The sequence below is a fragment of the Anastrepha ludens genome, chromosome 2, assembly GCF_028408465.1.
Source record: "Anastrepha ludens isolate Willacy chromosome 2, idAnaLude1.1, whole genome shotgun sequence".
NCBI classification, from domain to species: domain Eukaryota; kingdom Metazoa; phylum Arthropoda; class Insecta; order Diptera; family Tephritidae; genus Anastrepha; species Anastrepha ludens.
The window spans coordinates 78,109,789-78,253,967 of NC_071498.1; the positions used below are offsets into that span (position 1 = coordinate 78,109,789).

The 144,179-nt window shown below is 35.6% G+C and overlaps 1 protein-coding gene across 2 annotated transcripts; it reads left to right on the forward strand.

The window, feature by feature from the left end:
• Nucleotides 1-4,758: 4,758 nt before the first annotated feature.
• On the forward strand, nt 4,759-114,765 carry LOC128871931 (homeotic protein ultrabithorax-like). 2 transcript variants are annotated; one of them, XM_054114115.1, is made up of 4 exons: nt 4,759-5,157; nt 6,664-8,443; nt 52,270-52,320; nt 114,665-114,765. In XM_054114115.1, the coding sequence occupies exons 2-4, from the start codon at nt 7,690-7,692 to the stop codon at nt 114,742-114,744; spliced, it is 885 nt and encodes a 294-aa protein (XP_053970090.1). In that variant the 5' UTR covers nt 4,759-5,157; nt 6,664-7,689; the 3' UTR covers nt 114,745-114,765. The 2 variants fall into 2 exon arrangements, with proteins under 2 accessions (XP_053970090.1, XP_053970089.1); XM_054114114.1 differs by lacking the exon at nt 4,759-5,157 and having other exon boundaries at nt 5,656-8,443.
• Nucleotides 114,766-144,179: the final 29,414 nt, after the last annotated feature.

Genomic DNA, 144,179 nt, shown 5'->3' on the forward strand with positions numbered 1-144,179 from the left:
ATATTGGCTTTGGAATGAAACTAGCGAGGTTAAGAAAGAATATATACACCGATATGGAATGGTTTAGAAATTTCAGATAAATTAAAAACAAGCTCAGGAGTCAAACAGGTATGCTTACTGTCGCCAATACAATTTGCGTTTTACATAAATGACTTACATGAAAGCTTGGAAAGAAGATTAAACATAGAAGGTAAAAATATAATAGACTTCTAATGTATGCGGATGATATCATTTTGTTGGCGGATCACCCAGACAAGCAACAAGAGATGATTAATAACCTTGAAAGCTACTGCAACCAATGGAACCTTGAAATAAACCGCTCAAAGTCACAAATAATGGTGTTCAGAAAAGGTGGGAAACTTGAATTTGAATTTGAAAAGGTCGAGCCAACGAGCACCAGGAGATTTGGTGGCTCCTAAAACACTCAGGCTAAAGAGCCCATTGTATTTAAAGCTATGGAAAGGGGTAGATAGTCAAGGGGGGAAGGAGAAAAGTATCAGAGAAAGGGATAGGAAAGAATAGAGACAGAGATAGAGATAGTTAGTCCTGTGAGAATTTTCCAGATTCTTTGGCAAATCTGTAAATATCCTCCAGTTTTAGAGAACAAATATTACTCATTCTTATGACATCGGAACCCAATACTCGTAGCCGTGCTCTAGCAAAGGCAGGACACTCACAGAGAAAGTGTTCAGTGCTATCCGCCTCCTCCAAGCATGACAGGCATACCGGGTCCTCGATGATTCCAATGGTGGTCATATGCTGACCCCATGGGTTGTGCCCTGTAATGATGCCGACCATCAACCGAATGTCTTTCCTTCTAAGTTTTAGTAGAAAGGTTTGTTCGGACTTGTCACAAAACACTTTGCAGTTCTGCAGCGTTCTAGACCGGACCATCGCTCTTTATGTTGATTGCCTACATAACCGCTGATCCAATTCTTGATTCCTGCGGGACTGATTCCGATTATTGGCTCTGGCCCCTGTGGGGGCACCGCTGATCCACGGTTGGCCAATTCGTCGGCAATTTCGTTTCCTTGAACACCGGAGTGTCCCGGAACCCATATAAGTACAAGCCTGTTTTGTCTTGCGACAGAATTAAGCTTCTTGTTACATTCTTGAACAATCTTTGAGGTTTGCTTCGCGTTCTCCAGGGCTTTCAATGCAGCCTGACTGTCACTGAAGACTCCAATCTGTTTCCCGCTCCATCTCCTCTCGATTATCCATTCGGCTACTTTTAGGATGGCAAAAACTTCTGTTTGGAAAACAGTTGTCATTCCCCCCATAGTGGGAAACTTAGTAAAGAGGAGAAGTGGTATTATAGTAAGGAAGAAATACAGACTTCGTCTCGATATACTTACTTAGGAGTGGGAGTAATACCTCAGCAAAAAATGGTATTAATGCTTGGTGGGCTTGTCTTTTAAAAAAGAAAGAAATTTGAATTGAAGCTAAATGGCAACTTTTTTATGCAGTTTGTCGTTCAATACAGTCATACGCAGCACAGGTGTTGGGTTATGGGTGGTTTAAAGAAGTTGATATACTGCACAAGTATTTTTTAAAGCGAACTCTGAAGCCGCCATCACATATGCCTGCGTGCATACTTATTTTGGAAACCGGCATGCAAGAAAATCATTTCTTTGCTTTACATTTGTTCCTTAAATACGAGCACATACACAGAGTTCTGTTTATGTTCTCAGAAAAGCGGCTGCTACTGTATCTGTAAAAAATTATTATAAAGAAAGAAGTCTTCTGTATAATAGATTTAAAAAACTTATTTGGTAAAAACGATGCCATCTGGCAATCAGAAAGTTGAATAGAAGATGCAAAAGTGGCCGCTACCAGCCAGAGTAAATATTTACGTATAAAAGGCCTGTTTTGCGTACAAAGGCCTACTTTACTTTTATTTGCAATAAATTCTACTACTACAACGATTTTTTAGAAAATTTGCCAAATTAATACACATACCTGAAATATAATTGAGGCAGGCTGGATTAGAAAAAGAAGAAAAGCAAATACCAAGCCTATCCCCAACATAGCGCTAAATTTGAATATTGCAAAAACTGTGCCTAATGAAAGAAATTTGCTGAAATTTGATGAATGATTTCAAACAAGTAAATACGAGAGCTAAAAAATATTGGTAAATAGAACAGAAATCACGTCCGCACACCATATAAAAATAGTTTCGACTTTTGTACGTCCGGCAGTGTTTATAACGAGTGCTTCTAGTACTCAATACTAATGACTAACAAGCAACTTAAATATGACAACATTATACAATTTTCACTCATAACATAAAGCTGGGCTGAGTGCGTTTGAGCCTTGGTATTAATTAATTCGTCGGTTTCAATTAAATTATGCACTTCTACATTATTATATTTGTATATTTATCACAGGGTTGGTTTTTTAAACGATTTTTTCTTTTTTTTTCGAAGGAAAAAACTACTATGAAAAACCTCCGCAATACATCTTACAAGCTAGGGTTGTCTGTACGCCTTTAAGTACCAGGGCCTAATTGAACATTAAGAAAGTTCAGTTATTAGTAGATTGTCCGAAAAACTGGAACGAATTTTGAATCTTTTAGTCAAATTTTGTATTTGATCTGACAAAAGCTTAGTTTTTGATTCATCATGAAGCTTTCTGGTGGAGAAATGCCATGGGAGTCGTAGCATCATTTTGAGTACCTTATTTTGGCAGATTTGCAGTTTCTTAACATGTGACTTTGCGATATTACTCCAGGCTGGACAGGCATATAATATTATTGGCTGAAATATAGACTTATAAGTTATTAGCTTATTTTCATCACTTAAGCCTGAGCGCCTATACTTTTTTATCAAAAATCACCCCCAGATATCGTACGGTATTGGCCCACGGGATATCATAACTAAATAAAGAATAATTCCTAAAAGAATATCTTGTTGAGTAAAAATGTGAAGTGTAAGCACACAATAACTAACCAGGTCCAACCGTACATAAAAATTTCACCGTTCTTTAGCTCGCTAGGATAATAAGTATTGTACCAGGTGCCGAAAAATTATCATGCAGTTTTGTTTTTGAATCATGTTTTACTTAACAAAAAACAATTATTCTGAATGTTGCAAAAATTTATTTGAATCTTACACTGCAGCTGTCTAGTTCACAAGTGCCAATATAACTGATATGACAAATATGACCTTTGCAAAATTATAAATTTTACGATAGGATGATTAATTGTGCACAACCTAGTGTGAAAAACTCGACCAAACCAAAAATAGGCTTTGTTACAACGAAAAAACCAACAGAAACCGTTAATAATAACAAAACCCGAAAGATTGACTGGACATATCTGACATAGTATACGACATACAGATCTATTGATGATAGCATTTTTGGTTCAGCCCGTAATAAATATGTCGCTTGTTATGAAGTAGCGAAGAATAGTTGCCAAATTGATTTGAACTCCTAATTTCAATTTGAGTGTTTATATGTTTTGTACTTATGGATTGAATTTTCGCTATACACTAATTAAATAAAAATGATTTGTTTTGTTTTATAAACACATAGGCAATATGCGCGGTTTCTTGGAAAAACATTTGCAGTTTTTTTGGAATTATTTAAAGTCGTGGAACCTATGCCCAAATTTACCATATGTCGCACATATTTTTTTACACAACTTTTGTTTTGCACGCATTTTTAAGGAACTTACATACAGGCCAAAAGCAGAGTTGGGTGTAGTCGATACTTCATTAGCGTTAGAATAAAAATTGGCGCAAAATGGTACGTTCTAAATATATAAACACACCTTTATTAAATCGGGAGTGATACAATCCACTTCGAAATATGTACATAAATAAAAGTCTATGTATCACAAAAACGACTGCACTGCTCGTGCTGTAAATTCAAGCAAACTACATGCACGCTTTGATCAGTTGCATCTTCGCATCCCATCTAATCAAAGAATATGCTGTAAATTCAAGTGGCGAACGTATACATATATATAATACTTCCAACAACCATAACTTAAATAAGCTAGTAAAGATCTGTGATATTTCACTAAAAATATGCGCCAGGTATAAGAGTCTGAATTCCCCTCCAGCACAAACACTTTTCACTGTTTAAGTTGTCAATCTTTCTGCCGCTAATTTTTAAATAAGAATGATAATTGTTTTTTGTTTTTTAAATAATTTCATTAATATTACTGAAGAATTATTGATTAATAAATATTTGTGTAATTTACTAAGGCATATTAATTTTTAATGCGAAAGGAGGTTAATTGAATTTAATTGCTCTTGCGAAGAAACTTTGGAAAGGATATTCCAATATCGAAAACTACTCATAATTAAATTTGAATATTTTTTTCATTAGTTGCTGTTGTAAGTCAGTATTGTTTCCAATCGAATCCTCTGATTCTCTACAATAAATCATACAGCACTAATTTGTCAAATTAACAATAACTGAAACTGAGACTTGGGAAACCATTAAAAATTTTAGTAATGCTCCAGATTTTTATTCACTAAATGTGCACACTCATAGAAATCTAAAATCAAACATTCCGCACAACAACGGCAAAATAAACATAACCGTGGGTGCACAAAACTCATTACAACTCACATACACAAAACAGACGAACATGTTCGATTCAAACAGCATGCGCCAATCCACTCCAACCCTGCAAATGCCAGCCAAAATGAACGCCCTGCTCATTCGCTGGCCAGAGGGCTGCCGCTACGTATTGAGCATTTTGGCGGTGTGTTCATTCGCAGTTGAGTGAAAAGAGCATTGGCGCAGCTCAAAATCTAGGCGAAGGAGGCGGCCGCTACCAGTAAAGCCATAATAAAGCAACAACACCAATACGCACAGCATGAGTAACGACTCCGTCGCGGTATGATGGTGTGGGCTTTGGACTATGCCAAACATTTTCCTAACAGAAGTGCTCGAACTCGTGGCTTGTGTGTGCGTTAGTATCGAATGTTGGCATTTTAGTTTCGGTTTTCCACTCAGTGTGCATTCGCTTGTTGGATTTGTGTGCGCTTATTGCTTTTGGGCCATGTTTCGAGCTCTTTTCATACACTCGTACTTGGATATTCCAATTGCCGTCGCTGCAACAACGGCGGCCGTGTAATATGAAAAAAATTAAATTATAATCGTAATCGCAATTCAAAACTAAAAAAATTTGGCTATGCTATGGTAAGCTTCGTAAAAACGCGCGTCATCAAGTAATTTGGTTTTCTGTCCACAGGCTGAACATCTTCTAGTGTTCTTATCAGCAGCCAAACTGAAACAACTGAAGCAAGTGCAGCAATGTTCTGCAAACACCAGTAATAATCATAGCTCAATATTTGTTGGTGTATTGTGGGTTGATTGCGAGAGGCCATACGAATATATGTTTATACATATGTATATTATATAAAAGGCTTAGTGCTCTCAAAATTTATTTATCTGCAGTTGCTGTATCAAAATTCACTCTTCTCTTCTGTTTAATTCCAAATTTCAATTCAGAGTTTTGGGTGCAATTTTCAGCCGCCCTCTTGCCGCACTGCCTGTTTATTCTTGTAGTAAATCTGAAAGTTCCAACTTCGCGCTCAACTCTGCGTCTACTTTATTCCACTCCCAGCTACACACTGTGTCGATCTGATCCACTCGGCACTCTGTTCAGGTCTGCTCTGCTCTGCTCTGTTTTCTTTTGCTCCCGTATAGGTGATGGTGGTGAGGGACTGATAGCCGTTTATCTCAGCGGTGGTGGTTGTGGTGGTGGCGCTGTTTTGCCTTTCTTTTCCTCATCATCGTTTCGTTGGAAGAGCGAAAACAGAGCGACCACAACAGAGCGGCAGAGTAGCTCAACAACAGAACAATAGAGTACGAGTTTCTCGCTGTGCTCGCTCGTCGTCGTCGCCGTAGTCATCATCATCGTCGTCGTTGTGGCCGTTGTCGTTTTGGTTCAGGCCGTTTCAGCGCCTTCATCGTGGTAATCGTTGTTGGGAACATTGTGAACGTAATCGACGTCAGTCAAAATACAACAAACTGGCGTTTTGATGGCGCATTCGTTCGAAGGCAACGGTTTGGATTGGAGCAGCAGGCGCGCGCTTTGTTTTATTATCCACTTTATCACCATTTATTGTTATTGGCATTGTGGTGTTTGAACGCACGATACTCCCAACACTCGCTAGGTACTATTTAGTGCGGTTAATGCTGTTGTACTCGAACTGTGCGCATTCTAGTTGGTGGCAATAACAATAACAACAACAGAAACAACAAAAACTAATAACAAGAACATCAACGACAGTGACAGCGATAACGAAAACGACAACGGCGGCAGAGTTTTAGAGTCAGCGACAGCGGTTGGATTCGGTGAATATTCCCGCTATCGGATCGCTATCGCAACGCTATCGCAAGGCATCGCGGCGTTCAATGCAGTGCATTAGAGTTAAATTGGAATAGTGTAGGGTCGCGGCAGTGACGGGCAAAACTCATCAAAGCAAACGCAAGCGGCAGCAGTAGCAGTAGCATCAGCAACAGTCGACAGGCAGACAGGCAGTGAGTTAGTCAGTTGCTCAGTAATTCAGTGCTGCGGCAGTGCTCGTAACAAAATCGCGGTTTGGTGACTCGAACGCAAATAAATTTGATTATTATTATTATTGTCGCTATTACTATTATTATAACGATTATTGTGTTGATTGTGGCTGTTATTCGTAGTATTATGCTGATGACGTTTTCATGAGCCATTGTGGTCGATAGTTTTCGGCTAAAAGTAAATTGTTAAAAAAAACGAATATTTTAAGCAGACAAAGCAAACAAAAAAGTTAAATGAGTTGAATTAAATAAAAAACAAAAATTTCGAGGTTGGCCGAAGAAGAGACGCCAATTGAATTGTGTAAAAATAAAAAAAATAAAAATAAACAGAAAAAGTTAGCGGCTAAATACAAAAATGATTTACAACAGCAACATTTTGAGAAAGTTAATAATATTATAATGAAGACAAACACCGCCGCTAATTGAAAAATAAACTAATAATTCAAAAATTTAATAAAAACATTTCATTGTGAGCTTACCTCCATATCTCACAAACGAAACAATAAAAACTGTGCAAACTTACTTTGTATTGTACTAAATTAGTACATAAACCTTATGATAAAATTTTATTTGTTCTTGAAGAACCTGAGCAGAATTATTATTTTTTTTTCAAACTGGCTTCAGTAATAATAACTCTTAAATCGAAGATAGTATTGTGAGAACTTATTTAATTTTAAGAACGAAAAGAAGTATACGAAAAACAATTCAACCAAAAATCGAAACAATAAAATTAATAATTTAACCGAAACTATTTACAAAATTTGAAAATAACCAAAAAGTTTCGAATACAAAATAAAACTTCCAGTTAAGAGTTGATTATAATGTGAATATTTTCTATGAAGTTAATATTTCATTCGTGACGGTTATTTATTAAAATAAGCTATATTGTGAAACTTTGTGAACTTATGTGGAAAGTGCTAAAGCAGAGGTAAAGTGAAGTCAGTACGCCCTATCTTGCCAAACCTATTCAAAAAATTAAAAAGTGTTAAAACTGTGCTAATATTTGTAAATCAGGAATAAGCGGCCAATACAAACGCCACTACTTCCAGCAACTCCAACCCAAAAACAAACAAAAAAACAAAAACAAGTGTCAGTCGATTCTCGTCCGTGAGGCACTCTACAACCGCCAAAATTCTTACCACCAGTAATATGAATTCATATTTTGAACAAGCTTCAGCGGGCTTCTACGGCCACCCGCATCAACCCACCGGTATGGCCATGGGCACTGGCGGCCATCACGATCAGACAGCTACAGCGGCGGCGGCCGCATACCGTGGTTTCCCGCTCTCATTGGGCATGTCGCCGTATGCCAATCACCATTTACAACGCACCGCACAGGACTCGCCCTATGATGCGAGCATCACTGCAGCCTGTAACAAGATCTACAGTGATGGCGCCTACAAGCAAGATTGCCTCAATATTAAGGCAGATTCAGTGGTCAATGGTTACAAAGATATCTGGAACACCAGCGCAAACGGTACAGGTGGAGGAGGCGGCGGTGGTTCTGGCGGAGGCGGTGGCTCAGGTGGTGGCTCTAACGGGTCAAACGGTAATGGACAGAATAATGCCGCTGGTGGCATGCCTGTGCGGCCATCTGCCTGTACCCCAGACTCGCGTGTAGGCGGGTATTTGGACACTTCGGGTGGTAGCCCGGTCAGCCATCGAGGTGGAAGTGGCGGTGGTAGTGGCGGAACAGGTGGCGGAGTTGTTGGTGGCGGCCAAGGTGCTGGCGGTGTCGGCGGCGTGGGTGGTGTTGGTGTTGGTGGTGGTGTGGGTGGCGTTGGCGGAGCAGGAACCGCTTGGAATGCAAATTGCACAATTTCCGGCGCCGCAGCAGCTCAAAGCGCTAGCAGTTTACATCAGGCCACCAATCACACATTCTACCCCTGGATGGCTATCGCAGGTGAGTTACAAATAAAGTTGAAATTAAAATTTATGTGTGGAGGCACATAAATATCGACAATTAAATATAAAGTCAATCACAAAAAGTAGCTTTACGTATAAATTAGTAATAGCGTGCTAAATTAATTGCTTTAAACAATTAACTGCTGATTACTGCTTCCGCTTGTGCCCATTTCCTTATCGTGAACTCATATGTGCTCTATAATTCTATTCATACGTGCAGTGCAAATGTGTGTGCTCCACTGTTTTAGGCACACGTCGTCGATGGAAATCAATTATTTCGTCACTTTTGCTTCGTCCAACCCTTTTGTGAGTAATAAAATCTATTTGAATGGTCGTGCAACGTCTACCAGCTATTAGCACGGTTCAACTGCAGACAAGTTCTGCTTCAGAGAAAATATGCGAAGAATGACGGAATAGAACTTTGCTGCTTGCGGACTTCCGTGTGGCGGTCGATTGTTAGCGGCTGCAAGTTCTAATAAGAACAGGTCCTTTGGTAGCCTCGTGAAAACTGGTCGATGTTGACACGATTATATTGTAATGTCAAAATTATTTAAATAATAGTGGCCTATTCAAAACCTGCAGGTAGTGTGTACATTTATGTTTTTCATTGCGCAAAGGGAATTGGAAAGCTACCAAAAATAACGGGATGAGCCCAATAAAGTTGATTTTGCAAGATCGCTGAGAAACTTAATAATTATGACGAGAACAAACTATTCCTGATACCTTTGCATAAACATTTTATTTCCGTTATATTTTCAAAGCGTAAACTTAAGAAAAATGTGTATGGATGTCTTTGTTATCGCCGTCTTTCTCTCTTTCTCTATACAGAGCAAATCTACATATAAGTCGACTAAGGCTCTTCGGAGTGTTTTGAAGCCAATATCTGTACAAGATAAAATATTTCTTGACGACTAAAAATTTGAAAGTATTTTATTTCAAAGGTGATTATCCATGTGAAATTAAAGAAACTGAAGTTAAAAATTTACAGTTTGGCGATTTTAATGTTTTTATAAGAGCCTTAAATATTTACTCCGATTTTTTATATTACTAATTTAGTAAAGTGTTTGAAGCCAAATAACAGAATTAATAATAATAGATTGTGGGCAAAGTATAGACATTTTCATTTGGTATTTTTATAAAATTTTTAGTCAAAATTTACGTACACGAAGTAAACGAACAGCAATTTCTCTGCTGGTTTTATGATTAACACAGACTTCTCTGTAGCCTTTGATAAATACTCACATCGTATTTTAATTAACAAACCGACTTGTTCAGGCTTTCATTCCTGTTTTCTTGAATAGATTAGATCCTAGATTATATATATATATAATTGGCGCGTACACCCTTTTAGGGTGTTTGGAGAAGGAGCTATTTGTGGTGTGCGTCTTGATGTTGTTCCACAAGTGGAGGGATCAACAGTTTCAAGCCGACTCCGCGCGGCAGATATTTTTATGAGAAGCTTTTTCATGGCAGAAATACACTCGGAGGTTTGCCATTGGCTGCCGAGGGGCGACCGCTATTAGAAAAATGTTTTTATTAATTTTGGTGTTTTCATCGAGATTCAAACCGACGTTCTCTCTGTGAATTCCGAATGGTAGTCACGCACCAACCCATTCGACTACGGCGACCGATTCTAGATTAGATCCTATGAAAAAGAAACGTCTCTTTGTTGCTTCTTGGAGGTACCACAAGGGGGCCTTTTATGTCCCTTATTTGCATATTTGTCTTGATTATACACAACATCAGACCCTGTTTTCAATTTGCCAACTCTATATTTTAAGCAGACGACTTTAAAGTGTTTGATACAATTAAAAATTCATCTGATGTAAGGCAACTTCAACCGGATGTTGTTGCTCTTCACATTTGGTATAAGAATCTCATCTTTCATTAAACATCAAAACGCTTTAAAACGACTGTCGCGAAGATCTAAACCGTTAGCAATATTTCTTAATAATTTAGAAATTATATTTGCAACTAAGTTCTTCTTTAGCAGTTACGTGAAATTCATTTTGGGGAAGTTATATTCTTTACTTTGCTTTGTACGTAGTTACAAAATTTACGGTCCCATATACTTTAAAATTGTTGTTTACAAGTTAAATAAAATTTGCTAGCGGTGTTCCGCTAGCGAGAACTACGAGAGAATTCAATGAACATATGGAAATCGATTTTTCGTGCCAAAACAAGCTTTTTTAATTCTTTTGTACACTATTTTTTTAATGTTATCCCGCTCTATTTCAAGTCTTAGGTTTAAAATTTTGTTCCATAAACTTAAATAAATAACTAAATAAATAAATTTATTTTTAAATTCCATTAAGGGGTTACATGGGTTTCGTCGGGTAAAAAAAGGCCTATTTTCAATATTTTTTTTTTTCTATGTAAAAAACTATTGATTTAATTCAAACTTTTTTCTGTCGCATAGACACATATTTAAAGAATAATTTCTGAAATTTTCAAAAAAAAAAAAAATTAAAACTCCTCCATTGTGACGTCATTTCCGGTGACTCCTCGAAAAAAACGTGCCTCCGCGTTGTCAGCATAACTCCTGACAGGCTCATCAAAAATGAAAAAACAAAAATAAGTGTTTTACAATAGTTAAAACCATAAACTCGTGCTTGAGCGAAGGAAAGAAAAAAACGTAAAAATTGGAATTTTGGCAGACATTTTCCCAAAAAAATGAAAATTTCGGTCAAATTTGATTGACATTTTGTTTTTTTTTAAATAGTTCTAATTGAAAAAAAACGAAATCCTTCGTTCAAGCACGAGTAAATTGTATTTCGAACACCTGTGTAAAATTTCATCAATATCGGTTGAGTAGTTTTCAAGAACATTTGACAACCGACTTTGAAAACATGGTTCCGAGAAAAACGCGTTTCGAGTTTTGAGTAACAATAAAAGTGGCTTGGAACGCACACCTTCCAAAGGCTGTATCTACGAATTTATTATTCGGATCGACTTGAAAATTTATGATAATATTCCTGAGATATTGCAGAAATTAATAAGCCAAAAAAAAAAATAAATCGATTTTTTGAGCCAACGAAGCCCATGTAACCCCTTAAATTATATTATTATCTAAAATAAACCACTTGATATTGAAATACATTTCAAGAGAAACCAATGTAAGTTAATTTTGAGTTAATCTTTTTTTTTTAACTTTTGAGTGGAGCACACACATAGTTTAAATATGTTTACTTATACTGAAATTTTTTTTAATGAGCCCTTTTGAGAGGCATTATATTAAAATGAGAAATTAAAACATCAAAAATATGCATATTTTTATTATGCATAAAAACAAAACGCCACTTTTTCTTTTTGAAAACTTCCAAAATAAAAAACGTTAGTATGGTTTGAGCACTTTGATTTCCGACGCATATTTTTGTTGCTGAAAAATCATTTGGACAGAACATTGTACACTTCACTGCGAATTAAAACCTACACTTTATTATATTTTCTATTTTTGAAACAAATTTGTGTAGCAAAAGACATCAAAGTAATTTTTCACACCTTTCATGACATCGACACAATTTCTCCACGTTGCTTTTCCCTTTCGTTCTGTGACATTTTATTCCGCCTTTTCTTTGATTTTCGTATTTTGTTTTTTTGTAGATGAGCCATTTTGATTTTCCCAGTTGCAGTCATTCTAGTCCCATGAACAATCCTGCATACATATGGATACAAACATATATACATAAATGTGTGTGTGTGTTATTTCGAGGCAGTTGTAGTTTTTTTTAGCCAGATATACAAGCGCGCAGTGGGGAATTGTTACAAAAATGCTCATACACGTGCGGCAATTTGTCCAAATAGCAGCAGTTAACGTATCACCATAGCTAAACACAACAAACACAAACAATGTCTCACTATTAGCAACAACAATGCCGCTGCTATACTCAACCGCCAAATTAAAACAATGCCAGCAATAAAGTGGAGAAAATATGACAACAACAGTAACGTGTGGAAATGTAGCTCCACCGTCGGTACTCAACCAGCGCCCGATCAAGCGGCCAACATAGAGTTAACCGGTTGACTAAGATTTTACCGGTGTTCTTCTGTAGTGGTGCAAATTTAGCACGCTGTGCAACGCACTCGCCGTTAGTACGAGTAGTAGTGCAAAAGCAGCGTGCAACCCAACATCAAGGGAAGCATCTTTGTCGCTTATTACTTCTAACTGCGGCGTTTTATGTAATTATTGCCAATTCTGTCGTCGTTTTGCCAACAGTAGTATGGCACTAGCGGCCGTTTAAAATATGGCGCAAAGCGTCAGGATTTGTGGCATGCAGCGCAGGAGTGCAACTACTGCGAGGCATTAACAAATGCAAGTTTAAGTGAGCGTTAAAAAAGCTGTAACGGGACATGCAACCTTGTTCCTTGATGTAATTAAAATGTTAAAGTCTACTCAACTCCAACTAAAACTAAAAGTACTCAATGCATAAGGAAAACCCATAACTAAGTAAACGATTCACGTAGCACTTTAATCCTCTGTCGTTCATTGAATGCGCGAAATCCACTTTGTTGAATTGTTATATGTAACCAAATTACACGCCATGCACAATGTGCGATTCTATAGATTTCTGTGAGCGTTAATGTTTTCTAGAGAAAAAAAACACACTTAATTTTGCTAATTCGGCATCTTTGATTTTGATAGACGTTTATTCATTGGCGGTACTTTAAACCCGTACGGCGGCAACGCCTTTTCAATCTATCTGTAACGCTTAACACTGTAACCCTCCAACACAATCGTTATCAGAACAACAAAAAAATAAAATAAAAATAAATTATAAACTCAAATCAAAGTATACGAATGTATGCATGTATTTGTGCTGATAACTATAAAAAAATATTGGTGGCGCTAGTGAAAACATAAAATTTTATTTTTATTTAAATCAGTGGAATTCATTGTTTGCTGTAAAGCAATTCACCGCACTTTCATAGGCAATAAAAATTATTTCAATTAATTATAGAGCTTCAAGCGCGGAATTCTACAGATCTATAAAAATAATAATACTTACTAAAATAAATTATCAGTTTGAGGACGTGTATAGTTTTGCACGTTTTTTTTAATTTTCTGTTTTAATACTGGCGCATTTGCGCCAGGACTGTTTTAGTTATTACATTTTTGAACTCCGTCCAACGAAGTCCTCTACTTGTTTTTAATATCAGAAGTTGTTTTCAGAAACCATAGGCACTTAACAGAAGCGGTAACATTACAGCAACATAAAAGCTTGCCAAATTAACACTTGTAGTTTAAAATATAATAAAACTATCTGGAGTTTGATGAGCGCTGTCGAACATTTGACTTTGGAAAATTCCCCGGCTAGTACTCATTGGAGCTTTGCTTGCAGATAGCATTGTTGATACTAGGAAAGAGCAGGCAATTACAATAAGTTTCCGATAGATTTGATTTCATAAGAAGAAAAGCACGAGTAGTGCGCAAAGACACTGTAATTTTGGCTGTCTCGAGAGAGGAAAAATAGTTTAGTTTAGAGATTTCATTTCCAAGTCCCGAAAGTAACGCAATTGACTATTCGTGCCTAATTTGGCTTCCTGATTAGGCAGTAGTTCGGAAGCCACACTTAGCAGTGGTAACCTAAACCTAATGTGGCCCGAACTTGGCTTTATGATAAGGCGGTGGTTTGGAAGCCTCAGTTGGCGGTTGTTCGGTAGCCACACTAGGCGGTGATTTGAAATCTACACTTGGCAGTGGTATGGAAGCCACACTTGGCAGTGGTAACTAAAACCTAATGTGGTCCAAATTCGGCTCTTTAATTAGGTAGTGGCTTGGGAGCCACATTTAGTGACAGTACTTAAAGATATTATGCCTCAAATCAAACTTCTTATTTATGTTATGGCATGGAACCATACCTGGACTCCAAGACGTTGTAGAATAAGGTTTAGACTCAAGATACACCGATTTCAAAAACCAATCGGGTGACAATTTTATACGTACACTAGAAGATTACATTTAAATAATGAAAGTTAATTTATTTAAGAGCTAAGGCAATTACTAGTTCAAACAAGAACACCTTAGTCATAAGAAACAAAGCCAATTGAAAATATGAACAATTTTCAAAATTTTCAAATCTTGTAATTTTTGCAGTGACACTTAAACTATCCATTGTGTTATTAATTTCACCATCAGAACCTGAAGTTATAGAAAGATTTCTGAATTGATCATCAACACTGGATTCAAAACTATTTTCATTACTTTGCTGCGAACAATCTGTCACTGAAGAATTCATTTCTGATTCTTGAGTAAATGACACATTTTCACTTACTTCTTCATGCATAAAATTTGAATCAGTACTTTGATCACTATTATTCATTGATAATAAATCACCCGGCATCTCAGAATTAAATAAAATTGAAGATGTACTGTTTTCGCTGTCAAGTAAAGCGGAATGTTCTGATACGCAAGATAACTTACGTCGTGCATTACGAAATTTTTCCGCTCTTAAACGACCGAGTTCACGTTTCCGCAATGGTACTTTTTATGGTATATATTTTTATGTATTAAATGTATAAATCGTTATCAAATAAAAACAGTCAGATGTCCACTGGATAAATACCTATTGAGATCGACTTATACTAACTTCAACGGGTTAAAAACAAATGATCCGATTCTCGGATGTTAAGGCAGAAAAGCGCCACTCTATACCGGTGGTCTGTTGAAGCAAAAAAAAAAAAATTAAGTCCGGCGTGGCAATGCCTCATCTCCCTCATTAGGGGCAGATTTGGAAAACCGAACTTCGGTAATACTCCGGTTTCCATTCTATCATTTAGTTAGGAGTTCTAAACTTGCGCCTAAGTACGGTGTCGCCACACATCTGCCTCATTAGGCGCAGGTTCGAAAATCCGAACTTCGCTAATACTCCGGATGCCCTTCTACAAATCAGTTAGGGATTCCAATTTATGCCTAAGTGAGACACTGCCACAGATTTTCGTGACCACAACCAAATTTGGTATTGCTCTGGCATGCCAATCTTTGCCTTGCCTAAAGTGGGCCTGGTAAGGTAATAGTGAGGCGTGCCTCAGTAAGGCCTGCCTATTTCGGGCCTAACTGATTCTTCGGCATGCCTCACTGTAATTCTAGTCGGGTACACTATTCCCAAATCACCAAAACTTAAAGAGTCTTTCAACCCGCTTAGATATTTTTTTAAAATAAAACATATAACAATTTTGATTCTTTCAGGTTTTACTATTTTTAAAAACTTCTGGGGATATTATTTCCTCGCTTCAAGCCCTAGTTAGTCTAGTCTTACGGAGTATGCCAAATTTAAAAAAGATCGGTACATAAATTTTTGAGATATCATATGAACCGATTAAAATGTAGTCAACCAGGCGCATCCAAGATTTCTTGAAAATTACTTCAAATTAAGGTCGGAAAATTGACAAATAAATAAAATCAATAATTAAATTAGTTGCTTGACTGTTGATCTGGATTTCAGCTAACAAAATAAAAATATGAAAACTAAATATTTGGGAGCCACTAAACAAGTTTAAATCAAATAGAGTTTTGGGAGAAATCCGTAGAACTCAATGCACCAGACCTACCTAGCATAACGAACGGAAACTTTTATCTTTTATTTATTTACTTAAATAAAGTAATATTTTGAAATTGTCAAACCCATCAAATTCCTTATTTATTACTAGAGTTCAATAAAAAATTTTAATATTGGAGTTTAAAGACAAAAGTAAAAAGGATAAAGATTAATTTTACATTGAGGTGTCAAAATTATACGTGTGGCACCTGTACACCTGTTAAAAACGATAAGTCGATAAGCGGGCGATCCAATTTTAGTGACTACGCTCTATGTGAGTGGAACTATTCCGACAATAGCGTTTCCAATGCTGGAGCTCATTTAAAGTAGTTGGCCGGTTAGCGGAAATTAAGACTATTGACGTAGCACCAGAGAAAATAATCGAGGGTCTCAAGTCTCCCGATCGCGACGACAAATTGATGAACATCTGCCGTAAGACGATCCATTCGTCAAATTTCTTCTTCACAATTTCGAACACTGCGTCATCTATATGGCATGCAGCACCGCCTTGTTGAAACCACAAATATTTAGCGCTCGCCCCATACTAAAGACTACTGACAGTAACGAGCCAGAAGTTTGATATTTTCCCATAATTTTTACCCATTCGGAAAGTGTAAAATGAGCCATGATGAAATTGCAAGCATAGTGAATAGTTTGATGGCTGGGTGTCATTGGTAGCTTTGACAAGTGCTGAAATACATATTATATAAACATTTTATCATTTTATAATACAAAACAATACAGATAGAATACCTTTGGAATGTATAGCAAATAAACAAATGTAGTGTCATGGAAATATAAGTAAGCAACACAATGAAACATAATATTGCTTATTAATTAACTTTGCTTTGCTTGCGCTAAGGCAGCTCTGTAAGGAAAACTGCAAGATTTGCGCTGCAGCCTGAATACTACAACGCCTGCTGAAAACATTATTAAAATAACGGGTGATGTTTTAGCTATTATCTATAACAGTTGGTTTAAACAGCTCACACACATTTCGTGTTTTGTTTCACTGTCAAACATCTTCAGTTTGGTCTATGATTTAATCATGAATCGTCTTACAAACGAACAACGCTTGCAAATCATTGAATTTTATGATAAAAATGCGTGTTCTATTAAGAAAGTTTATCGCTCGCTTCTTCCATTTTATGGGCAGTTTAATCGACCCACTGAAGCAGCTATTCGAGCTATTGTGACGAAATTTAGAACCAAATTTACATTATTGGACATCAAACCACCAACACGCTTACGTAGAGTGCGTAAGTGCGAACTGAAGAAAATATCGCAGCTGTATCGGCCAGTGTTAATGATTGAACATTTATTTCACGTTCGGGACCTGTCAAATGCCCACCCAGATCGTGCGATATAACGCCATTAGACTATTTGTTGTGGGGCTATGTTAAAGCTCATGTCTACTTAGACAAGCTTGCTTCAATTAATGCATTGGAAGACAACATTAAAGCATTTATATGTGAGATACCGGCCGAAACATTGGAAAGAGTATGCCAAAATTGGACTAAGCGGATGGACCATTTGAAGCGCAGTCGTGGTCAACATTTGCATGAAATAATCTTCAAACATTAAATTATATCGACTGTATTATCGATTTTAATAAAAATGTCATGCATTTTTCTGAATTTTACGTGTGCTTTTTTGAAAAACTTTCCTATAGTTCTTAAAAAATCACCCTTTAGTGAAGAGAATCGCAAATTATTGTCAAACTGTTTCGTTTATTTATCAATTGTGAGATTTATTCCAAGATTCACATTTTTTAAAAGATCTTGAACCAGGCAATTTACTTGCTTCCTTTATTTTAGCGAACTCAAATTTTATAAACACAAATATTAGGACATGAGATAAGTAAGTACTTATACATATCTATATTAGAAAACGACTGCACTTCGGCTTCGACCATCTTCGACCATCAAAAAGCTCAGTTCGGTTTTGTTTCGGCCTCGGCCAAAAGAACAGCCAAACTTTGGCTGATTATTTCTTTAGCTTTTGTGCCCAAAAATTATATAAACTCTTAGTTTTTGCAAATACATTTGAATACTGTTATAAAGCCCATATATTAGGTATATTTTTTATTACCTTGAAATATCCATAAGCACCTCCATCGTGTGTTCTTTTTATTCCTTGATAAGTTATATAAGTACATGTAGATGACATTCTCAATTGAAAATTAAAAGTACTTATATTTAAGAAAAATCATAATGCACATTATAAAGCTCCTAATCGGGACATCGCGTGTGGCTAGTGAGTAATTGTTCAGTGTAGCAGCTCATCAGTAGTGGGTGCCGTTTGCAAAGTGGGAATGCCGATAAACTACTCTTTTTACATTACATGAAAAAATTAATCAACTATGAGAACCAAAGTATGTGCAAATTTTTTGTTTGTTATTTTTACAAATATAACTAGATTTATACACCTTTTTTCTGTTCTTTTACTAATGAAACAACTGCATTTTTAAAACATCATTGCCTGTTTTTTACTTGAACCTCTTAAAATGTTCGATTCGCTTTCGGCTCGGCTTCAGCTAAAGTTGATCGAAGTACGATTCGGCTCGGCCTTATAAATCGATGTTTCGTCCTTCTCTAAAGTATATGATAAGACTATTATTCAATTTTAAAAGATATATTTGTTTATAGTTTGCTTACTTTTCGACCGCAATTTTAAACTCTGTTATGGCAGGTTATGCTGGATTTCGGGTGTATAAAATGCCAAATTTTGAACATTTACGAGAAGGTATAAAAAACCTAGCAGAATGGAGAGAGTGATATTTTCTCCTGCAAGCCTATCATAAAATTTATCATAAAACATATTTTGTCTTTTGCTGACTTTATTTTATCATAATCAACAAAAATTCTTCATTTTCATAGTTTTCGAAAGTAAATATAATATTAATCTGAATAGCTCAAGTATACACCAAATGTAGAAGGATCGCCATCGCAGTATGAATCGTACGAAAAGGTATATCGAGACTCCACTTTTAATTTCCTTAATGGTTTCCTTTAGCTAGGCCTTACTTCTTACAATAGAGGCGAAATAAAAAGTTCCCAACGGATTTTCGATTTATTTCGCTAATGTAATTAACATAGTTAGAATTATCCTTATGCAAAGAGTTTTCTCTGTGGAATTGTTGGAGTCGCTCTGTTATTGTATTCGATACAGAATTGGGTCTATAAATAGCACATAGTTTTTTGGTCTACTGCTCGAAATTTTCACCTTAGTCCTAATGACATTGAAGAATTTACCGAATTTTATCTGTTTTTACTCTTATAAATTCTCCGTTTTGAATGAAACAATGCTCACTAAAAACATCTCGTGGAAAACGCTCACAATTTTTTAGTTCATCTAATATGTATACTCACATGCGGGTGCGAAGTCTGGGTGCTGAAATCCAACTAAGCCGATCAGTTAAATTGTTTTGAAAGAAAGTTTCTAATATTTAATATTCGACTTGAAGACGGTACTTACCGCATGCGCTACAACGACGAGTTAAGCTGGCCACAAACGGAAAACAAATCCCAGTAATCGTTTGAAACTAATTTTGCCCAAACGCGTGTGAATTCGTTAACAGTTTTAGTTTCGTTGCTGAGTGAACATCGAACGCGCAAAAATGATTGCCATGTATGGTATTTATCTGTGCTTGAATAGAAGAGGGAGAGGAACAATTTTTTCCACAACTTCTACATTAGCGTTTTTTTCCAACATCTTTATATTTTTCTAATAATTTTTATTTCATATTTCTGTCTTTATATTCATCGCTCTTATTTTTCCACAATGATGGCTGGCTTTTGAACAAATATTTGAGCTCCCCAATAAATTATTTATTAACTATATATATATATATATATAATAGGCGCGTAAACCCGTTTTGGGTGTTTGGCCGAGCTCCTCCTCCTATTTGTGGTGTGCGTCTTGATGTTGTTCCACAAATGGAGGGACCTACAGTTTCAAGCCGACTCCGAACGGTAGATATTTTTATGAGGAGCTTTTTCATGGCAGAAATACACTCGGAGGTTTATTATGAATATTTTTATAATTACAAATTCATATAATTTTATTTCCATATAATTATAATCATATTACATTACGAAAGTCACTAGTAGATAAGACTATGGGCCTGCCTCAATAATTGTTTTGCTTAATGTTGTCCTTTGTCCGCTCATGTGCACACTTCAAAATTTCAAAAGAAATGACAAAAATCGTACACTTCGGCTCACACACACGCAGCTGATTACTGAAAACCGGAAGGAAAAATCGTCAGCCTCGCCACACAAACGCAACCGATTGCAAGTTGACAAAATTTGTGGTCAATTTTCGATCAGTTTGCCAACTGCGCCACATACGTATCAATCTATTGAAATTTCAACCGATTGTTTGGATTTGTTGTCCGTTTGTGCCCAGCTTTAGACACACTTGTCAAGGTGCTGTGTGAAGCTACCATTCCGAGGACTTCGGGTGTGATGCCCACTGTGCCATCATCCAACATGAGTTGATAGGAGAAGCTTTTTGTAATGGTACTCAATCCTTGATCGAGTGTCTTTCTATCATGGAGAAGCTTCTCCAAACTGTAGACCCCAAAACTGTAGACTCGAAACTTAGATAAGACCAAATAGGTAATGATAAAGTTTAATAAAAGTAAGTGGAGTAGTCGTAAGTAAATAAATTTTCTTTTTCAATTTCAGAATATGTCTCATTGGCTTTCATTATATAGCAAGTGGTTTTTTGTTATTGCTCGATTGTGTTCCTTTTAGTTTTCCCTTCCTTACTCCAATGAAGCATATGGCATGCAATTGGTTCGGTAATATGACAGTTGATTTTAGGTCAGTGATGACAAGAAATTCGGTAAGAGAGAAATGTGTTAACAGTGAAATTAGCCATCTCCTCAGTAATGGTTTTGTCAAAGAAGTTATTTTGAATTGATATTTGCAAATGATCTCCCATTTTTAAGTAAAGCTCAGTCATTTGCTTTCTCAACGCTTTTATGCCATAAAAATTTAATAGAAATTTGGGTTCGGGATGTTTCCAGTTTGGGCTTTGCTGATATTTTAGCTGTCAGGTAGACTGTGGGGTATTTTGAACAATTTTTTTTTATTTAAGGGTTTGTTTGGCTTAAAATTTTCATGTTGAAATTAAAATACATACTTTTTGTGCAATATATTTATAGCTATCTAACGATTTAACAACAATAAAATGAATGCACTTTAAAATTTTTAAATTGATTGCCAAACCTTTTAGCCAACCACGGAAATGATTATTCTTATCAGTTGCAAAAGATGTATTCAAGCGAAATGGTGAAACAGATATAAAGTTTTTAATTCCTTGTAAATATTAGTAATACAAAGAAGTGTCTGAGGTTCCTTAGCAAACTACATACATATGTTGCAGCGGCCTGATACAGAGAAGTGGTATAAAAAATGCAACGGTACAAAAGTGCAATACATTACACCCAAGACTTAAATTCTTCAATTATTCTCCTTTCGTTGTCTAAAACTACAATAACGTTTAGCAAGTTTTCTTCGAACTTCACTCATTTTTACTAACTAATTGTAAAAAAAAGTGTTGCGAATAGAAAAATAAAGACAAAATCGAAACAATTTAGAAGTAAACAATTTAAACAACAGTTAAACAATATTTAAATTTTCCTATTGAAAAATAAAGCGCACATGGCATTCAATAGACCAACACCAAACCCCCTTAAAGAAAATACAAATTTATTTTAACAAAGTCGTAACAACCCATCACTCTTCAATTTGGTATATGTATATACCATTTTTGGGTGTTTGGCCGAGCTACTCCTGCTATTTGGGGTGCGTCTTGATGTTTTTCCATAAATGGAGGAATCTACAGTTTTATACCACCTCCGAACTGCAGATGGTTTTTATGAGCATTTTTTTATGTTAGAAATACACTCGGAGATTTGAAGTTGCCTGCCGAAGGCCGATCGCTATTAGAAAAAGCTTTCCATCATTTTGGTGCTCCACGCATAATGATTGGAACCTACGCACTCCCGAATGGTGGTCACGCACCAACCATTCGGCTACGGTATTCCTGAATGTATCGCAAGCTTTTGATAAAGTATGGCATAAGGGCCTAATCCATAAACTTCAAGCAGTTCTACCAATCCAGTACTCAAACATTTTAAACGAGCAGATGCTTTAGAATAAAGCAAGCAGATGTCTATTCAGAACTGAAAGATTTTAATGCAGGTGTCCCTCAAGGCAGTGTACTCGGGCCAGTTTTGTATCTCTTGTATACTAACGATATACCCACTTGCAGCAATACAACAACTGCAACATTTGCCGATGATACTGCAGTATTAGCAACTGATGAAAAACACTTAGAAGCAATTCAGAAGATACAAGCATCAGTGAATGCAATTCAAAATTGGACCAAAAAATGGCGTGTCAAGTTAAACGAAACCAAGTCTGTGCATGTTGACTTTACTAATAGAAATATAAATTATAAACCAATATTTAGCAATAATATGGCAATACCGCATGCAAATATCAAGGAATGACCTTAGTTACTAAGCTGAGATGGAAAGCACATGTCAAGAAAAAACACGAGGAGTTAATTCTTAAATACAAGAAAATGTATTGGCTGTTATGCCGACATTCTAAACTCTCTATTTATAACAAAATACTTTTATACAACCAAATACTGAAACCAGTGTGGTCATATGGCATACAGCTCTGGGGCTGCACAAGTGAAAGCAACAAAAACATCATTCAACGATTCCAAAATAAAGTATCACGCGACATCGTTAGAGCGCCGTGGTACATTCGTAATTGCAATCTACATAAGGATCTTAATATAGACACCATTACGGATATCATAAAAAAATTCGCAAATAAACATAAAGAGAGACTTCAGCAGCACATCAATGATGAAGCAACCAAACTACTTGAAACTGATGTCCTCATGAGAAGATTAAAAAGGACGAAACCGCATGATCTCTTTTCATAAAATTTTGTCTTTACTTGAGATGTTTTAATTTGATTAAATATATGTAAAATGAATTGCTTATTAATATAGTTTTGTTAACTAGATTGCAATAGTTATAAAAAAAAAACATGCCGATGATGGAGTAAAGATAATACGATTTGGAGAAATCAGTGGCAAATACGTAGATACTTATCTAACTCCAACCAAATCTTATTGAGAAAATTTCACACTTGTGACCTAGACAAGCAATGGAGTGCGTAAAATTCAAAATAAAGATTTCCATCACTCAAAATCATTCTTTTCTATTTATTTTGTATTAAAAACGTTATTAAAAAAAATTTGATGACTAATTTTGCGCCACCCTGTATTTAAAATGTATCAATAAAGGCATTGGAATATTATTTATTCGAGTACGAAAATTTCATTATAAAAATTAAATTATTTTCTTAATAGCGCTCTGAATTCGAAACAATTATATAATTTTCCAATTTTCTGTTTATTATCGTTAATCCTAATTTACATTTGTACAGAAACTTATGTCATGGAACAAAATTAAGACGTACGTCACAAATATTTATTTTTTATTTACGTTAAGGTTGTTTACGTAATATATCAAATAGCATACAAATTGAACAAAGGCGCCCAAATATAATATGTACAAACTCGTATTTCGTCATGCGGCCATATGCATACCTTCTGCTGAAATATGAACGAGACTTTATCAATAAAACGGTCCGCGGATGACATATGGCAAAAATAATTTTTTTGTTGGATGGTAGGACTGTAATAAGCTTACAAATTTCAGAGTGATATCTCACATAGTTTGTTTTCTGTGCTACTGTAAACAAGTCAAGCTCGAGTGTGTTCTTCGAATTTAACGATGGAAATTCAAGTTGAAAATTTCGGCTTCAGACGCCTTAAAAATGTTGCAGACAACCTATGGAGACTCTGCTCTATCGCGTGCACGTGTTTTCCAGTGGTACAAATCGTTCAAAGAGGGCCGTACATCGGTTGAAAACTTGCCTCATGAACGTCGTCCAGCAACATCAGTAAACGACGAAAACATCGGAAAAGTAAAGGAAATTGTGCTTGAAAATCGCCGTTTGACCGAAAGTGAGATAGCTAGTGAGCTGAGCATATCAAATGGATCCGTTCATACTATTATTCATGATGTCTTAGGCAGGAGACGAGTGTCCGCGCGTCTTGTTCCAAAATTGTTGAATTTTCTTCAAAAAGAACAACGCAAAACTGTCGCTAAGGAAATGCTCGCCGTGACTGATACGGACATCCGGCACATCATAACTGGTGACGAGACTTGGGTTTATGAGTATGACGTCGAAACAGCCCAACAATCATCGGAATGGCGCTCCCCGGAGGAGCCGAAGCCCAAAAAACCACCCCAAAGTCGCTCAAAAATTAAGGTTATGCTGACTGTTTTTTTCGATTACGAAGGTGTGGTGCACTCGGAGTTCCTTCCGCAAGGCCGATCGGTTAACGCTGAATATTATTTAGACGTTTTAAAGCGTTTGCGCGAGAACATTCGTCTTAAAAGGAAGGAATTGTGGGACAACAAGTCATGGTTCTTGCATCACGATAATGCACCAGCTCACACATCACGTCTTGTTCGCGATTATTTGAACAAAAATAATGTTAATATCGTTCCACAAGCACCGTATCGGCCTTCCAGAAATGCTATGATGATTGGAAAAAACGTTGGCATATGTGTATCGCCTCGAATGGTGATTACTTTGAAGGAGATAAAATAAAAATTGAACAATAATTAACCGTTTGTGTTTTATTAAATCAGTCTTGTTCATATTAGAGCAGAAGGTATATATACTAGGCATACAGGTGAATATAACCAATGCACCTTTTTTCATAAATGTTGTATGTAACATGCAGCAAGAACATTATATACTAGGCATACAGGTGAATATAACCAATGAACCTTTTTTCATAAATGTTGTATGTAACATGCAGCAAGAACATTATAACTAGAGATCGGATTCTTATGCAAGTGCATATTTTGTTTAACATCACATGAAGTTCGCACCTAGGTAGAAACTCATCATAATAAAATATTCAATTTGCATAAAAATCCGATCTCTAATTAAACATTTTAATTTTTATGAGTAAGATTCTAGAACAATAATATATGTACATATCTTATATCTCATATACAAAAGCACTTATGCTTTAAAGCAGCTTCCGTTTTACGACAAATAATTTTGCAGCACGATATTGTGCTAGTTTATCAAGGATAATTTTAAAAATATTAATAAGTAAACAAAGTTAATTGGACTCAGAAATCAATCAAAAAGCTCAAGGATATTTTTAATTGCCACCATTCAAACTATTAATACCACTCGGCAGCTCGTTGCATTAACCGTTGCCGCGAAATTATCCACTGATAAAAATTCACGACGCGCAAGTGAGAGAAAACAACAAAAATAATAACTGGCTTCCTACTGCTCTGCTTTACTGATATTTTTATTGTTGTTGCTAAAGCTCACTTGCCAGGCTATTTCTCGATACCCAATGTAGCCACTTGTCGGTAGTGCAAAGAACGTGGTGGTGAATCGGTGCGGATGTGATGTGATCGACATTAAGATTTTCGCTATGTAGCTTGAAGGCATGCGTGCAAGTATGTGCTCTACATATACAGCTGTACAGCAAACATACATACATATTTGTTCAACAATTCAGTGTGTGGCACAATCAATCGATGTTGATAATGCAGATGATCGTAATGAAATTTATGTGCCGCCGATAGCCAAAATCCCAAGTTTCCTCACATATTAACATACGCATACATATTAAAGAGGAATACCCACACATGCGTCATGTGCATAAGTGGCGAAGAAAGAGCGCGCGTGAATTTATGATCGATTTATCGCACAGCTACAGGGCGCTCCTAAATACAGGGATGAAGATAAATATGAATCTATTAGGAATTTCGTGAAAAGTATCTTCAGATAAGCTGCCTGCTTCCTTTATCTTCCCTCTATCCAATGGGAACAGATAATGAAGTAGTCATGAAAGACACCCTGTTGGTCTAATAAGAAAGCATTTTTACCTGTGCTCACCACGCGATGACTATGGCTACTTCAAACAGCTTAGAAGATACTGTTGATAGACCAAAGAGAACGTGCGCCTGTAATCGTTCTCTTTGCGCCGCTCTCCTCGATAATTTTTATGACTCCTGTTAAATTACATTTTGTACATATGTATGTAAGTATCATATTATACTCTTCTCACAAAAATTAAGGGAACAGTAAAATGTCCTGGATTTCTTAGTGATTTTTGAAAAGCTGTATCACGGTGAAAAATGGTTGCACGGAGTTCCGACGAAAAGCAATTTGAAGCCTTAAATTCCTAGTTTTAAGATCTCTGAGCAAACAATTCTTTTATTTAACGGTTATTTTGTAATAGTCAGTTAAAGGGCGACACACAAATTTTCGATTTTTTTTTCCTTTTTTTTTTTGATTGCACGGGCTTTGGAAAATTTTTCTGACTAAAACTAGCCATACAGTCAACTAGCTTGATTATTTAGCTTCAATTCGCTTTTTTGGAATCCTCGCTACGATCATATGACCATTTGAATTTTTTTTTTTAAATTAATTTATTTTAATTTTATAAGATACTAATGCAAAAATGCGAAAAAAGTTGAAAAAAAAATGTTTTTTCAATTTAATGTAATATATTTAGCCAATGTTTTAAAACAATGCACCTGTTCCTTTGATTCTTCTGTAAAATTTTGTTTAATCGGTCCGGAAAAACGGCTTGATGGATCGATTTAAAAATTTAAAGGGTTATTAGTGGAATATTAATCTATAGAAATCCCTGGAAACATGAGTCCCCACATTAATATTTGTAAGTGAGCAATAGATTTTCTGAAAAACCGCAAAAAGGCGTTTTTTTGTGTTCACTTCAAACCAACGTTAAGGGTAAAAAAAAATTTTTCTCAAAAAATTAAATTAAGATCTTATATATCAAATATCAATGATCAAAGATAAAATGATCTTTTTTCGTAAAATGCGGATATCTCAGAGAGAAATGTTCGTAGCGAGAATTCAAAAGAGCAAATTGAAGCTAAATAATCAAGCTAGTTGACTGTATGGCTAGTTTTAGTCAGGAAAATTGTGCAAAGCGGAAAAATTTCGAAAATTTTTGTGTCACCTTTAACTGACGATTACAAAATAACCATTAAGTAAAAAAAATTTTGCTCAAAGATCTTAAAACTAGAAGTTCAAAGCTTCAAATTGCTTTTTGTCGGAACTCCGGCAACTATTTTTCACCGAGAAACAGCTTTTCGAAAATCACTAAGAAATTTGAGACATTTTTCTGTTCCCTTAATTTTTGTGAGAAGTGTACGAATATCAAAGCGCAGTGCAATTATGCAGCACACATTAACAATGTGTATGGTTATGTACATATATATAAAACTATTAAAGCAATTAAAATAAAAATATTTCGAGGAATCTGAATGCTCGCCATATGACCGATGCATCCTGTAGGGGCCAGCAAAGCTAGTTGCACTTTCCATTTTTTTCTACAGAAAAATATCTATCTATGTACTCGTATGTATGCTTTCATGGCCCATTTGTTTTGTGTATTGCTTTTGATAATTTTATTCCGCAATTTTATCACTTTTATTGCGAAACTTTGTGTCTTTCCACTGATTTTTGTAGCTACACATGTCCGATTGCGCCTCGTTATGCGCATATTATTTCATACAACACTTTGTCTGTCTGTCTGTCTTTCACGCTGCACGATGGCCCGTCGAATGCGCATATCCAGCATGTTGTGTCCAGTGTCCAACATATTATGGCAGCTTTTGACACGGGTCAGACGCACATGCGTCGTCACAATATTTCCATTCACCTCGTTCACCCTGTTCGTAAGCTGAATGTGCCTGATTTCATTCAATTCGTGTGGTTGAATCATTGAAGGCTTGCAAGTGATTTCGACTGTTGAACAGGCCACCCGACCCGACCACTACACACTACGCACTGCAGCACATTCAGGTATTGGTAAAGCGAGGAATTCGCCTTGGACGCTCCTCAACGGCGTGCATGGGTTATGTTATAGTTGTTGTTGAGCTTAATGTTATCAGCTCATTGCTTCCAATCTTGCATCTGTGCCTTAAGACCAGTTTAGTAAATTTCGCATATAAATTAAAAATTTACACGCTTTGCATTTCCTTTAAAATCACTTACCATTGATATTTTTGTTATTGTTTGTCCATTTTTTAGTTTTGTTCGGTTCATTTAGGTTTTGCAAATTGATTAAATAAAGAAATGCGGTTATGCTAAGGAAATATGACAAGGTGGCAGAAGATGTGTTGTGAAACACCTTAAAATTCGTAATACGAAAAGAGTCATATTGTCAAAATTTTCACTCCTATGATCGTCCAACACACCGCCACTTACACAAAAGTTTCGATATAATTTTGATATGAGAGCTCTTATTGTTGTTGTTGTTGTATCTCTATGGATTTTGGGATATGTTGTTTTTAAAGATCGACAGTAAGTTTCAATAATTTACCGCCTTTTTCTATCGCGTAAAATTGTGCTCCTGTCTGCTTGACAAATGTCAAAGACAACATAAAAAAATGTGTCGTCTAGGAATTATTCACTACTGGCATCTAGGCGACACTTTTGAAAGACTCTAAGACTATCATTTTGTTTGTTTCAACTTATCTTTAATTTAAATTTACGCCATGCGTAAACGGTTCTCTAAGCACTCCAAAATTCCAATACATTAATAAAAAGAAGAAATTCATATAAAATGTAAGTGTATTAAAGATGTGTTGCCTATCTTTTGGCCCTCCGTTTACTATACGTACCTTTTAAAATTGTCGTAGCTTCCATGAAAAATAATGGATTATGATTTTTTTTAATTTTCTGCACTTTCTAATTAAACTCGACTAGGGTTAGGTTGAACCAAATCAAAACTTGCCGGTCGAATTTCGGGAAAATGCAAGTATTTTTCGTCGCTTAAGACAATCTCGTTTAAGGTGAATTTACGGTTAAGACAATCCGAATATTGATTTTACTAACAAAAGATGTGCCAAAATTTTAGGCAGCCATTTCGGTTTATTTCCCAAAGTATTCCTCCATAGTTACGTTTGTGTAAAAAAAGTCGTTTTCGTTCAAAGCAATGTACGACATTATTAAACGTCTACGTGAAGTTGTGAATGAAAGGAAATATGCAGAGAAATGAACATCAACTCGATAGTTTGGACGATTTTTTTGAAATGTAAAAAAGTTAATAAGAAACTAATCTTTATCTATTTATACTAAATACTAACCAAAGAAAATTGTATGATTTGTTTAATACTAAATAAACATCATACATTTATTATTTTATTTAGATACGTTGTTTTGGATATATTTGCTTAAAGTGAACTTTGCTTAAAACGAACCGCAGTATTGTTTAAGCGGAGTGGTATGTGTATATTGAATATACATAATGAAATATAATGCATTTTTTTCATTATTTGTAACAACTGAAGTTTTCGCATAACTATTCTAACGAGCTTGTGCCCACAGATAAATTAAAACCAGCTGGGCAACGTTCCGCATCACTTTTTGTAGAGGGTAGAAAATTTTGCAATTGAATATGCTGAGAACAGAACATTAAAATTAGCCTGGCTTCGCGAGGGGCAGCATAAATGCGGTATTAATGCGAAAAAAGAAAATGATATTAGTTAGAATCGTACTCGTATATGTCTTTAGGTAATGACCGAACTTCGGCTTCGGCCATGTGCGGCCGCAAAAGTTTAGTCCGATTTTTGAAGGCGAACTTTGCTCGAATATTTCTTAATATTTTCAGTTAAAAAATTGTATAAACCTTTAGTTTCAGTAAAAAAAGTTTAATACTTATATTAAAACCCACATTTTCTGGTAACTTACACGTTTTTTGAGGCCATGTTTGGGACATTTTTTGGAAGGGAAAATAAAATTCAATCGGTTTGATTTTCTGATATGTTATTAACGGTATCAGAAGGTGTACAAAATAATTTTTTTTTTTTTTTTAATGTTTTGATACTATTTTTGTACACTTCAGCAAGCGGCAAAAAAAAGAGGTACAGTGGCTGGCCGGCGTGATTTCGTCACTTGTGGTCATCTGAAACAGAAAAAACAAATTGCTTATTAATCAGTGTGCTTGTCGTTCTGGCGGGTAGTAAGATCAAATGATTTTGACAAAAAATAAGAAAATAACGGACTTCGTAAGAAAATTGCCTTTTTTAAAGTGGAAATCGGACTAAAAAATGGAGTGTTAGGGACGAAATAAATTAAATCTACTACCCGCCAGAACCATTGATGTGTAGAAAAACATATCTAAATTTCAGCTCAATCCGTTAGATAGAAAATTTGTTTTTTTGTTCTCACGACGGCCATCCGGAAAAACGTTGTTTTGAGAAAAACGCGATTAAAGTTTTAGCGGCTTAGCGCGCGCAAGCACGAGCAGCTCTCATGTATGTGCTATAATTTCGTCAATATTTCGAATTTCGGTCTAAAATTTGTACAGTATATTACCAAATATGTAAAAAACCGAAATTCGAAATTTTCAAAATAAGTTACCAGACTACTATCTTAAGGTACTTGACCACCTTATAAGTTTCAAAAAATTAAATTTTTTTTTTTACATTTTTTCAATCCTTATACTTTTAAAAATCATCACCTGAAACTGTTTTTTTAAATTCGAATTCTAACAAAGTGAAATCAGTGAAAATGTGCAGGCGCATCCTGCACTCATTACTTGCTGACTCAGCGGAAAGAAAATAGCAAGTTTTAACTTTAAACGCGTTTTTCCAGAAATTACTTTTTTTCGAATGGCGGACACTTTATCTCCGAAACTGCTTAGCCGATTTTAATGATTTTGGTCTTGTTTTATTTGTTAAGATGTTTTGTATGCCAATTTACCACATTTTGCAAAAAAAAAGTTAATAAAGTATTGCTTTTTAAGCATAACATTGTGAAAAACAGGGGTGTTTTCTTAACTTTTTTTCAAACATCCGCCATTTTTTTATTATTTTTTTTTTTGTCAGTTTGTGGTAAATTCTCACGCAAGGAACCTTCCTTTTGAAAATTTTGTTTCTCTCTTTTGTTTTAGAATTACCATTTCTAAGATTAACTGTCCGCCGCAAGACATGATTTTCTTTAGGCCTCGACTTTGGCGCCTCCTGGATATATGTTAAAAAAAGAAATTTTAATAAATCAATTTTTTTTTGTATTATATAAGCTCTAAATAAAAATTTAAAAAAAAATTTATTTTAATATATTATACAGAACATGAAAAAAAAATTATTGAATATGTTGTACTTTTTAGCTTTCCAAGGTGGTCAAGTACCTTAATTGCCTTGAAATATCAACTGCTTTCCCATTGAGTGTGGCTAGTGACCAATTTTTCATTGCTGCAAGTTAGCTCTATACCGATAGTAAGGTCTCCTAATACAAGGAGAAAATACCTATAATTTTTTTTTGCTTGGCAATTTAGAATTTTGCACCTATGTGTATTATATAATTACTTCAATAACAGTGTAAAAATGTGTTTGGTTCTTTTTACAAACATGAGTATAGCATGAGATGATCTGACGTTAATAATAAAAAAATACTGGATTTTTAAAAAGTTATAGCTTGTTTCTTATTTGAACCCTTGAACATTTTCTGTTCAATTTCGGTTCGGCTTTGCCCTTAAAAATTGAAGTCGTTCGGTCAATATAATCCTATTTGTCCTCAAGTTAAATATTGCGCTATAACGGGTAATGTAAGCAAGTTTTGTGGATTTACTGTAGCACCTCTGTCGTGAAGAGTCTTAACTTACGCAGTTGGTCGAACATATTTGAACAAATTACTGCACTGAAATAATGACAAATCTGAATACATTTAAAAAAAATAACACAAACAGCAAGGCAACAGGCACATGGTAAAAATCGTAAATAAACAATCGCGCATTCGGACACTTTTGAACACAACATAAAACAAATTTCCGATTTTCGAGATTTATGTTGAATTTTATCGTTAATGACTTAAAAGCCTTCAGGACAATGATTTAATGCGCTTCAGAAAACTCGTTGAAATGCAAAACGCACAAAAATGTGTATGCGTCTACAAAGGAAATCTCTCTCCGCAACCGACCGCGTCTCTGTCTACTTCAGCACGAGTTAACTCGCAAACAAAATTCGCACTTGCTTCTATTCCCTGCGAACCCTCTCGATCGTCTCGAAATCCATAAAGCTAAATATGTATGTCCTCTTGCTGCCCGGTTAGATATCACCGAAAAATGTGTGCCTGAGTGCTTTTTGGGAATTTCGCTGCTTTGGCGCTTATCTCATTGGATCTTTTATAGTAAACGAAATAAACGAAAACAAGGATCGATAAGCAACAGGCGATCACCAGCTGCTGACCGTTCGTTGGTATTCGGTGTCCAGCCAAACGTTTGGAGCTGGTGAGTTGTACTCTATGAGAGCGGTTAGAAGTTTTGGTTTTCATTCTGATCAACACAGTGAATTTTCTATAAATACAAATTTCTACCACAAATTAATTAAGTATACAACGAAATGCAAATGTAAAGCACTTACGAGTTAAACAAATGAAAACAAACTCTAGTCGAACTTCAGCGATATTCATAAATTATGCAACATTAGGCAACAATAGCTTCATATTATAAACTAAATAGGTAAAATGAGATATTTTAAAATAAATTATAAATATTTTACCGTGCCTCTGCATACAGTCGGAGGTAGTTCTTTAGAGAAGAGCCACAAAGCGAGACGAGAAAAAATTAGAAAGTAAACCAACTAAATAAGAAGCAAAGAAAATCAGATAAGCAATCAAGAGTAGTGAAAACCAAAATTAAGACCAAAACTAATAAATTACAAAATTCTCACATTAATAATAAAATCAAGCAGCCATGCAGCCGGGCATTCAAATAGCAGAGAGACCCAGCAAGCGGCCAAACTGCTCACAACAACAAAAAGCGCGTGTTCGTAAACCACTTATTGTTAAACCTATGGCCGAGATCACCTTAATTATACTTGTATATTTATGCATACATACATACCTACATACATACATACACCCATACAGAATTTTTAAACTTCGGCTTCCACCACAGCTACCACACAAGGCTCGAAATCAACCAAATTTCCAAAAAAAAAAACAATGTTGTTCTTACCTTAAGAGAATTTTCGTTCAATTCAAACGTGAATGGCGTGGTTCACTTTGTAGCAAAGAAACATTTTATAAATATTTTGCGGGGACTTAAAGAGCAGTTCATTGCCAACGTGAATCACTAAATCACGTAAACAGATCCCATTTTATATACGAGTGCCATGCCTATTTTATAAGTGGGCCCTGCTAATGAAAAATGCGCAGACCGAACTCGTAGCTGGAAAAATCTGCTGCAAAGGAGTAATTTCGTCAAATTTCAATGGATGGTTAGTCAGCGAATGGAAGGATTTTCATATGTGCCAGTTAAATATATTGTGTAAGAGAAGTCCTACAGCGGAGGAATGCTTTTCTCTCGTGAAAATTAGAAAAACCGAAATGATTCTGCTAAGTGGTATGTCGAAAAAGGTCGAAAAAACCTTGTAGTATTTGTTAAGGAATTGTGTCTAGAGAAGGAATATTATTATGCTCTTTCCAAAGAGTTTTTTCCATAAAAGTTTATCCTCAAATGTTTCAAAGCCTGAATTAGAAATATTTGCTAGCCATGTAGAGAATTTCTCTTTTTACTAAAAAAAAAACAACTTTATATGCTACTCGAAAGATTAAGAAATGCATTAAATCCATGATAATTTTTATATTAACATATTTATCAAATACTATCAACCACCTCCGGCAACCGGTGCTCTGCTTTTAAGGCAAATAATTTCATTTTAAGTCCTTAAGGAACAAACACTTTTGTTTATCTATAATCTGTAAAAATAAAGAAGTTTGTTTCATCTGCCACTTGAGAACAGCCAAAATATGTATTACTGACCACGGAAGAAAACAGAAATGTTCGGTATTTAATCCATATCTACGGGTATTAAGGTGATTGCCCTTGTGCTTTGTTTATTGTCATGAAGTAAGCAAGACGGACCGGCAGCTGTGAGCGTCTGAATTCAAAAGGCATGTAGGTGGAGTCATAGGAATTCTTGCAATCAAATCCTCTCCTCCTCTCCATTACATAACCAAGGTGGATCTATGGTGCGGAGAAAAGTTATAGACGCACGTACCAACTTTGAGTGGACGCATATATGGGGGCGTTGATCTAAGGAATTTAATAGTTCCTGGTTGATCTAAGGAATTTAAAAATTCTATAGGTAAGTTAAGAATTTCATCCGCATTCTTAACAGTATGAACTCATTTTAGTCCAGTCAAAAGAGACAAAAAAAATAGCCAACTAAGTAGTTTTAGGAGTATGCGAGTTTATGGTTTTATTATGTAAAACCCATCACTGTGAACTTAAATTTGAGTTTTCGGGGTCGGGGGTTGTGTCCCGCGGCCGCCATCTTGGAAATAAGGGTGCAACTGGTTTTTGCGATTATCTCGTGAATTTCGAAAGTTACGAAAATTTTGTAAAATACTTTTTTGTAGATAATAATATTATCTACAACTTTCATTCAAAACTTTTTATTGTAAAATTAATCATAAAGAAGTTATAAACAAAATTACGCGAAAAATTAAGAGATGCATTTTTTTCAAGCGTAATAACTTTTTTTTATTGATTTTATGGAAAATATACATCAGAGCTTTTTTATAGGGCATTCTTTTGTAAACATTTTTGTCCATAAGTTTTTTTCGCTATCTTTATTTAGTCTTATGATTTTGAGCTGCTAAGCGGAGCAACCATTACATTAGCGAAGCGCGTACATGATTACACAGGCCGACAAAATTTAACCAACATTCAGACCCAGAAACCAGACCATATATTTCCGAAGGTTTATGATGCGCTGAATCCAAATCTGGCCTCAGAATTGCTCTATCAGCTCTGGTTTTCGAGATATCCTAACCTAAAAGTGCAAAAAACACCGTTTTTGCCAATATTTGAGGTTATGTAGCCTTGCAGATGTTTTCTTTCACCAAAATTAAAGGATGGAATCTTTAAATACAAGCATTCTTTTTTCAAACGGCGTTGAGTTTGCTCAAATTTCATTTTTTTTTCGCTGAGATATCGCATTTTGAAATTTTCATGTTTCTAAATTTTCCTACACCTGAAAATCGATTGAGATGGCATAGACATGATATAGTCGATTACTAATTTTCTTGAATTGAGTATTATTTTTCTTAAAATTTTGCCTCACACCAGTTCACACCAGTTCACCAAGTTCACAATGATGGGCTTTACATAATAAAACCATAAACTCGCATACTCCTAAAATTACTAAGTTAAATCTTCTTTTGACTGGACTATTTGTGTATATGTGTTTGTGATATGTGTATATGAGTTTACACCACTTTTTGCAAAATTAATCATCCAATTTAATAAAAGAAATTAAAAAAATGAGTGTGAGTGACGGAAAACTTTATTTCATTTCCTGCGAAAATATTGTCTTGAGATGAAATAGGTATCTACTCGCGAATTAAATCGAATTAATTCTCTGCTTCTGCGTTATATAGCGGGTCCAAATAGGCTTATAAACTTAAAAACTTAAACGCCATCTCTGGCATACTCACAATGATACAGCAAAATTGTATGCCAATCGTATGGGCGGTGTGGATTGTATACCGGACAGACAAGCGGTACTTTTAAATACTTTTATATTAGATAATTAGCGTAAATTCTCTGAATGTTTTTTTTTTTGCCTTGCAATGAAATGAGTAGACATTGTTTTTCATGTTATATTGAGAACTGAAATAAAGCAAAATAAATAAGATGTCTGCTATTCCATTTTTCCATTTTCGCTATACATATGTTGTAAAATATATCACATTTTATAAAAAAGTCGTATCTGTATCAAATAAGGTCCGAGTGACTGCTTATTATTTCAACTTGGAAATTTCTTATTCTCTTGCTTTACCTAGCTAAATTTTGTACAGAACTATGGACCATGAACTATATGCACAATATTCCGAGTCCCAATACGTCGTTGAAGAATAAATAATTATATTTAAAGGAGAAAGTTACTCTACAAAGCCCTTGGCAAATCAAAAGTAGAATCAACTTAAATGTTAACCCGATCACGAGTTTTGGCATTTTAAATTTATCAAAAAATATTGTACTCAAAAAACTGAAATTGATTTCAGATTAATGGAAAGCCGTGCAGCTATTCAACAAGAGTGTATATCGAGAAAAGCGACACAACTCAGAATTAACTCAAATTCGGAGTTTTGCCGTTAAAAGCAAAAATCAACTACAGAGTTTATATATTTTTATCTGGAAAAGCGTCATAAGCGAATCTTGAAGCAATTCTGATAGATGGCGTTAGTGTTGTTTTGTCAGGTGATCGAATTGGCGCTTCACTTATCTAGAAAACTGACCCAACTCAGTATTTTGTATTTTTGAATTGTGTCACTTTTCTCGAAAACCATCGATATGTGAAGGTATGGAACGTGATTCAATTAAAATAACATTATACATACGTTCGTATCGTAGGGACTTACACAAAGATTCACGTACTTCTCGCATTTGAGCTTTGGAAGTGACTCGGTCAAACGGACAGCAGAGAATACGTTGGGCACTAAGAAATTTGTCTTTCCGTTTTCATGTGAAAAATAGCAGCTGGGTCATGATTTCGGTAACATAAACTTGGGGTTATCAAGAGCAAGATCGCGCGCATTTGGCAAACTATTCTTTAAAAAATCTTATGAAATATCAGGCTTGCAATTTAGGTCTCTTCTTCTCTCTCTATAGGAAGTGGCTATAGGAAATAGCACTCATGGCACTCAAACACCAAATCCACAGATGATTGTCGTATTAAAATGGCGTTAGATGCTAATTAAGTGTCTCGCAGTACATGAAACTCCGTCACTCAAACAACAAAAACAACAAATTATTTGTATTGTTTCACGTATTTGATACACGCTTTGTCTTGGCCAGAAAAATCGTACCCGCTATTTTATAAAAAAAAAAAAGTTTTTAAGTTTTTAAATATATTTCTAAATATAAATATATTTGTTATATACAAAGTTTAATTACATAAAACAAAAATGTTCGACTCTTATTTAGCTCTTTTCGATTGCATCTAAAAAATTGTAATCTTTTTTAAGTCAAGCTGAGTTGAATGCCTTTTCCTTTTAATCATCTGGCCACATTGCCCATGAGTATGCGCAAGCCAAGGAACTTAGTAAAAACAACTGCCTTTGTAAAATATGAGAAATTGCATAAATAGTTTTAGGGTAAATATATAATTTTTTTAAGAAATGGATCATTCAAAGAAATTCGATCGTTTTTTAAGAGATTTAAGACCTATTTTCTCAATTCTCGCTTGCAGTTCCAAATTCATTTATTTACTTAGATAAATTAGACAATGCATCAAATTAATCAAAGTAGTTTTGTATACATAAGTATATTAATATGGCCCAAAGTGTCCCAAGAGATTCAACAGGTACCTGCAGTCACTTCGGCGACACAGGCAAAAATGTTACTGCTGATTGGTATAACCGCATAGAAATTTACATGAAAACCATAAGGAATTTAGAGTATGCAAGTGTCTCTAATCAAAAGGATCTTTGACCTTGGCTTAGAGGAAAGCATCACAAACAAAATTTGAAATTATGCATGGAAATATTACGCATTATTATGGACATACATAGGGAATATACAGTTTTGTGTCTGCTCACGTAACAAATCTAGCGCGAAACAAATTACATTCCCAACAAGTCATAATTACCATTCTTGCAAAGTCCTTGTGGCATACCTGCTGAAACTGCCGTGTGATACCTCAATTATGATCCGCACGTATGTGTACTGAAATACAGCATTAGCTAACGAACTGAACCACCTATTTTTAAATCCATTTAAGACAATATTCATAACTTGTTTGTAACCATTTGTTTCAAGGTTGACTATGTACATAAGTAGATACATACATACGAGGGGCATTCAATGTATTCCGGGTATCATTATGAAAAGAACTCGGAATAAATTCAATATATTTTTAGTTTTCTATATAATCCCCCATTGCATGAAGACGGCTATGCTTGAATGAGAGTTAAAGGGAAAAAAATAATATATCCATAACTTCTACAATTTTTCGTCGATTCAGACAAACTTAGGCTTAAAATGTAGGTGACAAAATTGTCTTCCTTCCTTATGTCGATATAAAAAATAATTTTGTTCCAGAAAAAAGTTAATAAACTTTTATAATTTAGTAAAAAACGTCAAAAATGCCTTTTTTCAACTTTCAACAGCTATTTTGCGAAAACTACGACTTCCATTGACACGAATTATATATTGCCATGTAGGTTATATGTGTGCCTTTCGAAATTTATGTACTTCAAAGAAATGGCGTGCACTATTTTCGAGATTGCAGGTAATAACTGCACTATTGCCCAAAAAACAGGTTTTTTGGGAATATCTCGGAAACCGTTCTTTGGTTTCAGCGACCTCAAATTAGTTTAAAAAACGCATTTTGGTCGAGGACCATTTTTGGTGTAAACTAGCGTTATTTATTTATTTTAATTTTTATTTTTATACCTCAATACACTTTTTGTAACTTGAAATGAATTTTTCATTGCCCTCTAAAAAATCTTTTCTCCTTATCCGAAGATCTTTTTTCAAAATTGGAAACAAAAAATAATCACTAGGGCCTATATCATCAGAGATTGAATTTTTCGAAGCCCTAATTTCGTGCAACGGCCTTCGAAACACCCGCTGCGGGAACAAGCGTGTTGTCGTGAAGACTACTGGCCTCGCAGAAATTACTGCAAGGTGGCGCAAAATTGACTATCCTATCGGAAGATTTATAATTTTTGCAAATGGTGTTGTACGCCAATGATATTTGATACTTGTAAACCAGATAGCTGCAGTTTACAAATAGACAAGACATGGAGCGCGTAGAGGTCAAAATAAAGATTTCCATCTCTCAAAATATGTTTTTTTATTTAGTAAAAAAGTTATTCAAAAACAAAATTGATGATCAATTTTGCGCCGCCTTTTAAATAATTACTGACCGTTAGTATGTGAATTTTATTTTTATACTGAAAAGTAACGTAACTATTTATTACAGTTACTAAACTACCCCGATACCGAGAATACATTGAGCACCCCTCGTATGTACGTAAACAAAACTATACCCATTAAACAAGTAAGGAAATACTAAATTCGGTTCGGACGGATATTTTAATACCCGCGTTTATTTTAGTAAAATTTATTTTGTGCTCTTAATTTGTTTGATGTTAACTTTTGTAATCAACCAAACTCAGAGACGATGAAAGTTATGGCTTATAGCATCAGACAGACGGACGGATATTTGATCTTAATACATTTAAAGTTGATGTGGTTTTTATCCTGTCTAATTTATATTTATGTCGGATATACAAAATGAGTTTGGGCGAGTAATATGACGTTGTTATCGATTTGCATACACCTACCTAAAATAGGGTGTGGCTACGCCCATGCTTCTTAATTTTGCTCACATGATATGATCGGAATATCAGAAGGATCTGTGAAAACCATTTTGAAAGACCATTTGGGCCTACGAAAAGTCAAATCTCGTTTGGTACCAAAAACTCTCAATTTCTTGGATAAAAGTCGTCGCGTTGATGTGTGTGAAACAATGCTTTCAGACTATCAGGACAAGCTCAAATGCATAATACGGGAGATAAGACTTGGATTTATGCTTACGACCCTGAAACAACCGACCAATCAAACGAATATCGTGCTAAAGGCGAGGCCAGCCCGAAAAGAGCACGTCAAAGTCGTTCAAAACTAAAGGTCATGATGACAGTTTTTTTTCGATTTTCGTGGTGTGGTGCACTATGAATTCCTTCCACCTGGCCAAACTGTTAAAAAGGAATATTATTTGAGCGTTATTCGTCGTTTACGTGAAGCAATTCGTCTAAAAAGACCAGAATTATGGTCCAACAACTCTTGGTTTTTGCATCACGATAATGCACCGTCTCACACTGCACTCGTTCTTCGTGACCATTTCGCCGAAAATTCTACGCATATCGTTCCGCAATCACCGTATTCGCCTGATTTGGCTCCGTGTGACTTCTGGCTATTCCCAAAACTCAAGAGACCTCTCCGGGGAACGCGTTTCGAGTCGATTGAAGAGATGAAAGCTGAATCGAAGAAGGTGCTGATGGCTATACCGGAAATGGGCTATTTGACATTTTTCGGGGATTGATTTACAAGAATAAATGAAAATTTTTCATTTTACAACCAAATTCGCCTTACTTTTTGCCCACAGTAGTACATAGGCCGTTTTCAATACCAACCTACCTAGGACTAAGAGCGATATATGTACCAAGTCTTATTTGATTATTATGCAATATTATTCATTTGGACGGTCAGTCGTGGCTAAATCGACTCCTCATTATTCTGAGCATTTTGGTATACATATGATTATGTACTGTGCACAAGTACGCGCGGGTTTAAAAGTTATAATGGCACAATTACACGATCTTGGTAACAAGTAATCGTACATAGCTGATACTATAAGTAACGTCAGTGTTGAGTTTGTGGGATGATCAAGACTTGAAGTTTGGGACAGTTTTTCGTCCGAAAACGCTGTTCATTTCCAAGTGCTCGAGAACCCTGACTTTCCGTTCTTAGGTGCATTTATTGAATTTTAGTTAGATCCGAGTATTGAAACTACAACTATCAAGAGGAAAACAGTTTCATACGTCTTAAAATCTACGTAGATCAATCAACGCTTCATCAAACGAAGTACTAATTTTTATGCTAAAGTTATAAAATAGGTACGAATATTTTTAAGCAGGTCAAGCGAAAATGCTTATGTAACTAAACATAAACATAAATTCGTCTGCTAAATTCGATTCAGAAAAGTCCAGGGCTTTAAACAACATTCTGAATATATTTCAAATAAAATATCATTTCTTATTTCCAGCCAGTGATTCATTTATTTATATGCTTAGTCGAATTCTCTACACTCCGTTGCCAACCGGAAAAGTTGACCAACTAAACTGATAACAAGTTACCGGCTTTTCTGCATCCCCTAAGCCTCCGACGCTGCAAGTGTCATTAAGGAAACATTAAATTGACACTAATGTTCTACAGGCTCAAAACTTTCAAAAACGGTCATGCAATGCAACGACTCACACACACACACACACAAACAACGCGTTAAGGTAAAAATCAAAATATGTAAATGCATTGAAAACGAGATGAAGTAACCACAGCAGAAAGCATAGAATTCTTAAATTAAGAAGCATTGAACTCAAAAGGCATTCGTAGCTGGTTACTAGTGAAATTTTTATACGAATAATATGATAATTAAAATAAAATATGAGCGCCTCCGTGGCCTACTGACCAAGCGAAGTCAACGATTTCCATGCGTTTGCTTTGCTTTTCACCAGCATTGGCCGTACTAAAGGCTTGCACCCATGCATCCGGTAGCAGTTCACAGCAACGACAAGTGAAAATGTAGTAAAAAATACAAACTCAAATATGAAACAAACACGCAACGCAACATAAATCGTCAACTGGTTGCAACGCTGGCACGCAGTCACTAGCCAAAAATGGCATTAAAAGGTTATGATGGTGGCGATGGATGCACTGAAAGTGGCATCTTTCCTCATGGCCACCGTGGGGTAGCGAAGTAAGCAAAACAATAAATCGTTGTGATTTGAATGATATTTATCTAAATTGGTGCGGTTATTATTATGAATGCTTGCGCCAAACTGCACTGTTGTTGCATCGGATGGCACTGCCTTTAAATCTATTATTCTAAGATATATGCATGCGTACATACTTATATACTCATATACTAGATACGAGTATCACCCACGGTTCCTCCCGCTAAGTGTTTTTCATTATTATAACAGAACCGTAGCATTTTGTCTAACAAAAATATTTCTTATATCCCTTACATTCCTTGCCAATTAAGCCATATATCAATAAGAACCAAATCGAACCATAAATACGCGTTTTCCTTATTTTTCAACTGCAGCGCGGGTATATACCAGTGGATATTTATTTTTATGTGGATAAGGCATATTTCGAGTATGAGCTTCATCGGAGCATAAATAGAGTTTTCCGTTTTGTTTTGAAAACAACTTACTAAACTTTCATATTTATATGACTATACCTTAGATGTTCTTTGAGAGCTTGAGAAGTTCAAATGATAATACAAAACAGAAATATTCTTATAGTAAATATTTTTTTTATTATAGTCTGATAAATAATTTCATGGCATTTATTTTTTGAACATGATATTCGGTATTTGTACGCCGCGGCTACGAGTTAATCTTCCCAATAAATGTATGGCTTCCAATGATTAAAGAGTTGCTGGTTTGTCTGCATAAGCCTCTGACTTAACACATCCCCATTAAAAGTAATCCAGAGGCGTTAAACCACTTCTGGAAAGAAAGTTGTCGCCAAACTGATTTTGCTATTAATCGACTGTTAAGCGCACAGTATGGCGATTAGCGAAGTTTCACAATTTTCATAGTTTGGAGCCATTGACTTCCCTAATCTTACAGATCAGAAATGCCAACATTGCCATTCTCAGCTGTCAAACCATAGCTCTCGTTATTCCTAGTTCTCTTGTATCTAAAAAAAACAGACGACGTATGTACGATAAATACCCAATTTGCCAAAAGACTTTGAATAGAATTCTATTTTGATTCTTTCCGGTGAACAATTTGCTTGCTTGTGAAGTCGTCAGTGAATGATGGACACAAAAATCTGCTGCGGAAACTAAATTTTTTTATTATTTTTTTTTTCGTTTTTGATTCTTTAGTATTTACTTTATTCCCGTAAATCATTGGTTTGACTGAATTACGAATATTAATTTTTTTTCGTAGTTCAACAGTTTGGATGTAAATATGTATGTATGTATGTATACATTCTGTCAAAAGAGTACCGAGAATTGTTCAATAAAACGCAAAATAATTGTTTAATCATCAAAATTTATTTTGTCGTCTTCAAAATAGGCTCCATTCGAAGTAATACACATATGCCAACGATTATTCCAGTCATCAAAGCACCTTTTAAATACGTTTGAAGAGAGAGATCTTCTTCAGCTCCTTCAGCGAATTCTCCGTAATCGCAATATAAGTTTTGGGAAAAGAAAAAAGTCACAGGGGGCTAAATCCGGTGAATACGGTGGTTGTTTGATGTTATTTGTCAAGTTTTTGGTCAAAAAAGTGTTCACAATATTGGCCTTGTGAGACGTTGCGTTCTCATGGTGCAAGATCCATGAGTTTTCATTCCAAAAATTGGGCCGCTTCCTACGCACATTCCCTCTCAAGCGTCGCATATCTTCCAAATAATATTCTCCATTTACCGTAGAACCATTTGAAACGAATTCCAATTGCACCACACCATTATAATCAAAGAAAACGAGTAGCAAGACTTTCACTTTTGACCGACTTTGGCGTGGTGTTTTGGGTTTCGGCTCATGTGGATAGCGCCATTTAGCCGCCTGTTGACTGGTTTGCATGTCAAACTCATATACCCACGTCTCATCACCTGTTATAATGCGCCGGACGCTGGATAAACGTTGGGTTCGAATTCACTAGCTTAAGCATGTCTTCAGCCACCTTCTTCCGATTAATTTTTTTTAAAGAAATTCAGCTCTGCGACACTATAGAAGATAGTTGTATCAACATTCCAGAAAATAAAATTTAGATATATGTATGTGTAACGCGCGCTTTTTAAATGAACAATTCCCGATATTTTTTTGACAGAATGTATGTGCATGTATACATACAAATGGATGTGTAATAGGGCGGCTCGATTTAAAAATCGCTCATTGCTCTGTGAAAATCAATTTGGGTAGAACTTTTGGGTAGGGGCAAATTTTGAAAAATCCCACTTTGACCCATTTAGAGTGCTCCAATCGAGTCCAAATGTATGACCGACCCCCACAAACTTTGGACGGCCGATCCACCCATGCCAGTGGCACACCCCCTGGAACTCCCCTGAAGGATTCCCCATACAATCATTTCAAAATATCACCATTTTTGGCCTTTACATGAGAAAAGAAACTAAAAAGTTCGACCCAAATTGGGGGACATCAGAATCCGTTTTAGAGGTATGGTTCCTTCGGCAAAGTTTCTTATTTTGATCCCTAGAATACGATTTTCACAGAGCAATAGGCGATTTTTTTGCCTCCCCACAAATCGACCCGGCCTAATGTGTAAGTATAAAAATGATAAATTCGCGTGGATTAAATATATAATATATTGTAAATAAAATTCGCATAATTAAAGTTTGTTTTGGCTGTTCTCTCCAAACTGTCATGAGCTTCGTTGTATCTTGGCTGAAAGGAGTCTGAAATAATATTACAATTTTATATAACTTTTTTATAAAGGGTTTGAAGGAACAAGCGGCCAACTTGTACGTAAATCTAATTGCTGCCGTTGTCGCATTATTTTCAATTGATGAATTTATTATTATTTAATTCAAATAAATATGAAATAATGATTTCAAAACTTTTTTCGTAATGCCAAATTATTTTCTAGTTCTTCCAGTCACAATGAACTGGTAGCACCAGTAGAAGAGCTGCTTTGTTTTTTCTAATTATTTGATTAATTAATTAATAATAAATTTAGCAGCTCCATGCAAACATGGTGTAGTAGATATTTGTACGTAAAGTCATTCAAATTAAGAGGGGGGATAAATCGCATTTTATTCCATTAACTTTTCAAACAATATAAAATTGTTAAATGTCCCTTCCATATTCTGTCATAATAAAAAGTAACAAAATGGTTTACTATGCTGATGAGTCTATATGAACATGATTTTTATCTACACCTACATATCTAATACTGGCGGCCGCCCTAGCCGAATGGCTTGGTGCGTGACTACCATTCGGAATTCACAGAGAGAACGTCGGTTCGAATCTCGGTGAAACACCAAAATAAAGAAAAACATTTTTCTAATAGCGATCGCCCCTCGGCAGGCAATGGCAAACCTCCGAGTGCATTTCTGCCATGAAAAAAGCTCCTCATAAAAAATATCTGCCGTTCGGAGTCGGCTTGAAACTGTAGGTCCCTCCATTTGTGGAACAACATCAAGACGCACACCACAAATAGGAGGAGGAGCTCAGCCAAACACCCGAAAAGGGTGTACGCGCCAATTATATATATTTTATATAGGTATATATGTATATACATATCTAAAACTATGGGCGTGGAGCTTTTCCAACCCCGTCCATATATGAACACTCGATTCGATGACATATAGATAATAGAAGCCGGAATGACGTTGCGTTTTGTATGGAAAAAACGACTTCGATTTGCTTTCGACTCGACTTCATCCAAATGAGTTCTCCAGAATTCGATTCGAGCTCTTCCTCGCTCTGTTACTTATACGTGGATTAGTTGTATGTTGTATTTTAATTGACAGTTCTCTTTGCTACGCTTTCGTCAGCACCGCCCTTGGAATTACACTTCAATTGATTTTCGAATCGAGCGCAATTTATGGGTCAGTATGTGAAACTTTTGCAGTTGAAGTTGTGTAAAGTTTTGCCATTGCATTAATTACAGTGTTTATGTAAAGGAGGTTGTGATCACTAATGTATCAATTGTGACCTGTCACGTAATAAATCGATTATTGTGCATCATTTTGAGCTGTTTGGCTGAGAGCATAAGTGTGAATATATAATAAATTGAGTTAAACAATACGATCAGAATTTTCTTTGCAAAGTGCTTTCGTTACAAGAAAAACGAAATATCGGCAAAAACTGCTTTAAAATTTTCAATTTAGGGCTCTAGTTCTCTAAAGCATAGTACCAAGTTCGCGTTTCAAGTCAAAGTGGCTAAAAATACATATGTAAATTGCATTGAAGTGAAATATACGTGAAATATCGTTTGTATCTCATGGCAAAGGAGTACTCAGTTCACGACTTGAAAGCACTGCGCACCATAGCTGCAACATTTTTTCACACTTATTTAATTTGTCATTACTTTTGGGCGATGCTCATAAATTTGTGGTTTCTTCTCATTTGACAATCAATGTTGCTAGCAACATTTCACGGCTGTAAAGTTAGTAGTAGCCTTAAGAGAAAATAACGAAAATTCTTTCAAATCATTTATCGTCAGTAGGTACTGCTGGCAGTCTTTCTGACCTCTTTTTTTAAGAGTATATTTAAATTAATAACCCAGTTTAAACAACATAACCAAACAAAATGTAGGAGGAAAATGAAATGCTGCGTACAATGACAGCCCTCGCATGACTAGTTTATCTATAACTACGTAGATTTTAAATTTTGTATTTTGGATACAGGGTAGAAGGGAACAAGGGAATAAAAACGATTTATGATTGAATGCTTAAGATATACTGGTTAAAAATAAGTATAATATAATATATAAAAGCGTTCAATCTCATAGACAGTATGACTGGTCATATGTTGTCAGTAATCAGCAAGATTTAGTAAAGAAGTTATGTTCCATTCGGGCTCTGGCTGAAACGTAGTACGTACCGAAACGTCCACTTTGTAGATTTGAATTGACTATTTTATTATTGGCTCCTCTAAGTGTACATATGATAAATGTTAGAAAATAGTGTTTATTTTGTATGAAACTGGTTTTCTCAAGGTAAAAGGATGATTCTGGGGGTGCACATCCATTTGATTAAAATTTTGTGGATATCGTTAAGGCAGCACTTCATATGCCCTCCAATCAAACCTAAGATGAGACAATTAGAAATTGGATGGGTAGTCTGTTTAAGGGGGTAGTATGGTTAATTCGGTGTAAAACAAGCATATTTTTCGAAATTTTTTTTGTCGACACAGTTGACTTATTCAAAATTTTAAAATTACTTCATTATAAAGTCATATTTAAAGAATATTGTGTGAAATTTTCATTGATTTTTATGAAGAAATGAGTTGGTGGCAGCGAATCTTCGCGGACGTCTCATAAAAAAGTTTTATTGCGGTGTCCCTCAGAGCTCATTACTGGATCAACTAAAATCAAAAAACCAAATTGATTTCATCAGCTAATAAAGTTTCGCAGGTAACAACGTCGAATTTGTTTTTTTTTTTTTTTTTTAATTTTTTAAAGCGCTTTGAAGTCAAAACACCGATTTTTCATAAAAAAAACTTGAAAACTTTGTTGTTTTAAAATATGACAAAATTAAAAAAAAAAAAAAACTCGACGTCATTACCTCGTGAATAAAGTAAAGAAACAAAAAAACCAAATTTGAAAAGAATCGGTGCAGTAGATATGAATCTACAGTGGACTCCGACCGTAAAAAAGGCAAGTGTGAGAAAAACGCGTTTAAAGATTTTCGGCAGCGTGAAATCCGGTTGGAGAGGTAGATACTTAATCCTTTGTGTCTTTGTCAATTTTACTCTAATGCACTTCAAACTTTCACACAATAATCTTAAGATGTTATAGAATAATTAAAAAAAAAAAAAAAAAAAAATGAAAAAAAAAAAAATACCATACTACCCCCTTAATCACTTACAGGGGACTCTTGTAATAAGAAGACACCCTCCATTTATGAAGGTGGAATGTTATACCAAACGGAGCAAACGTATAAGAAAATGTGTCCCACTAGAGCTTTAGGAAAACCATTTTCTTCTGTAAGCGTGAAAAAGCCTTTAAATTAGTCTGGATTTGAAGATTTATATAGTCATTGAAATGCAAGTATTTATCCAAGTAAATGCCGATGGCGGCCGCCTTAGCCGAATGGGTTGGTGTGTGACTACCACTCGGAATTCACAGAGAGAATGCAGGTTCGAATCTCGGTGAAAGACCAAAAAGAAGAAAAACATTTTTCTTATAGCGGTCGCCCTTCGGCAGGCAATGGCAAACCTCCGTATTTCTGCCATGAAATAGCTCCTCATAAAAAATATTTGCCGCTCGGAGTCGGCTTGAAACTGTAGGTGCCTGCATTTGTGGAACAACATCAATACGCATACCACAAATAGGAGGAGGAGCTCGGCCAAACACCAAAAAAGGGTGTACGCGCCAACTGTGTATGTATATATTTTTATTTAGCCAGTACATAGTTGTTGCGAGCCAAATCTGACGAATACAGTGGATGTGGGACCAATTCGAAGTTTTGCCATTGTTTTGATTGACTTGTGACACGGTGGGTTGTCTTGATGAAACAACATTTTTCTTTTCCTTAGAATTTTTGGAATTTTTGCCTTCAAATGCTCCAATAACGCTATACAATACTCATCGTTGATGGTTTAAGTTTCTCAAGATAGAAGGTTTTACGTTTCACCATATTACATCTCGCACATCCCAAAATACGGAGGCCATAACCTTTTCACCCAATTATTAAGCTTCCGGAGTGAAGTGATGGATCCATGTTTCATCCATTGTCACATATCGACTCAAAAATTCTGGTTTATTACGTTTAAACACGACCAAACATTGCTATCGGTAAACTGCTAGTTCATTTGAATTATTAAGCTCTTCAAGAAAATCAGCGAAGTGCAATCCTACACACAGTTTTTTTTTATTTTTATTTTTCTTTTTATATAAGAACCTTTTCCTTTCTTTGAGAGTAAAAGAATTAGTAAATTTTAACCCAGCTTAAATTTAACAATTATAATTTAAGCTTATAAACGAAGTTTTCTGCGAACAGAAAATGTATATACAGGGTTCCCATATTCGACGGACCCATGTTTTTTTTTTTAAATCAAAGAAAAACACAATTCTTTTGATGTTGACGATAAAAATCATTTTATTTAGTTCAAGTAGATTTGTTGACATCACTTTTTGAATATGATATCTCTCAAACGACCGCCTTGAGCCTGTACGGCGTATTGTGCCCGTTTTGCAGCATTTTCCATAGTTTTAGCTAACATTTCGGCTGGAATAGCGGCTATTTCCTCACGGATGTTGTTCTTGAGCTCTTCTATAGTCTTTGGATTATTAATAAAAACCGTTATTTTAAATATCCCCACAAGAAGAAGTCAGGTGGTATTCAATCGGGCGAACGCGGTGGCCAGTCAAAATCACCATTTTTCGACATCAAACGACGAGGAAACAATTTCTTCAAAAAATCGATTGTGGTGCGAGCTGTGTGTGGTGGAGTGTCGTCTTGTTGAAACCAAAAGTGCCTCATATGCTTTCGGCGAATAATTGGCATCACAAAAGTGGTTATCATATCGCGATAACGCTCCTGACTGACGGTAACAGCTTGACCATCTTCATTTTCGAAGAAAAAACGGCCCAATAATCGTTTTCGCACTAACGCCGCACCAAACAGTGACTTTTTCGTCGTAAAGAGGTACCTCTTGAATTTCGTGCGGATTTTCAGTGGCGTAAATACGGCAATTTTGCTTGTTTACCGTCCCAGTCAATAAGAAATAAGCCTCATCGGACATGATGATTTTGTTTCTCTTTTGGCTTCTTTTGTTGAATGTAAATTTCAACAATTTAGGAGCGCTCGCGTGGCGTATACTGCTTCATGGTAAATCTGCTTGGACTGACGCTTCCAACGCGGTATGTCATTAAGCGATCTGACGTCTCTGTCAAAAGATACAGGGTTACCAGATGGGTCCGTCGAATATGGGCAACCCTGTACAGTCAAATAATGAAGTTAAATTAACTCTTGCCTCCCAGGTAACTTGTAAGTACGAGTAATATCTATACTGTTTTGCTAATATGAGTACTGTGACCGATACTTTGATTAAGTGCGTCAAAATTTCTTTCGAAAATGTGAAGAGAATAATCAGGGGACTACTCAAAGGTGGTAATAGAGTAGAGTTCAATAGATGAAAATAAAACTATTAGCTTTTTTAACCTCTGCGTCCTTTTCCAACCTTAACAGCGATTAACAAATGGGCAATATCTCTCTACCATTTCAGATTTTACCTTCATTTCTCTTCTATACAACTGGTCTCTCTCCAAATCTACCTTTCGTACACCCATACAAACTTGAAATGCCTTTTCTATCCAAAATAAAAATTGCTCCCAACTGCTGCCCTCAACTTACATCGCCACCGTTAACACACGGAAATATACTTATTGCAGTAAAAACTGTGCAAGTTCTTATCAAGGTGCCATGTACTTGTATACGCATATACGTACATATAAGTAAATATAATGCACACTCAAATATCTATCTATCATCAGCTTGAGTTGTGGCTGTTAGCAAATGAATAAAATTCGCATTAAAATCATTTTTATAGCGCACTTCAATGCCGTTGCACACGCCAGCAGCACTGTCACATTCTGCTCCCCCAAGACATGCACTGCTCTTTATATCCCGTACACATTTCCTCATCCATTGCCGAAGGCAAAGCAAACTATGATAGTAACGGCTCAGAGAGAGAAGAAAAATTAAAAAAAAGCTAGTCTGAAAAGCTAACAAGATCAAATATAATTTAAAATATTTACTACTTTCGTTTTGTACTCTCTGTAGGTGTGTTGTTGTCGGCTCTGCAGTATAGTCTTCTGTGGCCGTTGCTGCAGATGGAGTCAGCTGTTTAAGTCTACTGTGGTTTTTAATTTATCTCGTTTTTCTTCGCCATCCCTTTCCTCTCTTGGGAAGCTAGTAGGTTGTTTGCAGTCTGCCTGAGTTTTATTGCTCATCAAATTTAGCTGATATAAATCTTAATTGCCGACCCAAATAAATACACCATGTGTATCTACAAGGTGCAGGCCATGTCTGGCCACGTCTCACTGACTGCTACATAGACGCCACTGCGCTTTCGTATCGTTCATATCTTCAAAGCAGCGTAGAAAAATATGACTTTAGTTACTCATACGCTTTGATTTTCCCTTTTCTCATGAGCAAAGTAAACAAATATTTGCAAGAAATAGTGTTAATGAATACAATGTAAATATTTAAATGCTGACAAATTTAAATGGAATTTGTGCATTTGTTCAAATTTACATTTTTGCCCAAAAACAGTAGCCACTAAAATATGCTTTATGGCGTTCTTAGTCGATTTCTTATACAAATCTGCGAATGAAAACGTGTTGAAAATTCACATCCACCAGCAAAAATGTAAATTCGTGCTTAGCGCGCATTCGACTACTTTGTTATGAGCGATTTTGAATTTATTGTACAACCACAAATCATTCGTGACGCCAACACAGCGAAACTTCTCACACGCATTCGTCTATTTGTAGGTGTGTATGTATAGCACACATATGTATGTACATATATACATTCATTTGTATCTTTTCACGCACAAGCGGTATGGAACAAGAAATACAATAGCTCACTATTGAACAACAGATAGAAGATACAATAACAAGTTCTACATTTTTTTTAAAATATGCTTATTGGGTGAAATTTTGATTTTAATAATGATTTATTTATTGTACTCGTATACTAATTTCGTGGTGGCCTCGGCTACTTTGCAGGTATATTTTGCTGTGTTCGTAGCGTTGAAAACATTACCATAGCTGGCAGCGGGAATATTTAACATTTGCTTTAACTCTGCCTTATTTGAAAACGGTTGTTCGGGGCCGAATTTGTACTTTAATTTATACATCTGTAGTGGAATGAATATTTGTTAAAATGTGGCTGAGCTTAATTTGAATGTACTTGTTAGTATTAAATATTTTGTTAATTGAAGAAAATATTAAAAAAAATTGTTGGAAACAGGTAACAGTAAATAAACATTTTGTTATTAAAAAATAAAAAAATACATAAATCGCTACGCTGAGGCGCTACTCAAACAAATATTTCTCCGAAACTTTATTTCAAACACCCCCTTTCTTCACTATTTCCCAACACACTGCTGCTGACAGCTGGCAGCCAAAGGACGCCGTTTTCGGGGCGTCAGACACGGCCTAGCATATTTAAACACGTGGTCTATCGCAGCCACTAAATCAAATTTTTACACTCTACATGCCGCAACGCGTTCAACTTAGCACACGTCGCACTGCTCACTCTGCATCAGTGCCTCATTGCCTCGCCGCAACATTCACATTTTTTTCAATTTTCAAGTGCTGTGCAATGCGCTTGTGGCAGTAATTCCATTGTTTACATTTTGCACTTTTACGGTGTAAACATAACAGCGAGTAGGCATACAAATTCGCTAGACAGAAAAGCTTGGCGGTTCAGTTACGTTCAGAAGTATCCGTTACGTTGTTTGGGGGACTTTTAAACTCAAGTTTGGCGTCAAAAACTAACGGAAAAATGCAATCGGTGTAAAAATATGATTCGTTTAAATTTTAATTGAGGTTATACGTACATACAAATGTTAAATTGTGAAAAGTTTTGTACACAAACGATTATTTAAGCAATATTTTCTAAATCTACTTTGTTTACTCTCATCTCTTTTCAGGTAAGATAAGATCAGATTTAACACAATACGGCGGAATATCAACAGACATGGGTAAGAACTTTTCCACTTATTTTTTTATTTTTCGCTTAAGTTAATTTTTGCATATGAAATCTTGGTGTTGGTAATGTAGACATAATTCGGTAGATATAATATTTATAGCAAATAAATGCATTTCAAAGGAAAGTTTCGAAGGTAAAGAAAAAGTAAATGCGTATAATTGTTGAAATGGTCTCCTTGTGTTATACGAGTAAAGGCAAGTGAAGAAACATTCTGAAAGCAGCAACAAAAATTTGCTTGTGTTCTCATCTCATACTTACCTCGCTTCTTCACTAGTCACATGCGCTTCGATTACGGTTGGCTAGTAGCGCAAACATGTAAAAAGATAACCTGAGTGCACTGCCAACTTATCCATACCATGTGGTTATGCTTTGGCTTTTTAGTCGTTGGGTGGCGGTTGCGCACGCGCACTCACTTTGATAGCGATAATAGTTAACGCTTGCAACTTGCTACTGCAGTTTTTGATTTACTACCTGCACCGAAGTTCGACCACTGCGACGGACTTCACACTGTTCTGTAAAAGGAATTGCTGGGTGGTATGTGGCGTAAGCGGCCGCGGATTCGAGCGGACAGTCGTGCGTCTATTAGCTGAAATAAATGTTGGTGTAGGCTAGCTCGGCCTTGTTACCAACTTCAATCCGCTGCACTTCAATTACTTATTTGGCTGTTGCTTTAGCTACTCCTTTTGATGACTGATTCAATGTGCTAACTTATCTATAAACGATACTGATGTCTTTAAGGAAGATGAGTGTGTAGAAACATGTAAGTGTGCGTAATCTTGAAAATGGCTGAACAAAAATATTTAATTATTATAACTGGTACTATTACCGCTATATATGGTATGTATTTATACATGTATGTGTTTATATAATAGGTCTATTTATAAGTTCGTGCGGTTTTACAACAGATGGCGTAACTTGATTATTATTCCATCGATCCACATTTCCAAACATTCATTGGAGAGCTACTGTCGTAAGGCACAAACGTCAGTATAAGTTTTTTATTTGAAGCGTAAACAACAATATTTTTACCACACTTGAAAATGTCGAATTTCGTGCCAAATAATGTGTTTTTGCGGGGAATTCTTCTTCATTATTTTAATATGAAGAAAAAAGCAGCCGAAAGTCATCGTATCTTGGTGGAAGTTTATGGTGAGCATGCTCTATCTGAGCGAACGTGCCAGAAGTGGTTTGCACGCTTTAAAAGTGGTGATTTTGGCTTGGAAGACGAAGAACGCGAGGGTGCGCCGCCAAAGTTCATGGATACCGAATTGGAGGAATTGCTCGATCAAGATCCGGCTCAAACGCAAGAAGAGGTTGCAAAAACTTTGGGAGTTGATCAATCAACCATTTCCAAACGTTTAAAAGCCATGGGAATGATCCGAAAGGTAGGCCATTGGGTGCCGTATGAATTGAAGCCAAGAGACGTTGAACGACGTTTTATGGCATGCGAACAACTGCTTCAACGGCACAAAAGAAAGGGTTTTTTGCATCGAATTGTGACTGGCGATGAAAAGTGGGTCCATTACGACAATCCAAAACGTCGGGCAACGTATGGATACCCTGGCCATGCTTCAACATCGACGTCGGCGCAGAATATTCATGGCCTGAAGGTTATGCTGTGTATCTGGTGGGACCAGCTGGGTGTTGTGTATTATGAGCTACTGAAACCGAATGAAACGATTACGGGGGATGTCTACCGACGACAATTGATGCGTTTGAGCCGAGCACTGCGAGAAAAACGGCCGCAATACGCCGATAGACACGACAAAGTTATTTTGCAACATGACAATGCTCGGCCACATGTTGCACAAGTGGTCAAAACATACTTAGAAACGCTCAAATGGGATGTCCTACCCCACCCGCTGTATAGTCCAGACCTTGCGCCATCCGATTACTATCTCTTCCGATCGATGCAACATGGCCTGGCTGACCAGCACTTCCGTAATTACGATGAAGTCAAAAAATGGATCGATTCGTGGATTGCGGCAAAACCGACCGAATTTTTCACAAAGGGAATCCGTGAATTGCCAGAAAGATTGGAAAAAGTAGTAGTAAGCGATGGACAATATTTTGAATATTAAATTTGTAACCATTTTACGTCAATAAAGTTTCAAATTTCGAAAAAAACCGCACGAACTTATTCATAGTCCTATTATGTATGTATACGTATGTATTTGCTTTACATATATACTTTTAGTGGCAAAAATTGAAATACTAGCAACTGAAAAATCATGGTTTTTAGTGTTTGAGATAGTGTTTCCCTGCAGTATACTGACGGAATATTATCTATTAAAAAAATAAATTGAAAACGAGTGAGGAAGTGCTGACATTGGCCTGCACTAAACTCAAAAACCCACGCACATTTTAATACAATTAACTTTGAGCTGGCTGCTAGTTTTTGGAATCAATCAAACTCATAAGTAAAAAGAGTTAAAACTTGTAACATCAGATGGATGGGCGGAAATTTAGTCTTAACACACACAAAGCAGGTGCGGTTTTCATCCGATCCCTATAATTTTATGTCGTATCTAAATGAGGTGGGAGCAATACTTGTACCAAGTTTAGTCGAGTTTTATTAAACCGTCATTGACATACACGCTTTTATAGACAAGGAGGAGTTTCACCGGCCATTTTTCCAAATTTTATAATACTTGCGTCGTATTTATTTGTACCAAATTTGAGTAATTTTGCTTTATATAAGACAGAGATATCATGTATTTTTTTTTTTTTTTGTCTGTTTGGAGAACTAGCATTATTTGGCAGGTGGACGTGGTTATTGACTGATTGCGCCCATTTTCCATACCCTGGAGGGTGACTTGGTTAAAGAGTAATATATGTAACGGCTTGTGATCGAGTCATCGTGCTGAATGGACTGATAGACGGACAGATTCAATTAAATCGATTCCTTTCATCATTGCCAGGATTTTGGTACATATAGTTTGTTTTCGGAATAATTTTTTAAAAACAAAAAATTTTGTTTCTGGTATTTGTAGCAACTTTTAATGGTACTCGTATGTAAGTTTAAAAATGGAGCGGACATAAGATATTTTTAGAGTGCTATATTTACTACATAATTTGTTTATGATAAAGAATTTTTACAAATTGAATTATGCATCGTTCCTGCTGCTACGATAATTAATTCTACTTCAAGTACCTCAGATAAAGGTTTTGACTTTTTTGAAGTGAAAACTTCTTTAGAATCGTTGGGAGTGATTTGAGACTCGATGAAACGAAAAAGCGACACTACGAAGCGTTATATGTTGATATACGTGTATGTGTGTGGCTGCGTACTGCTGAGCCACGCTAGTATAGTGAGTATTGTAGTATGTATACTACACTGCCTATTACTTGCTTTGGTGTTTAGTTCAAGCGTCATACGTATGTATGTTTGTATGTATGCTAGTACGTATGTGTGCGCGCCTATGTATTACGGAGCCACGGTGAGCGAGAAGGCATTATGTATACCTATACTACACTGCCTAATACTTGCTTAGACCAAGCGTCCTACGAATGTTTGTGTGTATGTTAGTACGTCTGTGTAATATACGCGTTACGACGTTCATAATAGCAACCGCGTGTACTGTATTGCGTCCGTATTTTTATATTCGTAAATATTTTCATTTTTAAATATTTACCGCAATTGCAGGCCGTGTTGTAATATACCACAATCAAAATGACGGTGCTCGTATTGTAACTCCACAGATAGATCTGAATGCACAGCAACTAGAATCACTGTCTGTTCAGCTCTCTAAAGTGGGAGAAATATGTGCATGCGAAACCAGATTGAGCAATGGAAAAATTGTGGCAATTTATATTTCACCGAATCAATCAATAAATAGCATCACGGAATTCATTCACGAAAATTTAATAAAGTATACACCAGAAGTATCGCGGATACTTAGAAAAGATTACGATAAAGTTCCAATGATTTTAAGTGGCGATTTTAACGTAAATTTTGCATTGGACACAGCGGTTCCTTTAATTGACTTTCTCAAAACAAAATTCAATTTAAAAATGTGTAACAATCGCACTGAATCAACAACACGATCAAAAACAACAATTGACGCGGTATTTCAAAGATATGTTGACAACATCGAAACCAAAGCATTTGTATCATATTTTAGCTATCATAAGCCACTCGTATCATTTGTTGAAATTGAAAACATTGAGGATGAATAATAATAAAATGAAGAAAATAAAATATGAACTTTATAGCAATATTATAATGAACCTATAATTATCCCGCTCCTAATGCTGCTTTCGTCTCGTTCTCTCTCAGTTTGTTTTACGGAAGGTTTCACTTCTATCGCGTCTAACCGTAAGACTGGTATTTTTTTATTTCATGGTATGCTAATGATTTGGAATGGGGTTTTTATGGGGAATTTTTTATGGCTAATTCAACAGACGCTTATTTTAAAGAAAGGAAAAAGGAAAATGTAATATTAAAACTATCCTTATCTACAAACAACGCACACAGACGACACACAGAACCATTGCAGAAAATAAAGCCAACTGCGTACGAAAAGTACTCCGCAATTGAAGTTTTTATATTATTCCTTGTATTTGCTGGCTCTTAACTCCACTCAAGGCGAATTTTGTCCAATTTTGTTGAGCTGAATTTTGCCGTTGTGCCAACCGAAAGTGATATTTAATTTTTTTGCGTTTCCAAAGTTTCGTGCTAATGTCCTCCTACAAGCCGATATTAAACGAGACTCCTTTTTTCTCTTAAGAGTCCTCGGACCCCTAGTGGTGTTTCCAAAAATTTCCGAACGCAACTCTTTCACCTGCATTCCAAATACTTACCTTTTCCATTGTGAAGCTGAAAATATTGCACATTAAAAATAGCAAGAGAATTGGAACGCTAAAAGCATGCCAGTCGGCAAAAATGTCTTATACATTTTCTCATAAAGCTTAATTCCCAAATAAATAAGTTGGAGAAATCTGCTAAAAGTATAAATAAGACAATGCAACGAATAAAACTGACGTCATTCGGCATATTTTGTCAATAAATCCTTACACAATTTGCCCAAGAAATTAGTAGAGCAGCTTAAAAATACAAAATGTTAAAATGAAACTTGTTCAAATATTATAACGAAAACTTGCTGCGACATTCATAATTTATGAACTCCTGTCACAATGTTGGATTCTAAGGTGACAAAACAAGGGGTGTGTTTTATTGCAAAGCAGGAAAAAATGTATGTACGTGCATAAATGAGGACGCTCTTATGCTTGGTATCCTGATTCTTTATGTGTATTGAAGCATATGCATATGCATGTGCATGCATGAGCATATGAACTTTGGCAATGCGGATTTTGTTATTTCGTCACATTTACTGCATTGCGACCGCAATACTGGCATAGAGGGGACTTTACATTGTGGCCACTACGTACATATTTATATAAATATATTCAACTTTAATTGTTCCAAAGGAAGGCAAGGGAATTCTGCTGAACACAATGGTGGTAGGAGAGTATGACCAGCAGGTGTTCATTTAAGGTAACTAAGAACTGCTACAGCTTTGTTAGGAATATTAGAAATTCGAATTGATAATACGCAAAAGACTAGATTGTGTATAAAAATTGTACGGAGAGCCTAAGTATGCTAAGTGTGTGACTGTGTTATTTTTTTATTAAATAAAATATGGGATTGGCAGTGAACGCGTACCAAACAATGTATCTCTTGATGTTATAAATTATAAGTAGTAGAGGATTCGGTTGAATTAGGAACCAGCACTAACACCGATAGCAATATCAACTTTGAAACCCAGTTAAGAATTGCTTTTGCCAATAAGTAGAGCTTTGGACTAAGTAGGCAATAGAGAAGTAAAATTTTTCCCTCAACAAACAAAACTATCTCCTTATAAACTTATCAGTATGCAGATGCGTGGGTAATATTCTCTTCCGATGAGAGGTCGTTGGAGTTTTCGAGCGATTTGTGATATTATTGCAATAGATATACCGACGTACAGTAGCAGGATTACACTGGATTACATACGTTGTGACTTCACTTGCTAAGTGATGTAGTACGAAGAGATAAAAAATGTTCCACTTTTAAGACATTCGTAGCGGAATCCTCTGAAAGGAGAAAAAGCGGATGAAACGGCCTTGATCTCATTTGGTATCTCTAATATATATATATAATTGGCACGTACACCCTTCTTGGGTGTTTGGCCGAGCTCCTCCTCCTATTTGTGGTGTGCGTCTTGATGTTGTTCCACAAATGGAGGGACCTACAGTTTAAGCCGACTCCGAACGACAGATATTTTTATGAGGAGCTTTTTCAAGGCAGAAATACACTCGGAGGTTTGCCATTGCCTGCCGAGGGGATGTTTTTCTTAATTTTGGTGTTTCACCGCGATTCGAACCGAGTTCTCTCAGTGAATTGCGAATGGCAGTCACTCACCAATCCATTCGGCTACGGCGGCCGCGGTATCTCTAATTGCATTCAGATATTGGAGGAAGAAGGAAATGGCGGCGCTTTTTCAAGCTCGGCCAAGATCATTAATCACGTAGCGCAAAAAATAAAATTATCTTAGATTTAAGTTTAACTCAAAAATGGTTTGTTAAATCCATAACTTGGCGGTAGGGATTAAAATTACCAAATTATTTTAATTGCAGCAGGCTTCAAAATTAATGAGTGACTTGAGTGACTTGGATTACAATTGCTGTGATTGAAATAGTCCAAATAAAAATTACAGTGATCGTAATCTAAGTTCGTTCGATTAAGGATTACTTTAATTGCAGTGACTCTTTTCCGCTCGTTGTTGCATTTCCTTTACTAAATATCGACTGTTGTTGTTGTGGTTGGTTGGTTGGTTAGAGTGGTGATTCATTCAGAATCCAACTAGCGCTTTCACACCATTTTGTTGCCACATCCTCGTTACCAACTTGTTTAACAGTTATTTACAGCAAGACTATATCCAGTCTGTGCGGTTTAGGAACCTTATTAGGTTGTTGACGTCTAAGCCAGACAGTTGCTTGAGACTCTTGAACAGCGGTTTGCCCAGGGTTAACATTCTGTCCTTCCATAGGGCAGGGCATTCACAGAAGAAATGGAAGATTGCTTCCTTTTTCTCCGGTTCTTTACAACTACTATGACAGTATGTGTTGTGAGGGATGCCCATTTTGGCGGCTTGTTCTCTGATAGACCAGAAGCCAGTTATGATTGCCGTTAGTCTACAGGCGTCCCGTCGTTTCATGTTGATCAGTGTCGACGATTGCTCGAGGTTGTAGGTGGGCCATAACGTCCTGCTGATTTTGCATTTCGTCTGGTCTCTCCATCTACAATCTGCGATTAGAAGGTATTTTAGGGAAATTGCATTCTGACCACACCTAATGGTGTGAATACCGGTACATTCAAGGCAGATCCCCCTCTTGCCAGTTCATCAGCTTTTTCGTTACCTTCTATATTCCGGTGTCCCGGGACCCAAATTAAGGTTACTCTATGGTTTTCACTCAAGTTGGTGAGGCTGTTCCCACTTTGCTCCAGAGGTTGTTATAGTCGCGTCCAGCGCCTGGATTGCGGCTTGGCTATCCGAAAGAATAGCGATTTTGCCCTTAAAAGAGAAATCTGCGATTAGTAACCTACAGGCTTCCCCAATTGCTAGTACTTCCGCTTGGAAGACGCTGCTGGTATTAGGGAGACGCACAGATTTTTCAATTCAAAGTCTATACCAGCTCCAACAACACTATCCATTTTACTGCCATCTGTATAGACTGTGGTACCGAAGTTGTTTAGAGAGAATCCTGTATTCCATTCTTCCTTAGATGGAAAGAGTGTGGCAAAATTCCTACTGAAAGTCACCGTCGGGACGATGTAGTCAGATTAACTCAGCTTGTCGCAATAATAGACTAGGGTGACCATAAGTTTTCTCTTTCCAGCGACCCGCTTCATTTAACCTAAATGCAGAATCAGTGTTGTTGTAGAATAATTACTAATAAAATTAACTGATATTAATATTATAATGGCAAATGGTTTTTATGAGAAGCTATTTCATGGCACGGAGGTTAGCCAGTGCTGTCGAGGGGCGACCGCTATTAGAAAAAACTTTTTCTTCATTTCGGTCTTTCATCGAGATTCGAATTTACGTTCTCTTTGAATTCCGAATGGTAGTCACGCACCAACTAGTTAACATATAAAACTTCACAGCCCGACATTAGGAAGCGAGTTCGTATACAATTTTATTTGTCTCTTATAAAGAATAAAGTATTCAGAAATAATATTTACAGTTCGCTAAAAAAATGTGGCGCCTCAATATTTTGACAAGTTTTGACTCTTTATTTATTTATTTTTTATTCAAATATTTTTGTTTTATTAAATATAGTTATTTCTATAATAAAGACCAAGCTCAAGTTTCAAACTTTGTACAAGAATTATGAAACTTCGACAAATTTTTAGTCAAAATTTAAAAAAATTATTCGCAGTTGTATATCCCATGAAATTTCAATACAATAAAATGCAAGTTTGAAGTGGTTCAAAATTTTCATAAATTTTTGATCATTTTTATACCCTGACGATTTTGATAATTTTTAGCTCCATATAAAAAAATGCGTGGATTTCTTATGCGCGCGCTTCAAGGAAAGAAATTATAAAAAACCAACGGAATATTCTAGCAACTTCACAGTTGCACATTTCATAAGCTATAAAACCCCAAACCCAGTTTGATTAATTGATATTAAATTAAGTCTGATTAAAATTTTGTTGAAAATTTGTCCAATTTTTTCAAATTTGTTGTATAAAGTATGAAATTTCGATTCACATTTTTTTGTAAGACAATAAAGAAAAATATGTAACAAATTAAACACAACTCTAGGGGTTCCATATTTTTTCACGGACAGTATATTTTGTAACATTTCGGTACCGCTGTAAATGAATAGGCGTTGTTTTTGACGCTGGGTTTTCCTTTGTTAATCACTTAAGGTCTATTCCAACTTAAGGTTGTTGTTGTAGCAGCATAAACATTTCCCATACTTACATACGAGGAATGTTGCTGGAGTGACAGCCCTTGGCTGGATATAAAACCGGGTCGTTTCGGTAACATAGAACCGACTGTCGTGGAAACGCCCAACGTCCAACTTAAGCTCATTCCAAACGCTTCATAATTCTCTAGTGATTTGTAAGTTGGAATATGACTCAGTAGCTTAGAATCCGATTTATAGGTATTGCTTATTCCCAAAGGACCGTGCTGGAGCAGATAAGCTGCTATATTCCTAAAGAGTTTTTTTCACTTCCAGTTGCATTTTAAAATTTGTAAATCAAATTATTTAAAAAAAGTCCTTATTACTAAGTCTCTTAATGAACTTAATAGTATTTTAAATAATATCGATTCTCGTTTCGCTAGATCCCTATTTTTATCAAAGCTTTTTGTGCCTCTAGTCGGTAAGGCTTTGTTACCAGGGACTTAATAAATGAAATGAAATATCATCGTGCGTGTAAGCTTTTCAACAAGGGCTCCGGGCACGGAAAGCTCAAACCTTACCCGAAAAACTAAATTGCATTACGTTGCAGAAAAGACCTGCTTATGATATACGAGTAATTGAGGATTCACTTACGCAATAACGTTTGTGGAGAAGAAGCTAAAAATAAATTTTTTTACTTTTAAATACCTTTTAATACGAATAATTTTATGTCGGAATTGATCAATGACCATGCAATCTATTCACAAATTTAGTTTGCGTATTGTCGTTGCAGGCAGGTAACACTCAATTTGATGTCTGCTGTTCTATTACAATACTTTAATACATTCCGACTCAGTGCCCATGAATTATTAAAATTATAGTGTAACACTCCAAAACAACAAGAGTGAAATACCAGAAACACCGACAGAAATCGCAATAGAACATTGTCGCTTATGTTTATGTTGTGCCAAGGCGAGTCCGCAACGCACGAGCTCTCACCCCACCCATCCAAATGCAAATGTGTGTATGTATATTTGCATGTATAGCAATTTATATTGTATTCCTATATTTGTTAACCTGGCCAAAAGGGGACGTAGCAAAAGGGTTGCTTGCCAACGCATGCAATGGCACAACATAACTGTTGTTATTATCTTTTTTGTTGTCGCCATTCATCCGTTAGCTTGTTCTTACTTTTTATGCGGTGTTCATTGCCCTGTCACATAGACAATCACACGAATGTGTTTAAGGCCTGTCAGCAGGGACGAATGGAAATGTTAAATGATTTTGGAATTGACTATGCAGCGATTGAAGAGTGTGTTAGGATGGGTCGGTCGGCTGTTGTGCCAGTGACCCATTTACCAAAAGCTGTTGACTGTGGCATTCAGCTAAGATGTATTTTGCTACATTATTGACATTTGAAACCGGCTTTAGTCGATAAACTTAACACCAACAATTAAAAAATGAAATATTCATTATTAAAGCCAAGTGCTTTTTTATACTGATTAATGTTGATCCTACTGGTTATATTGAAGCGAAGCGAACGAGTAAACAACCCTCGTAACAACATGTGTTAATCATTACAGTTACAACAACAAAGCTTATCGTTGTAGACAACAATAATGCTCGTTGTTCCCACAAATAATATTCAATTAACAATTTGAATATTAATTTATTACCTAGGCTGTAAAAAATAAAATGCAAAACAAAACGTATGTACGCCAATTTTTGTGCGAAATGCGCAACATCTGCAAGAGCAACAAAAATGTACGCATGCCAATGCCGACTAGTCACTTCGGTCGCGTGTTGAGCCCCTACTACGAGTGCAGTGTCATGTTGGCCATTGTTGGGTTGATGTAGCTGCGATACAAGAAAAACAACAACAATCTGAACTACCGCAGCAACAGTAGCACACTACACAACGTGTTTACATCGCAAACTAGACGTCACTAAAAGCAACAGCAACAGCAACAGATACAGCGAGAAAAACTCTGACAGTGGAGTTGGCATTCGAGAGAGGTGGGAAGCACGTTGTTTTGTTGCAAGCTGTCCTTTCTGCGGCTGCTTTCGCTGTTTTCGTTTCGTTGTTATTGTTGCCATCCAAAATGCCCGCAGACGCCCTCCTCTCTTTATTTTTTGCACGTGTTATTCGCTTGCGACCAAGAGTTTTTGAGTTCTTACCTTCCTTTTGACACTTGCAACGAAGTGCTTGTCACATATGAATGGTAAGTGATGCAAGTAACCTGCATGCTGGCCATACTCACCTTGCCCTCAAGTCCCCGCCCTGGTGTTTGCTTTCAAATTTAATTCTTGGTTGACAATTTCGTCGGCACTGCCTACTGCTGGCTGTCGGTTGTCGACTAGCGCGGACCAACTTGCAACACCTTTGCTTTAATGTGCCACAAACACGACATATAAGCGCGGATGTAAGAATTAAATTCAATTAACTAGCCATTTCATTTTCATGATTTTATGAAGGCTCCCAACAGTTAAATGTCATGTTCAAAGTCGTTGGCAATGAAAAGCCAAAGCGTAGACGATAATAGCGAATACTTGCGACGATAACGGCTAAATACCATCTCATCGAATGCGCCAAGCTGAAGCTATGAGTCGTGCTCTCATTGCTACTTAATTTTGCGATTTACGATTTCAAAAAACTTTACGATTTCGTTTTATTTGATGTTCATGTTTTCATACATTTTTGTGATAGATATATTCTGATTTTTACTTTATTTCAGACAAAGTAATCGAGCAACAACAAAACGGCTATGGTTGAAGTGGATTGTGTTTTCAATGCTATAAACTCATTACATTTATTAGCAGTTAGATTGAAAACTAAGCCTATATGATTGTAAAAAATGAAAAAACACTTATTTAAAAAGAATTTGAAGATTAATTTTTTAATTTGATTTTGTTGATTTACTAATGCAGCCTTGACATCGCATGCCGATTATCTTAAGAGGCCCGTCGTCGAAAAAGTCGATAAAACCACGGAAATAATCGAAGTTTACCGACATGTTAGTAGTCGTAGCATCGCCCAGGAGCCAAAGATCGACCATAAAACTGTTTGCGCAAAATAAAAAATAAAAATAGTGGATTTCTTTTTCCCCAAATTATCTAATATAATGGCTAATCTTCCTATGTTTCCTTTTTGTTTTATTAAAAATTGTGGGGTTAACTTGTATGCTACATTTTTCATCCAAAAAATCGACGAAATTGGTCTAATTAAAACGCAAAATAAAAGTTTTTGGTGTCTTGAGTGGACCGCACCCAAATATTTATTAAAGAAATGAAACCAAACTTAATATTAACCTTAGTATTGCAAAGTTATTTCAGATCAGTATCCAAGTAAATGGAACTAAATGCAGATTTTATAAATCGTTTTTTATACTAGTTTAGTCATTTCCTCTTCATTCCACCGTTTCAAAAGCAACCGGTTTGAACCGTAAATATTTTGCGAATTACGAACATCCGAGCAAGCACGTATGCGATTTAAAAAATATGTCGTGAAATTTTCGCGAGCTCGCCTCTATGACTTTGTGTCCCCTTAAAAGAGTTTCGTCAAATAGTTTAAAGTTATAAAGCCTTTAGTTTTGAATAAAGCCTTAGTTCTTTATTAATTCCTACAAGTTGAGATCGTCCCTCTAATTCCAGAACCAGAAATGTGTAAAAATGCTGTGAAATTAAGTTTCATAATTTACTGTGTTATGAAAATTACAAGGTTTGCTTTCGAATAAAACGATATTTATGGTTTCCTTGCATGCATGATGTTCTGGACTTTTATATAACATAGATCATCCAATGGTTTATCAAGTCAACCCATTAACTCAAAGTTGGAAAATTTGCACATTCCTGCTTCTGGCATAAGGGCACAAGTGCAGAGGTTCTTCAAAACCAAAACCAAGATCTTACCTATGTTTGAAATGATTTAAAATGTAATAAATTAAGGGGTAACACCACTGTACACGCGTAAAATAAACACGATTTTTAAAGAATTTTTTTGTACAGAAGGAAAGGGAAAGGAATCAGTCTGATTTGGGAAGTTATTACTTATATACTAAAATACAAAACTACAAAGTTTGATCGAAAAATTTTACAAAATGGCGGCATTGGAGACATTTTTGTAATGTGGTTTCTCTTGAAGGAGCTCCGCGGCACGCAGCACAGAGGGTGCAAATTTTAATCTGGAACAAAGAAACATTTTTTTTCTTAATCTAGATAAAAATAGCTAGAGAAACACGTAGGGGATTTAAAAAATATTTATTTTTGTGGAATTAGCAAGCATTTGAAGGAAAAAACTCTATTTTGGACTAAAAAAACGGGACTTAAATAATTATAACAATCGTTTAAATTAATCTATCGAAAAACCCCTACGCTCTTCTCTTAAGAAGGTTATTATACAGACTTAGTGAAAAACCTGATTAAAAATATTAAAAATTGTTTGAGTTATGCTGCGTGCCAATTTCAGAAAACGTGTTTTGAGAAAAACGCATTTGAAGTATGGAAATTTGGAGAAGTCGTTAGGTAGCAGTCACTAACGCTTGGTTAAAAGCTTAAAATATTTATGAAATAAACTTCGGTAACGTATAAAACTTTTTGTTCTGTATTTTAAAAGGTTCAAAGAATTTTTTAAGCTTATAAAAAAAAAATAATATTTTGAAATTTCTACAGTGGTGTTACCCTTTAAGCAATAAGTTATTATACGAACGAAAGACGTTTGAATTCCAAAAGGACAACAAACTATCCTTAGTAAACATCGAGCAATAATAATAAATTAACGCATACACACTTGATGAGTCCAAGGTCTGTGTACTGGTGCTGTCCTACTTGTACATATCCAAGCTTATGCCGGCTTCGTATGGCAGATGGTTTGCATATATATACCTATATAATTGGCGCGTACACCCTTTTCGGGTGTTTGGCCGAGCTCCTCCTCCGTCTTGATGTTGTTCCACAAATGGAGGGACCTACAGTTTCAAGCCGACTCCGAACGGCAGAACCCTTTTTATGGCCAAAATACATATCGCCACTATGAGAAAAACCTTTTTACTGTTTAATATTCACTGTGGGCACCGAATCTAGGACCAACCGCCTATATATCAGGTACAACCAAATTAAACCACGGCGGCAGCAAAGGAGACCAAATACGAAGCGAAGAATAATTGAGTGGAAAATAAAACAATATTCTCGTACTTGTGTGAGGTATAAGCAAAATTGTGCCAAAAACCATTTGAAAATAAACCAAAAGTACTTCCCATATAATACTCAAAATTATGAACATTCACAGACACTCCCTTTGAAAATGTTTCCATATCAACGAAAACATCAATAAACATTTCGTTGGCATTATTATTTACTCATTCATATATGTATGTACATATGTATGTATCTGCGAAGCAAATAATTGTGCAATTGTGCCATTTATGTTGCAATAGTCGATTGTCATGCAATGCACACACATACATGCACATTCATAGTTCCACCTTTTGCTATAATCTAGACGAAATAAAAGCAAAATGAAGCAGAAGAGGAGCAGCAATAAAATAATGGGAGTAGAGTGCAGCGTGGAACATCTTTCACGAGCGAACAGGTGCTGCTGTAAAAAATGCTACAATTAATCATTTCACTTTAGCAGCTTGACGACGCGCGCTGCTCCAGTACGCTGCTGAGCAGGCAAGTGGTGGTAGCAAAAAGCTCGCTTAATGTTTAACAAGCGCAAAACGCCTGTTAATTATCACCTGAGAAGATTAATGTTCACTTAATGTGAGTATGCAGAACAAAACAAAAAACAAAAAAAAAAACAAATGCACTATAGTTGCCGACTAACTCGCACATTTTGCGCATTCACAGTTGCTGCAAAATATAAACCGTTCACTATGAGAAGATGCATCCACGTGTTGTGGATATTGCGCTACTCCGAGCTGAAGTGGATGCAGGCAGTCGTCCTCTGACGATGCTCAGATGCCACACACCGACAATTCTGGTCATCGCTTCAGAGTTAGTTGTAAACAATTTGCTCGCACTCTCAGCGCTAACCTCAGTGATTATGGTAGGTATCATCATAAACAGCAGAATCTACCACCGAGTACATAAAACACAAATTATAATTTGTTTTTGCAAACGGTAAAACTAAAGCAATAAAACCAATTACATCATATGAGCCAAATCTAAACTGTGCGCCCTCTTTGCCGTTGGAGTTTTAGATTGAAAACAAGCAGCCGACTTTAACACTTTCACTCACTTACACCTGGCCTCCTACTCAGCTCTGCTGTAGGTACGAGTACTCGTACATTCCACAATAGTCAATATTCGTTTTTAAAAATTTATTAACTGCCAAAACGACAGCAGCAAAGCCAAAACAAAGCATCACACCAACCATTACTGCATCATATTGGCTAGAATGTTGCGAAAACATGAAACAAATATCGATTAAGGTGAGGCAAAGTGCGTCTGGCTCAAATCGCCGGCGGTAAACTTGTTTCTGCTGCCACCATCACCTTCGATTCAGCGCTGTGGATCGATCGCTGCGATGCGCATACAGGAGCTGTTCTTAAACTCAAAGATCTGCAAGCAGGAAATTTTAAATATATGGTTGTACCTACTTTCATATATGTGCGAGTATGGGGGGAGTATAAGTTTCATACGCACATAATAAGGTGGCCCTTTTGTTTTTGAGTTCAAAAGCTTACGTTTTTGCACGACACAAATATTTATTCTTTTTAAATGTAAAGTAACGATCGATCTTCGTTAAAGTAAATAGCAAGCAAAAGCAGCAGGCACACGTAAACATTGGAATGTTCATAGAAAATTAAATGTTGTTAAAAATTCACATTTGCAATCATAAATAAAGTTGCGCAAAGGGCAGTAGCTCTCTCATTGACGTTTATTTTGTTGATTAAGACAAAAAGCGTTGGAATCAAATTAAAGAGTTCACAAATACAATGTTTATCTCCATATATTTATAATATAAGGAAAGCCCTAATGCATGCATTCATATACGAATGTGCGAAAAATATTGAAAAGTAGAAGGAAATTATTGAATGAAATACAGAATTTGAGAACAAGAGAATATAAGTGTAAATTAGTAAATATGCTTTAAGCGTTTGTATTGGAGTATTGGAATATTACAATAAAAAAAAATTAAATTCAGGCGACATAGAATAGATAAGGCTGAGGGCTTTCGAACCAATATTTGAACTTTTTAATATATTAATGCTTTGGAATTTGTGGTTTGTTGCTATTTTGGGGTATTATGAACATATGTAGTAGTATATATGTAGATATGTAAACAATGTAAACAAACTAACGTTAATACTTTAAGCACAAATTTATTATTGACGAATTAGGAAAATATAAAAGATGATGGATTGATCTTAATCAGTCCGGTTCTGTAACTTACTTCCGCGTGAATTTCATTGAAAGTTTCTGGTAATTCTAATATCATCAGAGAACCAAATATGCCACTATGAGCTGCAGTGAATATATGAAGATTTATCATCTTATTTATCGTTTTAATTTTTTATATCTGCAGTAGAGTTTGTAGCCTGGACTTTGGTGTCGCAGAGTTTTCTTTACTTATTTCTTTATTTAACCAACAAACAAGACGCATACAGGCTATGTGGATAATATAAACACATATATGCTAACAAAAGATTAGAGAAAACTTCATGATTAGAGTCTCATTAGTATATTCTTTACCAGGGTTAAAAAATGCGGGACCTATACAATTGAAAAAAAAAAATCATAGTTGCCCAAAGATATTAACTCAAGTAGCTACAACTGTTTGCCCGAATATTGGAACAACTGAGCGGTAAATATGTGACTTTGCCAGCCTCCTACATCTATGTGACCGCATAAAATAGATTCGATCAGAAAATTGGCTTATTTGCTTATCAGAGTGCGAAAAGAAAATCATACAACGTGAACTTCCAAATTCGGAAGGACCTCTTTCTTGTTTTGTTTGCAAAGAACCATCAACATTTAGAGCTTCTTAATTAAAGTCCAACCAAAGATACCAAATTAGATGATGGAAATTGAAAATATTAGAAAGAAATGTGGAAAAAATTAAGGCACACTTTGGTATTTAAATACTCGTATAATAAAATAAATAAAGTTATTGCTCAAAGTCGTTGCGATGTGTCAACTGGAAAGCTATTCCGCCATCTTCGGCTGTTTTATAATTTTCGTGAAGCGACGGCATTAGAAAATACTTGGTTTTTGTTCTTCATTTTTAACTCAGGCACAAGAATACTCGTTCGAATGTGCATATTTTTTTATTAACATACGACTTATAAAATTGATGTTTAAATATTTTTTTACACCTGCTTGCAAGCGTCTATAAAACATACTTTCTTAACTTATTAAAGCCCTTAAGAAGTAATAAATTTCATGGTGCGTGTTTCGCTTATTTGCTAATGATAATAGATTGAATTCTTTGAGTTGAGTACAAGAAACACTTAAAAATTATGTATTAAATATATTTAAATCACTTTCTACTTTTCACGAATGTAATACAATTGTATGTACGCACGTACACGTATGTATGTTCACACTCAAAGAATCAGCTATACACTTCCAATGATTAATAACCGCCAAAACGAACAGTGAAGAAAAACCTGATTTGCGGCTGACACTCTGCCAACAACGGCGGCCATCATGGTCTCCAGTTTACACAGGGAACAGCTGATCGCCGCCACTCTCAGTTGTAATCTCGTTGAGCGACATCAAAGCGCGCCACTTCGACTTCAATTCCACGTCTTTCCGGCACAAAATCTACGCAGCGAATGAAATAAAAAGTGCCAGCCACAACATAACCGGGATACGACACATATACATACATATGTGTGCATGTATGTAGAGCAGACGGTCTGCCCGCCTCGACCATCGTGTGTTTTATTGCTCTTCTGTTGCTGAGTGGTGTTGTTGATCCCATTTTGAATTAAATTTTGACAGGTAAACATGTGTGCAGTAACCAAGCAAGCGAATAGAATGTGAATGGGCAGGAAGCCGGGAAGTCAGTTAGTGTTAATGACATTGAAGCAGAAAAAGAGAGAGCCTAATAATGGCGAATCTGTTGACGATTATGACGATCTTACTGATCGTGATAATGATGAAGTTGTTTATTGTCGATGCTGAAGGGTAATAAAGCATCACTCTTAGGTGCAACCACACGGCAACAGAGGAACAGAGCACCAGACACACATACATATGCATAGAAGGCGTATTGAGCACACACTCCTTAACATTGCTCTGTTAATTATTTATAACAGTGACTTCTCTCTTAAGAGTTGCGCCTTATTTATGAATTTATATTCACCTTCTCTTTTACCTGAGCGGGAACGTGTGTAAGGTTGTGACGATTTGAGTTCTGTTCTTTAAGACTGCATGAGCATTGCTTGTTCAATATAAGTGAACTCTCAGCTACTTATTTTCGATGTTTTCTAATAAGAATAGTGGTAATAATGTGTGTAGATGTTTTTTCGGAATCACAAGCAAATTAGGAAGATAAAATTGTATAGGATTCTGGTCAGAAACGAAGAAGAAAAAATTAGATAAAGATAATCATATCTGCGATACAGGGTAGTTCACTTATCTGAAAAAACTATATAAGGCGTCCTACTCTCGACGTTATTTTTCCAATTATATAATATATTATAACTAGCATTTTGAGTCATATGAAATACCACTTTCGATTCATTAGCCTCAATGACCTTAAATCAAATTTTTCATTTTTTCTTTTGTTGCAAATATTCAATTTGCTGATCATATTACAGATACCTTTGCAACGAAAATATCAACAACAACATTGGTATTCACAATACCAACAAAAATAACAACAAACAAAACCGAAGAAATATGCGAAGACTAAACGAATGTGAATGTGCATGTGATAATCGGGCGCCTGATTGTGTGTTGAATGCAGCACAAGAGAGTGCGCGTGCGATTGCAACAAACAACAGAAGCTGTGGTAGCAACACCAAAACGAAAACTGACGGCGCAGAATTGAGTTAGTTAACAATTTTATATGTAGACATGCGCATTTCGCTTGAAACCAAACACCAAACACTGCGTTGCTGCCATTGGAGTCACCTGCAAGTAATGCTAGCAATAAGATAAGGTGTCATTGGAGGTGCAGAAAGTAATACCTAAAGTAGGGTCCTCATACTACACGTGTATTAATATATTTAGGAATTAAAAAAATATATGGAAATAAAAGGTTTCACTCGGGTATTCACTCGTGTCAGAACAGCAAGACCAATTATACCAATTATACCGTATATACAAATATATATATAATATATTCAAATATGTGATATTTAAAATTGATTTAAAAGACCTGAACAAATATTATGTTTTTATACAATTATTAACACAATAGTGGACCCGGCATGGAAAGTAAAGGGGTTGGGGGAATGACGTATCAAATTAAATCAAAGCTTCGTGGAATACTACGTTCATTGGGCTTGTTTTCCAGCTGAAAGATTGATAAAGAATAACTAAACTCCGCTGCTCTCTGGAGGCTCAAACTAAGGCCATAAAGAGTATGGCTATAATAATTCCCTCAAAATTCATTGCAATCAGATGAAAATAAAATGTTTCACACAAAATGTATGAAAAACGAGTGTTTCCGAAGTCCCCTCTTTCCGGGAAATTTTTAAAATTTTCTCATCGCATCATATTTTCTTGAGTCGAGACAAACACAACAAAGTCAAGTTCTCGAGTTCTGCGTAGTCATTCTCACGCAACTTTGTTTTGCTTACTGTTAATAAAAAACCGAATTTTTGTACCCTTAAAATGCTTTGCTCAACACAAAGCCAAACATTGATAACGGAGCCAAGTCTCAATTCGGTTTAACTTCGATGTTCAATCATTCTCTCTCTGCCGATTAAGAAACCATAGCATAGTAATTGATATTCAATTAAGATTGGAAAATACCAACCTCAGATAATGAATAGGTAAGACTTTGCGGCGCACGATCATTTATAGAATAGCAAAGTACTACATCTTCCAATTAAAAAAAAAAATACATACATATAATATTACTTCAATATTTACCCTTGCATTGATTTCAAATACATATCGGTTTTTTTTACAATTAATATATTTTTGTAGTCAATTGTAAAAATACTTGTTTTATTTAAGTTTGTTTAAATACCTCACTTCTGCCCATATTTTATTCATCCATATTTTAGTATTCAAATGTAATGTGCAATGTGTTGATATTTGTGAGTTAAACGTCATGTGGCAACACCAGACAAAAATATTTTTTTATTAAAACTTATTTAAAAAACTTTTATTTGACACATATTTTTTAATACTCAAGTAAGTTGCTATTTTTGGCATACATTTCGGGTGGAAACACTCCCAAAAATGTTTTTGGAATTGAATTTTCTTAAAGAAATTTGTCCTAACTTGTCCTACTTTGTTTAAATACTTGTATAACTCTGTGCTTTTACACACCGTCTACGGGCTATTGTATTTCCAACGGTGTACAAAATCTTAAAATCGCGGTAGCAGTTTTGGGGTGATGGTCTTTCCATGAATATATGTAAGCGTCCGTCAGGCAAGACAAAAAAATCAAAACCTACTTAAATTTTCCTCAGTTACAATTAAAAATAAGACCTCGATTGGTGACACTTCGTCAGAGACGCTTCACCACCTGCGCAGGAAATTATAGAAATTATGATGTGCTATACCTTACAACCTTCAATTCCAATAAAATATGTATATATAACAACCTTTTGTGATTATTTTTCTGCAATTCTCCTAAATCGCATCTAAATCGATTCAACATTTTTAATACTCGTATAATGCGCGCTTAAAAAACAAAGGCCGGTAAAGTGTACAGATATAGATAATAGATATGAAAATATATAATATACAAATATGTAGGTATATAGAGTGATTTAACTTTAGAGGTTACATGGGTTTCGTCATGTAAAAAAAAGGCCTATTTTCAATATTTTCTTTTCTGTGTAAAAAACTATTTATTTAATTCAAACATTTTACTGTTTTATAGATACATATTTAAAAAATAATTTCTGAAATTAAAAAAAAAAAAATTAAAACTCCTCCATTGTGACATCATTTCCGGTGACCCCTCGAAAAAAGGTGCGTCCGCGTTGTCAGCATAACTCCTGACAGGCTCATCAAAAATGAAAAAACAAAAATAAGTGTTTTAGTTAAGACCATAAACTCGTACTTGAACGAAGGAAAGAAAAAAAAGTAAAAACTGGAATTTTGGCAGACATTTTTCCAAAAAAATGGAAATTTCGATTAAATTTGCTTGACATTTTGTTTTTTTTTAAATAGTTGTAATCGAAAAAAAAACAAAATCCTTCGTTCAAGCACGAGTATATTGTATTTCGAACACCTGTGTAAAACTTCATCAAGATCGGTTGAGTAGTTTTCGAGAACATTTGACAACATACTTTGGAAACACGGATCCGAGAAAAACGCGTTTAAAGTTTTGAGTAACAATAAAAGTGGCTTGGAGCGCACACCTTCCAAAGGCTGTATCTCCGAAACTATTATTCGGATCGACTAGAAATCTTAGGATAATATTCTTGAGATATTGTAGAAATGAATAAGCCAAAAAAAAAATAAATAAATTTTTTGAACCAACGAAACCCATGTAACCCCTTAAAAAACCTTCCCGCATATTAAATCACTTTTGCACAAAGTTTTCGTCTCAGACTGGAACTTTTACTCAGATATTTTGCAATTAGATCTAGAAGATTGCAAGAGGTAAATCTGGCATTCTTATTATCACCACGCTCATATGTGCATATTTCCATATTCGTACATTTTTTTTTTTTCAAGATTCTTTTTATTCCGCCGTGTTGGCATATCCCACACTTTGTTGCCGGCCACTTCGTACGACATTGTGCCTTAACGCATTCCATATTTTATTCCGACTACCAAAAGTGTCATGTTGCGAAGATTTATGGCCTTCGGCACCTCACCATATGACACATTTGCTCGTTTTTTTCGCAGTTGAATATCCTCTCCAGAAATGTCTTCCGAGCAATGTTACCAATTAAATGTCAGTGTGAAAAAAGCAAACTCATTTATGAGCTTTTCCTCTGCATTGCTTTGCATGCTTCATTTAAAACTTTCTTCTTCTGTTTGGAATTATTTAACTATTACTAATTTTATTTGCACTTTGAGGTACTTTTACACCTTGAAATTGTTTCAAGTTATTTTTTCTCCCAGCGCCTTCGATGCTCCCTGTACAAGATCGTGATTGCGAGTATATTAATAACTATCAAACGCTATGTGATTGCACGTGTTTGTTCAAGCGAGTATTGCACCCAAGTGATTTATGGTGCTCTGTCTGTTCTTCTTCCAGAATTTTTTTTAAATTTTGCCATATTTTCAAAATGAATGGACGGTTAAGTGAAGCAAGTGGCATTACGGAGAATGAGCACGCCCGCCGGTTGGAACAGGTATTGAACTGCCTACAATTGATGCGGGTGTTAGTGTGGGTACCCTCATATTTCCTTCATCTTGTTACTGTAGTTGTTGTTTTTGTGGTTGTTGCTGTTGTTTAATGTTTTTTCTTATGGTTTGACGACGCTTTGTTTTGGTTGACACTTCATTTTTCTAACACTTCATCTTGAAGTGTATTTATGGAGGTACGGCTTGTTTTATGCAGCGACTGAAAGGCGTGTTGTTATCTTTAATTTCAATTCGATGAATATGCAGGTATGTAGGTATGTATGTTCGCATGCATGTTTAGACTAAGATCGCGTGGCGCTATCTCATCCGATCTTGGTGCCCATGCTGCCAGCATGATTTAATGCTGCTAAGTAGTTTTCTGAGTTTTCTTTGTTTCTTTGTGGAGAAAGTGTCAGCCATTTTTTGAAACCACTTTTACAGTGATAGATATTCTTTTTCAAGGAAATAAAATTTATTGCTTTGATTACCTGAGTTAAACTGCACCACGTCTTACTTTTTTGGTAAAGTAGTAAAATGGCTATCCGCACATGCAAAAGAGTATTGAAAACACACGAAGATGCATATTTTTGTAGTATATTATACAGGGTGGCCCTTATAGTGATCTATCTCTAAAATAAAATAAAAATTAGTAAAAATAAATTTTTCCGATATGTTATTAGCTTATTCGAAAGAGCAAATATTCTCATTATTAATAGAATATTTCACTCATGTGGCTGCTTCGAATTAGCGTATCCTCAGTTTACTCAGTTGTCAAAACCCTTGAGACGGCTTATGGCCCTTTCTCAAGAATGAATCGTTAATAGATTAATCGCATAGTAAAAAACAAGTGCCTTCACGGCACCCCACAAAAAAATCTAACTATGTCAATGCATGGCAAAAAATTTATATTTAAAAGCAACAACATTTAAGTGATGTTCAAGGGACTTTGCTTTTAGCCGGGTAATTCACAAGCGATATGCTTATTCCAGTGCTACCAAGTACAAGTAGGGATATTTTTGTATTATATTTTGCATACCTTTAGGCGAGACACTTTGAAAAGCTATGGATTTACATAACAGTTTGTCAAAATGAAAATAATGCAGAGATGCTCAAATGCAACGCTAAATTTAAAGGAATTTTTTTTGTTATATTTACTACCCACTAAGTAGTTCGTGAATAGAAAGAAGCTTACACATATATCACACTTGTTGGTGGGTTTTGTAAGTGTTGCTTAGTGTGAGATCTCGAAAAAAAATAAATGTCCTCGTCCTACTCGCATTCCAAAACCGAAAATCAATATTTTGAATGAAAAAGTGGTTACTAATCGTTTTTAGAAGCATTTAAAACCCATTTCTTGGGAAAACAAAATTAATAAGTGACTTCACCATGAATAGATCTTTCAACGGCTTACATTTGAATCCTTCCATTTCTTGAAGATAAAAGAAAACATTCTAATCCCCTCAAAAATCATTTTTAACCCTAGAGTACTAATGACATTTTACAAAGGAATACATAAATAAAAAAAATTGGAACTACAAAATTCATTAAAATGGAACAAAAAATAAAAAAGACATGTAATACATTTATGATAGTGTTTTAGAATTTTACTCAATTGATTATTTTCGTTATTGTGAATTATCACAGGTCAATAATATTTTCATGAATTAATATCGTTGAAAGGGAAGCTCGCTCGAGTGCCTTAAGATTGAAAGGTATATCTGGACTTAAAAAAGGGGATATGAAAGGACATTTAAAGATCTTGGAAGACTTCCTACATAGTCCCATTCTTCACATACTATCACCCAAACCAATACTCTTCAGGAACTTCAAAGTTATAATTAATGAACGAACAGACTGGAGAACTAATTCTATCACTTTCAAACCTGGCTCCCAGCTATGGTTTACTGATGGGTCCAAATTGGAAAATGGTAGAACAGGTGTAGGAATCAATGGTCCTAAATTCAAAAAACCGATTCCGATGGGATTCTACCCAACAATATTCCAGGCAGAAATACATGCCATTGAAATATGTGTGAGAGAATGCCTTAGCAGGAAAATGAGAGGTACTCACATCTACATACTTTCAGATAGCCAAGCGGCTCTAAAAGCCCTTCTATCAACAACTATCACCTCTAAATTGGTAAATGATTGCCTAAACCTTCTCAACACGTTAAGAAACCTCAACATAGTAACACTATGCTGGATTCCGGGACATGAAGGACATGAGGAAAATGAAATGGCTGATAACCTTGCAAAACAAGGAGCAAATATGCAACGTACTGGTCCTGAGCCTGTCTGTAGACTGACAAAAGGCCACATTAATGAATTCCTTAGCAAATGGGAAGAAAGAAAATTTGCTGCACAGTGGCTAAACTGTGCCAGTCAGCGTCAAGCCAAACTATTCCTAAGTCCCAACAAAGGAATATCTGACAAACTTCTCTCACTAAGCAGAGTAGATCTGCGTCTTTTAACAGGATATCTTACAGGTCACTGCAGCCTGAGGTATCAGCTAAATAATATTGGTCTATCTGAGACCAATGTCTGCCGCTTTTGCGAAATGGACATAGAAAGCTCAGAACATGTGATTTGTGAATGTCCTGCGTTGGGCAGACAGAGACTTCACCACCTTGGTGGTATCGTAGTATCTCCATGCAACCTTTGGAACAACAAACCCTAAATTGTGCTAAAATTTTTAAAAAGCCTAAAACTCTAGGGTTACAAAATAGGCCTTTCACAATAGATCAGCTCTGGTCGCAGTGCGTAATGGCCTTCTAATAATAATAATAATAATATCGTTGGTATTAATATTTGTTAGCTTTAATATAAATTCTAAGCCCTGAATGTAATATCTCATCTCCAAATCAGCATCATACTCCACCAGGGTTGGAGATTTAATTTTAGAATTTTTTGAATTACCAACGGCAGTCTGAGGGTATATTTTAATTACTTTGCAATTTTACTCAGCAAATACTCTTTTCTGTTAAATTGGTCCAGATTTTTGGAAATAAGGATGTTTCTAGTTGTTAGAATATTTTAACACTAACTTCCTAAAGATGTCCTATCACTACTTAAACCTACAACTTATAAGCTTTCGTAGCTCTCTAAAGAGTTCATTCTTTTGGGAAGTTTTAAGAATAAGTTTTCTAAAAAGTATAGCCGCCAAATGATGGTATTTTGCCTGGACACTATGTGTTATACTCGTATAGAGCTAAATTTAACAAGCTGAACAAATCTTAATATAACAAATAGTAAAATAAAAATTGTTCTGAAGCTATTTTGAAATTATGTATATTACATAAAATCAGAGAACTGCCTGTATATTTCCGCCTCGGATCGGCTCAATGTTGACTCTGCTAACTCTGTTTCGGCTGCTGCAGACTTTTTTCATCTAACTTTATTTCAGATAACTCCGATAATGAGTTGCTTCAGATTACTTCTTTTCAAATTTAACTAATATAATTTTCTCAATTTTTGAAATTATTTGAAATTTTGACAAAATTCTGTTGAAATATTTTAGGTTATTCATTTTTGGATATTATTTTTAGTCGTAGACCCTAATTTGACAGCTTCTATGCGCTGAAAGATATGTGAATGCGACTGAGGTTACAGTAGAATTGACTAAAATTAATAGTCTGGGGTTAAAAACTGTTTGCCCTTCAAAAAGTAATATACAAAAAATTATGGTAGAAAAGATAAAGTTAATAAAGTTAAACTTTATCACAGCATCCTTAGATATTATCTTACGCCAATAAAAACCTATGACGACCACCGTAGCCGAATAGTTTGGTGTGTGACTACCATTCGATAGGGCATGGGTTCGAAAACTGAGGCATAAAACGTAAAATAATAGAAAAATGTGTTTTATAATAGTGGCGATTCCGCGGTTGGCAAAAGCAAACTCATCGTAGCTCAATCAGTTTGTGGAAGAACGTCAAGACACACGCCACAAATTGGAGCAGAAGCTCGGTCGAACACCTAACTGAAGGGTAAGCGCTACTTGTATATGTAAAATGAATGTGAAACAAGTTTATAGTATCTATGCCACATAGGTCATAAAAAATCAAAATAATGTATTTAAGATAGTTCGTAAATACGATATTAAAGGGTACGCAAGGTACCGTACCGGCGACCGCCGTAGCCGAATGGGTTGGTGCGTGATTACCATTCGGAATTCACAGAGAGGTCGTTGGTTCGAATCTCGGTGAAAGCAAAATTAATAAAAACATTTTTCAAATAGCGGTCGCCCCTCGGCAGGCAATGGCAAACCTCCGACTGTATTTCTACCATGAAAAAGCTCCTCATAAAAATATTTGCCGTTCGGAGTCGGATTGAAACTGTAGCTCTCTCCATTTGTGGAATAACATCAAGACGCACACCACAAATAGGAGGAGGAGCTCGGCCAAACACCTAACAGAAGTGTACGCGCCAATTATTTATTTATTTAAGGTACCGTACAAGCCATATTATAAATTTTCATATTCACGTGAAAACACCGACCGTGGCTTCGAGTACTCCGAACATTTATTTAAACGTTAACAATCAAGCGCCACTTATGACAACTTCTGTATCACCTAATTATTTAGCAACTTCCACTTAATATCTTTCACCTGTAAGTAAGCGATTTCATTAATCATTTATTTTGCCGAGCTATATCCCTCAAAGGAGATGATGAGATGATAAATTTGAAACATGCAATGCATCAGCAAACGCTTGACATAAGAACGACTCTTCGCAACAGTCCTCGAGCTGGTTAGACGCACCACACTGTTGTACTAACCAGCTCAAATAAATAAGCGCACTTCCCCGAAACTACACATTTATCTTTGAATTTTTTTGCAAGTAAAATCCCCCCAAAAAAGAATTTCGTTGTTCTCCGAACGCTATATGATGCACAAAGTGAGAACCGTTATCTACTTCACTAATACTATGGACAATTTAGTCAGAAGCGTTGCCACTCTAACTACATCGTCCCTGTCACAGCTCATTAAACGCCATTTTGCCCACAATTCACCATCCAACTTGACTCTTAACGTCATCATTTTTTGCTTGACACATTTTAAAAAACTAATCACTGTCACTATGGAAAATACCTTCATTGGCTCCATCTAGCATTGCTATGGACGCCAACAAGAGCATTACATATATTCAACAGCAAAATCAGCGACACTGATGATTATTCAATTTACTCTCATCCATGCAGCATGTTGCATGCTACATCATCAAAGCGTTTGCCCTCGAATAAAAACGCAAACTACAGTAGCACAACTACTCGCCGGCGGCAACAACAAATGCAATTTAATTAACACAAACGTGGTGGTCGTGCTCGTGCCGTAACATTATTGACATGTGAAGGGGAGGGGAAGAGGGGAGCATGTGCTGTTCAGTGGCTTGTAGGCGGAACACGTTTTCACGCACTACCTCACATAAGCGGCAACAAGACTTTCACAGCGAATGAAAAATCACTGTTTCCATTTAGCCATTTGGCTTTTCGTTCAGTTTCGATCAGTGAAAATTATTATCTAAATGTCTAAACTTTTCCTGAATGCCGAGCTATATCTGTCACTACGCTTACAACGACGCCTGTCATTGTCACTGTCATGCCAATCTCTGCCATACATACATATAAATACTCGTATGTGGTTAGAAATGCATACTTCTACATGAAAGTATTGAGCAAGCCTACCCTGCAGTAAGTCCAACAGGCACTATGCGCCTGAAGTTTGACCTTGTGTCTTAACTTTACAATCACACCTAGAAAGAACCCCTTCTGAGACTGTTTGATTTTTAAGTACGACGTACCTATAGTACATTTGTAAGTACGCAAAGGAATACCTATGCTGCTTATTTGGTTAACTGCTTTGTGTTGTAGTTGGAGCACAAGTTTCACTGACGCCATCACTGTGTGTGCAACGTGGGTAAAATGTCAACGAAAGTGACAGGAACGCGGATTCGCAACTGTCGCACGAAATGTCACGTTGAGCCGTACAAAGTGTTATGTCAAGTTGTACGCGTAAAAATTTCATAACTTTTTCTGATACTGTCTTTCCGACTTGTTCCACCTTCTGCGCCTCATTTGTGCATTTTGCTGCACCGTTTGCGGCTGCTGTTCTCCAATTGCTAGTTTGTTTAATGAAGCGCTGTGGCGTTGCAAAGAAAATGAAAATACCACCAAACAGCGACACGCGAAACAGACAGTGGGTCAACGGAGTGCGGTGGGTAGTTGGAGGCGTTGAGTAGACAATGTACGTAAAAGTTTAATATGCAAAGCTCGTCGACGCTTTAAACGCCTCAATGCACCATACTCGTATTACACTGTGACAAATTTAATCTGGAATCCTAAAATTAGAATTCCGTATTTGGCAATAAAAATCGTAGTGACAGCAAGAAAATAAAAATTTGAACAGTTCCATTTATTTTTTAATGATTATGAGGGCTGCTGTTGTGGAGCAAATATGAGTACATGTATCATAACAAATTTACAGCACTAACAAACTGGTGCTTATTCTTAGCTTTATATCCCGTTTTTTATTAGAAAAAACTTTCCGCATTCTTTTTGACATCAGAAAATCTAGCCTTCGAGGGTCAGTAAATTTGTATTCAAAAATAATACGTTTTTCACTGTGTAATCATCTTACCGGGTATGAAAACTTGAACCTTTACATTAAGTAGGCGCTTTAGACGCACGTGAGTTATAAATTTCCACTGGCCTACTGGTGAGCCGATCTGTGAAAATATATGAGAAATATGCATTGTTATTTTGCTATAATTTACGTTAGCATACCTATTATTTTATTATCTTTATATTTATATGTATAAGCATATGCGGCGGTCGTAGCAAAAACGGGTTGATCGAATCCCACTGTGACAGATAATGGCTGTCGCCTCTTGGCAAGCAATGACAAACCTCCGAGTGTATGTAGCTGTGCCCCCGCCATTTGGAGAGACATATGTAAAAGGGGCGTGTATTCCATTTCTTGAAAAACATCAAGATGTACGGAATGGGTTTTATAGCTGACACATCTTTGGTTAAGTGTTTGGAAAAGCCTATCCTATAATGTGAGGTGTTAGCTGTTAAATGGCAAGTTATTTTATGAGAAGTATTCCATTTTGAATCCACCAAGGTTTATTAGTTTTAAGCGGGTCGCAAACATGCAACAAATTCTAAAAATCGGTTGATCGATCCACAGTGTGTGGCGAAATCAATTTTAACCGCCTGGCGGTTTGCGATCTGCTTTAGGTACAGAACAGTTTCGTTTCCTTTAATATGTCTGTTATGGGAAGTGACAAAGATTGCAATTCGCTTTAGTAATTTTCAAACGTAAAGCGAGTACTTACTTTGGCTCGGTTTGATACAGTGATTTTAAGATATGTACACATACACTGGGGCGGGTCGATTTGTGGGGAGGCAAAAAAATGATGTCCCCCAATTTGGGTCGAACTTTTTAGTTTCTTTTCTCATGTAAAGGCCAAAAATGGTGATATTTTGAAATGATTGTATGAGGAACCCCACAGGGGAGTTCCAGGGGGTGTGCCACTGGCATGGGTGGATCGGCCGTCCAAAGTTAGTGGGGGTCGGTCATACATTTGGACTCGATTGGAGCACTCTAAATGGGTCAAAGTGGGATTTTTCCTTCGACCCAAATTGGAGGACATCAGAATTCGTTTTGGAGGTATGGTTTCTTCGGCAAAGTTTATTATTTTGATCACTAGAGTACGATTTTCACAGAGCAATGAGCGATTTTTAAATCAGCCGCCCTAATATACACATTTCTTTTAAAGCTCCATTACAAACTATAATCGAGGTGGAATGAACAGAAAAATTCTACCAATCGATTTTTACATCGTAAATGTACCTCCGATTATTTAAACAACATAGTTGATCACATGGGCATCAATATATTTTGCAGCGGAAATAACACGTTTCGAAAACTTGTTTTTAAGTGCAATTGGCTTGAATATGCGGAAAACCGTATTGCTCTTATTTTTTGCAAATATATTTTATTCATAAATATTTATATGCATATATTTATTTTAACCTAATGTGGGTCAAAACAGATCGCGAATACTGTATAATGGAAATATTACAAGTTCAACAGTAATCAATTCTATTTTTATCGCAATTATGTGAATGGTTCGTTTTTTTATATTTGTACTAGTCAAATGAGATCAAACCTTTTTCAAGAAACAATTCCATTCCATATTATTCCATATTATTTTTTATTTCACATGAAACTTCTAGTTTGACGCGAGAAAATATTCATAGTGAAATGTCCTGTAAAACATAACGCTAAGGATGTATGTTAATTTTTCAAAGCATACTCTCAGGCGAGATAGTTTGAAAAGCAATGTAATTGCATAATAGTTTGAGCGATGGCGAGCAGCAGAATGCTTTTATTTTTTATATATGTTTTTTTTGAAAAGATTTCGTACATAAATGGTTTCAATCTAAACAAACAAGGTTCAGAAATTTAAACAAGAATTTAAGATACAATGGCCCAAGTTGAGCTCTCAGCATTTGTGACCAGGGCGCTTGTCTTTTACAAATGCGATTATACATATTAGGCGATTCACATAGTCCCATAAAGTAATAAGCCACGAAGCAAAGTTGTACAAAATAGGCACAGTTGTGAACACCCTTCAATTTTGTTGTGCTAAATCAGCTCCTGAAACTATAAATGCATAAGAAATTCTTGAAATACATGGCACAGAAGCAGAAATCAGCTGAGTAGTCATAATACCTCTTGCACTTACCACTCGTAGTTGTAGTTGTATACCCGGGCACTTATGCACAAGCAGCATAAAATAATCGAGGCAGATATACCAAAACAATCAGAATGATGAGAGAGATCGATTTAGCCACCATCATCGAAAAATTTCCGGAACAACCGCCAGGTGACGTTGATTTGAGGCCTGTTTTTGGTTTAGATTGCCACATCTGTGATTAAATTTCTAATTAAATTGTATTGCCATTGCTTGTGAGACGTTTACGTAAAGCAAATTGGTGGGGCGTACTTTGTAGGTGATAATATAACTTTTAAGGAATAAACTTGTGTTTTTAATTTTCTGAATATATATCCTGGGATCTTTCCGATCAAAGTGGTATTTCCATGAAACTTGGTACACAAAACAATTGTCATAGCGGTGATTTTCAGAAAAAGCAAAAACACGTAATATCTCTTTTATAAATGATGCAAAATTATTCAAACTTGGCACAAAAGACGGGCCCAAAAATAGAAATATGATGTAAGCAAAATTTTGAGAAACGGGTGGTGCCACGCTTATGTATATCTCGATAACTACTAAATAAAACTCGTTCAAACTTGGCACACGTGTTGCTCGCAACCAAATTTAGATCCAACATAAAGATTATTGATTGGATAAAAACCACACCCTCTTTCTACACGTTACGACTAAATTTCTGTCCATCCATCTGATTTTAAAAGCTGTAATTCTACTTATCTGTGCCAACAAATCTATCAAATTAAGTTTTACTGTCACATAAAGTTCCATTCGGGACGAATTTTACATTCCCTTACTTGTTAATCTCTGCTTTGCCTGCTTATTTCCGCTTATCGCGCTTAACAGAGTTTGGCATACAGCGAATAAAAACATAGACAGCATTTTTTTTTATATTCCTTTTGTCTTCCCCATTTTAATAGTAATTAATAGTATGTTGCAAGTTAAAAATTAGTTTTCTGATTCATTTTTACTTATACTCGTAAGCGCGCCCCTTTTATAAGTTTATAGAATTCATGTCGAAAAGCCTTCCAAGAGCGTCAAAATTTTAAAATAAAAAAATCGGAGCATTCTGGATGTAATTATTAGCTTACATATTTTCAGACTATAATATTTTTTCTTTATAGCTTTATTATACATAATATTGTATAATCACAAAACACATGGAAATTTTCTTAATTCGCTCCCTTGCTGGGTATGAAATTTAATATAAAGAAGTAACAGGGAGTTCATTATACAAAAGGAAACACAACAAACGCATATGCCTTAGAATTAAGTTACCTGCTCAGTTGATTCAGTGCAAACGAACGTAATTCATAACAATGAACGGTCGGACGTAGTGTTGTTTGGTGTGAGAAAGCAAGGCATGGACAAGCGAACGGTCGCCAGGACAGCCAGCGATACTTTTAGCTGGACAATGCATTGCAATGGTGAAGCTACAAGTTGGGTCTTATTGTGGTAGTTGTTGTTGCTTTCACTTGTATGATGTACGGCGCAAAGTCTCAAGTGTCACTTTGACAGCGTCAAATGAACTTGACGGCAACTACTACAACAACACCTTCGGAGTGGTTTAATCAGGTCTGGTATGCAGGGAAGTAAGCAGACAAGTTACTTTTTTCCATAGCTGCATACGCAGGTAGATTGGCGATGCGGCAAAAGTGACGCAAACCTACGTTGGCATCATTGCAACTCTCGGCAATGGAGTTTCATAGCTGTTGTTGGTCAGGAGGAACTCGGATGAAGTATGCGGAAACGAGGCAAGCGTCAGTTTCACATCTACGAAGTGTGCTACTAATATTCATGCTACCCAGCAACCACAACACGAAATACACAGTATGTTCAATAAATAACAGAACTTTTTATTTAAATCATGGAACACGTAGAGCTATCTATTAAACTTTGATCATATTGAAAAGGTACAAGCGTCGGCTTTCAACCGTAGCTAACTTCATGTAAATCGTTTGACAGGTTAAAAAGTTACGCGCCTTCTATTGACAGTATGTTTCGTGCTTGTTCCGTAAAAATTCAATGGAGCAAAGAACTATATTAAATTCTGTGTTAAACTTGGAAAAACATTTAGTGAGACATACGAATTGATGCAAAAAGTTTATGGTGATGATTGCTTAGCTCATTCAAATGTATATAATTGGTTTAAACGATTTAAAATTGGCCGTGAAGATTTGAATGATGATGAAAGACCTGGTCGTCCAGAAGCAAGTAATCGTGCTGAATTGGTGGAAAAAGTCCGCGAAATTATTGCTGTTGACGAAAATTTCACTGTAAGAATGTTGGCTGAAGAATTAAATTCATCTACTGGTACTATTTGGAAAATTTTAACTGACGATTTGGGTAAAAGAAAGTTTGTACACGCTTTGTTCCACACCAATTAAAGGAAGATCAAAAAAACGCTCGTGTAGAGCATTGTAAAGGCATCATTTCAACAGCTGAAAACGATCCAGATTTTCTTGATTCGATCATAACTGGTGACGAAACATGGTGCTTCAAATATGACCCTGAAACTAAGCGCAAATCTGCAGAATGGAAGACGAAAGGGGAGCCAAAAGCAAAGAAATTTCGTTTTCAGAAGTCAAGAATCAAAACAATGTTGATCACGTTCTACGATTCCAAGGGTATTGTACACAAGGAAATTGTTGCAGAAGATCAAACTATTAATGGAGAATACTATTTACAAGTTTTACATCGTTTGTGGTCAAGAAATGTTCGTTTAAGACCTGAATATCCAGAGGGGAAACAGCTGTTTTTATTGCATGATAATGCACCACCTCACCAAACCAAAAATGTTCGTGAATTTTGATACAAAAATATAGTTGTGTCATCGACCACCCTCCGTATTCTCCTAATCTATCACCATGCGACTATTTTCTGTTCCCTAAATTGAAAACTGCCATGCAAGGCGCGTTTTATGATGGTATTTCCGCCATTCAAGCAGCCGTGACACAGGTGTTAAAGAACATTCCCTTAGATGACATAAAAAAGTCCATGCAGAAATTGGTTGGTCGTTCTGAACGTTGTATCGAGTTAAATGGAGACTATTTTGAATAAAAAATAACTTTCAAACACAGTACGATACGTGTTTTATTCTACATCTGAAAAGTTATGTTATTTATTGAACATACTGTGTATGTATTCTTTGATTCTTAAGTCGAGATTATTAGAATTTTATGTTAACCATTTGTTTAATCCTTACACCTCAGCTTGCGTTGAAAAAATTGTGTTGTAGTTGGGGAATAACTACTTAAGAAATAGCAACACTTACATTTTGCAATTTTATTTAAAAAACAAAACATTTTTAAAAAAGCTTATTTAACTAATTTTTAATCTAAATAATCATTGAAGGTATAGAATGAAATAAAAAATTAATAAAAAGTATAAACTAAAGCTAAGATTATTTCATTCGATACCAATTGGAGAAACCCCTTTGAGATCAAGTGGAAAATTACTAATTTCTCATCTCGCTATCTAAATATCCATGTAAAAAAGTGTCGTTGAAGTTGAGAATACTATGATCCGTTTCCTGAGATTCTGTTGCGAATTAACGTTGGAAATTGGAGAAAGCTATTTCATACCAAACGCATCTCAAGTTGATATCAAACAAGTAGGTTTGCTGGGTGTAGAGTCGTATTCGCTGTGATTATGTGTTGCAATTGCAACTGTGTCAATGAGGCAACTCACTGCACATGTATATGTATTTATGTTGGTACACTTGTGGTCACGTTATTGGGTTACTTCAAATTTTTACAAATAATTGGGTTACATATATTATTTTATATATTTTATGCGAAATTTTTGTCATACATTTTTTATAAAAATATAAGTAGTTCATTATATAACAAAAACCTTATACAGGATAGGCCATATAGCGTTTGCTTCTATCTATTTTTTTGAGAATGGTAACACAAATGACATGTCAAATGTGTTCATAATTTACTTAAAGGTTTGACATTTACGAAATGGGACGCTATACGCTTCAACAAAATTGGGAAATATTGAAAACCTATTTCCAAAGTGGTTAGTCTTCTTCTTCTTTTCTGATTTTCACATCGGTGGCTACCTCAATAAGCAAAATTGTCGGATTTGGGGCTCAGAAAATCCACACGCTACTGTAGAGAAGCAAATGCATCCACAACAAGTCACTGTTTGGTGCGGTTTTTGGTCTGGCGGCATCATCGGGCCATTTTTTTTCGAAAATGAGCGAGGAGCCGCGGTTACAGTAAGTGGCGAGCGTTACCGTGACGAGTTGTTTCCAAAAATTTAAGAGGATGACATGGACGACATTTGGTTTCAACAGGACGGTGCAACTTGTCACACTGCCAAAGTTACACTCGAACTTTTGGCTACCGTTTTTGAAAACCAAATAATCAGCCGAAATTCCGATATCAATTGGCCGCCTCGGAGCTGTGATTTAAGCCCGTTGGACTATTTTTTGTGAGGAGCCGTTAAGGGCAAATGCTATGCGAACCATCCAGAGACGATTGATGCTTAAAACACGAAATCGAAGTTGCCATTCATGATATTGGAGCCCAAACAATCGAAAATGTGCTTAAAAACTGGGTTGATCGAATGGCCTACTGTAAAGCCAGTCGTGGCAGTCATTTGAACGATATTATTTTTCATTCATAAATGATAATGTTCAATCTTCAAAATAAAAAAGAAGGTTGAAAAAATATTGATTAGTTTTTTTTTTATAGCCGATTCAAAAAGCAAATTTTACATGGCCCACCCTATAAATCTCTAAACTTTCGAATTTGTGGTTTAAAGCAACACGATTTTTTAGCGGCTCCTACTTTCAGTTTATGGTACTAAAATTGAATGGGGTATGGAATGTAGTTTCGCAATGCAATTTTTTTACTTACACGGTGCGTACTGATGTTCACACGTTTGACTGCAACCTCAACAAAATACTGCTTTGGAAATTTTAATATTTTTTTGGGGGAGTTTTTGCGCATTAAAAGGTTTATATAGAAATATTTAAAATCGTGCTAGCGGAGCTTTTATAATTCTATAAAAGAAAACTCCCAAAAAATACTGCTTTATCTCCAGTGCTTCATGATCTTCTAGGCTACCTGTAAACAATAGAAACGCAGCATGCAATTTTTTGTGATAACGCGACCATCCGCTTTCCTCGCTTATGTGGTGCCGCCGGATGTCTACACAACTTTGAAGTTTGCAATCTCTAAATATGTAGCTTATCTTATATAAATTTAATAGAGTAATCTCTGAGTTACCTTCCCGTTTATATTGAAGAATAAAGTTCATCTCACTAACGTTGAATTATTTTTTTTGTTAATTTTTTTTTAAACAATCAGTCAGCTTTTACTTTTTTCAAAAAATAAAGCACCATAATTTCGAAATAAAAAGTCGAAGGCACAATTTTTTATGACAGACAAGAAAGAAAGTGAAATTATTGTATTCTGCAATGTGCTAATTTTGTTTTTGGAATAACAAAAAAACAAAAAATTGGCATGAAAAATATAGTCAATTTTGTAAAAAGAATTGTCTTAATAATCTGACCTCAAGTGTATGCGAGTTTGTATGCATGTACACATGTTTTTGCTTTGTGACTGTAACTGACATTGCTTTTGTGATCTGTATACTTTTGTTGTTGTTTGTGAGCACCCTGTTATTGTAATGTTTGTTTACAACGACAGTAGGCATAGTTGCAATAATAGCTGCGCATAACAATAACAATACTCGTATTAGATATGCGGTTTAACACCAAACGCATCCTCCATGGAACTGCCATGGACATCGGCTTTTGGTCATAAATTTCAAGCGGATCACATAAATCACATTGAAGTGAAGTCTGATGATGCGCACACTCACACAAAATCCAAATCTTTGAATATGCATAAGCAAACATTTATTGATTCGACACAAATGTTGAAGCAAATTATGCTGCAAGTGTAGCAAACCTCAACGCGGGCGCGGCGGCGTTATGGAAAAAATAAAAAAAAATAAGCTGCGTCGAAACTATCAAAAAACTTACTTGTATTTGTATGTGAAATTAATTATCGGCGTACGTTATTGAGTTAATCGCATAAACAGGTTCTACTTACATATATAATTCTCGTTTCCAATTCCACATTTGAAAGCTTAATTCTTCTCTTATAATTGAATTGCAATATTCTATTTATTTTGTATAGTATAGCCATATTTAGTAAAGTGTATTATGGCGCTGAATATTTCAAAAAAATTCAGTAAACTACTGAGGACATATATGTAAGAGCAATAAGTTTTGTCATTATTTTTCAAATATTTATGTATATATAATTGGCCCTTTTTGGGTTGTTTGGCCGAGCTCCTCCTCCTATTTGTGGCGTGCGTCTTGATGTTGTTCCACAAATGGAGGGACCTACAGCTTCAAGCCGACTCCGAACGGCAAATATTTTTATGAGAAGCTTTTTCATGGCAGAAATACACTCGGAGGTTTGCCGTTGCCTGCTGAGGGACGACCGAAACTAGAAACATTTTTTCTTTATTTTGGTGTTTTACCGAGATTTGACCTTATGTTCTCTGTGAACTCCGAATGGTAGTCACGAACCAATCCATTCGGCTACCGCGGCAGCAGCGCAAAATATTGCAAAGGTTTCACTATTATTTATTTTTTATATTGGGTGTGCAACTAAGTTTTAAAGGATTTAAAACATATAGTAATACTAGTGTCAAATTGTATTGAGTATTTGTGTAACGAGTTTCATGTTAAAGCGTCGTCATTAAGTGTCGTTTCTTAGTTTGTGTCATTTCGTCGAAGTGTAAACAAAAAAATTTTTTTATACAAAGACTATGTCAGCTTTTGTGCCTACAAAACTTCATTCGCGGGAAGCATTGCTATTTTGCTTCCATCTGAAGAAAAGTGCAGCGGAAAGTTATCGGATGCTGTGTGAGGCTTACGGTGAGAATGCTCCATCAATTTCAACCTGCGAGTACTGGTTCCGACTATTCAAAAGTGGTGACTTTGACACAGCCGACAAGGAGCGCGAATTAAGGCCACCAACTGTTGAAGACGCCAAATTGGAGACAATTTTGGACGAAGACCCGTGTCAAACCCAAGAAGAACTTGCGACAACGTTAGGTGTGACTCATCAAGCCATTTCAAAGCGGCTGAAAGCCATTGGAATGGTCCAGAAAGTCGGAAACTGGGTGCCTTACGAACTCAAACCAAGGGATATCGAACGCCGTGTTACTGCTTCCGAAATGCTGCTTCAACGATGCAAAGCGAAGTCGTTTTTGCATCGCATTATTATTGGCGATGAGAAATGGATTCACTACGACAATCCGAAGCGCAAGGCAGCATATGTTAAGCGTGGCGAACCCGGACCATCGACGCCAAAGCCAAATATCCATGGCAGCAAGGTAATGCTCTGCGTTTGGTGGGACCAGAAGGGAATCGTTTACCACGAACTACTGAAAAGTGGTCAGACGGTAAACGGAGCACTCTACAGACAACAACTTATGCGATTGAAGCGAGCAATTGCGGAAAAACGTCCGGAATGGGAAACCAGACATGAGACATTGATCTTTCATCATGGCAATGCTCGGCCGCATGTCGCACAAGTGGTCAAAACCTATCTCGATGGTAGCGGATGGGAAGTTCTACCCCACCCGCCTTATAGCCCAGATCTTAAACCATCAGATTACCATTTGTTCCGGTCGATGCAGAATGCCCTTACGGGAGTGCGTTTCACTTCGGTTGAAGGTATCCAAAATTGGCTTGATGAGTTCTTCGCCTCCAAAAGCGAGCAGTTTTATTGGGACGGACTCCATGCATTACCAGAGAAGTGGGAAAAAGTTATAGCTAGTGATGGACAGCATTTTGGATAAAATAGGTTGTACCAATTTTTAACAATAAATTTTTGAAATTGAAAAAAAAACCTTTAAAACTTAGTTGCACACCCAATAACACAGCGAAAACCGCATAGCATAAAGTTTCAAGCTTTGAAATAAATCTAAAAAACTCAAAAAATGTTTATCAAAAATTCAAACATTTTAATCGCAATTTTAAGAAAAATACGAGCTTACACTGCCTATTGAATTTCGGCGTAATGAAGTGCTTTTTCAAAGCAGCTTGAAAATTGCATTGATTTTTGAAAATTTTTGTTTTTTTTTTCGGAAGAGATTTTTTGTATTTTCTCCACATAAAAAAAGTCGAGCGATCGTTACATGAAAGAAAATGCATAACAGCGTCAACAAAAAAAAATTATCAAAGTCAGTAAAACAATTTTTACCCGATACTTAGATGCAGCGCTTCAAAACGCGGGATTTTTATTAAATTGAGAAAATCGACATTCCAACATCTGTTGTTTCGTGTTTAAAGCTAAGCCGGCTAAAACAATAAAACAAGTATTAACTGAGTTTTTAACTTCAATTTCATAGCTGAATCAAATCGTGTTCCGGTATGCCTCCATGCTTCCCAATCTCTATAAACCCATGCCCTCTCTTTTGATCCTTGTCGCATACAGCTAAGCCTGTTGAAATCCTTAAACTGTTCTACACAATCTTCTACACAAACTGGTGTTGTTGTCTTGACTCCGTTATATTGTAAAGTATTGTAAAAAAGTAGCGGCCTTGTTGAGCCTTTAACTCCAATTGTTGAAAATTGTATGTGTCTAATGTATGACGTGTCTAAACACCGGCCCAACCCTAAACTCACCTCACCCCAACTCTAAACTCACCTCAATTGTAAAACTTCTTGTTGTTGTGTTTGTTGGTGTTGTCAATATCCAATTGTCTTTTATTGTTTAAACCTCTGTATGTCTAAGCCTGCAATTCGCGACATCAAGTGTCCGTCACAAAACTTTGTCTCTTACCTGGCTAGTATGGGTTTCCACTCAACTTTTTTACCTTGTCCTTGACAACTTCTGGTGTTCCGCAAGGTTAAATTCTGGGAATTTGAAAATTTGAGTTTTTTATTCATGTTATCAGCTCATATTTCTCCGCCTTCAATTTTCTTTTATACGCAAAAGACTTCAAAGTTTATTCACCAATAAATTCTGTGGCTGATGCTTGAGCATTTTAAATTGTTATCATTATATTTAACTGACGGTGAGTAGAAAATTGCTTGCATCTGAATACGCATACAATAAAATATATGAAACTATTTCTAAAAAGTTAAGTTTGTTCCAAATCTTTTTTTAAAAATGCTGGTTTGAAATAAAGCAGATTAAGAATTCGGGTGTTTTCTTTGCTAAAAGATTTTCGTTCCTCATTAGTATTAATTATATACGCCCGAAAGTTTATTTCATGCTAGCTTTTATTAATTTTACCGATCCTAATATTTTCAACCCCATTTCATTTAAAATGCTTTTGTTAGACCCAGACTAAAATATGTCACTTTTATTTAAAGGCCTTACTACTCTATCCATACTCAAATCAATTGGTTCAACGTATCCAGATATTTTGTTTTATATTGACTTAATTTCACTTAAGTTTTCGAAACCTTCACTTAGAATAGCCTTCATCCTTATAAATCATTTTGTTTAAGTGTTGTTCTGAGAAAATTTAAGCAGTAAAAATGTATGGCATTCATTGGTAAATAGATAAATACGTGCGTGACTACCATTCGGGAGTGCGAAGGTTCAGGAATGTGCAAATGCAAGGCAATTTTAACTTTAAACTTTCAAGTTGAAATTCAGCTACAACTGCATGGAAGTTGTCATATTGTCGATTATAACACTGCGTTACAAAAAGGAACTTTTTTTCTGTGCTATGAACCAAATATACTTTTTCGGAAAGGGGAGAAAAAATAAAAATACACGTGTATCGGCGATTTTCATGTACAAGTCAGATTTTTTTTTAATGTATAAAATATAGAGCTCGTAGTCCGCCTGTGTGAAAAACTTTGGATCAATTTTTAACCCTTTTTCCGTGACCCAATCGCGCTGAACTTCTGCTGGCAGACTCGTGGAAATGTTTTTATTATGTAAAATTAAAAAAAAATATTTTATCAATTCTCAGATTCTCTTGAATTTTTTTCCCGAATTAAGGGATGAGAACCAACAGTAGCACCAACAAAGCTATCAACATTTCTTGCATCGAATGCGAGACATTACGCATATGCTTGGCGAATACTGTTGGTCTATTTGTCGCGATACTGACACAAATGCTTACAAACGGAAAAATAAAAGGCCTAAGTTTCTTTAAAAGCATTAAAAATTTTAATTTTAATTTTCATTTAATTTTAATTTTAATTTTAATTTTTTATTTTAATATAATAAAATTAATAAAAAAATTCGGGGTTTTATATCTCTACTGTAATGCGGAGTGAAATACCTTTCTTTTGATACCCACATCGGCTTATCTCATGCAATTTTTTTTTTTTAATTTCACCCTGTGAAACATTGTCAGTGGCAACACCTAAGTGAAAAGTCTAGAAATGTGATACACTATCTGTGTGCCCAATTTCATTCAAATCCGTTAAGCTAATCCTGAGATCGTGTGGCTATACAGACATGCATACAAGAATTGCTCGTTTAAAGTTATAAAATACAAAAAAAAAATTGTAACGTGTACATGAAAATCGCCGATTTTTATTTTTTATCCCCTTTCCGAAAAAGTATATTTGGTTCATAGGACAGAATGTGTGGAACGCGGTGTAATAGACCATAGCGTTGCACTTAACCCATTTGATCCCATTGTACTCGCTTGAGTACAGAAAAAGCATCTTTTTCGAAACGACGTCAAAAGCCAACGCTTACAAATTTTTAAATGTACTCGCCACTTTATAATACAGAGCAATGTTGAAAAGGAATACACATGTTTCTCCTTCTTTTTTTTGAGTCCCGTTATCCGTTATTCACTTGTCTTTGCGTGCACGTTTGCTATTTTTCTTCTTTTCATGGTTTAGTTTGCAATAAGCTCTCTGTTTGACAAAATCTAAGTTATCACGGAAAAAATTCAGTGTTGAAATATTCATAATACATATCATTTGTATACTTTATAACAAAAATACGAAAAAAGTTGTGGAAAAGTGTATTTCGGTAGGTTTAAATTCTAGTGTACTCGCATGGGTACAGTGGGAACATTAATATTTTGTGTGCATATTTCATGTAGATTTGGTAATGGATGTAAAAAAATTTTACGGAAAGAGGTTTCACAACCTTTCTGCGCCACCGACTATATTGAATCAAGCGACCGTAGTCACTTCGACTTCGCTATTATACCGCCAAATACCCACTGGGACACAGATGAGGAGGGCATTGAAGAGGATAATATATTGCGTGATGATATTCCAAGGGATGTTCAAAAGATCTAAATCCAAAATGGAGAAAGAGAATAACAAGTGCGAAAATTCCAGAAACACGTTTTTACGAACAATCCCAACTTGAAGCGTGTTCTTAATTGGTAACTAAGAACCCAGTTGAAATTTTTGAAACTATTTTTGACGATGAGGTGGTAAAATTAATAATCGATCAAACGGAAATATATACCTTGCAGCATAACAAGCGTGATTTTTGTTTCAATGAGGAGGATCTTAAGGGGATCAGAAAGAAAGTCTCCCATTAGGTGCAAGGGTCGTCCTTGATTTTTTGGCAAACATTCCACATCCGACCGATCACATCGTATTTTTCGACAACTTCTTTACGTCATATGACCATCTTAGAATTTTGAAAGAACAAGGATTTAAGGCTACTGGGACTGTTCGTGAACGGCGGTCCCAAAAATGTCCTCTGAAAACGAACAAAGAACTATAAAAGAAGCAACGGGGAGAGTTTGATTTTATGTAAGTTGATCATAATGATTTATTTGAATAGTTGTTTTGTATCAAATTTTGTAGGTGTTCTGACTCAGGAATACTTTTTGTGAAGTGGAATGACAATAGCGTTGTGACAGTGGGAACAAACTTTGATAGAAATGAACCTTTACATACCGTCAAACGATGGTCAAGACAAGAGAGGCGCAAGGTGAATGCCCATCAGCCGAAGTTGATAGCGGATTACAACTCAGGAATGGGAGGAGTTGACCTCCACGACCAAGCTTTGAATACTTACAAAGCTTAGAGGAAAGAAATTGTGGTGGCCTCTTTTCACCACAATGATAAGCTAGTGCGTAGTAAACATGGCAAGTAAGAGTCAATGCAACTTGTTGCAATACCAACGTGAAATTGTGGGATTTTATTTACGCAATTATAATATCCGGGACATATCTTCAAAACGATCGACAACGGCATTAATAGCTGGTTCCTCATATAACCATTTTCCCAAAAGGATATCAAATCAGCTGAGGTGCAGGGAGTGTCACCTAAGAATTCGATGGATTTGCGAGTTATGCAATGTAGCCCTTTGCGTGGAGAGAGAATGTTTCAAAAACTTCCATACAGTTAACCGAACTAATACCCAAGGAAGTCTTTGAAAGTGTCTTTTTATTTAATACTCCATATTTTCATATACAGGCAATGTATATACATATTATCCCATTGTACTCGATTGGGTACAGCCCAAAAAATGCATTTCTTTGATTTTTTTTCTTGTTTTTCTTTTTTAAGGAGCCTAATTGCACTATTTCAATAAACGCTTTATAAACGCATTTAAAAAAAATTGTTTTATATAAGGTTGGGATTTAATGGGTTAAGTTAAATCAGGTGCGCCTCATGTCGCTTTCGGCATAATAATGCAATCTTTGACATGCCTTAGCTAAATTCTCATTTCCATTGGCACCCAAATGCAAGAAAATATGCAACACTTGCCACATTCGTTATAGTTGAACTAGAAGCCAAACATAAAAAACGGCAACTACCCCACAACTGACCCAACACAAAACGAAAAGTCAAACAGAAAAGAATAGCGAAGGTGGTGATGAGAGAATGGGGCAGGCATGCATGGCAATGCGAGAGAGAGAGAGAGAGAGAGAAAAAGAGAGATCGGGAAGAGTGGCACTACAACCCTTGTCATGTGTGCAACGACCAATACAGAATTAGGGGGATCGCTATAATGGCCGCACCTGTCGCAGCCATAATGCACTCAAATGGCCATGTCATTGCAACCATGCCAACCCCCACTGCTCCTTACCGAATTAGGTGCAATGCCACATTTCGAGCATGCTTAGGCTGTGACATGCAGGCTGGCAGGAATTCGCCACTTAACTTACATTGATAGCAACGTTGAAGGTCTACCTAAGGTCACTAGCCAACCCCATTGCAACAATGGTCGTACCAACAACCATTTCGACGGTGGTGAGGTTAATCTTGATTTGGTTATAAATTAACTCAGTGACAAATGAAAATATTACAATGTTAATTGATCAATGTGTATGCAGGGCTCAAGATTGTCAATACTTCGTCGCTGACCGCAGAAACCCTTCTCCTATCATTTACTACTAGCACATACTGGCTAGCAGTGCAGGGGAAGGGTTTTCGTTTCATGGGAATTATAATCAAATCCATTCATTCCATCGTCCATCTTTGTACAGTTTGTTAAATTTACTAAATTCGAATGTGTGCGCGATGATATCACTATGCATATTGTATGTTTTAGCTAATGCCAATTTTAATTACATTTTATTAATGTCTGCGTGTTAATGTGTGAAGCCTATGTGCACGCGCCTGTTCAATTGTATACATACATATGTATGTAACCTAAGCTAACCAACGCAGGCGGTAGTGGCTAGTCCATTTTGACCTCCCTCACCTCATTAGACATACAACTTTCACATATCGGAGAATGCATAACAGTATCACTATTCCACAAACACAAAATCGTGCAATACAAACAACAAACATTTCACTCGTATTTCACGTCAAAGGCCCAAATTTATGGATATCGAAATACAATTGCAAAATTAACTGTCAATGGGTGTATGTCTGAACGTATGTCAGAGCGTATACTCGTACTCGTATTTACAGTAAATGTGTGCGTAAGGATGGCATTGTTTGTTTGGCCGCTAGTTGTGACCATAAATTCCTACATGCAATACATATGTTCAGAACTTTTGTTGTTGTTGTTGTTGTACCTGTTATTTAAATGTGTAGTAAATGCACCGGAAGAAATTTACGATCGAAAGGGTGTTTATTTGTTTTATGATTGAGGAGACTCATAACAGCCTGGTCCATTCAAATTAAAAGCCCTTAGGAAACGTGTTCCACTGCCTCTTTGAGTTTTTGGGTCTAAATAATGGATTCGAATATAAAAGTTAGATCTGATCTTGAGTGAAATATGGACAATTCTTGTTGCGAGTGTCAGCAACAAGTGCGGAGCGAGTATAAATTTCAATTCTGACAGTTTCGGTATTTATCTTTTAAAATAAAATGGGATATAGATAACAATAATGAAATCGCATAACGTTTGCAACCCTTAGAACACTTCTTTCATATATAAAATAATCTTTTTCATATACGTATATACACACTAGGGCGGGTCGATTTAAAAATCGCTCATTACTCTGTGAAAATCGTATTCTAGGGATCAAAATAAGAAACTTTGCCGAAGGAACCATACCTCTAAAACGAATTCTGATGTCCCCCAATTTGGGTCGAACGAAAAATCCCACTTTGACCCATTTAGAGTGCTCCAATCGAGTCCAAATGTATGACCGCCCCCACTAACTTTGGACGGCCGATCCACCCATGCCAGTGGCACACCCCCTGGAACTCCACTGGGGGGCTCTCCATACAATCATTTCAAAATATCACCATTTTTGGCCTTTACATGAGAAAAGAAACTAAAAAGTTCGACCCAAATTGGGGACATTAGAATTCGTTTTAGAGGTATGGTTCCTTCGGCAAAGTTTCTTAGTTTAATACCTAAAATATGATTTTCACAGAGCAATGGGCGATTTTTTTGCCTACCCACAAATCGACCCGGCCTAATACACACATACATTCGACCGCCTTAGCCGAGTGGGTAGGTGCGTGATTATCACTCGGATGGGCCGAGGTTCGAATCTCCGGGCATGAAACATGAAATGATCGAACAGTTCTTTCAAAGAATGGAGGCTCCTCGACAGGTAATGGCAAACCTTCGAGAATTTTTGTTTTGAAAAAGTTCCTCATAAACACCCATCTACCGTTCGGAGTCAGCTTCAAACTGTAGATGCTTCCATTTGAGGAAAAAGATCAAGACGCATACCACAAATAATAGAATGAGCTGAGCCAGTTAAGGTTGTAAGCGCCAATTATATATGAATATGTTATACGAGTATATATTCATACTAGTTATCACTGAAAAATGTATGAAACATCCTTTATTAGAAAATGTGATTAATTTCATAAACATTGCTCATGATTTACTTAAAATTATATTCTTTACTTTGGCTTTTTAATTAAAAAAATATGATAATTATTTCACCTAGTGAACCTCTAATTTACGGATTAAGTCAATCAGCTTGTTAATCTGGGCTAGGTTCTGATACTAAATTTAGTATCCGCAAGAAGTTCGGTTTCACCTCGCACCACCCGCAAAATATTTTAAATTATTACAGCAATGAGCATTGAGTAATTTCGAAAGTATACATACATATATACATATGTGCGACAAGCATGGTCCAATATGCATGCACAACCCCCGCCCCAAAGCGACCATAATCCAAGAGTCAGCAGCCAGCCGGCGTTTAAATTATGTGCTGCATTGGCGTCAAAAAAGGGAGGCTTTTACTTTATGCGTCGCAAAAACATTTTATTCTTCGATTGCGAATGCCGCATTACGCCAACTACATATGTGCCGCATTTAACCCCCACCCATCGCCGCCTATCACCGAGTGGTAGCCACACATGTGCATAAGTATGCATGAGAATGTGCAAAACATTTATACAAAGTATGTACTACGAGTAGTATGAGTTTGTGTGAGTGTAATTTTGCATTTTCGCCCCATTTATATGCAAATAAATCACCACAACGCATCGCATAGACGCGCCCGTTGCGCCCGCTTACCGTACGAAGTGCCTGGCTGTGTATGTATGTTACGAATGCATGTACATATATGCGTGCTTCTTTGCTTTTCGCATGTGAGTGTGTGTGCTCATGCACGCGTGTGTGGCTTTTATCTCCGCACACTATTTGTCATTGTTTTTAAGTTCGTTTTTTCCGTTGCCGCTATTTTTTGCATTTGTTTTATTTCACTCGGCTTTTGTTTTTTGGTTTGAGTTCCGCTTTTTTATTTTAGTTTATTCTGCATGCCATATTGCCATACGATATTTTAAAATGAAAATCCCGCCACGATTCATACGCGCATATGTATGTATGTACATGAATAACCTGATACAACGCATAAAAGTGTGTAGCTCTCATGCATATATGTATGTATGTATTTAGCATGTACGTATGTGTATGTGTTGAAAATACAGACAGATTCAGTCTATGCCAAAATGCACAATTTTCACATTCGACTAAATTTACAACATTGGGATTCGAAATGCATAAATTCACCAATGAAACGCCAATAAATAAATTAAATGAATGGCTACCGGGCAAAGCGGGTGGTTGGATGCTAAAACAGGAACGGGTGATGGAAGCGAGCATATACATATGTACATACATATGTATACGTACGTACGTGTAGATGTACTTTAAAGCCATCACATACGCAATCTTCTTTATTTAAACGAATTCTTTTAAACACTTACCCAAATATTTTTAAAATCAAAACTGTGTTGGCACCTTAAAAATTTTAATTTAGCATAAAATATTAAAATAAAATCTATAAAATTTATGTTCATAGACTCCGAGAATAATAACGAATTCAAACCTATTCCGCCGATTTTATTAATTTATAATAAACTAAAACAGATTAATTATTAAAAGCAAATTAAACTGAAAAATATTGGCGTTGCCATAGGTCATTTCCATTGTGACGGGTGTGACCGTGTAACAGACATTTTTCTTTATAATTTTAGAATTTAAAACTGTTACTTAAATTAAAGGACTCTAATCCCTGCCATGTGAATATTAAAGTTGTTTGATACCAAGTACATACTGAAAATGCATCATTTCCGACCATAGCTGCCATTTGAAGACTGTGACGGGTGTGACCTTACATATTTAAGCTTTCAACAAATCTTTACTTTCATTGAAGTTTTTGTAAAATTTCCCAAAGAATGCGTATAGAAATGTTCGAGGAGCACATTGTTTGAAGTCTTTCTGGTTGTATGCCATACTTACTTTTCTAAAAAAATCATATTTTTCTTTAAAAAAAAGGCTTAAAAAAAGGGACGGGTGTGACCACTCTATTTGACGGGTGTGACCTAGTATGAAAATTCAAAAATTTTGCAGAACTAAAACTTTTTATTGAATCCAATTATGAATAAAAACACATAAAATAACATTTCATTTTTTTATTCGCTATCATTGACATCACAATACTCTAGACCTGTATTTTTCAAGGAAATTTGTTTAAATTCAGATAAATATGAATAGGAGCATATACAGAGACCGCATCTGCTCTTTTAAAGGGATGCATTTTGTGAAGGTTCTTTACCATTTTAACGCTTTCCCATCTTTCGTTTAAGAAAGAACTATTCCGATCGAGCGACTGAACTGTAGCGAAAAAATTCCATGTTACTTCTAACCCAAAATCCTTAGGAGTATGACATATGTTGAAAATGTTGTACCTATTTTTAAACTGAGATGCACAACCATCTGAACAAATGTGTACAACTTTCAAATCAACCTTTTCCTTAAGGTCACTTGTAATCATTTTTAAGAATGCCCAAACACTGTGTTTGTTATGAGTTAAATCATCACTGATAATAGCGTAGGATTGTGTGGAAATACCGTCTTGATATCTCACCCAGGCGCATGCTGTAAAAATAGTCAATTGTGGATGCTTCCAATGTGCACTTTGTATTTCGTCTTGGAAAAATATTGAAAAGTTTTCAGCGAAATCTACTTGCAGAACCACTTCGTTTTGGTTTGGTATCGCTTTCCTGTCTTGGAAACATTGCGCTTGCATATTGTTCACATACCAATGTGTTTTAAATTGATCTAGATTTAATTGAAAAAGCTTCAAGAATTCTCCTACAGCTGCTTCCTTAGCAATTATAATCTTTTTTTATCTCTTGTTCTCTCTAAAGCCAAATGCAGTTCATATTTTTCTTTATTGTTTTTAAGTTTTTTCCTTTGTTCTCGCTTTCTGGTTTTTGAATCCATTAAAAAAACATGCACTTCGAGTTTATGTGACGGGTGTGACCAAGTATTTTGTACTACGCAAACTTTGTTATCATTCCAAAGTATCAAGTGATTATAATGCACAGTACCAATTTAATTGAACTTTTTCAATTTTTAGTGGGACGGGTGTGACCGAAAATTTTAAAGTTTTAAAAAATCGATAAAAATTTTATTTTACAATGTACCATGTCGAAACTTTGAAAGAATGGAAGCAATAGCATATTATATTCAAATATAACGGGGTTTTGTCAATAGTCGTAAAAGAAGAACAAGAAAATGTAAAATAAAGACACATTGCAAAAAGAATGTAAACTCACTTTTCAGTATAGGCGAAGTTCACAGTGTTGCCAAACTTATTAAACTTAAGGCAAAAATATAGTTTTTGATTTTCCCATATATATTATTCTCTGGCAGACATTATTTGACTGAATTTAACTAAAAACAACTAAATAAATTTTTTTCTGCATAGGGCCGTTTTAGGTGGAATTTACCCATAGCAACAAACATATTTTCAGTGAAAGTAATTTATTAGCAGTAGTTATATCTACTAAGACTTAAAACATTTTTTTCTTTGTAAAGTTTTTGATTTGTGCATATCTCGAGTGTATGGCTGGTTAAACATAGGGTTCTTCAATATGTGCGTTCGAAATATGTTAGTACATAACGGTTAACTTGGCAAAACTATAACTGCCGAATCTCGCGGCATAACTTATTAGCTGTGTTCCAGTGAGCACTGAGCAGGATATGGGTAAAGATTTTGCACGCAAACGAAATAAAAACGATGTGTCCCTCATAGAGATTTGATTCAGTTTATGTTTGTTTTGTTCGTTCTACTTTTCGTCATTGGGTTGGCAGAACAGCGCTTTAAAATTGGTAGTACTGTGTATTAACTTCAGACCAATGGCACAAGTAACATATTTCTGAAAACTTTTAAATTTTTGGACTATAACACTTTTTTATGGGCCTAGCATAATTAAACTCTTAATTAAGTATGCGATTGTCCTTCACAATTTTCGATGATTAGTAAAATTAGCACATTTTCTAAAAATTCACATACACTTAAAATTAACTAAAACATTAAAGTACAATATTATTTTTACAATACTTCACCTTTTGAGCAACACCTATTTAGTCCAAATTTAAATTTATAAAAATTATCTCAACATGCAGCCTTATTTTCACAAATAACAAGATGACTCTAGAATGTAAAAAATTGTGAATAAGGATAAGGTAAATTAAGATAAATAAGGGTCACATGCAGATGAGCATACAGAAATAAAATTCAACTAGCATGTACAATTGATGCATCAGGGTCAAGAAAGCAAATTTATACATAAACATGAAATTATTAGAAGTACAATAAAAAGCCTTTCTTTCAGAGACATATTTTATGTTGAATGAAGTTTTTTGCAGAAAATTTTTATGAAGAATACATCCACATTTACATGATATTTATTACTACTACTAATGCAGAACTTATATATCAGTGCAGCCAACACCCATAAACATGAGCCGGATCGTTCCATGGAAATTGATGGGGATACTTAGCTGGATAATTCAAGAAAACTCGCCATTTAGTCTTGATATATAACAAGGAAACGTTACACGATTTAACAACGCATTTAAATTATTAAAATTTATTTTCAAAATCAGTGCTCTGTTCGCCAGGCGTTCGAACGGTCTTTATGAGAAACCAAATGCTATTTCATATCTAAACGAGAGACGTTCTATGTATGTGTGCCTGTGCATCTGAAGAAGGCAATTAAAAGTTTTCCAGAATCTTTCAAGTAGCGATGGCATGGAATCATAGTCCCCAAATTAATGCTTTGAGTGTTTATTTCTGAACTCAAATGCAACATATCGCACCCTAAATACAAAAGGGTCACAACTCAAAATGTACTTCTGCTCAAATATGAACGAGACTTTATCAATAAAACGGTCCGCGGATAACATATGGCAAAAATAAATTTTTTGTTTTTTGGTAGGACTGTTATAAGCTTACATGGCAAATTTCAGCGTGATATGTCACATAGTTTGTTTTCTGTGCTACTGTAAACAAGTCAAGCTCGAGTGTGGAAAATTTTGAGTTGTGACCCTTTTGTATTTAGGGTGCGATATGTACATGCGCCTCTTGCTGATTCTTAAACACATGAAATATTTAAATCTGTGGCAACACTGCGTTTAACAAAGTTTAAAATGTGACTTGAACCTAAGGCATGTTGAACAGATAGCAGCAGTAAAGCAAAACGAAGCAGAGCATTGAATTTTCTTTTTACTTTTGGCCCCTAGAATATCAAAGCCTATAAACAAGAAATGAGAATTTAAAGAAACTTTTAAAAAATATAAAAAAATTTAAATTTAAACTAAGTTTGAAAATTTACATAAATATATACCATAAATAAATAATAAATAGATTTACAAAATAAATGTAAAAAAATGCAAAATTGCTGTTGCTGCCGTCTGATTAATGTAAGTAAATTTTAGGGCAACAATGAAAATGAAGCAGAATTAGACTTTAATTAATTTGTGGCATAACTTAAACATTTTAAATGAATAGGTGCTATATTTTTACAAAATTGTTATGAGCGAATCAAGTTTGTATTATAGAATTATAGATACGTTTGTTAGGTACACGCTGATATGAAAAAATTACTCCTCAGTGTTACAAAATTTAGTGATTTTAATGTGGTGAAGCACTTTTTCCTCAAGTTTCAGTGCTTTTTGAAAGTCAAAAGTTGGCAACACTATTTAAAACTCACCAGCAGCCCAATGAAGTGCGAGCCAAGTCGACCAGCCTTAAAGTCGGAATGCCTTATACAAACTATTGTAAAGGGGCTTTTCAACCACTGCTGCTCTGACCTCAGAGACCATTTACAACAGATACTCGTACAATGTTTATAATCATTTCCGACTTTGGACAAGAGCACTGGCTAGCTATCAGCGTCGCCATATCAGCAGCCCAACTGAGGCGAGAAACGAGCCGCAGAATCACTTAAGTGTGTAATTGTATATTTATTTGACTCATTTGACAAACGATCAACAACGACAATCAGTTGCTGGGCGTCAGTTGAACAGACAGGCGCAACAATTGCCCCAACTCGTTGTTTACTGCAGGATACGTTCAAGTTGAACCTAATACTTAAACAGAAGAGAAGCTGATTGCTGATGGGCTATCAAGCTCCGCACATACGAGTAAATGTATGCATGCACAAATATAAATAGAAGTGTAAATGTACAAGCACATAGGTTTATCTATGGGTTCGAATGAAGAATGCGCACACACACATATGTATGCACAGAAATCGCTGAAAAAATAATTAAAGCGGCGTAAAATAAATGTTGAACTCATTGAAACTAACACATAAATGGGGTTTGGCTTATAGCTAAGCAAAGGCGAATAAACAGGAACTCTTTCAGGGAGATCAAGTACCCCTAGCCCATTAACCCTTAGGTAGTATACTGAAAAAAATTTACTTTTATAGTCCCTGTGCAGTGAATCCTCGATACAACGAAGTTGAAGAGATTGAAGCGATTTTTCGTTAAATCTACATGTGCATGCATCATTGGCGTTCACACCCTTTATTGGGTGCTTGGCCGACTTTATCCTCTAATTTGTGGTGTGCTCCGCTATTAGAAGAAACTTTTTCTATCGTTTGATGTTTCTTACACGAGGCCTCGAACGTGGGCACTTCCGAATGGTGAATTTCGCTTCGTTGGATAACTCATTTTGACAACAAATAAAACAATACTGATCATTGATAACTACAGATTTGAATTTATTCGAATATGAGGAACAATTAACTTCCGCAAAGAAAAGTATTTCTTTGAAGTGTACGTAAGGGTATTTAGGGATAAGTGTGGGTAAAGTAAAAAATCTTACGTGAACATACTCGTATACATATTCGCATAAGTAAAAAAAATATATTTTAATTGAGTTGAAAGAGTGAAACAATGTGCACTTGACACAAGAATGATAGAAAGAAGATTGCGCCCATCAAGAGTGCGTGACGTCACGTTTTTTCGAGTTGTGCAGTATTGCCAACCATTTGTAATTAATTTAGTGCTTTTTTATCCCCAAAATGCGAAAATTTTGAAGTTTCGTGTTTGTTTCTTTTTTTTAATTTAAAGCTACCGAAACTTTAAGTTAAAAAAAACTGTATTTTTATACAAAAGAAGGTTAAAAAAGGCCACTCCGAGAAGATTTTAGTGCTAATGAAAATTTGTTGGTTTTTATAAAATTTGATATTTTGAAAGAGTGAATTTAATTTCTTGCTCCTTTTAAGGTTATGCAGGAATAGTAAATCTTCTTCCCTCAACTCTTCTTAAGATTGAAAACCTTTTTACACATTTTAAAAAGCGTTTGAATTTACTGAATGCGAATTAAAACCATAGAGGTGTAATCGTTTCTTCCGGTCATCAATTCTTAGTGGGACATAGGACATCAAGAGTTGTATTCATTGTAAAAATAAGCCACAAAATACTAGAAAATACTAAAGAAACCATACCGACGTTTTTAAAAAGGAGTACCTTATATAGTTACATAACCTCAAATATAGCAAAAAAGTCGTTCCCTTAACAAAAGAGTTTCGCTTAACAAAAAAACTCATAAATTAAATTGTACATAAGCATAACACATTTATTAAAAAACAATCACATATTTTAAAGAAAATTTGTCACGCATACAAAGTTCTTTAAGTGATTCTATAACAATTTGGTGTTTTATTTGGGAATTTAGTGCGTTTTTATATACAAAGCTAGGCAACACTGCAGTAGCGAGAGAGAGATTTGACTGCCGAAAGCAGAAGAACACCAACAACACCTGCAATCGCGGGCAATGCCACCAGATGTTAAAAAAAAGTAAAGCTAACTAATTATTAAAAAATGTATATCGTACAAAATTATAAACGTTACATTTTAATTAGAACAGTCTAGAAAAATGTTTATGAAGAAAGAACTAAAACTCCGAACCTAAATAACACAAAAAAAAAATGCTAAATCAAGTTACGAAAGTGCTAATCTGGCCATACTGGTGCTAAAATCACGTAACTCGTTGTCAAATTCGCTGAGAGCAAAGTAACGGGACCACGATAGGCGCCATCTCATTATTCTTTCCATCATGCACTTGACACATGTTTAGAATTCTCTTTGCATATATTTTTGAGTCGATACTTCGTGACGCTCTCCATCAGAAAATTTCGATTTTTTTTGTTTTGTCTACACTTATAATTCATAGAAGACCTTTTACAAATATTTGAATGCATTTAAAAACTGACATTGATATAAGTTTTAAATGAATATTTCTTGTGAAATATCTTTTCTTGTAAACAAATTTAATATTTTACATATAAAAGTTTTTAGATTAAGCTTTTGATGGACAAGAGCGCTGGCTAGCTCGCCAGTTCTACTATTCTCTTTCTCTTGACATTTCTAATTTAAAAAATGTTGTTGTTGCTCGAATGCCACCATCTTGTATAGATACGCCTTGATTGTTATCAGCTTGTAAGAATCCATCTTGTATGATGATGCTCAAAATTTCTTCATTATGCCTATGGAACTTATTTGTATGGAATATTTCGTACTTATGAGGGTTTTTCAACCGACTCAGCAAACATTCTTTATATAGATGTTTTTGTTTTATCAAGGTTCGTTATATCGAGATTTGTCTGTAAGTTTTTTTTTTAAATTAAAGTACTCAGAAGTTTTTTAGGTTTTGATTGTTATAAATTTAGGTAAGTCTATACTTTAAAAATGAAATAAAAAACTCCAAGCTTCTTTAAAAAATTCAAAAATATTTATATAACTTTCGAAACAAAATGTTAAATTGATTTTTACTTCAACAGTTATTTAAAACATTTAACAGTTACAAAAAAATTACAACTCTTTCTTAAAGCACACTCTGTCTTGCTGAAATTTAATGGCAGTTTTCTTCAATTTTGATGGAGGGAGAAAAATATACTTATTTTTGATTAGTGATAAGCTTTTCCTTTTTCTTCTAGTTGGGTGTCTTTAATAAAAAACTTGGCAAGAAGGTTGGTCGTTAAATACATATTTTTTATTATACATATATTTCTACAACATATACATATGTATATTACATGCATATAGTCCCCATATAGTTCATATGCTCTAGCCCTTTAACTCCCATAAAAATTGCGAAACAAGTTGGTAATTTATTTAATGCCATTCGGCTGTACACATTTCGAAATATCTATTAGTGAACCATATTGTCCATATGTAGTATACTCATAGATATTGTCCATATGTACACATATTCTCGGGTAATCGAATTGTAGCACCACAATGGAAGCCTTGTGCGACTCAATACATAAGCATGTGAGTACATTTACGGACTTGTGTGCATGCAAATAAAGCACGGCTGGAGGCTGAGACTTATGCTGACAGCGGCAGAATTAGAAGCGCCTTTATTGTCGTCGCAGCTACCGTGCCTCCTTCTGCTGTACAGTTGATATTGTGACTGCCTATACAGTAGCTGTTCAAAGAGTATCTACCGTACTGTTGCTATAGATATTAGTTTTATTACACATACGTTTTGCTGTATTACCGGTTGAGTATGTTGATAAAATATATTGCAAATAATTTGCAATATATTGCAAAATGTCGAACGTTAACTATACCCAATGTATGTAGTATGTAATTTACAACAAATAATTTTGCTCACCCGCATTGGTGTTCATCGTTATGCAAAGTCTTGTGCACCTATACACAAGTAAAGTATTTTATCATAAATATGGTGAAAGGGTTTTAAATGAATATGTATGTGCCTATACGTATCTGTATAGCAGAGGAGCTGATTTTAAGGGTTTTTCGATCATGTATTTCAGGTTCGCACAAGCCTGCAAAATTTACACTATAACATCATTGACATTCTCCATGTGTCTTGGCTCGTATCCTCTCTTCACATGCTGCTTACTGGTTCTTGGTTAATTTGGAGTCGTAGCCTTGCTGGCGCATAGGCGAAAGATCCGTCGTAGTAACATCACATTTTCGATAGACTCTTTCTGAAACTGGTTAGAGAATTAGAACAGCATTGTACCGTCTGGACTTCCCAAGTATTTTGTGCTGTATAAATGATTGTTTGATATACAAATCAATAAATAAGTAAATGTATGCATATCTATCCAACTTAGAAAATTTGTGAGTAAAACAGGTATTATACTTCAATCTTTCCGTTAACCTCATTCGACCGCTTTTCAGCCAGCGAAGCGTACATTCCATCAGTTTCACTTCAACAATAAATCCAAAGCCACAAACTTTGACAGCCATCTTTTCTAAATAAAAATTCAGCTTTGGAAAAGTCACAATGTACCGCCAGGTGTGTACGAATAATCATAATTGAATTCTAATATCCGTAGGAGGGCACATAAATTCATTCACACCCATGCATTCGTTTTAATCTGAATCTCTGCAGATTTAACAACATAAATCGGGTCCTATCGAAGTGTTTATCAAAATGAAAACACATTTTAAACTCGGCTTAATCAATTTTAAATTTGAGCGTGTTTACTTCCTGAACTCCTCTCTCCCTCTTCTTACCAACACCCATCATCTTTCTCGAAGCTTTGGAATCCGGAGACTTAGTGGCGCCAACTTGCATTTACTTGCAATTTATGCAAATTTCGCATGTCAAATCTCGTTCATGCCAGTCCAAGAAATCATAGTGTCGGAGGGCAAAGAGGCAAAGGGGCCTGGCTATAAAGGTAAGCGGGAATGGTCGGTCGAGCAAAAAAAAGAAATTATTTAGAACTTACCTAAGTCGCAAGACATAGCAGAAGTTATTTTGCCAATGTTGAATGGCAAAATGAGGAACACCCACACATATACGCGCTTTTCTGGTTTCAGGTGTGTATGGTTGTACTTACGTTTACTTTTAATACTGGCACACCTGACACCCAACGCGCGCCAGTGTAACTCTGCGAGTATGCGAGTAAGAGTGTGTGCGGAGAGTGTCTGCAGAGTGTGATGAACATCATTTATATACCTTTAAAAGCGATGCAATGACGCATGCGGCTGTTGCTACTAAAGTTATTAGATTAGCATTTCATAGCCTCATACCAGTTGCCAGTTGCCATTTGCTACACGCCACGCGACGCATGTATTATGCACGCTAAGTTAGGCGTACATATGTATGTATATATATGTGTGCTGTGCTGTGTGGCAGGTAGTGCTGGAGTTTGCGGTGCAAAAATATATCTCGCCGCTAATTTTGTTGATTTAATGCTGCCAACTGACGACATGGCGCGCTTGCTCGTCCATTTCATCCTCACCTTTCCTTAAATCACCATCCACCTCTTCCTCAAACCTACTTAAGGGTATACTTATGTATTTATACGAGTACATATAGAAATACTTACGTGGAAATATGTTTGTAAATATCTTCATGTTATTTGTACTTAGTAGGGCTGAGTGTTGGTAATTTACGCGGCCACGCGAAGTTTGGTGTGTCAGATGCGTTTTATGGCCGCCAGCCGTGATATTTCGCAGGTGAGTCGGGTGGTATTTTCCGTACTCAGCTCAATTTAGTTAGTTAATGTTTTATTTAAAAAACGCGAACTTACTTCGGTTCAAGTATTCTCAAGCTATTTTAGCATAATTTACTTAAATACTGATTTTATATTGTTTTCTACTTCACACATTCGATAAAAAAACTTACCGAGAAGGGATAATTTATGGAGAATAACAAAATTTCAAAACCAAAATGTTAGAGTTTAGATAACAAATGTTATCTACTGCAATAAAAACTCAAGGAATTGGTACTCTTCCAACTCACTATCTCACGGGAACTCAACAAATATTATCGAAAATCGCCGTATCTACTGATATGGCTCCGACTAACTCTTTTCTCTTTCCAAAACTCAAATTGCCACCTGGAAGCACTTCTTCTAGAAGACAATTCGCGGCAAGTACTGAAATCGGTTCTGGAAAATGCGTTTGGAAAAGGTTTAGATATTTGGATTATTCGTTGACAGAAATGCATTATTTCGGAAGGCGTCTATTGTAAATACGATATAAGAAAATTGAGTGAATAATAAATGTTTTATGGTCAACTCCGATACTTCTGTGACATTATTTGTGTGTTTTTGAAAAATTATACTTTAAAATTTTGATATATTTTTCTTTACCTATGTTCTCCTTTGAATGACAAATAAACTTGCATGCATTTTTAAAGACATATTTCCTCCATACATATGGTTAAAAATTTATTTCTATTATTTTACTTTATTTTGCTTAGCAAAATTATTAACAATTTCTTTGTATTTGTACATATAATAAAATAGTAGATATTTTGTAGCATTTTCTGTATAAATTATTTTAAAAAATTGCTTAAAGTTCTACTTATAAGGTATACTAAAAACGCCAAAAGTGAGTCAACACCTATGAAGTGCTGATTATATCAAGATTGTGAGAACGAAATATAAGACAAAATTTTAAATGACAATTTTAGTTGAATTTTTTTTCGTTTTATTCCTTGGTAACGTGTTTAAGAAGAACTAAATAACTGCGTTAACAACTGATCAGTTACATAAACATTCAATAAATAAAAAATTAAAGCAAAACAATAAAAAAACAGTTTTTCAAAATGTAGTTTTAAGTGTGGCCCGTACCTCGCAATCCGTAAGCAAATCTGACAAAAGCTGCCTTATTTTTTATTTCGACAGAAAATTTTAAAAATTTAATAATTGAGGACATGGGAAAATGCCATTAAAATGTATAATTCACTGAGGTATCTTTGAGTTATTTAAGCGTTTTTAAGATGGCAGAAAATACGTTCAGATGATGTACTTCAGGATCCCCTTCCACACTGAAAAACGGATGACAATATTGAAAAATTGATAATTTGATCCGGCTTGTCACCCTCTTACGTGTCTGAAGGTCAGACTTTTACTCAGCATTACTATCTTCATGATTTGACTCAAATTAGCATTGACACGGACTGTAGTTGTAGTTTCCCAGCCGTATTTACTTTTAAAAGACTACTAGCCAAGTACAGCATCCCACTATTGAATCACTCATCTCGAAGTCTTCTAGTAGTGTCGAATAATGAAAGATTCGCAAGAATAGAGGTAAAGGAAAGAGAGTTTATTCAAAGTTATTTACTCACTATGTATAATAAGAATGAAATAAAAATACAATAACTTACAGCGTCAGTGTTGTAATGACCATGCCTCGTATTTTGAACAGCCTACATTGCTTTTACACTCACTTTTGAATATGGATCTGCTATAGACAGGAAAAAGGCATTTTGGATTCTTCTATTAGGCATTTTGGATCACTATTAGCGAAAAGTAGATATATATTCAGGGGAAAAGATATCCCAAAATTTTCTTTGAAACCTTAAAAATTATCTGCGAATTGATGAAAAGTGGCTATTTACGACTTATATGTAAGCGTTTCGGGCAAATATTATAAATATATACTTCGGATATCCGTCAGACGTACGGTACTCTTTGGCAAATACTACTACTAGAAAGTTACTTACAAATATTGCCATGAGAAAGTTTTTCGAATCATAAAACTGTATTTCTAAAATTTACCCTCTGTGTGTCCCTCTGAGGCCGAGAAAATTAATTTGTGGTTTGGTTTTCATGCCACAGGCATAATTACTACCTACCAGCCTTTTAAAAATAGAATATGCAGCCAATGTTACCGTTATGAGGTCAATCATATTTTTAAGCTAAACAGCGAGGCACTTCCTATACTAAATGCTATTCCATCAACCGAAGAACCAATTGGTCCTAATTGAATGCCTGATGGGAGGTCTTCCTTAAGCTTTAGTTGGGCCAGAAGCGTAGATAAGCATATTACGTGTGTGATTGATAAAACAAGCAATTAATGTTTTCTGTTGTGAAAAATAAACTAAACTCAGCACTTAAGTGTTCTGAATTAAAAGGCAAGTAAACTCATACTAGCTTACTACTACGCTAGTGGGAAAAATTAATAAATATAGCTTTATAGCATATTTGAGTAGATCTTCACTTCACTTATCATTTTTATATAATACAACATATGTTTCCGCTTCTCCATTTATATGCAGGTTTGGCTTCCGTTACAGATAGTAAGCATAAGCCATAGATTTAAATAAATCTATCGGCTGACTTTCGACATCTAAAATGTGCTATTTTGGGTCATTTTCTCATCTTGCCTATAGAGAACGCTTTACTATTCTGGGCGATAAACTATTTCTCATTTTAAACTGCCTTTTGATTTTTTCCATTTTCCCGGCAATTCGTCAAAAAAACTTTCTCAATTACTAAACTTTGGCAAAGCGCGAATAATTTATTTGAAAATTGCAATTTAAACTCAAATTACCCAACAGCGATTTACTGGTAGCAAACAAATACGGAAAAAACTGTGAAAAAAACTTATCTACAACATTTTGCATTGGCTTTTAAATATATACTGCCTTAAATAATTATAGCACTAGAACTTCCTGTCAAGTTTTGATAATTTATTTGTTTCTTATTTAATTTTAGCATTTGTGTTTTATGATTGTATAGTAAATTCTTCTACAAAACCATGGTGGTATAAATATTGTAAAAAAATGCATCAAAACTTCACACTTTTTAATGAGAATTTCTAGAAAAATTTCAGTTATGAAGTTTTATAGCCATTTGAATTTTGGTATAAAAAATTGTTAGTTTGAAGTTGCTAGAAATTCCCGCCGATTCTTGAGTTTTTTATTTGCTTACGGTCTTGTGCATTTTTTCATAATTTCTCAACGAAAGTCCAATAATTTATATGAAAGAAGAAACCTAACACCGTCAGCAAAACCAAAAAAAATATTAAAAATCAGAACTATTTTCAAGCCACTAGAAAATTCCGCTTTATTTTACTAAATTTCCATGACCTGTAGATTTACATGTTAGCGGGTCTTATTGTTTTGCTTTTTATTGCTGGTTTCGTTCTCATAATTTAATTAAAAGCAAAAAAAAAAAAAATCATAGTTGCTGAGCCTCTTCAACGCTCAAAATACATATTTCCTACATAGACAAGTTTTGGCGACCTTTTTATGTTCTGCAATTTTTAAAATATTTGCCATACTATTGACAACGTTATAACGGGTGGCGCAAAATTAACCATTCAACTTTTTACTAAAAAAAAAATATTTTGAATGACGGAAATCTTTATTTTGACCCTTACGTGCTCGATTATTTGTCTGTTTATATGCTGCAGGTGTCTAGCTCACAAGTGTCAAATATGATTGTCGTAGGACGATATTTGCAAATATTATAAATCTTTCCATAATTGATTAATTTTGCGCCACCTGTGTTTTGTTTATACACAGAACTGATGAAGCAATACTACAGAGTTATAATAGCTGTTTTCGATTCACCAACCACTTGCGGAGTAAAAAAAAGTTCTTGAATCCAAAGTTGAATGTGATTTGGCAGCTTCTATTATTTGTGTTATGACAAATTCTTAATAAAAAAATAAATAAAAATAAATAATTGGCGCGTACACTTCTGTTAGGTGTTTGGCCGAGCTCCTCCTCCTATTTGTGGTGTGCGTTTCGATGTTGTTCCACAAATGGAGGGACCTACAGTTTCAAGCCGACGCCGAACGGCAAATATTTTTATGAGGAGCTTTTTCATGGCAGAAATACTCTCGGAGGTTTGCCATTGCCTGCCGAGGGGCGACCGCTATTAGAAAAATGTTTTTATTAATTTTGCTTTCACCGAGATTCGAACCAACGATCTCTCTGTGAATTCCGAATGATAATCGCGCACCAACCCATTCGGCTACGCGGCCGACAAATTGTTAATACATAAATAAAATAACATAATTCCATAGTTTTCAAAGTCTCTTTCTGAAAGTATGCAAAATGGTTTGATACTGCCGTTGGACGATCCAAGACATCACATATCGCTCAAACTGTTTTATAGTTCCTTTGCTTTAAAAAGCATTTCGCCTGAAATGCAAAATGTAATAAAAAATTTAATTTCGTATTATTGGAAGCACTGGCCTAAGCACACACAAATTATTCGCTTAGTGAGCAGATGAATGGTGAATCGAAAGCATCTAATTATAACTATAAATTAATAACTAATTAAATAACTAAAAATTAAAGTAATATTATTTTAAAACTTAAATTTGCCAAAGGCAATTTCAACATTCGTTTTCTATTCTTTGCAGGTAAGAGATACTCAGAATCTCTTGCGGGCTCGCTTCTGCCGGATTGGCTAGGTAAGTACACAAAAAAGCGTATGAAGTGAATACCATTTTTTAATTTTTTAAAAACCCCGTTTAATATTATTTTGTACTTATTATATTTTGCAAGTCATATTTACATATAGACATACTGGAATGCTCCAAATTTTGATTTTCGCCATGTCTTCAAATTGAAAGTAACTTTTTCATTTTGGTTTACTATGAAAAATTAATTTTGAAATTGGCACTTTTATTTTTGTTCACTCCGACTTTTCGTGAATCTTATCCTTTGTTTTTTGCAAAATGGTTCAAACAAAATTGTTTCATTTTTTAATTAAAGAATCAATTCGATTACTTAGAAATTGACGAAATTGGCTTGATAAACATTTTTTAGTGCAATCATAATACTGCGCACTTCATAAACCACGCCCACACTCATTGGCCGACACTTGTGAACACATACACTATTACATGCATATAAACAAAATTATTCACCAAAGCAAGATTGCACTTTTTGAGTTTTGATTGTGTTGCAAAAAACACCAGCCACCCCGCTTGCATGACACTCACACGCACACAACTCACAGACAATAACCACAAACCCAAAATTTCAGCTCGAAAACACCATCCAAAGCATTTAAGTACAAATAGAAAGTAAAGAAAAAAAAAGCTTTTTGAATTTTGTGTTAATTAGCGAATGCGTGTTTAGTTTTCCTCTCTGAAGTGAATATTTATTTTTTTAAAAGAAAAGTCAAGTCCAACACCGAAGAGGCAAGGAACACCTTGGTGTTACTATTTCCAGCCACTGCGCATCCAACGGAGAAGGTAACCAATTCCAGTCATTATAAGATTCTAGATGTTGTGTGTGTGTTCAGTCAATCCATATTGTAAAATATTTAATGGAATGAAAAACCCCACCCCAAAATAACTCCACTTGATTTAACACATACCTACGGTTGTGTGTAGCTACATATGTATGTATATGTGTATATGTGTGCATTCGCATAATAAATTGCATGCGCATGTGAAAAATAGCAATAATATCTAGAGTGACTTTTTATAAAATTTAATTCTCACTAAATTAGTTTCGGTTGAAAATTTAATGAATATTGACAAAGAACATGCATAAATTTGTTGTTCATTGTATCATTTAATTGGCAACTTGATAAAACAGTGCGAATATTTTGTTGAATAATTACCATGTCATGAGGACAACAACAATACACAACAATTTAAAACTCCATTTACTTATCGGTGATAAGTGAAAATGCATCGAGATCACGCAACTTTGATGTTGGCAAATTTGTTAAAAATTGTGACAAAGCATTCTTTTCACTATTCAATTACTGACATGTTGTTCCTGCTGCTGATTTGTTTTCACACCTTCTCCTACTTACACTTCTGCTGGAAATTTGGACCTGCCTATCGCAATAAACTTTTCCTCATCATATGTAGGTATAATGCTAGCTCCTACTGTAACATATTTTTGGCGACGAATATTACTGAATTTAGAGCCAAGACATAACTATGGAAAAGTGAAAAACATATACGAAATGAGGACTTAGTTGAAAACAGGTGCCGTTTACGCTTCGTGCAACATCGTAAATAAATTGAGATTAAGCTTCGCGTATATGACGAAAGTACTTACTTACTTAGGTGGCCATAACAACCCGTTACCTAGCTACGGCCGACCTCACTAGCTCTCTCCAGGGGTCTCTGCTCCGCGCGCGCCTTCTCCAATTCTGTACACCAAGCGAGCAAAGGGTTTCCTCCACCTGGTCTTTCCACCGGAGCAATGGTCTTCCTCTGCGTCGGCTCCCTTGGAACACCTTCTTTGCTGGAGCTTCTTCATCCATACGCGACACAGGTCCTAGCCAACGCAGGCGTTGAATGGCGATGCGTTGAACTACGTCAATGTCGGCGTAGAGCTCATACAGCTCGTCGCAATGGCGTATGTTCCTACACGTCGTGTGTTCCGCGTTGTAGACAGCATTTACTTCGTTTTACCGTCGTTCACCACCAGACCCACTCGTGATGATTCCTTTTCGATAGCAGAAAATGCAGCGGTGACATCTCGCTTACAGCGGCCGATAATGTCAATGTCATCGGCGTACGCAAGCAGCTGGACACATTTGTAGAAAATAGTGTCATTACGATGCACACCTGCTTTTCGGAGCACCCCTTCCATCACGAAGTTGAAGAAGTTGCATGACAGTGGATCGCCTTGTCTGAAACCTCGAACGGTACTGAATGGCTCGGAGAGGTTATTTCCTACCTTGACGGAGCTGGTTGTGTTGCTCAACGTCATTCTGAAAAGCCGTATGAGCCTCGCTGGTACAGGCAATCCCTTATCGGGCTATCGAACGCAGCTTTATAGTCGACAAAGAGATGATGGGTGTCGACTTGCTTTTCATGGGACGAAAGTATAATTTTTTAAATGATGGGTTATCCCTTGCTCACTAGTCATATTTCACATGGTGTGACTAACATCAGACTCTCAGCGAATTGGAAGGAATCAACTCTTTTTCTAACGTCACTTGAGATGTGACGTCGGTTTGATTACGTTAAAACTGAGCAATATAAGAAAAAACAAGAATCATTACTCATGCCACTTCGCTACCGTCTGAATAAGGACTGACTGAAAAGCGTAGGAATAGTGTGAAATGAGTATAATTTTGCTGCCAAATCGCCTATGGTGTGGCAGCAGAAGTTACTCTCACAATTTTGCTTCAGATGGCTGAACCTCGCAATCTATCAACCTTAGGACTAAGGATGTTAAGGTTGTTTGGAGAGCTAATGTTCGTTCACACATATAAATAACTAAAGGCTTCTGGTGGCCATCAATGCTATTTAAGATATCGTCACAGTCGCAATGGCAACTTTTAAAAACTAGACCAGGTTAGTAAATTAAGTTTTCATAAATGTTACTTATTCCGGCAGTTCACTCATCGAGCAACAATCAAATCGAAGCACTTGCTCGTTTAGCATTGCTTTTCAAAAAATGGGTTGGATTAGTAGTATCATTTAAAGCTAACATAGTTCTAATATCCGATGCAAGCTTACCATAGGGAAGTGCGCGCCAAATTATATCGGCTCTTTGGTACTAAACTTTTAATTGACTAATGTGGGCGGATTGTTGTAATATGAGAAAAACAGTGCCACAAACGTGTTTGTGCTGATTTTGAAGATGGGCTTAATTTTCAAATTCATGTTGTTGACCGATTTCATGAATATAGGAGGTAAGGTAGAAACTGCAACATTCTACAAAAATATACCTTGTCTGAGGCTCCTAACAAGTTTCATTTGGAGTTGCTAACGCAAGCAATAAGGACTACATGAAATACTCTTATGTTGAAAATAAAGTTCTGTTAAAAGTATTTGGCATCATCTGCTTTCTCACCTACTGATCGAACATTTCATTGTCTCCAAAGGTGAGCAGTTTTTCGTAAAGCGTTATGTCGAACCTGCTCTTAGCAACGAATTCATTCGGTAGCAGGTGGATCCTAAACCAATTCCGTATACCATCGAAATGCTCAAAGCAACTTCGGGAGAAATAATTTATATATTACAAAGTTTTAAAGGCTTAGCTCGAACTGTAGTAAACGACAGTGGAACCATATTTACATCATGGGAATTTCAAAAATTCTCAAAATTCAAAATTAGAGCATTTCAAGAAAGGCTTGTGAAATTTGGTAATGAAATTAGAGGGACTTCATGTAAAGAAAACTTTATTGCATGTATTTAGAGTCATTTCGTCGAAGTCTAAAATCCGGTTACAGAGAAATTGTCTAGATGCTGAACGATTGGCAAACTCGAACTCTACTTTAGCACTCTTTCATAGGCCGCACGGACATATGTAGCCCTTCCAAACCAAAATTCATCATGGGTAAAGAAATTCTTCACAATTCATGTGACATTTGTTCTCTTCAAGAAAATTTTGGCGAAATGGCTAATCAACATAGCTGTTCTGTACGATTTTCGAATTGTCAAATACAATTCTCATTGTGGCACAGTCAAATTGAATAAAAATAAACCATGTGTAGCAAACAAGAAAAGAGTTTGAAGTACAGTAGTAAATGTGTTCGATTAAAAGTGAGGATTTCATAGATTTGAGATACTATTGTATATAACAAATCATATTTTACCTTCAAGCATAGCTCTTGGAAAAAAGTTGAACGTTTTTAAAAAGAGTATTTAAATAGCAAGGAAAACATCAAGGGTTACCCGAACAGTCATCATAGATACTTAAGGGGTAACACCACTGTAGAAATTTCAAAAAATTGATATTTTTTTTATAAGCTTAAAAAATTCTTTGAACCTTTTAAAATACAGAACAAAAAGTTTTATACGTTACCGAAGTTTATTTCATAAATATTTTAAGCTTTTAACCAAGCGTTAGTGACTGCTACCTAACGACTTCTCCAAATTTTCAAACTTTAAACGCGTTTTTCTCAAAACACTTTTTCTGAAATTGGCACGCAGCATAACTCAAACAATTTTAAATATTTTTAATCAGGTTTTTCACTACGTCTGTATAATAACCTTCTTAAGAGAAGAGCGTAGGGGATTTTCGATAGATTAACTTAAACGATTGTTATAATTATTTAAGTGCCGTTTTTTTTTAGTCCAAAATAGAGTTTTTTCCTTCAAATACTTGCTAATTCCACAAAAATAAATATTTTTTAAATCCCCTACGTATTTCTCTAGCTATTCTTATCTAGATTACGAAAAAACATGTTTCTTTGTTCCAGATTAAAAATTTGCACCCTCTGTGCTGCGTGCCGCGGAGCTCCTTTGAGAGAAACCACATTACAAAAATGTCTCCAATGCCGCCATTTTGTAAAATTTTTCGATCAAACTTTGTAGTTTTGTATTTTAGTACATAAGTAATAACTTCCCAAATCAGAGTGATTGTTTTCCCTTTCCTTCTATACAAAAAAATTCTTTAAAAACGTGTTTATTTTACCCGTCTACAGTGGTGTTACCCCTTAAAGACATTTTTGTTGACTGTTCTCGAGATATTTGGCTTTATTTATTTAGAAAAAAATGTGTCTTTTATTTGCTTGCAAGGCCACTTGTTTTAAATGTCAATTCAAGGCTTGGGTTGTTTCATGCTTTTCAGTTAAAGGTACTCCAATTAATAAAAATCTTCAATATAATTTAAGCAAGCCCTGACAGTTATAAATGACTGCTTGATAAAGTTTTGAGTTTTCGCATCTTTACAAAGAAAATGGCAACTACTTTGCAAATGATTTTAAAAACTAGGATGTATTTTTAGCTATCCAAAAGGTAAAATATGCTAAGACGAATGTATTTGAATAACTCAGCAGGTAGTCCAATTCCAAACACAACTTGGATGTAATGACGCCCATAAGTATCCAGGACGACTTTCCCGGTAATCTGGTACAACATTTAGATATCCAATTTACATCTCAAAATCTGCAATTACCAACTATTAGATAGTTGTATAAACTCTCAGTAATATGTATTCGATTTACTACTTACATATATGTAACTATTTCGAAGTAATAAATAATTTCTTTATAAAAACTCAGCTCAACAGATCTAAATGTCGCTTCCACTACAGAGAAAGCCAATTCAATTTGCTTGAGTATCGGCAATTAATATAAATTGCTTAGGCTGTACGTTATGTATCTAAAAAACAATGCTTTCTTAAGCAAAAATGTGTGTATATGTTTGGCTTTAATAAATACGTAAGAGTAAAATACCAACTGATAGGCACTTATGTGAGGCCATATTTCTTCCAGCCAATTCCGAGGGCTGTTTGGCTATGTTTCGCCAAATTAGCTAATTTACCACCGAAGCCCAGATCACTGTAATCAATATGTGATATAAAAACCTTGCGCTTATTGTGGAACTGCACACACATACTAACAACTGCCTTTGGAAAGACTAGTGAAAAGCCATGGAGGCACAAAAAACGAACTTCGCTAAGACTGAACTGAAGACTAGAAAAGTAAAATCCATTAGAAAATTAATAAGGAAAATAAATGCGGTTTCACCAAGCCATACTCACACGCACTACCATAAATATATGTCATTGATACTCAGCAATACATCGAAATCAATTTATTTATTTATGCAGTAAATGTTCATCGAAAAGGAGAATTGATTCAAGCACAATAAATTATACTTCCAAATGCACATAAAGCAAACGGCCAAAGAGTGAAAGAAGGGTTCTTATTTTTTCTTAATGTCAAATGTGTTTTGTTAATGCCAAAGACAAATTCATGTCTAATGGCATATCCATATGGGGTGAAATTTTGAAAGGAATGTGGGCGGATCTCTTTACTGTAGGTTTGAATATAACATTTTTTTAAGACTTAGCTTTTTTTAAAAATATATTATTATCGCTCAGGCTAACAAAGTTGGACCCTGTTAAATAATAGTTAATATAAATTCTTATAAATCTTAAAAATTCGACCATCTTCAGCTAATACTTTTGCGAAAATTGTTTATTTATATGAAACTTAGGAATTTCACAAATGTTGATTACCTAGTTGTATAGTCTAGTGTAGTCTTTGGCTTCTGCCTAGACTTTGGATTCTCTTAAAGAAACAGAAAGAGTGTCATCGTAAGCAGATTTCCATTCTTGCAAAACAAATCATCTACTTATTATTGGTGTTGTCATTATTATTTTTATTACTTTAGTTTGGATTTTTTCATGCGGACATCATATTACAAATAACAATAAAATAAAATAACAACAACAGAAAAGGAAAATTATAAATGAAAACCAAAGGAAAGCATTCAGGAATAGAAAAATGAAAAGCTCAAGTTGTACAATTGCTTGAATGTCCGATGGTACTGGGTCTTATATGTACTTGTATAAATAAACGAGCGTGTGTAAATTTATTTCTTAAATTTCCTCGTTTACTGCCGGCTCCAACAATCATTCACATCAGTTGGCCACAGTCTCGCAATCAAAAGGCCAGTGAGTGTTGTACCGGGAAGTGAGCGCAAATCATTTGGAAGCGAATGCGTCCACATTACCATCCCAATAATGTGCTATAAAGTAAACGAAATGGTTTGCTTGTTGATAAACTTTGGCGCCAATTGCAGGCGTGGAGGCGCTGATAGGAGTCTTGCGTGAACTGGGCGATGGTGCTCGTAGCAGCAGTGAAATATGCTTATGGAGCTTCCACTATACAAAGTTCAACAAATGTGATCATCTTAGCATTAAATGTAGTGAAATATTTATGCACGATAATCGATCACATAGATCAACAATTTTCACGGAAAAATAGCACTAAGCCATAGATTCATTTGGCATGCATCCATATGAATTGCATCTAAATGACTGTCTGTGAAATTGAATGAAAGGCTTTCTTAAATTCGTATGGTAATTTGAATTTAAACGAAACATAAACTGCTTTCGTCTGACTGCCTGTACGACAGTCTGTGCGGGAAAAAGTTCGAAGCGGAATTTTTAGAGCGTGCATATAAATATTACTGGCAGAATGATGTCGATGTGTTTCGAAAAATCGTAGTTATGGACCGGTTTGGCTAATATTTAAAGTACATGTGACATACTTACAACCTTGGAAAATTGGCCACAAGATGGCGCATATATTCCTTGAGTGTAGAGAATGACCGGACATCGATTTTTCGATTTGTAAAGCTAAACTGATCGGAACCGAACTTTGGCCAATTTTATACGTCTCTTCTACATTGAAATCAGCTTATATACTTATGTTTGTACAAATAACAAAAACAATTTTATTGGCCAACATGACCGAAGCCAAAGCTGAAGTCGAAGTTCGGTCGTTCTTTACCTACATAAGTGTTTACTATAGCCCCAGAAAATTCCTACATATATATAATTGTACTTATATCGAAAACGTAAAAACTCCCAATTAGATCGTGCAACATTTTTATGCACACGTTTTAAGGGGTTACATGGGTTTCGTTGGTTCAAAAAATCGATTTTTTTTTTTGCTTATTAATTTCTACAACATCTCAGGAATATTATCCTAAATTTTCAAGTCAATCCGAATAATAAATTCGGAGATACAGCCTTTGGAAGGTGTGCGCTCCGAGCCACTTTTATTGTTACTCAAAACCTTAAACGCGTTTTTCTCGGAACTGTGTTTTCAAAGTCGGTTGTCAAATGTTCTCGAAAACTACTCAACCGATCTTGATGAAATTTTACAGAGGTGTTCGAAATACAATTTACTCGTGCTTGAGCGAAGGATTTTGTTTTTTTTTCTATTACAACTATTTAAAAAAAAACAAAATGTCAAGCAAATTTGACCGAAATTTTCATTTTTTTGGGAAAATGTTTGCCAAAATTCCAATTTTTACTTTTTTTCTTTCCTTCGTTCGAGCCCGAGTTTATGGTCTTAACTAAAACACTTATTTTTGTTTTTTCATTTTTGATGAGCCTGTCAGGAGTTATGCTGACAACGCGGATGCACGGTTTTTTCGAGGGGCCACCGGAAATGACGTCACAATGGAGGAGTTTTAAATTTTTTTTGTTTTTTTTTGAAAATTTAAGAAATTATTCTTTAAATATGTATCTACACGTATAAGACAGAAAAAAGTTTGAATTAAATAAAGAATTTTTTACATAGAAAAAAAATATTAAAAATAGGCCTGTTTTACCCGACGAAACCCACACTACCCCCTTAAGCTTAAACTCTTCTATTGTCTTAGATTATTGTTTGGAAAAAATATTTTTAAGCATTAATTTTATTTATGGAAAACTTCCACTTTTTCGAAATTTTTTTGGTGGAAGTATTAAAGTGTAATATATTTTAAAATTCCGGTGAGAAAATCGAAATTTTTTTTAATGGACAAGGTGACCCACACAGCGTTTCTTTTCATCACGTTTTATTTTTTTGATAATGACATCTTTTACAACTGGAGATCTTGACAAGAAGTCAGTAAGAGCATCATATCTCCGCGAAATGAAATTAATCGTTTAACGCTTGAACAACGTTGGGATATACATAGGTATAGTCAGCTGTCTCAGGTCTGCCAATCGGCCACATCGGAGCTGTAATTAAATATTTTTGTGCGATGTTTAGAAGTATTTTATGTGAAAAACTCATTAAGAACTTAGGCAAAACATGCACCAAGTATTCGTGAGATAGAGCCAGAAACCGTCGTGAAGGCCTTGAAAAACTAGGTGAACAGAATTCGCTGCTGTGAAGCCAGTCGAGTCAGCCACATTTCTTGCTCTTTCGAATAAGCCAATAAATACCGAAGGCAATTGAGTTTATAAAAATAAACCTATACATGGATCACCCTGTGAAGTTTCTATACATACAATACAAACCGTTGCAACCACTTGAGCCTTAAACCAATCGACCTTGGTGGGACTGTGCTCAGGCAAAAATTTACACAATTGGCAATGCAAAAAGTGCGCAGGAACCAACATTTCATTTTCAATTTCTCTTCTTCTTGATTCAAGTGATAACCGTTAATGCGATTTTGGCCGATTTTAACAAAGCGCGCCAGTCAATTCTTTCTCGTGCTAACCGGCGCCAGTTGGATTCGCCAAGTGAAGCCAAGTCCATCTCCACCCAATCTTTCCAACGCAGAGGATTTTTCCTCTTCGTCTGCTACCACCAGCTGGTACCTCATGGAATCATTTTAAATTTGATATCCTTAAAATTACGCACACTGACATTTGGAATTATTTACCCTCTTGCATCACAAAACTATTAAATTCTTCTTCTTATGTGACGCAGCAAAGTACATAAGCATTTTTTCGTTTTTAGTTTTAAATAAAAGCAAAATATATGCTTTCTAAAATAGGAAATAAGCGAGCTTTGATAACTAGCTGACTTAAGCGAATGCCTAATTTAATTGAAAGGCCTTTCAATAGCACAAAATGCGAGCACTAATGGAAGCCTAATTACCCTTCCTTCCTCCCCTTCTACGTAAGGATATGGACAAACTTTCACCTCAAAACGCATACAATTATTGCTGAAGTTGCCACTCTGCAACAGCAATTAACAAATTACTCTAGTTTAGGCTAGCACCAACAGTGGACAGGCAATCAGCACAAACATACACCACCGTGTTGCGCACAGCATGAAGGACTGTGTGTGAGTACGAGTTGGACAGAAGTTCCGTTTCGGGCCCACATACTTCGCTACTTCATCTACTTTGCTCCCGCTTAGTTCCACCATGCACGATGGTAGGATGGCAGCACAAATTTTGTATCACAACTTGGATACCAAACTGGCATCGAGGCGCCTATTGCACACATTTCCACTCACAACTACCGAAATTTTCGACTGTTCTGGTGGTGCTTGGGAATTAGTGGTGCATGGCTCTTGTACGGGGTCAGAAAACATCTATGCCACTTTTGTTGTTTGTTTGTTTGTATTTTGGGACGGACATCTACAACACATGAAGCGTGGCGTCGGAGCGCCACACATTGCCACGCGGCAAACGATGAATGTAGGTAGGCTGTATTACGGTCATCATCGTTGGCCACCGTATTCAACGGTGTTTAATTGCTCTATTGAGATACTGCAAATTAGTTAATTGGCAAGAAGTTACTTGCATAGATATGTGTATTAGTACAAATATATAAATATGTTTGTGCATATCTGAGAAAGCCTACTGAAGTGAGTGTAGGAGGAGAAATTCACAGATTATATTTTAGTCTTAGTTTAAATGCTAAAAGCTTTATCCCAAGTGACCGTTAAAAGTTTAATCAAGCCTCATAATTGTACCTACATAAATTATATATTAGTTGCACTCATTTTTTAATTTTCATAATTCAAAAAAAATTAATACTAACAGTTAAAGTGCGGATACAACTAACAAGTAAACAAATACATAAACTTGAAATGCTTATCGGGGACCAGCTTGTATTACTAAGCGATACACATGTGTTTCTCTCGTTTCTTTGGCGTTCATTTATTTATTTTTATTTTTTTTTTTTTAACGGCAACCTACTCGCTTTTGAATTATTTGCCATTTTATTTGTCATCTGGTATTTGCATAATTTTAATTTATCTTTGTGACAGCTTCTCTCTGCTGCTCAACCCACTCACTTCTTCCCAGCTTCTCCTGCTATCTCGCTCTCGCGCATTTACATACATGCACACACATATATATGCAAATAGGTTCTCATGTAAGCCCATACCCTGTAGAGAAGAGTGGCGGTTGCGAACTGCTTATGAAATTGAGTGGTCACTGTTGCTGGACGTACTGGACTTGTGCCTACTTATACCGATATACTTTATGATGGAGGGAACCAGGAGAGGACGGGTTTCCAGTCTTCCACCCTTCGTAGTTGGGTGCCGGAAAGGCTTAGATTTCAGTTTCCTTTAAGGGGTTACATGGGTTTCGTCGGATAAAAAAAGCCCTATTTTCAATATTTTTTTTTTCTATTAAAAAAGTTATTTACAAGATTTAATTCAAACTTTTTTCTGTCTTATAGATACATGTTTAAAGAATAATTTCTGAAATTTTCAAAAAACAAAAAATTAAAACTCCTCCATTGTGATGTCATATCCGGTGACCCCTCGAAAAAAAGGTGCGTCCGCGTTGTCAGCATAACTCCTGACAGGCTCATCAAATATGAAAAACCAAAAATTAGTGCTTTAGTTAAGACCATAAACTCGAGCTTCAACGAGGGAAAGAAAAAAAAGTAAAAATTGGAATTTTGGCAGACATTTTTGCAAAAAAATGAAAATTTCGGTCAAATTTGCTTGACATTTTGTTTTTTTAAATAGTTGTAATTGAAAAAAAATTCCTTCGTTTAAGCAAGAGTAAATTGTATTTCGAACACCTGTGTAAAATTTCATCAAGATCGGTTTAGTAGTTTTCGAGAACATTTGACAACCGACTTTGAAAACACAGTTCCGAGAAAAACGCGTTTAAAGTTTTGAGTATCAATAAAAGTGGCTGGGAGCGCACAACTTCCAAAGGCTGTATCTCCGAAACTATTATTCGGATCGACTTGAAAATTTAGGATAATACTGCTGAGATGTTGTAGAAATTAATAAGCAAAAAAAAAAAAAAGTCGATTTTTTTAACCAACGAAACCCATGTAACCCCTTAAGGCTTCCGTTACGCCTCAAGCTGATTGTGTAATATGGTTTTGCACATATCAACCGTATACTTTATTTATAAATATAAGCATATTTCAAAAGGCAGCCGCCGCAGCTGAATGCATTTGCGCGTAAACTGGGTTCGAAAACCATTAAAAACGACACGAAACATTAAAAGGCAGAAACGGAGTTTGCCACTCGCCAGGCAATAACCAAACTCCGAGTGGATTTCTGCTTTATAAAAGCTCCTTAATAATCCACCTATCTTACGGAGGCTGCATAAAACTGTAGGCCTCCTATTCATATACTTACTTGCCATAACCACTATTAATTCGTACGATTTCTCCTCATATACACACCTTTGTATAGTTATAAACACCACTATTTACTAACGGTATAAGCCATCTAACTCTAAATTTCAAACTTTGCACAAAATTTTTCAAAATTTCATCGAAACTTGCAACTTTTCAACGAGGGTTTTTAGAATTTTTCCTCGTACACAGTTTTATAACCCTTGAAATTTAAGTATAACAAAGTGCAAGTTATGAGTTACTCTAAAATACCTTTGTTTTTTTACAACTTTTTTCGTCTGTTGTTGCCAGGCCTTTTCTTCCATACAAAATACTTACTGGAATGTTTTATATGGAATTACGCCATTTTAAAAAAGTACTCGAAACCTTCTTCTGTTGTGTTTTACTGGGTTTTAGGGCTTTCCTGCCGGGTATGTTTATATATGTATATCTGTTTTTGCGTCAGCTCTACTTATTGATTTATGACGCTGAATGACTAAATTGGTGATTGGGACAATTTTTGTGTTTTTTTGTTTTGTTTTGTTGTGTGTTTGTATTTCGTGTATAACAACCAGTTCTAGTTCGTATTTTGTGTATGGCTTGAATCCAACTACGTCTCAAACACAAGCGTATAACTTTTGTGTCGTTGTCTGATTCGCAGCAAAAAATTCAGCACTTGCGTATGAGTACTCGTATTAAAGAACTAATCAGTATTTGAAATTGCCTTTTGATTGCGCTAATTGAAAGTTGATATTTCAATCATCCAACGGCGAGTTACATTTACAGTGGATTTGTACAACATGTGTATGTGTGAAAAAATATGCACACATGCTCATAAATAAATACTTTTGACTAATGGACAAGGTAACGTTATCTTAGTTTTTTACTGTTGGACTTTTCAAAAGGGACGTGTTTTTCAAATTTGTTGGTTGTTATGCCGTCCGTGATGGCAAATCACTTTATCAAATCACCACTATCAACTTCAATATGAACAATTTGAAGGCATGGTTATCTCTCTCGGAGGTGACATGAATTGGGTGCCAAGGTCGTACGATTTGACCCCGATAGATTTTTTCTTATGAATTATTGGTAAAATAAAACAAGTAATTGCTGAAATGCAGCCGTTATGCAGCACATACATTGAAAATTGTACTTATCAGTTCGGTGCCGTCATGCGAAGCTCCAGCAGACATTTGAACCACGTCATATTCCACACATAATGACATACATGCCCGACCTTTAATACACATTGCTTGATTTATTCCATTTCGACCAGCCCTATTGAATAGGGCTATGCAATATAATTTAAAAATAAGTTATACAATTGTATTTAAACCAGGCGAAAGATTCCACCCTGCTAGGGGACGCCGAATTTTACTTCATTCCACTTCTCATAGCTTCCTTTATAGTAATGACAATAACAACACAGAGTTCCAATTCCCCATTTTCTGAACCACATTTATCGATTTTTTCCCCAAGCCACAATCCAGAGCTACCACCTTTACACAGTTACCCATTGCCCTAAATCACTGGTCCTCGTCGTGCGTTTCGGCCTGCTTTAGCCGGAAGATTTACATAGACGGTCACAAATTCAGCATATGAATGCGCATAATTTTATTTGATTTATTTTTTCTCCTCTCTGCGGCTCAATACATGGATTCATTAGTGCACTGAAATTTGCAGAGCTAGCGCTGGCTGTTCCACATTGTACGAGTATACCTAGCTGTGCTGGATATTGAACACACGCATATGTATGCCTGCCACATTGTTTTCCATCTCACTGCTCTACCTCCACCACTTGACATTCAGCTGGTTTCCACCCTCGCTTAACGCCAGCAAAGGCAATCCATTTAGTATTATTGCATTTACAACAACTTCTGACGCGCTAAAATGCTCGAAACGAGAAAAATTGTGCTACTTTTAACAGACACACACGCACACTTTCAAATGGCCAACCTCCCAAAAACTTGTGCACATTCGTCGCTCTGCGCGCACATTAACACACCAACACCCACACACGCACACAACCAACATCGCCATCAAAAATAGCAAGAATCGGTGTGAAAATCAACCTGCTGTGGCGGTTGAAATTCTCTTTTTGTTCTTTCTCACTTCCTTCGAGCGTTTCCGCACTTTTTATGCTATGCTGGTGTGTGCGTTTTTCACTGTGGCAAAGTAAGGACTACTTTGTTTCGCTTCAGCGCCGCAATGTAATATTTGTATGGATGTTTGCGTTAAACGTGTGCATGTGTCGGTGCGTTTGTTGCTGGGTTACATAATAATTCATGTTATCCCTTTTTCGCACATAATACAACATCCTCATTCGCATTTAAAGATATTTGTGTTTTGCTGAGTGCGTTCGGGTTGCGAAGCAGATATGTGGCATTTTGATTTTTCAGGGAAAGACGTGGCACACAGAAACACAGATATCTTATTTAATTATTTCACGCGATAAATCTGTGGACTATGTAAAATTTTCGATATATTTATCTGCTCGTTTAAGAATCTCTGACTATCTAAGGTCTCCCACTAGAGAGTGCGAAAACTTCAATTTATCTGTATGAGAAATATGTGTTTCCCACAATAGCTTTCACGTGACTTATCTTTCATTTCATTTTTTCATTTTGTCATCTTAGCATTACTGGTCCTCACCAATGCTAAAGGAGGCTGGAATACAATTACTGCTGTTCTTAGAAGCAAAATCTACTAAAGCAACTTTAATTATAATGAATTCTTTTATTATTAGCAACCTTCGACTGACCACTTCCCTGCTCGCTAAGCGAAAAATTTGTACGTGAAAGCAATAACAGTTTAGCGATGATCAAGCGACTTTGTTTAAGCCAGTGCACAAGTATTGATATTTTTAATATACTTTGCGTACTTTCAGGCGGAATACTTTGAACAGCCATGAAATTATATAACAGTTTGCCTAAACGAAAACAATGCAGTGCTACCAAATCATGTGCTACCAAATCTCATGCAAAAGAAATTTTTTCCTCCACTTGCTACTCGATGGTTAGTGAATCGAAAGCAGCATTTATTACTACTTTTCTAAAACTTGATAAATGTTCTAAAAGCAAATATTGTTACATTATGATGGTATAATTGTTTTTTAATTCAGTATTTTTTATTATGTTTTGCTTTTTTTTATACTTGGTTTTTGTGTTCCTATATTTGTTGTACTAAGTCTTTAAAATTAAATGAATTAGATGAAACTAAGCAGGCATTTTATAGTTCTAGCATTTGGTGTTATATCTTTTAAAAATATTTACATTTGTTTTAAAGTCGAGCATAACAAATATTGGCTATTGTCAAGTTACGTATAACTCCATGTGATCCAGTTTGCTTATGCATCGGCTTAAGAAGTCAGGGAGATTAGCATCATTCGAAAAGCATCAGCATCAAGCAAAATTTGAGTAAACTTTCTGGAAGTATAATACGTAGCTGGTCCCTTTTGTTGACTGTTTTACCCAAAGTTTTGAGAAGCTTTGTCCAATTTAAAAATTACATATTTAAAAAAGTACTGTGAAATAAACGAAAAGCAACCAATAGTGGCTCTTAATGTCTACAGCATTAGCAAAACAACAACAAAAATCAAGGATAGTTGGGCGAATGTATATATTAGTAAAGACCATAAGTAACTAATGTGAATTAAAAAATATGTGCTTTTACCAGATTTTACACAAATATACATAAATAGTTTAAGGATCGTTTTCTCAACTGCCTGTTAGTATGAAAATCATGAAATAGGGAGTTAGAATATCAACATGATAAATTCGATTTCATTTCCTCAGCAACCAATATTTGTTTAATACTAGGGAATAGGCCCCTTCTCTTAGCTATATGCCGTTTTGAGGGTTCAACAAACATTTTCTAAAGCGCATGAATTTAAAAAATGCGCATACTTTTTATTTTATTATAACAACATTTGATGTCAAGAAAAAATCAGAAGAGATGGATTGAAATTAAATGAGCTGTGTTACCTCATTGGTAGGCGCTCAAGCATATCTGCATAGGAAATGTGCCTTACTATATAGGGAATAGCGACCTTGATCATTATCTTGGCATAGCAACTGTGACAGAAGTAACGAAACAATTTGCCGTAGCTCACAAACAGCGACTAAAAAATCAGGTCAACGATGCAGCATCCAGTTTACTTTTATGTAGACAAATAAAGCAGATGGTCCGTACGGTCGAAGCGAAAAATATGAACCAGTGGACTGATAAGCTGTTGAATTTGTCCACAACAGACTTGGAATAACTGAAAGTTTGCACTGAATCTCAAGGTCATTTGTGGCCATATCTACAGAACAAATAGTTTGGATAAATAAAAAAGTTTTTAGAGAGAAAATGAATTTAAGAGCAAAGCCAAAAAATGGCCCTACGCATATTTGTAGCAATATTACAAGCATCGCATGTTTATTATAGAACAATATTTTGTTGCAGTCTGGTTGAAAATTTGTTTGTTAATAAAAACACAAAACAAAAGTAACAGAGCTAATCAAGATATGGTGATTTTATTATTTTTTCCATAAGTTTATATGTATCTAAGCATGTATATGTATTTAAAATATAGCTAAAATCAAATCGCATCATCTATAAAACAATTATAAAGCACCTACAAAGTTACACTCAACTGTGAGTACTCCATGCGTAGTGATTAATTTTTCGCTTACTGGGTATTTCAAAAGGAGTTTGGTGTGGATAATTTTACTTTTTTATTTCTTTATTTGCTTTGCTTTCGGTAGCCCTTCTTCATCTAGCCGTTTTCATATTTTATTTCGTTTTCTTCATCAGCTTTATTCGTAACAAAATCTGGGGTATTTATTCACCCAAATTTTTTGCCATTTATCATCGAGCTTCACCTACACATTCGAACAAAACAAGTTGGTCTGTACGACAGCATACATACTTACTCCTTTGCAAAGTCATACCTCTACATGCATACACACATACCCGCATGTGTGAACAAGTCGCAAATGTATATATAATATAAATGAACAAACCTACTAGTATATATGTGTTGACGAAACACACCCACATTTGCCATCGCTGCCGCAATAAATATACACAGCACGAAAAAGTTTGGTGCATTGTTATAAAATTCCTATGTAATTGAGAAAAATGTAAGTTTTGGCAATTAAGCGCTTTAAGAAACCCATTTCGCACAACATTTCGCATTCGCGGCTTTTTGAACTTTGAACTTTTTTGCTGTCATTATTTTTTATGACATTAATGTATGTACCTGCTTAAATTGAAATAGATAAACGCGAAAAAAAGATATACTCATGCATACAAACATTTGTATGTACCTATATATAGAACTCACGGCTATTCAATATACGATAAAATAAAAAAGCCTGCTCCAAGAAAAAATATTTCCGGTGTTGTTGAGGTTCTTCCTTACTGTGGATTTTAATAGAAAACATAAGCGCGTCTAATGGCAGTCGTCTGTTTTTTAAGATTTCCATCGCATTCCGCACAAAGTCAGTGAAATGTTTCCTCTCGCTACACGCACTGCATTGTTGTTTTCGCATTTGTTTATGTAGAAATTTTATCAATTTTGGTGAAGCGACGCAAAAGTGCCATCAGCACAGGTACGCGAACGAACATCTTACATACTCGAAAATTACTTCAATTGCGTCTGCAGAAGACATGGGCAGCAGCTGGGCTGCGACTTGGCATTTTTGAGGGTTTGATTATTTAGGCGGCGGCTTATGTATGTACATACATACAGGCATACGAGTGTAAATATAAGAAAAAAATTGATAAGTACATTTATAGTCATCATACCGTAACACTAATTTATTATAGCACTCTGCTGTGTTTAGTTTTATCATAAGAATAGAATAGAATAAAAACACATCTGCGAATGTTTATGTGTATATGTCAAGGCACACACGCATTTAGAAACCGAAGGAAGGCTCATTAGTGGGGAGCTTTTGCGTTTGGCAACAATAAATCATTAACAAATTTGCTACTCTAACGCTCTTAGGTAAGAAGTTTTATTTGGGTTATTTGGGCATGAGTTATAATTTGATCTGCAGTATGCAAGCGTAGATAAATCTGTTGGTAAAGCAACGCCATCTGCAGGCTGATAGCGAAATCCTGTTTAAGAAAAGCTCAAAAGGGAATTTAATATATTTTAGTGTGAATTTTTAGACTTGAGATTGAAGCGCATTCAATAGGGCTGTACGCCGTTTCAGTATTGAGATATTTTAACAAAACTTGGCAAACGTGTTATTATTGATATGACCAAAATTAGTTAAAGCCCAAGTAAATATTTTCACATTTTCCTGACTTCTAATTTGATATTAAGAACGGAACTCGCTTGTCTATTCAAAATTCTGGCATTGCCTGTTTATTTGAGTCTCGCCTTGATTATCATACAAATATTATTTACGTATTTCTCACAATTAGGGACGCACAGAGATTTTCAAGCTAAATTTTATGCAATTATATAAAAAACGAGATGCACAAACTCGAATACTCCTTTTCTAGGCAGATCGCCTGTTTTTGTTTAAGCAAAAGTGTGCTAAATTTCTTTATCAGGGGAGCGTAAAAGGTATTTCCGCGTACAAATCCCAGCTGACATCCAACCTGTGATATACGTTCTGTTCAAATATGAACGAGACGTTATCAATAAAACGGTCCGCGGATGACATATGGCAAAAATAATTTTTTTGTTTTTTGGTAGGACTGTTACACTCGAGCTTGACTTGTTTACAGTAGCACAGAAAACAAACTATGTGACATATCACGCTGAAATTTGCCATGTAAGCTTATAACAGTCCTACCAAAACACAAAAAATATAACTTTTAATTTATTTTACTCATAATATCAAAACATGTAAATATTGTGTTAAGGGGGGAGCCTGGTTTATTAGGTCAAAAAAATCAATTTTTTTTTTTTCGTTTTAAGCGTTTCCTAATATATTTCAGAATATTCACACAAAGTTACAGAGCCTAATTCTCAATATTTCCGTAGATACAAAGCCAAAGGTAGGCGAGCGGTAGGTAGTTACGCTGTGACCGGACAGCTATAGTACAAACTTTATTTTCTTTGCACAACTTTTCATTTTTATGATTTCTTTGAATTGGCGTACATGAATGAAAAAAAAACTAATGAACCTTTTGAAATGAATCATAGCTTCTTCCCTTTAGTATTAAATTCTCTTCTATTTGAACTAACAAAATAGATTAAAAAAATTTTTTTTCAAGATTTTTATACCAAGTTGAAGTGAATTTTTTTTTATGGAAAGGCATTTTTTTTCTTTAAAACCTCAAAAAAGTTGAAATTTTAGAATTTCTCTCAGTTTTCTTAGTTCATCTAGAATAAAAAAATCATGATAATTAGAAATCCATTTGAATTTTTTGCTTCAGATAATAATTACGAGCTGTATCTTGTACGCCAGTTGGAAACTCCAGCGTTGCAGCGCTCTACTAATTTCTATGTTAAACATTTTTATCAACTTATTTTAACCAGTACAAAAATTTTTTATACTCTTTAAATGTTCATTAAAAGATAGAAAAAACTTTGCAGTACTAAATTAATTTTTTCCTTAAAAAAAAAAATCGCAAAGAGATGCAATTTTTAGGCCTCATAAACCAGACTCCCCCCTTAATTAGTTAGTTTTATTGGGCTATAGTGCACCTTTGATGTGGTCGATTGCGCTTTACCGCGAGCCTATAATTGAAGGCTTGTAATGATTTTGTGCGCTTTCTCTGCCATTCTGCTTCATATTGCTAATGGATCAAGAGTTGCACCATCCCGGTGAGGGAGTCTTCGCATTGTGAAAACTGCGCATTCGTAAGGGATAGGCTCAGATGTTTCATTGTCCAGCTGATAGAAACGACATACGCTTGATTCTGCTAATCTTAGTATCCCGTGGCAGTTCGTAAGTTCCCTCTATACTTATTTATTGACCCTCTTCTAAAAAGAATAATAAATTATTTTGTGTGACTCCGTCCTGGGCTTTCTAAACAGTGTCGTAGTAATTCAGTGTTCTCCCAGTCATTAATAGTTTTTTTTGCGTGAACTTTGGTACGCCCGCAGAAGGGTGCTGGTCCGTAGAATTTTGTTGCAGTGCCTAATTTCGCTGGCAGTTGTCGTCATAGTCTTCATATCCTAGTAACCAGTCCAGCAAGACCGGGTCTCGAGGTATTGACGACAGTGACAAATTTTTCAAAGAGTTTAGATGTTATTTTTGTGAGACTGCAGTGCATGGCAAAATACAGATGCGCTTCGAAGTAGTACCTATGCCATGAATATCTATCATTTAAAATTCGGCCCAAAGGCATGCACTGCAATTTTACCATCGGAAAGCTTTGACCATCTGTGTACGTGATTTCCGAGTCAGGTTCAATGTATGAATAATTGTGGAAAAATTGGCAATTATACGTGTTTTCAAAATTACATCTTTATTCAACTCAAATTTTTTAATATTTTTCGATTATTTTCGTGCCGATGTCATACTATTATCTTAATGAAAGATAATTAAACAAATACATTTTTTTAATAATTAATTTATTTCTAAAATATTAGTGACATACAGGTATGTAATGTTAAGTTGACTTTAGGTAATTAGAATTGCAAAACAAAAATAAATTAATGATATAGAGCAGACTTTCACATTTTTACATTGGAAAACAAGTGAATGTTTTTTTGTCTTTGTAATTGATTTGGCTTTCATTTTCCCACAAATTAAATTTTTATTTTAAATTTGGGGATGGGTTAATTTTCAAAAAGCGTTAACAAAAAAATTTGAAATATTTTGTTTTTGCCCGAAGCGAAAGAATTGTCATGCAAGTCTGCCATCCGTTATTAAAACACTTTGGTTGTATTTAACAACTTTGAAGTTCTAAACTGAGTCCACTTCGTTAGAGAAGTTCTTGCCTCTTTTCTCATACCATTTTATTTTTAGAGGTATTATGGAATTGTTGCTTTTGAACGACTGATTCTGACAATATTTTTTCTTGTTACACAGAGGCGTTACCATTTTGCACTTTTATTAGTTAGTTAGATAAGATATATTAGAGATAAGATTGGATAGATAAGATAGATTAAACTAGAATTGATTATTTCGACAAGTTGATCTGCCTGTTTGCACTGGTAGTATTAAATAGCAGTAAATCATATACGCCTCAGAAAATAAAAACTGCTTTAATTGTACATTTTATCATTTTTAGATATTAAAATTTAAAAGGTGCTGTGTGTAATAAAGCACGGTTTCGTCAAAAGAGCACCATGAAATATAAATGCTTCCATTCCGTAATTAGTTCTTCCTCGGCACAATTGAAAATTTAATTAAAGTCGGCATGGTCATTCTATATATTAAACTTGTTAAATAACAGTTACAATTTTTTTTCTCTTTATTAACAGTGTTTATAAACTATAAAACTTTCTTCATTACCATTTCTATATTTAAAGGGTCTCGCCACAGGCATAAACGCACATAACATTGATAGACTCCTCTTGCTTTCGTTGTTGTTCTCTCTCTACCTTATGTTGGCGTTGAATTTTATTTATGCAAATCACATATGACCGATCGTTGAATCGATGACTTCATTATTATTTTCGAACAATTTAAAAAGGTCTCCCTTTTCAAGCAGCCAGAAACGAGCTTGCCTCAGGTATGGTATACGCCGTTTCAGTACAAAAACCAAACAAAATGTTAACTTAAAAGATTTGCGCTTGAAGAGAATTCAAGCGAGCGTCGAATTTGTTTTGGATGTGTGTTTAGAGTAAAGCAAAAGCCGTAAAAGGCTGTGGAGGGATTTCACTCCCAAGATTGCAATGCCAAGCAGCACCGATTCGTATATGCATGAATGTGAGTATGTTGCAAATGCGTTGCGTACGTGTGTGCGCCATCATCAAGGAAGAGGATTATTAGGTTCAGTACGACTTAGTCATGGATGTGCTGGACTGTTCTGGCGAACGCTCGCAGCCAGACATTTGAACATGCGTTGCGTACAGTGTCAATGTCAGCCGGAGCAACAGCTGAACAAGCTGTCACAGACAACAAAAATTGACATTGAAATTGAGTGAGTGTGGGGCGACTTGGTAGCTTTTGCTCACCAAATAACAACTTAACCCGTGAACTACAAGTGGACATACAAAAACGAGAATTGTTGGGGGGAAAAATTAAGTAAATGTTCGAATTAGCGTCACGAACAGTATTTGACATTTTAGCTTAAGATATCAAAGAAAAGGGCGAGTTACTATTAAAAAAAATAAATAAGCACTTCTGTTAGGTGCTTGGCCGAGCTCCTGCTCCTATTTGTGGTGTGCGTCTTGATGTTGTTCCACAAATGGAGGGACCTAAAGTTTCGAGCCGGCTCCGAACGGCAGATATTTTTAATGAGGAGCTTTTTCATGGCAAAAATAGACTCGGAGGTTTGCCATTGCCTGCCGAGGGGCGACCGCTATTAGAAAAATGTTTTTATTAATTTTGCTTTCACCGAGATTCGAACCAACGATCTCTCTGTGAATTCCGAATGGTAATCGCGCACCAACCCATTCGGTTACGGCGGCGGCGAGTTACTATTACTAAGTTAAAATTTTGAATTACAAATCCTTACACGTGACTCACGATTAAATAATAAGCAAGCTGCTTGATATTTTCACAACATGCTTTGCTTTTCTTGGTCGACAATGGGTTAAAATTACAATATATTAAAATAACTTGAGGATGTTGGAGAAGCGAATGTTTTTCTTGAAAAGGTGCGCAATGGAATTAAGAAATAATTAAAATTCCATTCATGTTGTTGTATTGACGAGTAAAAAAATGATCGCCCTTTGCTTGAGGCTTTATGAGGTGTTGGCTGCAGTTTATAAAGACACCAAAAGAAAAATAAAATGAAAACGAATTTTCGTGCGGTTTCTTTACTTTTTAAAACTTATTACTTTCATGTTTATAAACTATTTCTGAACTGAGCAGGTAATTGCCTTAAATATTCTGTAATGTTACGCAATTTGACTGCATATTGGTTGTAGTATTCAATTTTATTAAGTGTTAATGACTTCAAGTACCAATAAAGTGCTTATCCGAATATAATCGAATTGGAATGAGTGGTCGTAGAATATGGCAGCTTTTTTTTTAATATGAGCATTTTTGATGCATCTAACAAATAATATAATAATAAAGCAATTTGAGCTTTTGCGTACTCCGCATTGAACTGCAGGCTCAAATGTAGGCAGTCATGAACTTAATTGAAATTTAAAAGACAACCCTCTTTCCTGTTTACTGCACATGCATCCTAATGATTTTACTGAAAAGTAAAGAACATTTTGTTCTTCTACTTTGCCAGCTCACCCACCGCTTTACCACACCGAGGCATTCCAAATAAAAGTTATGCAACATCTTCGTATCTACTATATTTTTCCATTGAAATGTAGAAGGTGGGGATAAAAAGGACTCACTTCGAGTGACATTGCTACAACGATAAAGAGAAAAAAACGTACAAAAAAGTAGAAGCAAAAGCAGAGAATAATGCTTCAGAAATTTAGTGCCGGATGCTATGGTTAGAGGCTATGAGAATATTCTCTACAGCTTTTTGAGGTCATAAAGCTTGAATGCCTCCATTGTTGCCACTGTGTTGGCGTTTTCTATTGGATTCCCAATGGAATGACCCACATATACCTAAGAATGAAACATAACATACACAATTCTCCCTTCTGCTCGATTTTTTGAAAGGTGGGTGGCGGTATAGCCTGTAGGCTGAACTAACAAGAACTGAGCACAAATCAACGGAAGGCATTTCGCTTTCCGCCATGTGCGCTCACCAACAAATTCCCTTTTGCTCAGCTAAGAAAATCTCAATCACAAAAAATCAGGCCGAAGGCAAGAGACAAGGGCGTAAGGATAACTCAGTCCCACCATATGTGCATTAACCGTTATTCTATTCATTAAAGGTGCAAATGTCTGCTGAAGAGTAATTAATAATAACACTTTTCACACAAATGTATGTTCGTTTAATAAATTTAATTTTTGATCCTTACATTTACTCTGTTAACACTTTATTTTGCTTTTATATGTATGTACACACGTACATATGTATACATAGCCTGCTTCTGGCCGCGCAATTCCCAAAGCCCATTGGAACAGCGGCAGCGGAGAGTTTTTTCTCGCATGCTCTGCTGCGGTAGGTAGTACATTTTCCAATCGAATTTATTGCCCTAAATAAGAAAGTGAGCGACGAACAAGGTTTTTGCTCTGTTTCGCTGAGAGGCAAAAGCTATAAACTTCAATGTCCTGCAGCAATAAAGCATTCTATTCGCCATGGTAGCTGGCATGGTTGCCAAAATGCGAAGAACAAGGATAAAATTAATTGAATCAGAATTTTTTAAGTGTAGAATTTTTTTTAACTCTGTCTTAAGTCACTATAAATTCCTTAAAAATGTAGTGTGTCTTTATCATTAAAATGGTGAGTAGCTTCTCAGTTTTTTACACTTTTTACGCAGTTTTAAGAAGATAATTCAGATAGATATATTATATATAAAAAAATTTCCCGGGTGCTCGTCTCAAGATATGGATAAACCAATTTTTAATATTGCACTCAGATTTGCTACATGCGACTACTTGCCTTATTTGGCATTTTCTCTCACATAAAATTTTTCATAATGCATTTCTTGAACTCGTAAATGTTCAGTTAATTCCGTGTTGGCAACCATGCATTAAAAAACAAACTGATGGTAGGCATTTTGGCAATTGAGAGCCTTATCTGGGGTATCTCAGCAGCGGAAGGCCAAAAGGGAAGCAAATGGAGCATGCGCAAATAGTTAAAGATTTTTTGCGTAGTGAATTAAAGTGATAAATAAAGTAGAATAAGTTATCATTGACTGGAGTAACACTTAATATTTTCTTTCAATGAGTAAAACTTAAATATTGTTATTCAAAACTGTGTGTGGGCTTGCAAAAGCTGGAAAATCCGCACTGAGGAGTATTCACTAGAATTCCATGTTCGAAATGCTGCGGTTACTTCCTTGTCTCCTCCTCTAACACAACTTGTGTATTGAGACAACAAATGTGCGCTATAATTTCAGTATATTTCTTTAAGAATTCTTTCATAGTGCTGCACAATGAACATCTTGCGACGGCAAACGTATCTTTCAACATTTAACACTTCTAAGTTTCTAAAAGTACAGCAGCACAGTAAGTTTACACATCACTATTTCACTACATACTGACAGCTTAATCCGTTTCATATGTATCTCTGTACCTGCTTATTGCACATATTTGTATATTGGTGTATTTGCATCTTTGTGTATGTAAAATATATGCTTTTTATCATTAAATTACGGGTATTTATTAAAAAGTTTACAATTAATTGCAATAAAGAGCTTGATGTTCGGCGCCGTCGCTTCTGTCACAGTTACGGCTGAACAAACGCAATGAATTATTGTCATTGCGTGCAGATTCGCCACGTTGACCTTCCTATTGCCAACGCTCAGTATACGTTTGCTCATAAGATATGATGAATGCGGCGAATATTACCTAAGAATGGTCGCCAGATGAGTTATATGCTGTGGTATGTGTGAGCGCGCGTTGACAACAAATATGGCGTCGTAAATAAATTCGCCGTAATGCACATGCACACACACGGCCTACGAAGAGGAACATAAACTCACCAAGCATCAATAGGCAATTCATCTTCGTTGGGCTCACTCATTGCTGGCTCAAACAGTGTTTATGCCTTTGAGTGACTTACGAGACTCATTCTCCGAAGTGAATGAGTAGGTATTTTTGTTTTTTCGCTACTTGAGTGCATATTCATTGGGGCAAATAAAGTAAACATTGTTGCAGTAACATGTTGCAAAGGAGTTCAAAAGCAACCTGAATAGTTAGACTTACATACATACATACAAAAATTTCGAGTGTGGTGAATGGTTCCAAGGTTTGTGTTGATTTATGAAAAACATAATATTAAAACTGGGAAAAACCAGTCATATTTTATATTCCCACTCCTTGGCAGGGATGCTTAGACCAGCGCTTTTTAAGTTTTATTTAAATATTAAATTAATAACTGCATATTGTATAATAGTACATTTATATACTACACATACCTGTAGACGCAGACATTTAGAAACAGTAAATCAGATAAGCTAATAAACGCTAAGGTAATAAACAGAGCTTTATAGGTAAGTAAAGTGTGCCAGTCACTTACAAATTGGTTTTGAAATTGTTCGATTTAAAATTTTTTTTCAGTTTATTGAAAGATTCGGCTAAAATAATTTTGAATACTTTTGTATTATATGCTATGGGCTTACACGTTGGGTTAAGACCGCAAAACATGCCTAATGTGTTAAAAACAGTTAAAATTAATCAGACAATGTTGACCGTTTAATGTCAAAGTGTCATCAGCAATACATATACATACATAATTAACTATCTCAAAATGATAAAAAAAGTAATTTTCTGATCGAAAGTATTCACTGGGCCTTAAATTAAGCCGAACTACTTTCTGATCGTTTGCGAAAATTGCTTGTTCACTTTTTTCTACCACTAAAAGGGAGTGTGGTTCTTCATATATGTTCATATGTATATAGCTGAAATGTATGTGAGTGTTTACGATATTCCTATTTCTAAATGCACTGTTCTAGTTGAATATAACTTTATATTTGTCAGGTGGATAGAAATCTGGTGACAAATGTTTCTCGCTGAAGCGGTGTAAACACACATGTATGTATGTATATATGAACGCGTATATGTGTATGTGTATATATGTAACTACATATGCATATCTGTATACATTAGTATTCGTTACCACTCAAAATATACTATGAATCTAAATACTGTAGCAAAATCCAATAAAATTTTAAATTTATTTGCCATTTGTTAGAGTGAAACCTGCATGCTTCAAGAGGCTCATTTGTTGACTGCATAAAATCACTCATCCAACAATTAGAAGCATCTTAGCTAGCGCCAGAGCGAGATAGCATTTCGATTGTGAACCAAACAACACAGTATCAACCGTTGAGAATGAATGAAGAGGTTGGGTTATTCGTCTTCCATCCACCGCCATTAGTCATTTATATTGCTCTCTGCCTAACCTAAGTAGACCGCCCGTCGCTCTCACGCGCAAGTTCGCTCGCAACCATGTACTCCATTCCACTCTCACCGTTTACCTTGCGTGTGCATTATTGTTGTTGGTACAACAGCTGTTAGCAAACTGATAGGAAGAGCGCAAACTCAGTACTCAAAAACATTGCTTATGCTGTGTGATTGTCGCTATTCTAGTTGAAAGTGATGATAACTATGGTGGTGGTGGTAGTGTGAAGCAGTTTCTACTCTCCAAATGTGCTGTTTTATATTGCTTGGCGCTCATTTATTTCAAACACTTTGTTGGCGAGATTTTAATGGCCGCTCTGAAGTGTTTATCGTTGGCACACAATATTCGCGTACAAGTGGAATTGTCGAATGTCTGATGGCGCGCGCAATGGCTCAGTTTACGTTTACTCTTTTTGTTGTTGCTACTGCTTTCCTTAAGTCGGTTTCTTAGTAAAGTGAGGGAACCATTTTTGTTGTTATTGCTGCCGTTGCTGTAAACTTGCATACATAACTACACTATGTGTTTGAAATAATTGTTCGACGCTACCATGAAAGAGGAGTTTTCTCAGATTCTTCAACTTTGTAAGTCTCGGGCCTTCTTATCGTTCGGACTAACTTTATATTCTGACATGCCCTTACTTAAAAATACATGCGTATATACATACGTCATGCATATACAATTTGTAACTTATGTACTTTTCTTTACCTTCATTACAACTCCGCGCATTCTATCTTTTATTATTATAAACATCAATTAGTTTAATAGTCGTTATTAATATTTTGCATAATTTGTAGATATTAGGTTGTGATTTACATTTAATAATATTATACAATTACCCTAAGCCATATTTATTTTTTTATTATTATTTTTTTTTTGTTATTTAAAAATTGGAAAAGTAAAGAATTACAATCACAATGAATTAAAAAGCATTAGCGGCTAGGCCATCAGCTTAAGTCACATTTAAAAAACATTTCGTCTATTGAATATTTTAATTTTTCTCAGTTTGAGCGTTAAATCTGCTGTCTGTTTGCTGTAATATTTCAGTTGAATAGCTCGATTTATACTCGTATGTTTTTGTTGAATGTAAATATTATTTGGACAACTTTTCACTTAGTTTTACCTATTCTATTCCACACTTTCCATAATTCCCTTCCGTGATTCATGCATTTATATATGAATATATTTAAAAATCAGTGTATGTTTATGTGTACATATATGCATAGGTATATTTTTAAAAAAGTTGTCTATGCTTTTATTTTTATTGTCACTTCTCCCTTTGGAATTTATTTCGTTTCTCGAAAATGTCTCCTGTATTGTTGTTGATGTTGATTTCGTGGTACTTCTTTTTCATTTTTTATTTCATTTCATTTCATTTCTGCCTTTATACTAATGTGTGTGTGTGTGTGTGTGGACTTGTTTTCATTAAGCTTTGCTAGACATGTGCTTGTTCGCTGCCCTGACATGATTTATGGATTTATTAGCTAAAATTTGTTCGTTTTTTTTTATTCAGTTTATTTTTACTTTATTATATTTCTTTGTCTCTAATGAAGTCGATTTGTTTAGAGATGTGTTTATTATCTGAGAGTTTGGATGGAATGTGAAGTTAGTGTGGGGATATTTTATAACACGAAGGGATTGAGATATTTAAATATGTACACAAAATGGTTAATTAAGCAAATTAAGAACGCATCTAGAGTTGTATTCGTTTGATTTATATACTCCCAGGTAGCGAAAAAACTAGTTTAAAATCATAATCATAAGATTTTTTCCAGCTAACGGTACCTAGTACAGGTGTGTAACATTGAAAGATTGCTAGGGCATACTAACCTATGTATGTATGTAAGTATATTAAAAACTTGTCATACATAGTATGTCTTTTAAAATTTAGAGGGCTCAAAATTGACTTTAGAATCCTGACCTAGTGGATACAAAAAGAGGAAGAATATTATTCTGCTCTGTACGGGTTTATATGAAAAAATTCAAAGATCGTCGTTCGGAAAATGCAAAAATTTATACAAATCATCGAAAAAGCATATAAAACCTATGAATTTAATAATTGTTTTAAGTATATATAGTTATAAGAGGAATTAAGGTCATTAGAAAATATTTTCTGTACCTCGT

Coding starts and splice junctions, on each gene's coding strand:
- LOC128871931 (XM_054114115.1), top strand. CDS start 7,690: ATGAATTCATATTTTGAACAAGCTTCAGCGGGCTTCTACGGCCACCCG. Junction 8,444..52,269: donor CCCCTGGATGGCTATCGCAG/GTGAGTTACAAA, acceptor ATCTCTTTTCAG/GTAAGATAAGATCAGATTTA. Junction 52,321..114,664: donor CGGAATATCAACAGACATGG/GTAAGAACTTTT, acceptor TATTCTTTGCAG/GTAAGAGATACTCAGAATCT.